Below are 144,179 nucleotides of genomic sequence, written 5' to 3' on the forward strand. Positions count from 1 at the left end.
GGTGGGCTAGTTGGCCCCCGGGACCCCTAGTAGGCAAGGGGAATTAGTTCCCCCTCTGCAAACGCGGCAGGGGGCTGCGTTGCAGAGAGGTGTAACAAGGGGCATAGTCTCATTACACCTCTGCAATGCAGCCCCCTGGCGCATACTGGAGGTTCCAGGTGGGCTAGTTTGCCCCCAGGGGCCCCCATTATGCAAGGGGAATTAGTTCCCCCTCTTCAAACATGCACGGGGGCCGCGTTGCAGAGAGTTGTAAAAAGGGGCGTGGCTTCATTACACCTCTCTGCAATGCAGTCCCCTGGCGCATACTGGAGATTCCTGGTGGGCTTTCAGGTCTTATATAGTTAGGAATTAGCATTAAAAAAAACTTTGAAATTCACTGAAAAAAACATAGGTTTCAGGCCTTATATAGTTAGGAATTAGCATTTAAAAAACCTTGCAAATTCACTGAAAAAACCATAGGTTTCAGGCCTTATATAGTTAGGAATTAGCATTTAAAAAACCTTTGAAATTCACTGAAAAAACCATAGGTTTCAGGCTTTATATAGTTCGGAATTAGCATTTTAAAAACCTTTAAAATTCACTCAAAAAACTATACCTTTTTGGGGGTGTTATAGTTAGCTGGACATTTCACACATACAAAACCATTGGAATTGCTCCTATATAGTTAGTTGTACTAACTATATTTCACGCTTATATCGTATGCGCTCGGGTGCTTCCGGGTGCGCTTACGCCGTGCGTATCACGCGGACGTGGCTACCCGATACGTCACGATGATGTTTTCGTTCGCGGCAATAGTGCAAACGGGACGCTCACCGGTACGCGCACCGGGAGCGCTCCAGGGAAAAAAAAAAAGAAAAATGAAGAATATACATAAAAAAAATAGTATTACATAAATATACAATATAGGATTCAATATAAAAATATTATATTTGATAGCAATAGAAATTTGCTATTAAAAAACCTTTGAAATTCACTGAAAAAAACATAGGTTTGAGGCACTATATATAGTTAAGAATTAGCATTTACAAAACCTATGAAATTCACAGAAAAAAACATAGGTTTCACACCAGTTATAGTTAGCAATTAGCATTTAAACAACCTATTAAATTCACTGAAAAAACCATAGGTTTGACACCAGTTATAGTTAGCTGGAAATTTTACTGACATAAAACCATTGAAATTCCCACGTTATAGTTAGTTGGACTAACTATAGCTTGCGCGCCTGCAATGCACTGCTGATGACGTCACATATTACATCACTCATGACATGGCCAGTGACATCACTCATGACATCACTGATAACACCATCCTTGTGACAGAGTGACAGACCTCCTTTCAGTGTAATGTAACCCTTGAAACACATATTCAAAAATAGAAACTAACATTTTCAAAAAAATAGAGATACCCATACCAGTTACAACAACCAATTCAGTAATACCACCATCTATATACACATCCACTCATTCACCAACAGTTCTATATAGTCACTCATACATATATTCACTCATCATATGTAGTGAAACACCTATACATCCTGTTACACACCGACAGTCATCCAAAAGTTACTCACACACATAATCACACATGCAAATAAACTATTGATCATCCATTTATTTGCATATACAGCTATTCACACACTACCACCTTACTTCTAAGGAAACTTACACATACTTACTCTCTTAAACTATCACTTATAGAAACACATACTTATTTAAACAAGAACTCTTTCAATCTCTCACTCTCACATATACTCACTTATATACATCAATACTCACATATACTAAATTAAAACATATGTAGTTACTGATAAAGACACTAGGGAGACAGTCATTCACTCACTAACACACAAATATACACACTCATCCACCCATACAGTCCTGCACATATGCTGTCTTCAAAACACATACAAACAGTGAGTCAGTCATTGATGCATCTATGTGCTAAGTAACACCCCCACCAAACCATACAGACACTCATACTGATACTAAAAAAAACATCTTATAACCCATATACACACACATGTAGCTACTCACCAACCCATGCAGCCACTTATACACAAAGTGAAACACTGATACAAACATTTAAATATTTAAACAATACTTGCTAATATATGTATTCACTAAGATACACTTAATAAGCCAGTTAACCAATCGATTTTTAAAAAAAAAACATCCATTAAGACACTTATTTAAACATTTATTCTTCCATCGACCTTTACATATACATATATAAAACATATTTATTTTTCAGAAAGACACACATTCACTGGATGGTGTCATCAGTGATGTCATGAGTGATGTCACTGACCATGTCATGAGTGATGTAATATGTGACGTCATCAGCAGTGCATTGCAGGCGCGCAAGTTATAGTGAGTCCAACTAACTAACAATGGTTTTATGTCATTAAAATTTCCAGCTAACCATAACTGGTGTCAAACCTATGGTTTTTTCAGTGAATATATATATATATATATATATGCAACACGAAATGCGCACAGCAGCAAGCAGCGCAATCACCGACCACACCAGCATGTTTCGAGGGTCTTTATTTCCAGGCAAGTAGGTATTTTGCAAGCAGAACAGCATGACGCGTTTCGAGGTCAATCACCTCTTAATCATATGCATGGTTTCTGGGGTGGGTTCGTTAGTCTTTTTAAACGTGGCTGGAACACTGAAGAGGGACAACTGTCCTTTAGTCTTAAAGAGGCAGTCTTTTTTCATGATTTTCCAAGTGTTTGGTCGAATTAAGGTAACAGTACTAATTAATTTATTTATCAATTTGTTAGTCGGGTCCAGGGTAAAAGTACCCATTTCCATTCCTTGATCATGTTTATTTCACATTAATCACTCCCAATGATGTTTGGTTTACCTTAATTCTTGTATCTCCCAATGTCTTTTTTGTTCAGACTGCAAGGTCCACAATGCCTCTTTCTGCATACACAGCGTTATTTCGTTTCTTCAGTGTTGATTTTGGTAAACAATCCTCAGTGTGTTACAGGCCAATTGCTTCACGCTTTAAACGGTCGAATTAATATTTCGTTTTTCCCGCTGGCCTCAAGCAACACTGGAACAGATTACAACCACCTCGGATTCCAACCTTTTCATGCTTGCCTCCGTGGAATTAATTTTCTCTACATGTTGTGCTAAGGAAATCCTTTAGGCAAACTCTGGCTGTCGCAGAAATTTACTTCCTTGGTGAAGCGGGCATCTCAACGTGGCCTCTTCATTCAGCCTTTTCCGTTATTAATGTTTCAGCCGGCGGAAAAAAAGCACTCGCGGGGAACAGTTTGGGTTAGTTTATTTCAACACCAAACAGACACTCCATCAACAGACGCGTTTCGGTAATAAACCTTCATCCATGGATGAAGGTTTATTACCGAAACGCGTCTGTTGACGCCATGGATGAAGGTTTATTACCGAAACGCGTCTGTTGATGGAGTGTCTGTTTGGTGTTGAAATAAACTAACCCAAACTGTTCCCCGCGAGTGCTTTTTTGCTGTTTGGACATTGTCCCGTGTTACAGAATTTGGAGCAGAGATATATATATATATATATATATATATATATATATATATATATAATTTGTTTTGAAAATAGTTTGTAGGTTGTCTTCGGTCTTTATAATTCATAACAAATGGTATTCTAGACACTATGCAGAGGGGGCTCAATGTACACTGGACTCTCTTTTTATTTATGGTGGTATTTATACTTGCTCAATGATGTGCTTAATCTGTATATTATGGTGTGGGGCCAATCACTATTATGACTCATTACAAATGGAAGAGTACCATTACGAAATTGTAATATGGGATTTGTTGACTTGACTAATATTAGTATTGCTAAACTTATCAGGGGAGTTAAATTTAGGTTGGCGTTGTGGTTACATTATAAGTACTAATTTTGGGTCCATATTTTGGTCCACATTTTTCATTTGAGGGACACATAGTTGATGATAAATAATATACTATTGAGTTACTCTAAGATGGCGTACTCATTTTGTTATAGCAAAAGGATTAAAGGAGGTCTACTGGCAAATAACAGTACTGAGTTATTTAGACACTCAAAGATGGCCGACTTGTCTATTTTATACGAAGTAACGATCATGTGCCCGGATAAGGTGTATTTATTGAGATACAAACATGGCGCATATGGTGCACGCCAAACGGAGTACTCTCCAGCCGCGATTTCTAATGATACTGTGAGTACGTACTAGATTGGGGTGCAATGAAAATACATAAATATTAAGTATGGGGTATCTGACTGCGCATGTTGTTATGTTATGTTATGATATTATAATTTATAGCGCGCACAGATACTCTTGAGTGTCCCGGCGCGTAGCCATAGGTAAGATGGAGACTGAAAAGGAGAGAAAAAGCAGAATCTCTGACTTTTCTTCATTACATTTCAACTGGCATCTGCCATCCAGCTAAAAACTGTAGCAAGGCAATGCTGGGCAGCTGAGACAGAGCGAGCTCTTGTCTCAGGTAAAAAGCAGCTGGGTATCGTCAGCATAGGCCATAACCTTAGCTCCTAGTTCCTCCGCCAAGTATATCGAAGGTGTAGCATAGATATTAAAGAGGAGCGGGCTAAGGAGGGAGCCCTATGGAACCCCGGTCCTGACAGGTTGGGGAAGGGAAGAACACGGGGGAAGCCAGATCTGCTCAGTACGGCCTTCCAAGAAAGACTTCAGCCAAGCCACACGGTGCCAGAGACACCAATCCCCGCTAACCGTGCCAGAAGAAGGTCATGCGGCACAGTGTCGAACGCTGCAGAGAGGTCCAACAATACAAGGGACGCTGTTGTATTTCGTGCTGATACATGTCACGCATGTGCGCATATACCTTTTGGTTACCGGCAGGATTGGGTCTAAGGGATTTTCAGTGTACTATTGTGAGCGCAATTACCTTTGGGTTACAGGCAAGATTGGGTCTAAAAACAAGCTTACTTTTTGATGTGTAGGCCAATGCTTAGTATTTCCACGTTACAAGGCGGTTACAGGCTGACACTCTAAAGTTTATCGTCAACTCTGTACCCTGGCAGCTATAAACTAGTGAGACAGGATTTGGGTCTATAGACGTGTGTTTTGCTTACAAGCTAATTACTAGAAGATTATACGTTACTCCATTTAGTGGGAGAAATGAATTTCGGATGATAAGGACCGGTTTATCTGTTTATGATGGACTAGTGTAGACTATAGAAGTGCAGGACTTTACTGGATAGCATGATTAGGCAACGCTTGTAGAGCCACGTGGTTTGTGGATCGATCCGATTGTGGATTTGAACTCGTTAGAGAATCAGGTTAATATTATGGACGAACCAGTCCATCTTTAGACTTTCTAATTCTCTTAACACCCTATATGTCTTATACTTTTACAGCATATACGCATCTTTGATTACGGTTGCTGGTGTTAGGTTACTCTGTTTCACTTGATGTACAATATTGTATATTTTTCCTTTTTTCTCCCATTTTTCAATTTCATTTGCCTTTTTTCTCTTACATTATTTTCCTTGTCACTTATGGGACAAGGAAGATGGTTCTGCTGGGAACTACTTACCACTACATTGCATGTTTTCTCTTTGGTGATGGAGAGTTTGTTACATGACGCAAGGGTTTGTATGGTGACTTTGTGTCTAAATTAGGAGTGTTGATGGTAACATCTTTTATTTGGAATTACAGCTCTGAAGAAGTCACTGTGTGTAAATACACAAAACGAAACATGTGTGGCTGTAGATTGCTTTGCCGCATATCAACATTTGTGGAAGCTGTATACTGATTGAAAATGTATTGCTGAACATCAGACGCTGAGTACCCAAGCAAAGAAATAAAGTGGAGCAAAGTACAACAGAGACTTTATTACTCCTGTACTTTTTCATTTACAATTTTGAGTGCTCAGGGAGGAACTTTATTGTCACTGCTCGATTTTTTAGCCTACAATGACAAGCAGAGAAAACATATTTATGCTTTTGTACTACTTGCATAGAGAAAAGATAGAATCTTTCTGCATGTTTCTACACATTCCGAGCTGTTTTTTTGTTTTATTTTTTAAAAACTGACTTTTAGTGAACTGTTTCTCATACCTGTTTGCATCAGATAACTAACAGATTTTTGATGTGTTTAATTTTGCACTAGAAGTTGTATATTTATTTTTCATGTCTGCAAGCATGCCAGCTCCTTCATATGAAAGAGCTACGCACCAAGGTTTTAAGTACTTTATTGTAAAGGTGATTGTGTGACCATGTATTATATGGGATAAAGTACCCTCTGACGTACATGATAAGCAAGTCATCTTGGAGTTCCATAACCATATAAAGGACCTCGGCTTTCGGCCTTTTTCCTCCATATAGTTATGGAATTCCTCGGTGACTTGCAAGATCCTTCTAATGTACGGCAGGGGTTACTTTCTCCCTTGTCTAATGACATTGAGGACTTCTGGTCAACATTTGTTGTGCACTTGCATTACATATTTCAGAGTATACATTTAAAGGGAAGTTCTGTTATTTGCCATAAAGAAATATGTGCAAGCGTCACTAATGTGTTTTACCGTTCATTTAAGCACGTTTGTGTAGTGTTTCAAAAGAACTATATTTCTGACAAAATTGTATTTATAACTGAGGTCACTGAAACACATGATTGAAAGATCAAATGATAATTCTCAACCAGAATTGAGAGCTGATTAATGGTACAGGGGTGTGATGAGTTAATGCACCTCCTGTTTGCTCTGCACAAATGTTCAAACAGAGATAAGATGAATACCGTAGTTCAAAAATAATGGCATGCAACACACTGAAACGAAGTGGAATGTCCAAGGTCACTAGGTTAAAAGAATGCAATCATATCTATTTAGAGCATGGCACTAAATCGGGAGTTAATGCTTTACAACTTTCAGCTAAGGTGTACCTCCCAAATCAGCAATTTGTTTAGTTAAATATTATTTTACAGATGTTACCGGGCAGACTGTAATATATGTGGAAATAGGAATTTAGCACCTTCTCACTGTGCGCACGACTTTCTTAACAACTGCATTTATATAAGATAGAGGATCAATGGCAGTGTATACCAGTGACTTTTATTTCACAGAATTAAACAATTTTTTGATTCTAAGTTATGTCAATTTTAAAAAACAGGTCGTATTTAAACAATTCTTTTTGAAAAGTTTTCATCTTGAATACATCCCATAAATAACATAAATTATATAAATAAATTGTAAATTGGGAGAGGATGTAACCTAATGGCTAAGGTGGTCGATCTCAAATCTGGGGAACCGTGTTCGAGACTCAGCAATGACGCTCATCATCCTGTGATTCTAGGCAAATCACTTAATCTCCCTGTGCCTAACAAAAATGAATGTGTCCTTGTGTAGCACAACTGGTGCTCTTGTAAAGCACTCTGATACCTTCGGGTCAGGTTTGCACTATATAAAACTACAAAAATAAATAAATTAATTAATGTGTATTGGTTTCTCTCAGCCCTAAAGTATGCATTCACAACATGCATCAGTAGTAAGAGTTTATTTAGCACATTTATACATCCTATGCACACATTTTTTGTAAATTTTAGCTTAGAAAGTAAGCATATAGGTTTATTTGCACGAGCAGTTGAAAGTGGTCAACATGCTCTAAGGGCCTCAAAGCATTTTTCCAGTCCCAAACGTCCCGATTTGCAGAAATGGGCTGTTTGCGACTGGAAAAATGCTTTTTCACACGTACAAAATGCAAAATGTGATTCTATAACATGTTACCGAATTGCAATTTGCATTTTAGATTAAGTATGTGGAAGGGACGTGTTTTGGGAGTTCCTTCCAAATACCAAATCAGTATGGTATGTATTTCTGTTTGTGACCGAATTCTGGTTCCAAACTGTAATACTTTACTAACATTTTAAAAGTGTGGGTCGCCCATCGCAGATAGGAAGAAATCCCATTGGGACTCTTCCACCTTAAAACTCTTGGAAAAATATTTTTTAAGAGCAGGCAGTGCCATGGACCACCACTGTCTGCTTTTAATAAATTAATCTATAAAGTTTATTCTTTTTCGTTTGAAATGCATTCCATCTTCTTATAAAGAAAATGGACTTCATTTAAAAAAATTGCTTTCCTAAAAAGTAGTATACTGACCTCAACAGACCACCATACTTGTGATGGCTCAAATCCTAATGGGTTGCAAATTGCGACCTACCTCATTAATATTCATGAGGTAGGTCCATGTGCGACCCACTAGGAACTGCTAATTAGAAATTGTACATTTTCTTTCATAGGGAATTGCGATTTCCTAATTGCGATTCGGTAAGAATTGCAATTTGGAAATCACAATTCCTACTCTTTGTAAACAAATTTTATTGCCATTTTGCATGACAACTCCACACAATTATAGGGACAATAGTGACTTGACAAATACTTAGCAAACAATAGCAATGACAAACACTTAAGGTGCAACCCGTTCCTATCCATGACCATTGCCCTAATATTGGTGTAAAACTCAGATAGCTGGCATAAACCCCCTAGCCTCCCTCCAAAAACACCCTCCACCCAATTCCCTCAACACAGGGAAACAGGGAGTAAATGTTACACATTAAGATCTGGGAGGGGTGTGGCACCTACTCAGATCCAGAGGTTAGAGAGGCCCTTTTACTGTTGGAACAGAAAAAAGAAGGGATATGACCTCCCTATCTGTACATACATGTAACTTACAAGTATCCCACCCACGGTTCCAGGTGTAGCGTGCTGGGGAATGCTAGTCAGTTAGTCAAACCACTTTTATCCGGTTAGTGAAAACCATAAAAAGTACCATACATAAATAAGTTACGTGGTTCACTATGCATTACACAATACAATACAGCCCGGGAAAATGGCCGATGGGAGAGGAGTTCACTAAGAGAGCTCCGCTAGCTGTGGGATCTATTTGCAAAATATCCCTGCTTTAAGCTCCATCTGTCGTCCCCCATTTGTAACCAAACTAAGAAATTCATACCAAGAGTAACAGGAACATTATCTTGATCCGAACCCGGACCTACCGAAGTTGAACCGGGCAGACTGTGGAGTCGTGGGCTCGTGGAACGTCCCCTTCTGACGAGATGAAGAGACAACGGTGCCCAGGGACATTGATGTTGTGGCAGACATGGGCGGTCCCCACAGGATTGCACTTGCGGGACATGGCTGGCGGAGAGTGATCCTACATCGGAAGATAGTCCTCCCATTCTGCTGGAGCCTTTTGCTGATCTGGAGCGCTCCAGAGTGCTGGACGCCTCCCCCCTCACCGACGACTGGTCGAGGCTGTCTTCGGGATTGCAATCTGCAGAGCACGGCGGGCGGAGAGTGATCCTGCATCAAATGAAAGTCCCTCCGTTATGCTGGAGCCTTTTCTTGAACCGGAGCGCTCCTGAGTGTTGGACGCCTTCCCCCTCACTGTCGACTGGTCGGGGCTGTCCTCGGAGCGCCCGGGTGTCCTGAACACGTTTACCGACCGAACGAGGGAGCTCTTAATTACTCATTGGTCGTGGGACTCTTGAGCTGCTTGCAGACTACGGTCTCTGGAGCTTCCCTGAGGAGCGGCCCTGGGAGCACTCGGGAGGTCAAGACGCCACCTGGAGGGAGCGGAGGAGTCGTGAACCGCGCAGTGATCACCGCTGACTGTGGAGCTGCATGAGGCGTGCAGGTTCCAGAGCAGACCACAGGAGACTTTTCCCCGCAAGTAGGAGCACAGAAAGCGCGGTTGACGCTGCGGACCCATTTTCACCATGGCTGCATTAAGGTAACGGGGCAGCACCCGATTCCCCCCTCCTTCCGCCCCGGTTTGTTTGCAGCGTGACGGTGCTTTCAGGACATCCCCTCCCCTCTCCCGCTCTCCCTTCGAGACAGCCTGCGTTCCTCCCCTTGGCATCGGAGGTGGATACCGGATCAGGGTGGGGACCGAGGTCAGTGGGCCTTCTGTGGGACGTGGCACATCACACAATGGTTTTGACTCTGGGGAAAACTCCCTGGGCAGGGGCTTCAAGATAGGAAAATATAAAAGTTTTCCTCTTCAGATATTAAAATGGCCGCAACTGGTTTAACGTAGAAAAAGTACTAACTCCCATTAGACACTATTCATCTGAAATAGAAATAAGACTTCCTTGCATCCTACACAGAGCTCTCAAAATGGCTGCAGCAAACTAACATAGAAAAAGGACTGCCATTCTGTGACTCTTTAACTGAAATAGAAAAAGGACTACATTACCAGCTCTACGCTAGACAGTTAACAATATAGCCATACTGCACTATTTTGCATCTATCACAACCCTATTACCTTCTCCATACCAAGCGCAGCTTTCTCTCTCTGCCTCGATACACTCCACCCGTAAGGACAGCATCCCTCACTACCATGTCTCCCCCCCACCCTAAAGATCAGCTCCTCTATGAATCCTGTTTAACTGTCCCCTTAAGGGCAACATCTTGCTTAGACTAATGCCCATAGGTCTTTCCTCTGCTAATCTAGTTGCACCTGCACTATGGAGCGCACCCGGAAATCCACCTACTCCATCACATACCCTTCTAACCTCACTAAAAAAGCAGCCAAAGGCTTCAAACACAACTTATTAAAATCTCATCCGGAAACCCCTATCTCTGACCCTTACTTCTCAATGAACAAAAGGCTCACGAAGAACGACATCATATTCTACACTAAAAGAAGAGTTCAATGGAAAAAAGCCTTTCTCGCTCTCTTTAAGGTTTCTAACTTGAAGAAAACAGCGCACAGTTTCGCCTTATCTATCCTCCTCTCCCTATTCTTCAATGCTGCTGCCACCATCAATATCTATCATAATGGTATCATACTAATCCAATCCACCAACCACAACCTCAACTTGATCGATCATATTTTTCCGCTCATTATGGAGAGAGTCACTCTAACACACCCCTCCTCCCCATCCATTCACTCTGATATCTTCAATTCCCATCCGGCTCTCGAAGTAAGTCAGAACTACCAGATGACCTCATCCACTACGACATCATCTCTAGACCTCAACAACAACCCACCCAACAACACATTCCACCTTACAACCACCCCACTCTGTAACATCACCAATTCACTCACCTTCCCTACTCACCCTGCACTTTCTCCCCCTCCCTCTCCCTCACCGTTACTCCCAGCACCTCCCTTCAGTGTAACAGCCCCACTTATACCCCCTTGGATCTCAGCACCGACACCCCACAAACCACTCACCCTGCTCTTCAAATCTCATCCCCCTCACCTCTACTCCCAGCACCTCCCGTCAGATTAACAGCCCCACCTATACCCCCTCGGAATCCAGCATTGACACCCCCCACCCCCCATACCACCCACCCTGCTCTCACTATCTCTCCCTCACCCCTCTCCATTAATCACAGCTCCTCCCATTGGCCCATCAACCCCACCCATACCCCCAAGGCTCTTGACACAGCCGCATCTAAAGAAACTATTTCACCGTCCTCGCCCTCTGTCCACCCAGCCAATAACGAAATGATCTTGTCTGACAGCAGACGTGACCTGATATTATCAGCCCTTCAACAAGTCAAATCGGACATCCAAACCCTTCATGACCTTATTTTACAACAAACCAAGTCCACTTGCACTAAACAGGAATACAGTCCATCCCCACACCCCAAGATCAACAGTCGCATCCAACGTCTTCCTGCGAACTCCCAAGCTCATGGGTCTCCACGTTGGAGCACTATCCCACACCCTAATGCCACATCCAGCTCTATCAGGGGGTTAAACCTTTTATCTGACTTAGATCTAGGGGCCCACCTCTGATCTTACGAGCTACCCTACCCTCCACATAACGCAGGACTTCCAGATAACCAACATTCAGACTCCCAAATTCAATCTATTCTGATCAACACACACAGAGCCACCAGACTCCATTCCAGAGGCATTGTTGAAAATAACCTCACTAGAACCCCCATCACAGCCGAACCCACCACAGTAATCACCCAGCCACGGCTAAGCTGTATCCTCCTAAACTGCAGGTCCGCCTCTAGACATGCAGCTGATATAGCTGACTTACTTATCACAAACGAACCTGACATTATGATCCTGACAGAAACTTGGCTAAATGAAACATCTACTCCCATCATGGACATCTTGCTACCCCCTAACTATGGCACCACCAGACTAGATAGAACCGACAGGCCAGGCGGTGGGATAGCCTGCATACACCAGATCAGCCTAACAGTGACCAACTCCAATGCCCCGCTATATCATCTTGCGAATACCTATGCTTAAACATCGCCAACAACAACAAACAAACATGCTCTTTACACACTTTCTACCATCCTCCGGGAGATAACCTCACTTTCATAGAACACTTCATGGACATTCTAGCATCAAATGACAACCAACATATTAAGCAAATTTTCTTGAGGGACTTCAACCTTCACTGGGACGACCAGAACGACCCTGGGGTAAACAGCCTCAAAGCCTTCCTCACAGACTTCAATCTCAACCAAATATGTAACAGCCCTACACACCACAATGGTGCAACTCTCGACCTAATTATCTCCAAAGCGGACTCCACACAGCTCGAATCGATACTTCCATGCGACTGGTCTGACCATCATATCATTACTTTCCAAGTCCTGGAAACCATTAAACGACTCCCTACACAACCCCTGAGAACTAAGATCTGGAAGAGAAACCTGAAAATGTTGGACCTGACCTTACAGCCTTAGCCAACTCAAACCCTCTTTGTCCCCCGTAAGACCTGTCTGATGTACAGGGGCTGACAAATCACTACTTTCACTCCATGAACAACCTGCTAGACAAAATGGCCCCATTGCAACTGAAAAGTACATCCTCAAAAGACTCAAAACCATGGTATGATGGGAGGCAAAATGATGACACACACTCGCTTAGAGTAATTGAACGACGCTGGAGAGATACACCCTCAACTGACCTCCTCAAACTTCTAAGAACATCCAGAAACGCTTATTATAGAAAGATCAGAAAATCCAAAACCGATTTCTTCAGGACTCAACTAGATTTATTTATTTATTTATTTATTTATTAATCTTATAAAGCGCACTATCACTTTGCAGGCATCCTGGCGCTACTGGCTCAAAAGGGCAGACAGGTGTCCGACAGGACAAGACAGGACAGAAGATTACAATTACTTAGGAAACAACCAGGTCTTAACCTGTTTCCTAAAAGGGAAAAGTTCCCTGATTTGCCTGATCTCACAAGGGAGCAACTTCCAAAGTATGGCCGCGGCCACCTCAAAGGATCTCCCCCCTGATCTGGCCTTCCTAAACTTAGGCACTCTCACTAACCTAGCCGCTAGAGAACGGAGCAGCCCAGGTGGGGTGTACCACACAAATTTAGATTGCAAGGGTAGAGGACCAGTACCATGTAGTGCCTTAAAAACTAGACAAAGGGCCTTAAATTTAACCCTTTGTCTCACAGGGAGCCAGTGCAGCTTCGCCAATGCTGCCGGTGTATGTGCTCTCCTGGTAAGCCCCAAAGCCAACCTAGCGGCCGCTGATTGCAGTCTTTGAAGCCTATCCAATAGAAATCCAGGAGACTCCAATAGTAGGGCATTACAATAATCCAGCCTACTAAGGATCGTACAACCGCTGCCTGTCCCCTGTCTGCACGCATTTGAAGCTCCTCCACAGCGATGACCAGTGCTGTTTCGGTCCCATGAGCCGGCCAGAAACCAAATTGATCTTCCTATAATAAGTGATGCTGTTCCAAGTAATTGGAGAGAGTTAGACTGACCCACCGCTCAGAAATTTTGGTAGGGAAAGGCAGCAGGGAAATAGGTCTATAGTTCTTGGAGCAATCTGGGTCTAAAGAAGGCTTCTTCAACAGGGGAGAAATCTCCGCCTGCTTCCATTGGGCGGAGAGTGGGGAATAATTCCTCCTCATATTCCTTCCAGATCTTGTATGGCACGGGGTCCAGGGGAAATCCAGAGGAGATCCCCCTTACCAGCCCATTAAATGCTTCTTCCGTCAGTGGTGGAAACTCTAGTAGAGGTTCACCCAGTGACCCAGCTGACACATTAGTTCTGCCTACCGTAGGCCAGTGACGGGCCACCAAAGGAATACCGATCTCAGGGAAGTCTACCAAATCCTCAATGATTAACTCAATTTTCTCCCTGAAAAAGTTGGCAAGGTTCTCACAGAGTTCCTGAGACGGGACAATGGAGTTCTTAGAACACTCAGGGATGGTGAGACTATTTAATATATTAAAAATGCTCCTAGAGCTGTTGGTAGCATTACAGATCAGGGAAGAGTAATAGTCAGCCTTGGATTTCCTAATCTGACCCTTATATTCCCGGATTTTATGCTTCCACTGCACCCTATGCGGTTCCTCATAATCCTGCCTCCAACATCTCTCCGCTTGTTTACAAACCTGCTTCAAGTTTTTCAGCATGTCATTAAACCACGGGGCCGAAATCTTCCCCTTACAGCTGCGTGCTTTAAGGGGGGCAAGAGAATCCAACACCACCGTGATCTAAGTGCAGAGTCAGGCATAGTTCTCCTCAACTTGCTTATCCAAGGTAAAGCACTCTCCCACATTAAACACCAAGCCGGAGAGCTTCGATCTAGCAAGAGCCTTCCAATCTCTACACACAACCTCCTTGATGGGCTGTGGAGTCCTTGTCTGAGAGCCCTTGATTTTAACATAAAATTTAACAAGGGCATGGTCAGTCCAGTCCATAGGCAGGACTTCCCCCATAACCAACAGGTCGGGAACCGAGAACACCAAATCAAGGAGGTGCCCCGCCTTATGCGTAGCTTCTGTAACTTGCTGATACAGTCCAAAGCTTTTGCATGAATGAAGCAAATTTAGCAAGCCATCCAGGGAGCCATTTAGCCAAAGGTTAAAGTCCCCTAAAATTATTATATTATGGTGGGAAGCTGCCATGTTAGTAAAGGTGGCTAGTAGTGATTGTTGCTGCTGAGCGCTAAAAGCCCCTGGAGGTCTGTAACACAGAACTCCAGTAAAAATAGACCCGGAGCAACTCTGAATAGATAGGCCCAGCAGTTCCGTTCCATCAGCCGGGTCCATATCAATGATTTCAACCTTCCACAAGGCTTTATGAATGACCCCTATCCCCCCACCCCTTCCATTAGGCCTGGGGAGATGTACACATTTAAAGCCCGATGGGCACGCCCAGCCGGGGTCAACCAAACAGTCAGGGCGAGTCCATGTTTCCGTCATGAACAAGACGTCAAAATGGTGTGTCTCAATCATCAACTGGATTTCAGCGCTGTGCCTAGGCAGAGATCTCACATTCAAAAGCCCACACATCACGAGTTCGTTGACAAGAAAATCAGCCCGAGGGTGAGCTGAGTGCGTCAGCCTAAGTGTCCCCCTGTCTGCGTGGAGCCTACCCATATGTAAGAGAGTCTCCCTGGGGTATACAGGGCCAGAAACTTGTCGACATTCAGCAGTAAGGCCAAATCGGCCATCATAACTGGCACTGGACGCTTCCTTGGCGCAGACGTGCTTGCCTTTGGTGTGCCTTCGGCGTGCCGCCGGCGCGCCCGCTGCGCGTTCGCTCCAGTGTTGTTCTTATGGAGCCCAGAGCGTGCAGCCCCGACCATTAGAACGTGGCCCAAACTACCCCCAAGATGGCGGGTCCGCTCGCACGGACGGACCCGACCAGGGGAAGGCAACCAGGAGCCTCCGGGGACCAGTCCGGTCCACCACGAGGTAAGGGCGGTGCAAAATGGCACTTTAAAGCAGCAATAGCAATTTTAGCATCAACTAGCAGTTTTAAAACAAGGACCGAATATATTAAAATAGCAACAATTTAAAATCAGCAGCAGCTTCAGAGGAGCGCGACCGTGCTGACAGAGTTCTGCCAAACACGTCAGCCACCTTATGAGCCAAGAATAGGGTTTGCACGCTCGCTCCAGCAATCTTCTTAAGGAGCCCAGAGCGTACAGCACCGACCACTGGAGCGTGACCCAAACTACCCCCAAGATGGCCGGTCCGCTCGCACGGCTCAGAGGATATGGAACACTTTGCCCAGTGAAACAAGAATGTACCCTTCCACTGCCTCCTTCAAAAGAGAAGTTAAAGCTATCCTCATGGCTAAATTCACGTGAACTCTATGACTATTTACTGTATTTTTATTGGTTGTGTCTTTGTATAATATATCTTGCCTTCTACTTATGATCTGTAAAGCGCTCTGATACTCGCAAGAGTCTTGTTTGCGCTATATAAAACCTTCAAAATAAAAAAGAATATAAAACATTCAAATATTAAAAACCACATCATGATGACTCTGCATTTCTAAAAGCAGGAAAGGAAAGACTTCCTTTTATTTAAATAAGCTTCACACACTCTAGTAGTGTCATGCTTCATCATCGGATATACCTTGACTCCTAAAGGTCAGGGTGTGCTCAACCGTCTGCCAGGAAGCTCTTAAAAGAAAAAGACCAGGGGGCGTAACTAAAGATGAAAATTCCCTCGAATACTCCAAGGTATCCCTTAATTGGCAGAGTAGTCAGGGATGTTAAAACTAGAAATTGAAAGGGGTATTTGGTATGTAATGGTCCTACGACCCTTAAGCAACATGTTTCAGCCCTACTCTAGGGGCCTAAGTAGATCTGGGTCTTTTTTCAGGGTGCTACAACACACCTCCCCAGTTTGTTTAGCTCATTATGCTATTTTATGTATGTGATGCATGCAAGCTAATGCATGCTTGGGCAGTGAATATACTTGCCCTTTTCTTCTGTCGGAATTCAACCTGACATTTAAAATTGCCATATTATTTCCGATCATCTTAATATTTCTTTTTATGACATCCCATGTGTCGCTTAACATCACACCGTGAGGTTCTTACTCGTGGCATGCATTACCCAATGCATGTTACTTTCATTGTGATACTGAAACTTTCATGTGCACCTCCCATCATACAGTAAATGAGTACTTATGTGCGAGCACGTAGCCCTAAAACTCCTTCTGTGTCATACACAATACCATTCTCCTCAAATTAGAAAGAGAAATTCGTGACACGCATATTTTGCGTTATATCTTATTAGCTTTAACAGTTCATTTTTGCTCATTGTGTGCAAATTCCTGTGTTAAAAAGAGCTCTATATCCGATATACTCATCTGATTTGTTTCAAACTGTTACTGAATACAAATAGACGATCAGGTACATCCTTACTTCATACTCTCAGGAATCAATCCAAAAACATTGAAAATAACTTTGATATTCATACACTCACCCACTTTTGCAACCCTTTCCCTCCCGCTCCTGAGAAACAAGGAACCCAGCAAAAGTGGGAAGGCTATTATGAATGATATAACGCAAAATATGCAAAAGGATTTAAAAATTATTCTTTGTCTTACTGACCGCCAATGCAAATCTTTCAGAGCCAAAGATACTGAGGACATTCTAGGTCTATTCAGGGCCAATTTAGCCTTTGCTGCTTGAATTTTGTGAAGCGATTGAGCAGATATTTCAGAGCTCCCAGCAGCAAGGCATTACCATAATCTAGCCAGCGAACTACCAGAGCTCTAGATGAGAGGGGTAGTAATGGGAGAATCTTGTGTAGTGCTCTAATTAAAGAGCAGCAGGACCCTGCAATCTTTTTTACGTGAGAATCCAGGCTCAATTTCTTATAGAAAATAACCCCTACATTTCTGACAGCCTCTGACGGTATGGGGGCCCCGTCAGAGGGAACTGGCCAGAAGTTAGATGGAAGTGGAACCGGGGACTTGGTAGCTGAGCAGCAAAGAAACTCTGTCTTGTGTCCATTAAACTTCAAAAAAGTTAGATTTTAGCCAGCCGATAATATCATTCATGCAATCGTGGAAGGCAACGATAGTCATCCTTTGATTTCCTTTTAGCGACTTGATAAGTGAATTCAAAGGCCACATGTGTATATTAAAAAGTATTGGAATAATTGATGACCCTTGTGGAACACCATGTTTAATAGACCTGAACTCTGAGCCAAAAGGAGGAAGGTACACTGCCTGCTTGTTACCTGACAAATAGGAGTAAAGTCACTTTGCTACTGTACTGGCAGCCGAAATGGTTCGCTGGTGGCAGGGCAGGCACGGGGGTCGTGCAAGGGGATCGTGGGGAGATGGAGTGCGGGTCGCGCTTGGTGCAATAATATTTAAAAATCTTTTTTTTAAATAAACTCACCTTGCCGTCAGCGCTGCAACATCGTATTGTGATTGGTTTTGAGCGTCCTGTTCCGACACTTAACCAGGGAATGGGGGCCTGGTAATGTTCACCAGGCAGGCTGTAATGCAGTCTGCATGGAGAACAGGGAAAGTGGGCTTGACTGGTTTGGGCTGCCTGAGAGGACCGACCAAACAGTCATTGCACACTTAGGAGTGGGCAAACTACTCTTCCCCTGCTCCACTCCAAGAGCAGAGCACCTGGCCAAACCACCCACCCGCCATATGCAAAGCAGCAGGAAGCAGCATAAAATGATAATAACGCAAAGTTATTATCATTTCACTTTTCTACTTCGCACTGCTTAAAATCAGTGCATTGACGCTCCTCCACCATAGCGGAGGAGCCGCCACTCCAATCGAGGAAAGCCAAAAGTGTTGTATGATTGACCATATCAAATGCAGCAGATAGATCTAATAGGATGAAGATGACTGACTACTCGCATTCTAAGTTCGTCCATGGTGGTAAGCAAAGCTTTTTCCGTTCCATGGCCTGGACAGAGTCCGATTTCCTCTTCTTCAAGAAACTAGTTGACTTCCAGATAGCGAGATAGCATTTTACTAACAAAACGTTCCAGATACCTTTGCTGCATGGAGTGCATGTTGGTCCAGTTATCAGCGTAACTAAATGCTCTGAATATGACTAACCTGGTTTTTATGCCAACCTTTACTGCAGCCTCTGAGACAGTGCTTAATTTGAGCAGGGGCTTTCAGGTGCTCAGCACCGGCACCTAATCTTCAGCACCGGTGCTTATAGCACCAATTAAGGACCCACTCATTTGGAAGGCAGGCAATTTTCCCCATAATTACAGGATTTTGAGCCACGCCAAGACTCGAACCCGGTTTCCCAGCTCCTAAATCGGCAGCTCTTGCTATTAGGCCCAGTCCTCTCCAGAATGATAAGTGCTGGGGCTCTTGTCAGGAGGCAGTTTGCACCAGCCTATTTATCCTGTTAGCGCTGCCTCCTGAGGAGAGCCCCGGAACTTTTTATTTTACAAATTAACCACTGCTCTGAGATATGCCTCAGAACCATGCTCTGGTGCTGTGTGGTGGGAAAAATGACTAGGTCCCCCTTTTCCAAAGTGATCAAAAGGTTCCTTGTGGTCTGCCCTGCATTTCATAGCTCCTTAGGGCAGGATTCTAGGCACCAGGTCTTCCGCCAGCTATGTGTCCCGCAAGGTGCTTTTTGATCAGGTGGGTGCTTTTGGAATCAGGATGTCTACATTTCTGAAGAAGGCAAATAAGAATCCAACATGAGTGAATCTTTGTCTTCCAGGAGGAGTCAGAAGTCTTCTCATAGCAGGTCCTTTTTCAGGTGCAGTTTTTCCTGGTCAATTAGTGTTCTGAAGAGGTTGTCATTGAGTTACTAGTCAGTGATTGAAGAACCTGTACCACCCAATCTTATTGTCTCACTGCCCCTCCACCTCCTTTTACAGTACTTCCTCTTTGCCTTTTTGCAAAATTACACAATAGCCCATGTTTCAAGATGGCAGATGCAGGAGCACACCAACCCCAATTTGTAGTGTGCCCTATTTTTATATATTAGTATCCTTCCCTGTTAAATTACAAGGCACCCTTTTGGGATGATTTATTAATAGATTAAAATAGACTTTTCGTACATTGGAAAACACTTTTCCTTGCCACGTTTCACTTCACTACAGTTAAACTGCAGCTAAGCCAGAGCACAGTGGTGCTCCTGGCAGACTTATATTTTTGCCGTAAGTGATGTAAATACCGACTGCGGCCCACATATGACATTTAACTTCCCCGACGTATGTGCATTTCATCTGTAGTAGTCCTAGAGCACAGAAAATAGATCAATTGGATGCAACTAATTTTACCAATACCATTTAATGGCCAAGGGACCCACAGTGTGACACTAATTAGCAGTGTCACATGGCACAGAGTTCTAATATCAGTAAAATAGGGAACACAAAAAGGTGACAAATCTGATGTGACCATCCAGGAGACACCTGCCTCTTGTTTCTAACAGGTCTGAAAAACATCTCTGTAGCAAAAAGATGTTGAGTTACTCAAAAGAATGAGGGTTGATGGTGGCAGCAGAGCTTTGACCCAGATAGGAATTCACAATATTGGAGGGTCATGCTCACAACAATCAGGTAAGTTTCACAACTTGGATGACATGCTGTTGAGGAAAGGGACGTCGAATATAAGGGGCAACTGTCATATATTTTGCCTTATATCCGGCAGATCCCCCCATATCATGCATTTGCTCGTTTGCTTAGCTCATATGTTAATATTTATTTTCAATAGTAGATGACTTTGTTTTTCTTTTTGTGCCACAATATGTATAACAGGCGTTACATTTAATGTGCGATTTCATAGCATGCTTTTAGTTAATATATTTATGTATTTATTTGAATGCGAGGTGCTTAGGAGAATGCAAAATAGCTTAGGCTTTCACACAAATATTGAAGGCAATTTCCATTTTAATCACCTTATATCAAGATCACATTTTTTTTGCAAAATAAATTGCTGAGAAAGTATATAATAGCTGTTTACAGACATGTACATGCAAGAGATGTAAAACGCTGGCTCTCTATATAGTGTAATAAAAGAAAGTACACGGTGTAGAGAGTCGAGTGAAACCCATATTGGTATACAGAGGCTAAAGTAGTGAATACTAATGCTCTTTTTGCGGTTGTGTGTGCAAGCTGTTAAGCTTATCAGAGGGTAGTGCTAAGCATTTAAGGTATTTACATAGGCAATAAATAAGACACACACTTGAGAATAAATCTGAGGCCAATCTGTAAAAATAACAACAATTTTTATATACTTTTTCAGATCAAGAACTTTGTTCTTAGGTAAGTACCGAATTTTCAAAGTTTTCAAAAGAAATCACAGTTGTGCGCAGTTATGCACTATAGAAGTCAATGGAAGATAATAGGAAAAAGTATATAAAACCAGACAGTCTGTTCTCGAGGTTCACCTTCTGTATTCAGGTAAGTACCAAGTCCAGGCCCAATGTTCCAGCAGCAGGAGATCAGGAGCGTCCCGGAATCATTGGGGAGCAGTGTACTAATGTCATAGGGAGCAGGAGTTATGAAGAATTGGGGCCATCTGAAAATACACAGCACAAGGAGGCTTACGGTTAAGCCGGGGGGGTCCGACACAAGGAATTAGGTCGCAAGGGTCCCAAGTCCATGGAAGAACAGCTGGTTCATCGTTACCCAGGTTGGGCGGGCTGGGTGCAGAGCAGATAGGGCAGCCAAGCATTGTGCATCAAGAAGGTACTCTGGGTTAGGGCAGGCACGTTGCAGAGGTGATTCTGGGACAGCTGGGCCACTCACGGAATGGGTCTCAGGGGTCTCGAAGTCCCTCAATGGGTGTCTGCACCTGTGTTGTTGGAGTCCGGCTCTGACTCTTTCTTCTCGGTCTTTGTTGCAGGGGGCCCGGAACACCGACTATTGGCACTACTCAGGTAGGTCCTGGTGTCCTCTCACTCAGTGGGGAGACAGATCTGACCCTTTGGACTTGGTGTCCCTCTTCTTGCTTGACTTCTGCTTCGGAGTTGCCAGGGAGCTGCAGGTCAGTACTCCAAGGGAGGTTCTCAGCAATTTGGTGCAGGTTAGAGGTGCTCCGGTGTATTTGGAGGCCTCACATTTGCAGGACGAGACAGCACACCATGAGTGTTGAGTCCTGGAAGCAGTCGTCAGGGTTTAGCGCCAAATCTCTTCAGCATGTCTACAGTTCTCAGGCCAGCAGCACTTCTTTGTCTGTTGCTCTTCTTAGGTCTGTGGAATCTAAGATGCTAGGTCCAGAGATGCCACCTAAATACTACATTTAGTGGTGTTAAAGGGGAGACAGGTAGTGGCAATAGGCTATCTACTTTTAGGGTGTGGAAAGGCTATTACCCTAGCTCCGACAGGTTGATTTTCCACCATCTCAAGATGGTGGATTTGCAAAAGTAGTGTCTACATTGCCTGCCACACCTTAGAGTTGGTGCTGACTAAATGTGGGCACTTCTCCTAATCTAACACATTTTTCAGCCTTTCCTCCCACCAAAGGTGGTGCAAGAAATGGGGGTTGGCATCCTCCACTAACTGGAGATGCCTGTCTTGGATTTCTGATGGTGGCACCGCCTTTGATGCTTCCTGCCTTGTGATACCATTCCGGCATTGAGGAAGTGTGAAGCACCTCTGCCCAGAGCAGGCTTTGTACCTGGCCTCTGAGAGCGCTGAATCTCACCTCATGAGGTCAGAAACATGTCTGGTGGTTGCAGGCTATCAAAAACTAGTCAGAGATCAAACTAGTGGCTTTTAGGTTTTCAGGGGACCCTCTAAAGGTTCTCCTGCGTGCAGCCCATGTACCGTCTATGGCTTACCTGTGCACCTACAATATCCAACAATGGATTAGATATTGTAGGGCCAAATCTGCTCATGCAGTTATGTTCACACATGGGATATAGTGCACCCTGCCTTAGGGCTATAAGGCCTACAGTAGGGGTGACTTACTTATACCTCATGAAGTGTATGGGGGAGTGGCACACCGGACTGTGTGCCATGTACACTCTTCGGATTTCCTGCAACAAGACACACTTCTTGCAATGGGAGTCTGTGTGGTTTTGGTGAGGGGTCCCTCGGGTGGCACAATTAGTGCTGCAGCCACAGAGGACCGTCTTCAGTACCCATGCCCTAGGTACCAGGGGTTCCATTTACTAGGGACTTACAGGGGTTACTGAAGTTGTGCCAATCATGGTACAGTTTTGGGAAAGAGATCAGGTATTGGGAACCTGGTTAGCAGGGCCCCAGTGCACTTACAGTCCGGAATCACATCAGGCACCAGGGACAAACTCTGGGCTAACCATGTAAAAAGAGGCACTTTCTTATAAGAGCGATCGGGAATGTGATGATATTCACAACAACAGAGCAGAACAGTTCCGAGTTAACCTGCCCAAGGCATAATTTATCACAAAATGGCATTCGTTTACCGCTACCCAACAATGACATATTAATTTGTCCTATTAATTCATTCCATGCTCATGACGGAACGCTTCAGTCATGAGCATCGGCCGAGCTGTGCTCATGACGGAACTGTTCCATCATGACCACGCCCGTTTTCATTAGGGCTCAGCACCGGGGGGAATCGGGTCCGCACGGAAGGGGTTAAAACCACATACTAGACCCACTGCTCCTGTGCTCGAGCCTGGAAAGAAGAGAAAATAAAACACTTCCCAGAGAAAGAAGTCTTGTGCTTCAAGGATTTTCATAAAATGTACTAATGTGGGTTTCTGAATTTGGTTAAAGTCAACGGCCATCCACACCAATGCATGGTCAGATATGGCTCTTTCCAAAATATTTGTTTAATAACTGATGAGGGTAAAAATAATGAGTAGAACTCAGTGTCCCTAATACGAGAGAAGTGTCAATTCAGAGAAAACCTTGCTGTTCTCGCATGTTCTCGGAATTTTGAATCCGTTCTCTGTTTAGGCATCTTTTTCTAGATAGTTTATCCACATTTGGAGTCAGGTTAAGAAACACTGATCACTAACCCTCTGCAACCTTTGGAAATGATTCCTGCAACCTTTGGGAAATGATTCCTAATGAATCCTATTGATAGTTTAGGTGATGTGAGCATGTAGGCCAGAGTATTGTGCGAAATGGAGCTCGCCTGACAAAGTCAGCACATTTTGAGAAAATTCGCTAGCAAAAATTGACTTTCACATCCTTGTTTAGAGTGTTGTAGAAGCAGAGGCAAAAGCTACTAGCATTGCTGTGACAGATGAAGACCGAACACGAATCCATTCTGCAGAACTTACTACTGCAATTATCTACAGCTGTGCACTGTAAACAATGTATTTGTTCAATTTGTAATATATTTAACAATCTAGGGCAACATCGAAATACCACTACTTTGCATGGCAAATGAAATGCAAAGTAGCGCAAGGCATAGCGTGATCAACAACAGATTGTGAAGTTCCTGTCTTAAAGTTCAGAGGTGGATATTTTACAGGAGAGCAGGTCACAGAGGCAGAATGAAGCACCATTTTTTATCAATTAGTTTCATGTTCACCGCCCTGATAATAAATAAGCATCGGGGCAAAGAGCAAAGTTAAAATGAATGCAGGGGGCAGTAGGCAAACCTACAATGGCCAAAAGACAAGATTACATGAATTTGTCTATTTCTCGCTTTCTATTGGTAAGAACAGACCCTGCAATGGATAACAGAATGCTTCAAAAAGAGAGGCGTCTCAGTAATTACAGCATGGATGAGTTGTATATACAATACATCAGTTAGGTTAGTGTTAAGCACAGAGAATAATAAGGTAATGTACAAAATGCAAGTCTAGGAAATCTGTGTAACAAAGTCAATGCAGGTTCTGTCCACTGAAGTTAGTTTGTGGGATCTGAGGGATTTAGTCAAGTGTAATCAGCAAGAACAATGGATGTATTTGGACTCAAGATGGCAATGCCATTGAAATAGGATCGACTTAATCTCTTGCTTGAATACACCATATTCCTAATTGGTTTTCATGTCTTGGTTGATGGTGTTCATTCCATGGAAATTCTTCTGGTGAATGTTTGTTTCAGAATGTATATTTGCTTGAAGATTGGGGTTTCTTGACTCATGTTATTAGTGACTCACAGTTTTCAAGGAACGTATGGACGAAGTTCCAGAATGTAGAGCTTCATGTACTTTGCAAGTCAGCTTAAAGTGGCAACTGACTTTTATAAGAAGCTAGTAGAAGGTGATCAAAATTGGTATGTGTGTTCATTTCATCTAGTTCCTGAGACTAATCTTGCAGGTTTTGCGGGTGGTTGCAGCTATGGTTTAGGGATGCTATCCAGTAGAACCATAATTGATTCAAGATAGTACAACAGATCATGCCACAGATTTGAGATATACCTGAGAAATGAAGGGTTTGATTCCTTTGAGGAATTTGTTCTAGCATTGTGTGGCTTTGACCAGGAGTTTGTGAACTTCGAGGTTTTAGGTTTTGTTGGGAGTCATCCGAAGAGATTTGACAATCTGATGTTGGATGGTTTGCAGTCGAACAGGTTGACATTATTAAGCCAAGTTTGGACTATAATGGGCCAGTGTTTGGGAAGATCAATAAGAATCCTTTTTTGACAGAGTTTGCTCTTATATCATAGATGAACATCCAAGAATAGATTTTGTTCAGAGTTGTGGCGAAGAAGGCTGTGTTTCATGGGATTATGCTTTGTAGGTAGACATGGATCTCAGTACAGAGGTGGGAGAAAAGTTTAGAATGCACCAAGCAGTTTGATGTTAAGGTTCAAGAGAGTGGGGGGAAGGCTATATTCCTGTAGGACTCGTTTTAGAATAGTGGAAGGGTGGGAGAGCTGAATTTTTGTATTTGTTTGAAGAACTGCGTAAGATAAGAGAAGAACCACCGAGAGCCTTTTCACATAGTCCATTTTTTTAGGCTTTTCAGGAGGGAGCAGTGTTTGACTGTGTTAACGGAGGCTGGCATGTCCAGTAGCACCTGGAGGCAAGAGTCTCCTTTGTTCAGGAGGCTGAATGCATCATCAACAACTGGAAGGATAATCAATTCTGTGCTGTAGGTGGCCCTTGATCCTGACTGGGATTTGTCCATAAGGTCACTTTCAATCATGTCTTGAGTTTGGATTCCAAGCAACTCTCTAGGACTTTGGCAAGAAGGAGTAGGTTGGATATGTTTCAAAGATGTTTACGTCCTCTGGGCCAGCACCCTGTTTTTTCAGAAGAGCTGCCTGACCTTGCTTGGGGGGGTTCATGGGGCAAGCAGAAGCTACTAGGGCCTAACTGCTGTGGTTGCGGCCGTTGCCTCTGGTGTCCTGGAGTCTGTCCTACTATAGGTCTGCAAACAAGTACACACTTTCTGCACTGGACTGTCATGGTAGCGAGGGGGAGTGGTCAAAGGCTTCTCAGCTAGGGAGTTTAAGGTGTAGGGACTCAGAATGCTAACTATCAAACACCAGACACAATAATTAATTATCCAGCCAGTGTTTTTCTTTTAGAAACAAGAGACATACTTTAATGAAACTAAAACAAGCTAATACACCTAAAAAATAATTCTCACAACAAGGTTGTAGCGTTTACCCCAGAGATGAAAGGACACAGCGTGGTGGGTAAACCAGTGTCTTTATTTAGGTCCGTGACTTCAGACACAACAACCTCAGCCACAGCTTGCTGTCGCAACAGGTGACAGCCGCATTCACTGCTGCGGCGCTCGCCTTCGAATCCTGGTCGCGGTGACATTCTAAATGATGTCCCCACGAGCAGTACCATCCTCGCAGTGCATAATGACGGGGGACGAAGTGTGTGGAAGATACCACACATCCCCCTTCCCTACGAACAAAATAACATGAAAAGAACAAGGTATGCAGTACAAAGTTACATCGTCACATATTGCTCCAAATGTCTTGGTGGCCTAGTCATCCTCCGGCTTGTTCTGCTAACCGTGTGAGGGATCGTCCCGTGTACCCTTGGAGGGGGTTCCTTGGCCACCCATGATTTGTTTTCACTCCCTCCCTCCACACTGCTATCCTGCTCAGGAGAACGATACCTCACCACTCTTCCCAGGTTCCAGATCTTCCTTCACTGGGTTTTTATTTTTACAGCATTTCTGAACAATTTACTATCTTTGTGGGCCTGCTGTATTCTGAAAAACTCGCCTTGCCGGTGGGTGTTCTGATTTTAATGTCATCCCCAACTTTTAACCCAGCCTCTTGTGTGGAGTGCAGTCTATCAAACCTTTCTTTCCTCTCTGCCATGGCTATGCTCTGTCTCGCTTGCCCCCTCGATTCCTTAAAGTGATCGGACCATCCCTTGTGCCACCCCATCCAACCTGGTGATAGTTTTGTGTTCGGTACCCTCGCTCTGAGCAACTCAAAAGGGGTGACGCCCGTCGTCTGGTGTGGCGTGAGCCTATAAGCTTCCAACCGTCTCCACACTTCTTCCTTCCAATTCAGGCCACTGGTTTTTGCCAACTGGATGCTCTCCTTGAGAGTCTTGTTGAACCTCTCGACCATTCCATTGGTCTCGGGGTGGTACAGGGCGCAACGTTTGTGTTTGATTCCCCGCTCTTCGAGGAAGTCTTTAATTTCTTTTGAGCACAGTTGAACCCCATTGTCTGTAAGTAGACTGCTTGGTAGCCCCTCTCTGATGAACAGTTCTTGAAGGAACTCAATGACAATCTTCGTCGTGATTTCACTTACAATCTTCAACTCCGGCCACCTTGAGTATAGATCCATAAGCACCAAGATGTAGGGTGTGCGCACCTCTCCCGTCAGTGCGCCTACGATGTCTAACGCCACCTCCTTTCACGGCCCTGACGGGGGTGGCTTACACACCATGGGCGGTGTCTGTTGTCTCAACACTTTATCGCTTACACTGCACGGAATACAGTCTCTAACTTTTCTCTCGATTGCATGGTCCATGTGGGGCCACCAGTAGTCTTCTATCAGCCTTTGTTTGGTCTTGTGATGCCCAGGTGACCGTCATGAGTTATAACCACAAGATCTTCTCTCACCACCGTGGGTGGGACCAACCTTGTTCCTCTGAACAAACAATCGTCGACCACTGATAATTCGTCTTTGACAATCCAGAACGGCGGTAGGGCCTCGTCCCGTTTATCTTCATGTCTCCACTTGCCCTGTACTCTCCCGCACACCTTGAGAATGATCTCGTCTGTCCTGAGTGCTTCTTTCCATGGTTGTTCACCTATGGCTCTCTGGATTATCGCGCATACATTTTCAGTCTGGTAATCCTCCTTCTCTTCCTCCTCTATTCCTTCTGTTTTGTCTCCATCACTCTCCCTCACTAAGCTCGACAGGCAGTCTGCAGCAAGATTCCTGGTTCCAGGGACATATTCGACCTTGAACGTGTACTCTTGGAGACCTACAACCCACCGCCTGATCCTGCTAGAGATCTCATCCAGGCCCTTCTTGCCGAACACCTCTACCAATGGTTTGTGGTCCATCCGAAGTATGAAGCTTGTTCCCCATATGAAGTCCCTGAATTTGTTCACGGCCCAGAACACTGCCAAGGCTTCTTTTTCGATCACCGAATAGTTGCTCTCTGACTTCTGTAGTGATCTCGACGCGAATGCTATTGTTTCTTCTCCGCTTGCTCCTACCTGAGTGAGGACCGCTCCTAGCCCCTTAGCACTAGCGTCGGTGGTGACTACGGTCAACCGATTGGGTATGAATGACTTGAGGTTGGGAACCTCTGTGAGTGCTCTCTTCACGTCCTCAAACTCTTTTTGTCACTCCCCACTCCAGCTGAACATTGTATCCTTTTTTAGCAATTGGCGTATTGCAAACGTCCTTCCAGCGAAGTTCTGCACAAATTTGCTGTAGAATTCCAGCATTCCCATGAATGACTTTATTTCGTCTTTGCTCTGCGGTGACATCAAATTCGTTATGGTGTTTTCAAGTTCTGCCTTCGGACGGATTCCTTCTGCTGTCACTTTGTGCCCCAAAAAATCCAGTTCCTTGCAGCCAAACTTGCACTTATCTCTTCTCACCGTCAGACCTTGTGACCTAAACCTGGCTAGCACTTGTCTCAACCTCTTGTTGTGTTCCTCATTGTCTTTTGCGAATACCAGTACATCATCCTGGTAGCACATTACCCCTGGGATCTCTCTCAAAATGTTGCACATGAGTCGTTGGAACACTGCTGCGGCCGATACTAAGCCGAAGGGCATCCTCTTAAACTTGAACGCACTCATGGGCGTCACGAACGCCGTGAGCTCCTGAGACTCCTCATGTAGCTTGATCTAGAAATAGGCCGAGGTGAGATCAAGGGTTGAGAATACTTTTGCGCCTTCTAGCATACTCATCATCTGAGTGATGTTGGGCAAAGGGAATCTGTCAACCACAACCTCTTTGTTCAGGGACCTGAGGTCAATGCACAAACGAACCGACCCATCTTTTTTCTGAGCTGCTACAATTGGCGCCAACCATTCCGTGGCCTCCACAGGTTCGATGACTCCTGCTTTGCACAGTTTTTCAAGTTCAATCTTCACTGCTTCCTGGATTGCTATCAGGAGTTTCATTACTTTAGCTACAACAGGTGTCGCGTTTTCCTTTAGTTTGATCTTGTGGCAGTAATTCTTCAAGCATCCTAGTTCTTCTCTGAAAACTTCCTTGAACTCTGTGACAATATCCTCCCTCGTTTATTGCACTTCTTGTATTAGGATTTGAAGATCTTTGTTGGGATTTAGATAGACCCCTAATTCTTTCTGTGCCTGCCAGCCCAAAATGTTGTCACCCACTGTAGATACATAGATCTTTCACACAGTTGCTCTATCCTTGTACTCTACTGTGTCCCAGAAGTACCCCTTCATGGAAATGGGACTACCTGCATAGCCCCCAGGCCTTACATCCATCCTGTTCAATCTAATCTTTCCCCTGGACACCCGTGAAAATTCCTTTGCGCTGATGATCGTTATTCTTGAACACGAATCAAACAATGCTTCTACTTCACTGCCTTTTACTTTTATGGTGTCTTTGGGGTTGCTGACCTGATCCCCACCTACTTGCAACATTATCTCATCACACACTGTGTTTGTCCTGTTTTTGCTCTGCTTGCTAAACCCCTGACCACTCCTGCAGTACTGCCTAAAATGGCCTTTCCTCCCGCACTTGTTACACGTGAATTTGAGCGCGGGGCACTCCTTATCGTTAGCCATGTGTCCTTGCTTCCCGCATCCATAACAGGTACCTTTGAACGACCACACTGTCTTGTTCTCCTTCTGCTCTTTCTGTACTATCTTCTGGCCCTTGATGTCTGACACCCCTTTACATTCAGTCACGACCTCACTTACTTTGATTTTGTCTTCGCTTCCTTTCCCACCACTGTCCTGCTTTATCTCGCTCACGCACTGCAACATATGTTCCACCTGTTTTGCAACTATTAGGACCTCCCTCAGGGGCAGATCATCTTTCAGCCACAACTCCTCCCATACGCGTTCTGTCCTACACCCTAACACAAACTGGTCCCTTTTCTCTCTTCGCATGCACCCCCAAACTTGCACGTCGCTGCCAGTTTTCTAAGATCAGACACAAAATCTTCTACTGATTCCCCATCCTTCTGCACTCTCTTCCCGAAATGGTACCTTTCCATTATGGTGCTGGTCTTAGGAAGGAAGTGTAAATCTAATTTCTTACGGCTAATTTCAAACTCATTCAACCCTCTCGCTTCCTGCGCACCTAGATCTGGGAGTTGTTCCAACACCTCTTCTCCCTCGGCTCCTAAGTAGTATGACAGTAAGGCTACTTTCCTTTCTAACCCTAGGTTTGGGCCGCATACCGTTGCAAAATTCAAAAACACCTTTTTCCACTTTTTCCAGTGTATTGCAGGCACCCCGGGGTTAGACTGAAAAAAAGGTGGAGGTGTCACACTCTGCATTTTATATGCTGTATTTGGGAGTCTACTCTTGGCAATGTAATAATGTGCCCTAGATGCACAATGGAATACCGTTGAATGCTAGCAAAATACTCCCTCAAGGAACACAAAAGAAGTTGAATTAGATCCCTGCACACATCACCCTATGCACAAGATTAACCATGATGCATTAACTGTTGGATGAGAATTGTGAAAGAAAGTCATTCAAAAACTTTTTTCTTTTCTCTCCCACTAGGTGACACTGTGGCGCCTAAGTCAGCTCTCCTAGTGGGGAGATGCACTTGAGAAAGTGCAGTTGTTTTCCTTTGTCAGCCCACCTTCCCACGGAACACCACAGAGATCTCCAGGCAGAATCCCATGCGTCGATCCTCTCCTCAAGGGGCCGGGTTGAGTTACACAAGTCCCGCTCACTGTTTGCCAACAGGGTGCACAATCAAATACACAGCAAATGACTAACTGTTGATGCTGGGAACCCTTGACACTGCAGCTGTCTCGCGCTGAGGTAACCACGGATAGTAGCGTGGAAAGGAACGCTCAAACGTTGTCTCCAGGGTGCCTCTCTGACGAGCGCTTCGGATGAAAGGGTGTACAGTCAGACGGAACCAAACTACCCCACAGCCTTGTCATCCGTGACAACAGCAATCAGGCGCTTAATTGACAGACGCTCCGAGCGCTTCAGCTGAAAGGGCGTAGGACGGAGCTTCAGTTACCACCACTTATTATCCTTAACAAAAGCAGGCAAGTAGGCGCTTCAGTCTTCACTTACGACAGCAGGCAATTAGTCGCTTCAGTGATGGACGCTCCGTAGCTAAGGTGTCAGTCAGTTTAATCGGAGCTCAAACTTCCCCCGCCGGTCATACATACACAACCAGGAGGCATAATTAGACGTGCTGAATATCGTTGCTCATGCTTGCAGTGACTATGCTTTCCCCAAGCACGCTGATTCTAGCGCTATTTGTGGTCTGCACAGGCACATTGACAGTCTTGTTATTCTTCCCTTAAAGGCATTCACAGCAGGTCTAATTTTCCCCCGTGTCCTTTTCCTGCCCTACTCAGCACTGCCTAAGACTCCTTCTTCGCCGAGTCCACTTGCCTCCGCACATTCACAGCTGTCGCGTAGGCACAGCTATTCTTCTGCTTCGTTTTTTCGTCACTCACCGCTGTTCTCTTCTCTGCCAGTGTGACCTTTTCCAAAGTTCATGAAGGTATTCCTCTTCTCTACAAGTGTGCACCATCCATGCCGGGATGTTTTTTTTTTCTTCCTTCCGATTTGCGTGTTGAGGTCGTTGTCGTGCTTCACCCTCGTCGCCAGTGTAGCGTTTACCCCAGAGATGAAAGGACACAGAGTGGGGGGTAAACAAGTGTCTTTATTTAGGTCAGTGACTTCAGACACAACAACCTCAGCCACAGCTCGCTGTCGCAACAGGTGACAGCCGCATTCACTGCCGCCGCGCTCGCCTTCGAATCCTGGTTGCGGTGACATTCTAAATGATGTCACCGCGAGCAGTACTATCCTCGCAGTGCATAATGAGGGGGTCAAGTGTGTGGAAGATACCACAAAGGTTCTACTCTACATGTGCTGCAGGAGTTATCTACAAGGAAATCAGTGGATTCTCTTTAAGTAAGTCTATTGTTAAAGCATGCAATCCACATAAGTCTGTAGTAAAGCTCATAGTCAATGTTTAGTTGAGGCAATCATTTTTCCTGAAAATTGGGCGCTTGTTAGTCCTATGTGTATGCATGCAGGAAGAGTCACATATTTTAGCAGACATGCTTACTGCATGCCTCTGTCTCTTCATGCAGTGCTAGGTGCTGGGGAAGTTGGCTCCAGTCAGCTGGGTCCTGGCCCTCCCAAAGGTTGGCACACATCCTGTTGTCCCCGGTGCAGGTCCTCAGACTTAGGGCCTTATTACAACTATGACGGTCCACAGGACTATTGTAGTCAAGGTGGTGGTCGGACAACCGCCGCACTGTGGGACCACACGCAGTATTACAACTGCAGCGGTCGTACTGCCACAAGACGCCAGCACTGCTGGGATCAAGGATCCCACTGGGCCGGCAGTCTTTCACTGGGAAGAATATGTGGGCAGTGCCACCTCCGGCACCGCCAAGCATATTTTGAGTTTCCTCACCATTCTCCTTTTCATGGCAGTGAGACCACCATGAAAAGTGAGGAAACTTGCCTCTGTGCAGTGAGGTGCATGCAGGGGGGCACATTGTGCACCCCCAGTTCCAGCACGAAAAGAAATGCATGCATGGTGCATTTCTTTCTACTCTGGAATGTGCTTTTACGGTCCCACAATGCTGCCTTTCTAAGGCTCGCATATGAGCCATAGAAAGGCACTGCTGTGGGATCTGCCAAAGCACCGTCTGCCAGACCAGGAAGTAAGTCCTATTCTAATTGGCGGAATGACTACGGGCTTGGCAGCGGGGCGCTGGTGTGGCAGCCTGCTTTGAGAGTGCCAAACTCTTAATTAGGCCCTTAGTGTTTAGAAGGTAGAGTCAGTACAACTTTGTTGGCCTCCTCTGTTGGCAGTAAAAACACTTGTGAAGGCCTAAAGACCTTCTGATAGATTCCGGTTACTGTCCCACAAACGTAGAACAGGATCCAAATGGTCTGTTGTGGTTCCTTTTAATATTTCATGTTTTTTGTATCTCCCTGTCATAACAGGCGGTGACAATGCTGGCTCTGTTCAGAAGGGCCCACTACATGAGCAGAATAATGTGAGAAATCCCAGCACATCATTGTTATCAGCCTTCCTGAAGTAGTAGTCAGGGAGATGCAAAGGGGTCAGGCCCTGTTTAGGTATGTCCGTCTTAACAATGGAATCTGCTAAGTCACCTCCATTCCCCCATCACTAACCCAATAGGCAGTGCCCAGCAAGGACTAATCATCAGTCGCCCTTTAAAAGTCTACATGACATCTCTAAAGGCAACCCTACCTCTATCTGGAGAGAATGTTACCACAACCTCCATCCTGTGCCATGTTAAATCAGATGCAACCCAGAATGGATCTAACTGGTTTTCAGCAATATTACATTAGCAGTTAGACGGAGTCCTGCTACAATGCACATTATACACAATAATGCACTTGGCATGCACAGGGGATGTCCACACAAGGGTCAGGGTGTCTCATACAAGTTGAACTTTCAATGAGTGTGGCCAATTGGTGCCACATCTCTACAAAATCAGAGAAAATGTATATTCAGTACTAGGATTATAAAATCAGTACAATGGCACCACCATTAATATCGACAATCCAGGATATGAAAATAGTCCAATGTTAGCAAGAGGGTTCGCTGGATGCATCCTCCCAGAACTCTGAACCAAGCTTTAGTCCTTAGATTCAAGTGACAGGCCTAGCCCTCTGGGCACAAACTGGATTAGCATATAAATCAGACCTAAAAAAACTAGGACACCAGATATCATATTGAGGTGTGTCACTGAGGGCAGGGGTACACACCTGTTAGTCATGCAGGGAATATACCTGCCCCACCTGTTTACCATGCAGGCTATATTCCCGACCAAACAAGGGGTGTGACCTGACCAATTTTGAGGCAGTCGAGAAACGTTGTAAGGTACTCACTGATAAGTTTGGTCCCACAGAGGGATATTCAACTACAGGTAATTTCAGGAGATGTGCAGACATGGGATTTGCTGGACTTGGCCCCTTTCTGCTGAGTCATCCCCAGACGTTTTCCCTTCACTAATCCATTTTTGCTGAATTCGTTTTTGTTGGATTTAGGTAAAATGTGCACTTTACCTCTACTAACCAATGTTGAGCACAGGTTAATTTAGGTTTGCCTTGTGCCTCACCCTGACAAGGATTGTGGTTTCTGTTAGGCCAGGGTTTCACCCCTGTTAACCAGTAACTTAATGCCTTCCAGGGTTCAGGAAAAAGAAGGAGGTTTCCATCTTTGTAATTGTATCCGTTTAGGAAGAGCTCAGACTTGGTATGGCACACACTATTTGTATTGATTTTAATAATCATACTCTTAACACAGTGGACATCAGTACAAAGTTTCCTTATGTGAGAACTTGAATGGCAAAGTATAAGGTCCACCCTCTTCACCTTACTAACTATAGGGATTTTCATTTAACTAGACATAACCAAGTTCGTAGAGTGTCTGTATGGATTAAGATCATAATTTAATACGTTGGGGGGGGGGGGGTTTAGACGGGAAGGAGAGAGGGGAGGAGGGAGGAGCCAAGTGGTCCCAAGAGAGAAGAATAGAGGCACCATGGAGGAGGGTGAGGTGAAGGAAATCCACACCGCTCCGCTGCATGACAGAATCCTGAAGTGAGGTGTGCCATAAAAGTCAATTCAAAGATTTATTTCTCTGTACATATTCATTATTGTTCACTTTTCTGAAGGTTCTTCAATTAGTGGTGCCTGAGGAGCACAGCTACGTGTTCCTGTATATCCTATATTGTAGCTATTAATGTCCCCCAAACTAATGAAAATGTCAGGGGCCTTTGGCCTCTCCGGGCCCCCTAATGTAAGAAAGAGCTTTCCGCCGCTGCCCATTTTTAGGTGCTAGTAACCTTGTTTTGTAGTTTGGCCCTCCTGCATCTTTCCAGTGACAAGTTACCAGCCTTTTAACTTGTTTTAGTGCTGAGACAATGAACCTAGTTGTGAACTCTCTTGACTTTTGGTCAGGCAAATATACCCAGAAGGTACCCTCCTGGATTCCATGGGATATCTCAGTCCGCCATAAATCGAAGGGCAGCGGCCACTCTGTCGAAGTATTCCCTCAATTCAGGGCAATACTAGTCCATGTGGTAGAATGCCGCATCTGGGCTTGCGCATCTAGGGAGGGTCGCTTGCGCCCTAGGATATATCCCATTCATTGTAGGTTTCAGCTACACCTGTGTATGTGGTGCATCTGGATCATACGAAAACGTGCATTTCTGGAGATTTGGGGGGCATTTTATAGTATTCCACTCCATTCTTGTTCCATTATTTTTCTCTGTGTATCACCAGCCAGCTGTAGCCCCAGGTTATCTATGGAAGCCTCTGCCTGATGAAAGATGACTAGTACATCAAGGTGTCGGCCTTTTTTTCCCACCTGTAGTTCATATTGTTTGTAACCACTTGTGTTTTGGCCTCTCCTCCATTATTTGTTGTATTGGTCAATACAGTAGAAGTTGCCCCCCTTGGGATGTCAGAATCGCCCTGTATCTGGGTGAATTCTTTCTGGGTCCCTCCGAGCGCAGAGGTCTCCAAGACGCTTGAGCGGAAGCCTCAGTGCCTACGGCTGATCAGTGTATGTCCTAAAGAGCTCTCGGTTCCAAGTGGACTTTACCACTCTGATTTGATTATCTCCCCTCCTGTTATTTCCCCGAGGTATTCAGCAGTGTTGTCAGTAAGTCCAAGAGGTTCAGCTTATGAAATCACACATCCCCCTGCCAATTAAACATGACTTCATCCATCTGTGATCCATTGCACATGTGCCGCCAGGTAATATAACCAAAATATAAGGCTGCCATGCCCCCTTCTTCCTCCAGCAGACACAATTTTGTTAAAGCAAATCAGCACCATCCAGTACCCCCAGACAAGGTCAATCAAAATTCCCCAGAACAGTCCATCCCTATTGTTACAGGGAGTGTGTGAAAATAGTATAGCAACATTGGTAGTGTGACCCTGCAACCATACAAACACTGTAAAAGGTAGCTTTTCTAAACATTTCTGCTGCTTCTCGTGGATCTGAGTGCAGATCTGGTGATTCCCTCTATTAGGTCTTATTCAGGTCTGTATATTTGGACTCCTGTGTGTTTCATGGTGTCTCTTTCTCATGTCAACTCTGCTGGTTATGATAGTGCTCCCAATCTCTGCACCTCACTGTCACGCTGGGAAAATGTTGTCTTGCTCCAGTTCACTTTTTTTAAGTTTAAGTTTATTGAAACCAAGCATACAGAAAATAATATAAAACAAAACATCCAACAATATAAGGTATTCATACAATTGAAAAATACATGTTAGAAAATAAGAATAAATGGATTCAATAAACAGTAATGACCAAATAGAGAAAAAGGAAAAGAGGGGGGGGGAGGAAAAAGGGAATAACAGATCATGTTAGATCAGGAAACAAAGTAAAGCTTAATCAATTATAAATATAAACATAAACATTGTATGACTCTAAGTATCAGTGAAAGAGAGAATATAAGCAAGTCATATATCAATCTATTAACAATATCAAATAAAAAATGCAAGAAAAAGACAACAAGAAAAAATTAAGGCGGTTTACGGACCTCATCTGGCTTACTAATTTGGGCGACAGTAGAAGGATTGGAAGGGGCGAGTGAAGATAAATATGTAGTAAGAGGAATCCATAATAAATCTCTTTTAATTGCTAGGGGAATGGGGATGACATAATTGGTGTCCAATCTGTGATGGAAACAAATGGCATCCCACCATGCAGAATAGGAAACCTGTGATGAATCCTTCCAATTGGAAGTAATCAAATGTAAGGCTATAGCTATAAATAGGACAAGTAATTTAAAATGATAGGGTGTTTGAGGCCAAGATGGGGATAAAGAACCCAGAAAAACATTGGTAGGAGAAAAGGGAATCTTTGTGTTAAAGATAATATTGATACAAGACCAAATTGAATGCCAGAAGTTAGAAATGTTAGGGCAGTAAAATAGCAAGTGCATTAAGTCAGCATTAAGGCATGGGCAAGACCAACATTTAGGAGAAAAGTATGAAGAAACTGATGCCAGTCTTGCAGGGGAATATAACAAACATTGATAAATGAAATAAAGGGTTTGGGTGGTTTTAGCTGCTCTAGAGGTTTTATGAATCTTCAACCAAAGTTTATCCCACAGGGAAATAGGCCAGCATAGTGACAGATCCTGTTCCCAAGCCAACTCAGTCTTTGTCTTAAGTCTCTCTGAAGGAGGTAGAAAAGATTTGTAGATACAAGAAGCAGAAGGAGAGGAAGACAAAAGAGGAAAAAGAGTAGAACAAGAAGTGGGGAGAACAGAAGAAGGAGGAAGGGACTGAAGATAGCTTTGAAGAGCAGGAAGAAGAAGATCATATTGCTTCCTAGAAGAATTGGGAAGAGGAAATTGCGATTGAAGATCAGGAAAAGACATGGGTGTATTGTCACGTAAACGTTGAGATATACACAATAATTCTTTGGATGTCCAAGATTTCCCATAAAACGTGCGGTTTTTAATGGGTAATAGTTTGTTATGCCAAATTGGCTGTTGATGTAATGAGGTAAGAGAAGGATATGAAGAAGGGAGAAGGGGAGACAAGATTTGACGCGTATGGGGGATGACTGAAGAACGAAGAAGGGAGGAATTGGCAGTAAAAGCAAAAGTTTCAAGAAAATCAAAAGGGGAGGTAAAGGATTTTTCGATAGCCATCCATACAGGAGGATGAGAAACAGATTCAGTAGATAACCAACGGGAAGCCTGTTTGAGAGGAAAAGCATAATGGTATGATTTGAAGTTAGGAAATTTAAGGCCTACATTAAGCTTGTCTTTTTTAAGTCAAGATAAGGCTATTCGGGACTGTTTGTTTTTCCAAAGAAATTTTTATAAAATAGAGTCTATTTTTTTGAAATAATAACTTGGGATATGAACGGGAATCACTGAAAGAGAGTATAAAATTACTGGAGCAAGCATCATTTTAATAGAATCTAGTCTGCCCCACCAAGAGAGAAAGAGAGGATGCCATTTGGAAATAGAGTCGGTTAATTTCTTGGTGATGCATTCAAAATTGAATTCTAAGGTATCAGATATATTGGAAGAAAACCATAATCCTAAGTATTTCAGTTTTGTGGTTTGCCAGGAAAAGCTTGTTTGGTGAAAGTACTGGCACTGCCATAAAATATTAAGGGGTAAGACTTCACATTTGTCACAGTTGAGACGATAACCCGAGATTTGAGAGAAGGTATCAACTTGTTGAAGGAAGGATGGAAGAGAAAAGTCTGCATTAGAGCAATGTAATAGGATGACATCCACATAAACAGATAGTTTACCTTGATTGGAGCCAATATGAAAGCCTGTAATTTGGTTATCTAACCTTATTCGTGTTAGAAAGAGTTCTAAAGCCACTATAAACAACAAAGGGCAGCCTTGGCGAACTCCCCTAGAAAGAGAAAAGTAATCGGAAATGGTGTCATTAGCGAAAATAGCAGCCTAATGGCCTGAATACAATAGGGAAATAAGTGAAATTAATTTGGGGGGAAAACCTATCCATTTGAGAGCATGGAACTTGAAATTCCAACCAATTCTATGGAATGCTTTCTCCGCATCTAGAGTAATGGCAGCAAGTGGATATTGGAGGGAGGATGCTTTGCTAAGAACATTAAAGAACAGAGTTATCAGAGGATAAGCATCCCTTGACAAAACCAGATTGCTCTGGGCCAATAAATTCGGGTAAGATGGGGTCAATACGTAGAGTGAGTAATTTAGCAAATATCTTATAATCTGTATTTACAAGAGAGATGGGACAGTAGTTCTTCCAAAAGGAGGGATCGTTATTTTCCTTAGGATTTAAACAGATCATAGCATCTTGAAAAGTACCCTGAGAAGAACCATTTGCAATAAAAGAATTAAAGAGGAGCAGAAGATGTGGCAAAAGGAGTTTCAAAAAATTATCATAAAATTCAATAGTAAAACCGTCGGGGCCAGGAGCCTTACCATGTCTCAAAACCGAAATGGTGTGGGAGATCTCTTTTAAGGTTATATCTGTTTCAAGTGAATGAAAGTGAATGTGGGCTCCAGTTCACTTTTAACCCCAACACTTCCCCTCAATATCTCAGAAGTTCAATTGCTCCCCTCTAGGTTCCGCTTGCCTAACCCGTATGCACATCATTGTGGCAGCTGCATACAGTGACATATGTGTTTTGCCTCCTGTCACAATACCCCTGTAAATTCCTCTAGGTCTAACTCTTATTGCCAGCAGTACTACTACAATTGAAAAAAGTAGTGGGGATAGAGGGCATCCCTGCCTATGTCAATATTGTACTGCCTGCATATCATTTAGACAGTGCCGACTCTGGCTTTCGAGTTTGTGTTAAGTAAATGAGTTCATCCCTTAAATTAATCTCTTTGGCCCATTGTAAGGAATCAAAAGCCTCCTCTGCATCAATGGAAAGCACAATTACATAGGGGTCTGCAGTCCCTGATGTGTCCAGTATTCACACTAGCCTTCTGGAATTCAGTACTGTGTTTCATCCCGGAATACATTTGTTCTGATCCTTGTGACTTATACGTAGCATGTGATTAGGAGTCTAGTAGCTGGTATATAGCTAAGGCTTTATAGTCCGAGTTTAGAAATGAGCCAGGCCTTGTTTGCGGAGAGCTATCATTATTGCCATCGAAGGTCGAGGGTGACAGCCTCTTCTCTTGCTTAGATGTGTCAAACAGAGCAGTCTGGATAGTGTCACTTGCTCTAGGTAGATAGCATAAAATTCAGGAGGGAGATCATCTGAGCCTGCTACCTTTCCCGCTGCCATACTCTTTATAGCTCTGCACACTTTCCCCTAGCTGACTTCACTCCCTAGCATTTCTCTGACCTCTTGGGAGATAGAGGCTAAGCTCACTTCACCTAGGACGCAATGTACTTAGTACTCAGTGGTCCCTTCATTAGCCTCATACTATTTTCATACTATTCTACTAAAGCATCATTTGGCAATATTCATTTTCACTACTATGAAACTTCCTCATTTTTGATAGTTGGCTACCCATGCTAGTAGTCTGCCTGCTCTGTCTTCTTTCCCATGTGCTCTTGCCAGGGACTCCTTACAGTCAAGACCTCTCACTCTTGTAAGATATTGAACATATTTCTCCCTTTCTTCTGCATGGGTATCAGCCAATTCTTGGCTTGCTAGTCACCCTCTTTCTAGTTCTCTTATGGCCAACCTCTGCTGCTCATTCTGCTGGATAAGTGTGCTTCGGATTCCCACTGAGGCCCTGATGCACCTGCGTCAGATTACCACCTTAAAAACCTCCCTTTCAGCGAGGTGGGACAAGGCTGTACCCTGGTTCTCCCTTCAACGTGCCTCTACTTTCATGTTGGGACTGCTGCCCTCTCATCACTCCACTGCAGGTACATGATCAAGGGGCTTTTCATCAATGTGTCTCCTTGCCAAGTATTCAGCATGGGTCACAATGGCACGAACACCCGGGAACACAAGAACCTACCCAGTCAGACATGCAAATTATGTATTTCTTAATACAATGAGTAGTCTCTCCTATGCACACCTGGAGTCTATCAGATTTTGGAGGTCAGTCCAGCTCCTGAAGGTTTAAGCCGATCTGATGCCATCAGATGGCTGCATTGGGGGATGGGACCTATATAGCTGTGTATCTGTGGCACAGTTAAAGTCTCCCCAATGACTTGTGGGTAGAGCGTCATGTTAGATAAGTGTTTTGGCAATTCGTCCAGGTATGCGACTTGGTCAGTTTTAGGGGCATAAACATTTATGAGTGCTATACCTTTGTCTTCAAGTGTGCCACACATAGTTAAATATCGCCCCTTTACAATCTTTGATTGAGCTGAAAAGGAACCTCCTGGTCTGACCCAAGTCAACATTTCCGTAGCATAGGCCAAACACTGAGTGAAGTAGTGCACCAACTTCTTATCTGCCATAACCAGCCTTCCTACAAGGGCCAAGTCAACCCCACCCACTGATCCAGTACTGTCATGTCTCCATGCATGTATGCCTTCCTTATCTATTGTGATATTTACTAACTTACAACTTTTTCGCAACTTACTCCTGCCCAAACTGATGAGCAACTGCTGTCTGTCCAAACTTTGGAAACCATTAATATTGAACTCATATCCCATTCCCATTTCTTGCTACCTCTGGGATAAGGTTGGGGTGCCGTGTACCAGTGGTGTCTTCCAAACCTCCAAGTTTATCACCAACAGCACATTTGAAGGGTTTTAAACATATCGCTAACCACAAGAAAGTAGGGTGATGATAAAAATAGATGTGTGTAGGACCAGGAGTTGGGTTGAGTACTATCAATTACAGGTCATGTGGGACCGTTCAAACCAGGGAGGCCATCCTTAATGGAAGAGGCTGTCTCACACACATATTAGTGTCATGCTTCATCATTGGCATCCTCTCCCCACCCTGGTAAGATGACGCTACCCAGGCAGACTCAACCTTCAGGAAGACTTTGCGGTAGGAGGGAGTCCCTACATAAAACTACAGGACAACACCGGATCCAGTTGAATTAAAAATACCTTTGGGTTCCTCGTTTAGCATTTATTCGTGAGGACCCTAGGTATACTGAAAACCAAGTGATGGAAATTATAGAGTACAATGACTCAAGTCCATCCCAAACAGATTTGTACATATGCCAATCACATGACAAGACCCTCTTTGTTTATTCAAGGAACCTCCTTCTGCCTCCCCACATTCATATCAGTTCATCATCAGGGCCAGGGATGTCTACTGGCCAGAGGATATTCTCTTCCGGATTCCCTGATACTGCTGTTGCAGGAACTTGCAGTTGATGCATTTCTTGACCTTACTCAGTCTTCCCTTCCTGTGGTCCGCTTAGCATTGCTGCAGTCACGACTGCCTGGACCTTTTCCCTTTTGGATTGCGTTTTCCATAATCAGCTTCTTTTCCCTTGTCACCATTGCCAGACCTGTATGCTGGAGTGAGCCGGTTCCTATTGTTTATTTTTCTGCCTGGTGTGGAGTTCCATCCAGTACCAGACCTCTTGAGGATGTGCAAATAAATGTGACCCAGTACCCGTCAGTGTCCATCATGATTTTGAGTTTGGTAATTAACTCCCCTCTCCCTAAGTCCATCACTTAGCTATGATGGACATGGCCTGCTACTGTGCACATTTGCAATATAATCTGGGAATATAATGACCTTTTCTTTTCTCGACCTCTAATTGTTCTAGTAGTCGTACTTGCTGCAAATGTGGTCTTTATAGTGGTAATGGAGCAACTGCACAACCACCTGTGTCGCCTCAACCCCAAGTGACCAGGGTGTAGCAGAAATGTGATGAAACCTTTCTAACACAAAAAGGTGACAATCCCTCAGGGCCTGCTGCTTGTTTAATCTATGTGTCCATGTAGGTGGTCTCAACTTTCTCCCACTTGCCTACCAATCCTTATGTTGTTGTGCCTTTCCCTTCCTTCCAAATGTTCTACTCTGTGTTCCAAGTGCTTCCATCTCTTTTCCAGTTAGTTTACCTGATTCTTCAGACTGCATTGTTTTTATTGTTGTTGTATTGTTGCAGTAGAGGTTTTACTGTTCCAAACTTGCGCTGTCATTTTCTTCCGGTCTTTACGCAGCAAGTTTAAGTCCAATGCTACTTGTCTTGGACTCCAAAGAATCCCGGTGGATGGCACGACAGCTAAAATGGCATCCAATTTATCTGAACAGCTCAGGGCTCCATTAGTGCAAATCTCAAATGTGTCTTCTTGTCACTGAGGCGATCCGCCCGCAGGACAAATGCTTGTAGTAGGAGGGGGGAAATGGGGGGGGGGCAAGGCATACCTGCTGGGGTTCTGTTTTGGTCCTGGTAGCCCTGTATGTAGATCAGTGAGTCCAGCGCTTGCCAGAGTTCCTATGAGGTCATGCTGGAGGGGCACCTCATGTTTCTGGCCGGTTGACCTCACCTCCCTGTATCTTTAGCCAACTACTCCTTCAGCTCGATTCTGCTCACCAGTTCCCACTCACTGGTGATGCTGGCTTAACGCTCTGGTGCTGTCTATTGAGCCTCCTTCTCACTGGGTCTCTTGGTTCCATCTATGGCCGTAATCCAGTGTCGGGTCCACTACCCGCTTCTTCCTCTTTACAACAGAATGGCCACCAATTCTCAGGAACATGTGTGCCTGGAGGGGTGGGGTAAGGATCATTGCAGGAGCCCATTTCTGCTTCCCTTCCCTCTGTGCACAGCACTCACAGCAGCTATCGTGCACTGCTCATGCCCATCTCTGGGAGGGGTGCCCAACTTTTCAGGCCATTCTGTCACACAATGTTTTGGTGGTGCGGCCTTCTGGGTTTTTGTCCCTTCTCCCTCTCGGCTCACTAGTGTCACCATGCTGGTCAGAGTTCACCGGTCATCCCTTCAGCAGTTCCGGACTGGGTCAGGCACAGTCCGCTGCATCTTGTGTCAGCCGCTAGGACCAGCCGGCTTTCTTGATCCAATGGCATTCGCCCTTCCTGCAGCCATAACGGTGCCAGATGCCACCACTTGGGCCCCCAGTTGTCACTCAGGTCCGCCAGGGGGCTGGCACTCCTTTCCTGTCAGGATGGATACATTGGCAGGGCCCAGTTGTCCTGGAGCTCAGTGTTGGGTGACCGCCACCATGCTTGTCCTGGTCACTCCACGCGTGGCACCTACTATGAGCTAAACCTTTACAACTGTCCCCTTTCAGATGAAGACCAGATGGTGAGAAACAGGATCTTAATTATTGTTGCTGAAAGATACTTATTGCTTATAGTAGATGTGGACTGCAGATATTGACCCTACAGTGGAAGTGTGTTCCCATTTTACTAGCAACTTCTGTAGATTGTGAGGGAATCTTCCTCATTGTTGGCATGTATATCCATGCATTGGTTTGTTTTATATATTACTTGGTGTGTTTCATGTAGCTTGGTTTGGGGTTCCTGTTTAAAACCACCTGTCTGTAAAGTTTTAACACAATGTAATGATAGCCCTCCCCTAAAGGCTCTTGGCTTTTACACATGCTTTTCACAATAAAGAAGTCTAGCCTACTGTCTTTGTCGTACCTTTGCCGATGTTAATCAGGACCTAAGAATGCACCATGTGCCAAAACGTACAGATTCTTGGCTGCAGATATCTACAGTACACACCCTCGAGATGTGTTCAGACCTAACTGTGTTCTACCCAAGGAGGAAGTGTTTGTTGATCTTTGTACTTTGGAACCACTGCAGGCAGGTAGCTGCTGTGTTTACATGACAACACACCGCGCTTCTTAAACGGCTACAATTCAATTAAGAAATGGGTCTCTGGGGAAAAAAAAGTATTCACTGGTTTTCATAAAAGAAGGATCCAACATCTGTAACTCTGAGAGAGCCGCCAATGCCGGTAAGAATTGCAAAGGCTGTTTGATATCTATGACGCGCATTGCCCGTGGAGGCCAGTATAAAGTGAACGTGTGTAGGAGATTTAGACATAGCGCAGAATGTAAACATCCGTACAATGGGCATTTCTCTACATAGCAAGAACCAGATTTAAGATATATTTCGGCGTATTTCTTTCTGAGACTAAAGATAAACCTCATAGCACACCAAGAGGCCGATGCTGTATAAAGATAAACAATTTATGTGATAAGTCATCCGTCTTAATTTGCGTGACAGTTTTTGGATTTTTATATTGCTTTTGTATTCGGTAGTCTCCTAGGGCAAAACAGTCTCCAGGGGTTTGCTCGTGCTGCGAAGCCCTAGCATTTTACTGTGATACTTTAGAAGATAGCTCTGCTGTCCTTCTGCAGGACACACGCCAGGATATGAGTTGTGTCTGTTCACCAAAGGCAGGAACCGTTTATGCAACCACAGGAGGACATCTTATAAAAAATCCTGCTTGTAAAACTCGCCGATGCATAATCTTCCCACTGTAAAGACCCTTGGCAGCAGCAGACGCTAATATGAGATCCCCCAAAGCTTTAGAAAACTCGACCAGAAAGTGTTTTACCTCATTCATGGAGCACATATGCGAATTCCCAACAAGTGAATGAATGTACATTGTCTACTTTATAATCGAAGGTAATTCGTCTGCATTTATGCCTCGATGTCTAACCAAATGACGATTCGCACCACAGTCACACTCTTTAGAACATTGTCTTTAATCTCTACTCCAGGTAAAATGAAGTTCAATTGGAGAAGATCCAGTTCAATTTCCAAGTCTTTTTTGAAGTACCTTAATTTGGGTCTGTCCTAATGCTTGGATTCAATGTATGTGTCATCCCGGACTGCTGACCCCCACAGCTCTTCCTCTGTTTCAGACATTGGTCAGGCATGTTGCATAACGAGATTCTGTCGCTCCGGGTGAACTCCATATTTTATTACTGGTAGCTTATCAGTGACTTTATGGATTGAGCTTGTGTTGATCCTGGGTGGACTCATGCAGGATTGATGGTGCCGAACTATGCCTCCAGGGGAGGGTTCTTCTGTCACCCGAGAGGACGCCTTACAGTATTACTGCTGACCTAACAGTACCGCAGAAAGAACAATTGATGGACAGAATGCAGAACAGTTTCGTACATTTACCCTAGTACAGAAATCTGAGCGTAAATCCATTGTTTTTTGCTCCCCATGCCATTCCAGTTTCAACCCAGCCATATGCAATCAGTCTTGACCCTGATCCCTACAGGAACAGTCCAGCCTTGAACTGTCAGGCCAGGTCCCCCCTGGACTGGAAACAAGCATCCTAGGACCGGTTTCTGGGTTCTACCCCTCATCAGCCAGGATAGCTTGACCCCAGTGACATGGAGAGCACAGGACCAACGTCTGGGGATACCCGTCCCACTTGGAGTGACACATGCAAAAATAACAATTGGACAGAATGCAGAACAATGTCATACATTCACCCCAGTACAGAGATCTGGGTCTAAATCCATTGTTTCTTTGCTCCCCATGCCATTCCAGTTTGAACCCAGCCATATGCAAATCCGTCTAGACCTTGCACCCTATGGGAACAATCAAGCCCTAACTGCCAGGCCAGGTCCTCCATGGACTGGAAACAAGCATCCTGGGACCGGTTTCAGGGTAACACCAAAAGCATGGCAGAGCTGGTCTAGAAAAACAAACAATAGCCCTGGCATACACTCCTGGAAGCATTGGCTGCATATATGAGGAGGGAATCCCCTCTCACACTTAGAGAAACACCTTAGTGAGTGTAACACATAGCCTGGATTACACTCCTTTTTATCCTGCACTACACTCTATTTTAAAAAGGTCCTGAGGAAAGCCAGATTTAGTTTAAGGCACTGGCTGAAACATGTCGACCAACTGATGGATGTAGGAGGTAGTAACTCGCCTCCCTTAAACATCCCCAAGCCTTATTTTAACCGCTGACGGGGGCCCAGTTATTAAAATGTAATTTACCCTCGAGTACTGGGACCCTCGCCAAGCCGTTTTAACTCACACTTCACTTTACACCTCACACTGCACTCTCAGTAAAATACCAGCTCCGCTGTAATCAGGCGTCGCAGCACACCTGGGACACATTAGGTGTCACTGGGTGAGCCCGATGATGAAGCATGCCACCAACCAGGTTAATGGGTGAGGGCTTCATGAACTCACCAACGAGGTGCCCATGACAAATATAATCAGAGTCCTTACAATATTGGTCATATTTAAGCTAGTCTCTTTTGATAACACATACAGCAATAAGACTCATTGAATGTCAAGGCCACAGTACTGTTGCTTTGGGGATTACTTGTGATAAAATAAGAAATTAATACAGTGCATGTGAAACAATCATGGCTCCTGCTCAGCATTCATCTCTGCCTTTAATACATTAACCGCACTGGCAGAAGCAGTGAAGGCACCTTAATCCCTGCAAGGCAGACAGGTAGCTCTAAATAGGGTATTTAGAACTTCATACAAGGCGCATAGGCTAGAGGCTCACCTGACCTGACCAGCTGGCAGGCTGTCCACCACACTTGAAATGCGCCCATTAGTCATTAGAAAGTTGTATTCTTGCACCTTGCTCTCTGTCATAAATACATACTAAATACATAATTAGTAAAAGTGCAGGACATTGTCATAACTGAAATATATGTGTTACCTTCTCCGTGCCTATTTGGGTTATGAGATTTGAACCCATTTTGTATGTTGTAAATATTGCTAACAGTGTTCCCATTAGTTTTCCAAACCCACACCTAGTTAATAATAAGAAATTCTTTATTGGCACGCAATTTTGTTTTCCGATTTCTTCTTACTGAACCTTTATTCTTACCATATAGTAGTAATTTGCCAAAATCCTTTTTTTGCTTTCAGATAGGTTGTGACTTTGAAATGAGTGTACATAAATTGTAACATTTTGTTAAAAATGTTAATCACTCATTAAATGATTCAAATTCAAGTTGTTTCGTATTGAAAAGACCACAGCAATCATTTTGAAGAATTACATTGGTCAAAAATCTACATAGTTTAGGTTAAACAAAATAATTAAAAGTTATTCCTGATAAATCCATCCCACTTATGTAATGATTCCAGAAGTTTTCAGTCATTAAATATATTTTTTTGTACTGCAAATTGTACCTGAATTAATTCATTTTGGAAATCTTCACTGACTTTTTCACTCACATATACTAAAATTGTTAAATGTAGAATATTGCCAGGAATAAGTGAATGAAAACTGAATTTCAGTTTGCTCTGAGCATTCACACTAACATTTATCTGATAAGGATCTGTTTCACCTGCTCACATTGTTGAAGGAATTCTGCTGAGGAACAGAACTATGCTTGGGACCGTTGAACATCAGTATGTGGTGACTGAGCCACCATATTACCTCAGTATCCATAAGCCAGAGTACGACTAGCTATAGTGCCTCACTTGCCCTCCTATCCTTACCAGAATAACAGTTGAATTGGCACCCCAGAGCACAACACTCTTGACCCACTCAAGGATCGTGGTGACAGGACACACCCTTTCGCTCTCTCACTTGTACTTGTCCACAATAGGATAAACAGGAGACACAAAGGAAGTTTGGAATATTAAGTGAAACTATTGTGAAACTGAAATGTGGTATTCATGCCAAAAATAGAAAACAAATGCATACTAAAAATACTGTTATCATGGTTAATAAACCGTTTACTATGAAAAGCCCCGTCATTATATAGGACAAATTAACCTAAACCCCCTCCCCTGCTATGGAAGCTAAATGATTATATATCAAATATCTCTGGGATTAGTGGTGGACCCCGTACCTTAGCATATATAGATGGACGCTCTACATCTCAGCAGACGCAGTGATCTTGTCTCAGACCTCTCATTCCATGTGTTTGTTTTTGGCTCTTATGGTCATCTATATTGCAGGACATGTGTGCACATAAACAGCTTCATTTTTGTGTTATGTCTTGGTGCCAGTACCTGGCCAGAACGAATCACAAGGGACATTGTTGTTTGACCTTGTCTGTGGTGTTCAGACAAATTCCAAGAAAAAGAACTGAGCACAAAAACATATGCAGGTTCCATGTGAAAGCCAGCGCTTCTATATGGTAAAGTGTGCGAATAAAATGAGGACTATAATGTGCACAGTTAGGCTAACATAGGGAAACCTACAATGTGCCATGCCGGAAACAATTGACAACATAGTATGCCAAGTATAACACTTCCTGGCTGAATTTTGTTCAAAGTGATTGTAAGAGAACTGCATGGGCAGTATCCCAATAAGGCCATCTAAAGACAAACATATTGTGCTCTAAATATGTGAGCACCAAAAGACTCATTCTCTCTAAAGTCGATTCACATTCATAAGGTTTTTGAATACAACCCTGATTGGGTTTTGGTATGTTCCCTGCAAACTGGGACCCATTGGGTAGATCTCCCTAGGCCCAAAAGTAAACAATATATATGGTACCCTATTCTGAGAAAATGATAACTTTCGGATAGCTTACATTGTTCTCTCCAATGAGTTATGCTCTATTAGATAGGGAGTGTTAGGAGTCAGACAAAACCTGTCAGATGATTTCTCCTCTGCAAGGGTTTTAAAGGTCAAACCCCATCCTGGTTCCAGGTGAGAGATAATTCACACAATGAGTGGGCATTTATTATGCATGATCATTTGCAATGTAAATGTTTCAGAATAATGATAACTATTATAAATATCTCAGCAGTCATAACTTAAGTCAGAGCCAACATTAGAAAAGTGCCAAACATATTGCATCGCACATTCCTACTTTATAAGTGGAAACTTTGCATCATTTTAATAGGCACTATCAACCATACAGTTACCTGTATTTTCTATCTATCTGTCATGACCTTTAATATGGCATGCCCTGAGTTGTTGCTATCCCTGCAACTTCACCAGGCCCCCCTGAAACACTGTAGTCATACACAACACAATGGAGTAGCGTCACAGCCAGTAGAATCGTCTGCCCACATACTTCACCACCACTCGGTTTTGGCCCACTTCCACTAGGTTACCTACCTTAAGAACCTTCTGGAACCTTTTTGGTGGCCATTTTGAATCAGAAACATTCTTGAATTTTCTAGGTGGCCATTTTGAATCCAGACCCTATGAAAGCCTATAAAAGGCACGTCTGTCTGCCACACCCTGCCTGTGAAGTGGTAACGCAGCACCAGCGGAAGAAAGCCCCTGTTCAGTTGTCAGACTTACCTGCACAATCCTGTCCAGCTTCCTGGAACGACTTCAATCTTGATTGTCCAGTCATCCCAGCTGACAGCATACCAGCATCCCCGGTCGTCACTGATTCTGGCACTGCAAAATCTGCAAAAGAATAGACTCAGATGAGTACAATTCATCCTAAGCTACTCGCACTACCTCCCCAGTGCATGTGTCGGCCATTGTCCGACACTGGGAATATAAATAAAGGCCCCTCTGGTGGCACCAGATGATGTCCTTAATTTTTTCTAGCAGTAGTCTGCTCAGTAAGAACTTCCTGAGCAGTCAGATTTTTTTTTACTGCAATATCGATCAGCTCACATGGCACACTAACTTATTTGTAGTGAAATTGAAAGTAAAATGAGCCAGTAAGCTTGTTTTACTTGTACTGAATCAGTACTCAGAGTGATATCCCAACCCCGAGCACTGATTCTAACTGGAGAGGTATCTTTGAAAAGGGGAGAATCTCACCTTTCCAATGCTACCTCTGCCCAATTGGATCGAATAGGAGAGCGATCCCCAAGCACGGATCCACCCACTACACACCAGGGATGGGGGAGTGGCGTTTTTGGGCAAGGGTTTGTGCTCACTCTTAATTACTTTTTTATTTAAGCCTTTTTGGCAATGATACCTGATCTGCTGCCATGGGGGGAGGCAGAAAGCAAAACAGATACCAGGGAATATTTAATTTAACAGGGTTTTAGGGGTCAATAAATCAATCAATTAAGCATTTATATAGCGCGCTACTCACCCGGAGGGTCTCAAGGCGCTTGGGGGACGGGGGTCTGCTACTGCTCGAAGAGCCAGGTCTTGAGTTGTTTCCTGAAGGAGAGGTGGTCTTGGGTCAGGCGGAGGTGGATGGGGAGGGAGTTCCACGTCTTGGCAGCCAGGTAGGAGAAGGATCTTCCTCCCGTTGTGGCTCTTCGGATGCGGGGAACGGCGGCGAGGGCGTGGTTGGTCGAACGTAGCTGGCGGGTGGGAGTGTAGAAGGTCAGGCGGTCGTTGAGGTATCTGGGGTCTTTGTTGTGGAGAGCTTTGTGTGCGTGGGTGAGGAGTCTGAACGTGATTCTCTTGCTGACGGGGAGCCAGTTCAGGTCTCTCAGGTGTCCGGCGATGTGGCTGTGTCGGGGGATGTCGAGGATGAGTCGTGCTGAGGGGTTCTGGATGCGCTGGAGTCTTTTCTGAAGTTTGGCTGTGGTTCCGGCGTAGATGGAGTTGCCGTAGTCCAGTCGGCTGGTGACGAGGGCCTGGGTGACCGTTTTCCTGGTTTCGGTGGTGATCCACCGGAAGATCTTGCTCAGCATGCGTAGGATGTTGAAGCATGACGAGGAGACGGTGTTGACTTGTCTGGTCATTGAGAGGGAGGAGTCCAGGATGAAGCCCAGGTTGCGTGCGTCCGTTGGTTTGGGCGCGCTGCCTAGGGCAGGGGGCTACCAGGAGTCATCCCAGGCAGAGGGTGATGATCCCAGGATGAGGACTTCTGTCTTGTCTGAGTTCAGTTTCAGGCGGCTGTTCCTCATCCATTCAGCTACGTCCTTCATCCCATCATGTAGGTTGGTTCTGGCGGTTGTGGGGTCGTTGGTGAGGGAGAGGATCAGCTGGGTGTTGTCGGCGTAGGAGATGATGTTGAGGTTGTGTTGGCATGCGATGGCTGTGAGGGGGCTCATGTAGACGTTGAAGAGGGTGGGGCTGAGTGATGCTCCTTGTGGTACGCCGCAGATGACTTCGGCGGCCTCGGATCTGAACGGGGGGAGGCGGACTCTCTGGGTTCTTCCGGCGAGGAAGGAGATGATCCACTCCAGTGCCTTCTCCTGGATTCCGACGTTGCTCAGGCACTGCACTAGGGTGCGGTGGCAGACCGTGTTGAACGCTGTGGAGAGTTCCAGGAGGATGAGGGCCGCTGTTTCCCCATTGTCGAGCAGGGCTCGGATGTCGTCGGTGGCTGCGATGAGGGCGGTCTCGGTGCTGTGGTTGGCCCGGAAGCCGGACTGCGAGTGGTCGAGGGATCCATTCGTCTCGAGGAAGGCGGCCAGCTGTCTGTTGACGGTCTTCTCGATGACTTTGGCAGGAAATGGAAGGAGCGAGATGGGGCGGTAGTTTTTGAGGTCGGTGGGGTCCGCTAATGGTTTTCTCAGTAGGGCGCTGAGTTCGGCGTGCTTCCAGCTCTCTGGGAAGGTGGCTGTGTCGAAGGAGGTGTTGATGATGTCCCGGAGGTGGGGTGCGATGGCGGAGTCGGCCTAGTTGAAGACGTGGGGAGGGCAGGGGTCGGTTGGTGATCCTGAGTGGATGGAGTTCATCGTGCGGATGGGGTCTTCGGTGTTGACCGGGGTCCAGGCTCGGTGGTGGTGGGGGGCGTTGGTACGGTCGTGGGGTGTGTCGGCTGTGTGCTGAAACTGAAACTGTTGTGTATGTCTGCGATCTTGCTGTGGAAGAACGAGGCGAGCGAGTTGCAGAGGTCTTGCGAGGGAGTGATGTCATTGTTTCCGGCGATGGGGTTCGATAGCTCTTTGACGATGTTGAAGAGTTCCTTGCTGTTGTGGGCGTTGTTGTCCAGTCGATCCTTGAATGCGCTTTTCTTGGTGGTGTGGATCAGCTGGTGGTGTTTCCGGGTGGCGTGCTTGAGGGTGGTCAGGTTGTCTGTAGTTGGGTCTCTGCGCCAGGCTTTCTCGAGGGCCCGGCAGTTCTTCTTGGATCTCTTGAGTTCGTCGGTGAACCAGAATGCTTTCTTGTTACCGGGTCTGATGGGGGGGGGGGTCTTCAGTGGGGCGAGGTTGTCTGCGCAGTTGGTGATCCACCTTGTGAGGTTGTTGGCGGCTTGGTTGGGGTTCGTTGAGCTGGCGGGAGGGTTATGGCTCAGGGATGTGGTGAGTTGGTCGGTGGTGATCTTGTTCCAGCTTCTGCGGGGAACCTGTTGCGGGTGGTGGTGAGTGGTGGTCCTACTGATGGTGAAGTGGACGCAGCTGTGGTCCGTCCAGTGGAGTCCGGTGGAGTGGCTGAAGGAGATGTGCTTGCTGGAGGAGAAGACGGGATCAAGCATGTGGCGTAGTGTGTGGGGGTGTTCACAAGTTGCTTGAGTCCGAGGTAGTTGAGGTTGTCCAGCAGGGTGGTGGTGTTGGTGTCGTTGTTGTTCTCCAGGTGGAAGTTGAAGTCCCCTAAGAGGATGTAGTCGGCGGAGGGGAGGGCGTGCGGGCTGATGAAGTCTGCGATGTCTTCGCTGAATTGTGCGCGTGGTACCGGTGGTCTGTAGATGAGGGTGCCTCTGAGGGTCGTCTTGGGGTCGGTGTGTATCTGGAAGTGGAGGTGTTCGGCGGCGGTGAGGGTGTCGTCGGAATTTGTCGTGATGCGTATGGTGTTCTTGTGGACGATGGCAATGCCTCCTCCGATCTGGTTGACGTGGTCCCTCCTGGTGATCTTGTACCCATCCGGGATGGCGATGGCGATGTCGGGGGCTGAGGAGGCATTCATCCAGTTTTCCGTGAGGAAGGCGATGTCTGGTGAAGATGTGTCGAGGAGGTTCCAAAGTTCTACGGCGTGTCTGTGGATGGAGCTGGTGTTGAGCAGGATGCACTTCAAGTGGTTCTTGCTGGTGCTCGGCTTGGCGGGTGCGGTGCAGGTTCGGAGGCAGGTGAAGCGGCAGGCTTTGCAGGTGAAGGGTCCGTGGGTGCGTTTCAGGGTGGCTCGGTAGCAGGCAGGATTTCGGCCGGCATTGAGTGCGTTGAGGGTGGCGGCGTCGTAGGTCCGTCGGGTGGTCTTGCATTGGCGGGGGCCAGGGGTCCTGGCGCTGGGCGCGGGCCAGGCACGGACGGGCGCAGACGGGCTTGCCTTTGGCGCGCCTTCGGCGCACAATCGGCGCGTCCGCTGCGCGGACGCACAATCTCCATATAAGGACAAGTGGGAGGGAGGGGCAGCTGGGAGGCGGGAGCGGGGAGGGCACAGAAGAAAAGGGGGCGGGCCGCAATGTACAGCGGTGGGAAGTGGGGAGCGGGGGTCACAGGGAGCAGGGGCTACAAAGTAAACACAAAGGGTACAGGGGCTACAATACCAAACACGAAGCTACACGGAACGTAGGCAGGGGCAAACAGGCAGCAAGTGGGGAGAGATCACTGGCACAGCACTTCTAGGAAAAGCAGCAACGATCAGCAGAGAGCGAGGGAGGGGGCACACAGACAGAGCTGGAGGGCCGTGCGGCGCGGTGGTGTCCTGAGAACAGGTCACACTCACCTGCGCCGCGCGGTCTCCATATAAGGACAAGTGGGAGGAAGCGGGAGCGGGGAGGGCACAGAAGAAAAGGGGGCGGGGCCGCGATGTACGGCGGCGGGAAGCGGGAGCGGGGGTCACAGGGAGCAGGGGCTACAAAGTAAACACAAAGGGTACAGGGGCTACAATACCAAACACGAAGCTACACGGAGCGTAGACAGGGGCAAAACAGGCAGCAAGTGGGGAGAGATCACTGGCACAGCACTTCTAGGAAAAGCGGCAACGATCAGCAGCGAGCGAGGGAGGGGGCACACAGACACAGCTGGAGGGCCGTGCGGCGCGGGGGTGTCCTGAGAACAGGTCGGAGATGCCCAAAAACGGCATGGCTATTCTCCAGCCCCCAAAAAATATGAAAAAGTTTTTTTGCCCCCCTGGGGGCAGATTGGGCAAAAACCTCAATCTGCTCCCTTCTGGGCGTCGGAGGGGTCAGAAAGCCCATTAGACACCAGGTATTATTGATACTATAGGTTTGTGGGGTGGAGGCTACCCAGCATGGGAATGACCTTGCCCCTACCCCAAATACATTTGGAAACAGTCTTTCTGGCCCCCTGGGGGCGCTGATGAGGTAATTATCCCCAATCTGCAGAAAACCCACTAGATGGCAAGGAATTAAAAAAAATATATATGGGGTTGGGGCTGCCCACCTTGACCTGGCAATGCACCCTCCCCAACTAAATAGAGCAACAGTCTTACTGCTCCCTTTGAGAGGCAGAGTTTGATAATTTTCCCTGATTTGCTTCCCAGGGGGCAGAAAGCCCACTAGAAGCCAGGGATTTATTTTTTAAATGTAGGGGTGGAGGCTGCCCAGCATGGGCATGGCTATGCCCCCAACTCAAGTAAATGGGCCAATAGTCTGTTTGTCCCCCTGTAGGGCAGATTGGGGAAATTACCCCTGACCTGTCCCCGTGGTGGCAGAAAGCCCACTAGACCCCATGGAAAGGTTTTTTAATTTTAATATAGGGGTGATGGCCATGCCCCCTCCCCCAACTAAATGAACCAGCAGTCTTTCTGAACCCCTGGTGGGCAGATTGAGGTAATTCTCCTAATATGCCCCCTAGGGGGAATTAAAAAAAATATATATATAGGGTTGGGGGCTGCCCACATGGGCATTGCCATAACCCCACCCCAAAATAAATGGGACATCAGTCTCTCTGACCCACTGGGGGCACATTGTAGTAATTACCCCATCTGTCCCCCTGGGGGGCAGAACGCCCACTAAATGCCAGGGAGTTTTACTAAAAAAAATATAGGGGTGAGGCTGCCCTGCATGGAATGGCCATGCCCACCCAGGTAAATGGGGCAACAGTCTTTCTGCCCCCCAGGGGGCAGAAGGGGAAATTACCCCAGATCTGCCTCCGGGGGAGGAGGGTGGTAGAAAGTCCACTGTATGACAGTAATATATATTTTTAATAAAATAATGGGCTGGGTCTTTCCCATCCTAACATCAAGCCTCGCCTTCACCCCAAGAACCTCAGCTCACCTCCCAGGGTCTCAACATCTGCTGACTGGGGCCCTGGCAGGTAGCCTCTTGGTGCTACAGACCGATTATCTTGTTGCCATTGGATTCAAGCTAGCCTGGCTACCCAGAAACCGGTCCCAGGATGCTTGTTTCCGGTTCAGGTAAGACCTGGCTTGGCAGTTCGGGCTGGACTGTTCCCATGAGGCACAGGGTCAAGACTGATTTGCATATAGCTGGGTCTGAACTGAGGTGGCGAAGTGAGCTAAAGAATGATGATGGAATCAACCCAGATCTGTCACTGGGGGTGAGTGTCTGAAAAGTTTCAGCGCTCCATCCATCATCTCCTTGTGTTTGCTTTGTTCACCCTAAGTTGGCAGAATATGCACAGATGTGGGGCCCTTGCCACTGGATTCAAGCTAGCCTAGCTGATGAAGGGTGTTACACAGAAACCGGTCCCAGGATGCTTGTTTCCGGTTCAGGGAAGACCTGGCTTGGCAGTTTGGACTGGACTGTTCCCATGACGCACAAGGTCAAGACTGATTTGCATATAGCTGGGTCTGATCTGAGGTGGCAAAGTGAGCTAAAGAATGATGATGGATTCAACCCAGATCTGTGACTGGGTGAGTGTCTGAAAAGTTTCAGCGCTCCGTCCATCATCTCCTTGTGTTTGCTTATCTTGTTGGCATGGCATGGCCTGTCACATCTGCTAGAGGATCCAGGCTCCACTGATAGAGGCGATTTGTTCATGCTGTGGGGTTGTCAATTTCCTCTGGGCCTCAGGGCCTTTTCTCCTCCAAAGTGGGCCTCCCAGTACTCTGTTTGCCGACAGCTCTCCCTTAGTGAGTACTAATCTTGTCTGGTTGCTTCCTGGCCTGCTCCCTATGGAGAGCACCTTACTTTCTTTCATTGACTGGGACTCTTTGCGTTGCTACTAGTTGGCTCTCTCCACCACCATAGTCTCACTTTGGGAAGGCGGTCTGCCCCTTTCTCAACTAGCACAGCCCTCCCTGCCAGTGGCCAACCGGTGTTGGGCAGAAGTGATTCCGCCAAACATCATAATGAGCCCCTACATAGGGCAATGGCCATCTAATTATTTGGTTTGGATTTATTCCTAATTTAAAACTTGAATTCGTTTCTGAACCCCAATATAGACTAATCAGTGGAAGTCGGTGACTGAGCTATTCCTAGTGTTTCTTTCATAAAACCTAGGCCGTCCAAAACAAACGTGAACAAAGTCATACTGGACAGACTCATCAATGTGCAGCATAGTAATAAATCAGCCCTCATAAATATAGGGTCAAACAAGTGTTTTTGCTAAGCAGTATATAATGGGGAAAATCAAAAATTATAACTTTCTCTATTCTTGCCCATCTTACGTGCAAATTGTGCTTTAGCAGATCAGCCAGCAGTTTCGTTCCCCAAACGAGGTAAGCCCTACCTTAAGGCAACCTTAAGGCTACATACAATGCCCTCCTATGGACAGGTACTATTTATTCCAGCTGATGTTTGAATGAACAATGACCATTACCTAGCACCTTGTGCTGCATCCTTTTCTTATTACACTGTCCGTTTTAATTATATATTGGCAGTTAAATCAGATAGCTGACTGTTATTTTTATCTTTTCTATTTTTTTTCCATTGCAGATATTTTCAAAGTATACCAAAAACAGCAACATAGAACGATGAAAATACAAGATAAAATAACAATCCTGAGATATCTGTTTAATCTCTTAAACGGAGTATTTCTGGTAAGCAATTCCACAACCTGTTCTTGAATCAAAGCTTTAAAAGAGGTAAAGTAATGATATTGCCCTTGTTTACTTCTTGTAGCTTCTGGGTCTCATACTTCTTGGATGTGGCCTGTGGATTTTATATGACCAGAATAACTTTTTCACAGCTTTGGGTAAGTATATGTGTGACCTCACATGTTTATTTTAAATATTGGATTAGAAATGGAGGTAATACTAAGAGGCAATCGCCTTTTCGGTGGATATTGGTGTAAAGTTAGCCTACAGGGCACTCACTGTGGATTAATAATCAGAAATGGAGGAAAATCCAGAGATTTGGAAAAGAAAAATGGTACTGTGCTACACCACCTCAAAAGAGATCAGATACCACTTGAGCAAGATGTGACACTCCTCTGGAGTGAAGAGCACTCGCATGGTGTTTCGATTATAAAGATGGGAACCCTGTTATCGCGTTGAAGCTCCCTGTTTATTTCTCAGACACTCTTTATAAACATTTCGTAAAAAAGCATTGAACTGCTTGCCTCTCTTCTTAACTGTGGACATTGCACATACGCACATGTGGAGCACATCCGTACATCTGTGGCAGAATATTCCTCCAATGCGAGTTGAAAATGTACCCTCTGGCGTCTTATCAAAAGTACACTTCAATACACAAGAAATACTGGAGTATGTAAATACTCAAACAATGAGAATATTCATCTCTTTTTATACGTTTGCTTTTTCCTTGTTAGGTAAAAATTCAATCGAAGTGCAGTGAATTTGTACATAGACATTAGCCAATACTTGGTTCTTTTCCTTTCCTTATCACGGCTTTAGCAGGTGGTATGTGTCTGTAAGTAATAGTACAGTCAGAAACATGAAGACAAACCATATGTATTCACATCCTATTTTAGTAATGTCTGGATACATTCAGCCTAATGATAATGACCAATGTGAGTGGGCGTTGAAGTTCGTATCCATAACGGAGTGACATCTTAAGAGATCATACAGACATTCTCTGGTGATTGCATAGTAGTTAGTAGAATACCTTAGAACCATGCTGGCACCATTGAAAAGTTCCACGAGGTATATAGCGAAAGCACAGTCAATTGTGTAATCAGCTAAAAAAAAATGTGTTTATTCTGCGTACCCCAAAAAAATAGTGATCAATCTCCCCTACGGGATTCATAGAGAGTGTTAATTAAAAAATAGAAAATAAAAAGTAATACAGGATAGTACTTTCGGTAAAAGCTGAATAGAAATATCTTTGTCAGATAGAGTCCTCAAATATTTTAATAGGCACCAAATATATACAGAATAAATTGCATGACGTTTGCAACATGTTGTAAGGAGAACAAATATCACATGATATATGGGCTAGTTAATGTAAGTTAAACGGGGGATTGCCTGGATAGTCTAATGATGGTTATAGAGAGAGAAGGTCTATATGGTTCTACATTTTAGTAAAAATATTTCTACTGATTCACATTGTCTGAACAGTAGTTTGTTATAAAGAGGGATAGGTAACGGTAGAAGTAAATTATTTATGCGTTGGTCACTTAGAGAAGTGCCAATAAGAAAAACCATTTGAGATTACAATTGACTTTCCTTTATAATAATACTTTGCGTAATTGGCTTTTTTTGCTTATGTAGAACCTCGTATATCAGTACAATGGTGCATCTTATGCTCTAGATAAAAATAAAGCCTGCCCTTGTTTAAGTGATGTAGACTGTTATGAAGTCCATATAGCAAAACGTTAAGCTGTAAGGTAGAAATAGGGGTACAGTATTAAATATTAGAAGCTTAAATGTGTGCGCCAGGATGTGCAAGTAATTGATGTTGTCCAATAAATGACAAGAAAGATGTTAAGTGCCTGGTTAGGCAGGTGATACAAGTAATAATATCTATAAATGTAAACTTCTTTAAATTAATTGTTATAATGTATATTTAATGTGTATCCTCAATCATAAATAATAGTGCGTTAAGAATACCAGAGAATGGAGTACAAATTCAAAGTGTTGAAAATCAAGCTCTACCCAAGTTTACATTACTAGTATGTATAGATATTGTTACAGGAGAAACCCAAAAACAAAAGGGAAGCAGTGCCTGAAAGCTGCGTTATAACAAGTGAAGTTAATCCTAAACTATTAACTAAACCAATAATGTAAGCTCCAAGATTACATGCCTGTTCTTTACCACTGTAGGATGGTACCGTTGCATCATTCTAGTTCCAGTGCCTCAAAGACATAGTCAGTTTAAACTAAGTGGCAAATGCCATTTTACTATAGCATGAAACCTGGAACTTGATGTTGTGTTACTGTGTAGAGGGCAGTATCTCCTTATGAAGAACTTATTTGTAAAAATTCTTAAAGATATTCTGCATTTTGATTAAAAACTATAAAAGTTGAGACATGCTGTAACATGCTTTTATCTGTATGGTAGAAAACGTTATTTGTTGCCTACTAGTGAGGTAAGTGCATAATGTGGGGTATCCATTCAGTGAACATGCTGGCAAGTTCATGAGCTCATGGTGGTGGTATAGTTTCTTAATTTGCATGCTAATCACAAAGTTTTTGTAGTGCTTTTTCTTTTAGTCTGCTAATATAGGTGTTGAAACTCGGGAGCGGAGATGTGACCTGTCTAGAACAACTAGCTTTGGAACAGGGAGGGCTACGTTTGAATCCTGGCCTTGGTTAAACATTCTGTGATTCTGGGCAAGTAACGTATCGTCCTTTGCATGAAAAAGAAAAGCACATTTTTAAAATAGTCTGGGTTTCTTGAACGCCCTTGGGCCAGGTTTGCACTATATAAAACTTCAATAAAAGAAATTCAGTCAGTGGGATGACCCATGTCCTCATCCTCGACCTACCTTATTCCACACACACTCTATTCAGCGAAATTTAAGTTTTCTATTGCTTCCAGTTGGGTCTTGCTTCGCATTTAGTAGGGTGTGCAGTCTTACCGTGATGGCTGTGTCCTAATGGTGATATTGTGCACAATGAATGCTTAGCTAGGGTCCATCAGGTGTCAGCATTTCAGTCCTTTAACTTAGGGGACTGGTTGTACTTCCCACATTAATGAGCTACCAGCCACAAAGTAAAACCTATGTTTATAACTTAAAAAACAGTAACGTAGTCCCTGTTATAAAATTCCTTTGTAATGGGGAACTTAAATTGTTTGCACTTGTCAGTTGCAAATATACAGGTGCTTCAGTGACTACATTTATAAAACCATTGTTTGTTCTCTGATAAACATTTTGTAAGTAGGAAACATCACATTCCTATTTGTAAGTTCTTATCTGAAAATTCTATTTGTTTTCTTACTGAGAAATGTACTGATTGTTGGATCTTTAGCTAGCAGATTCCATTGTTAAGTCAATACCTTACCAATCTCTGGATTTTACTTAGCAAATAAATTGACAAGTTTAAAAAAAAAAATTTTGCGTCAATGTTGTCATTCTATTTTATTGTTTTATACACAGTTTTTCTTTCCCTGGGACTCTTTTTTAAATATCGGGTGGACAAGCTTGGAAAAATCAGTCAAAAGTAAATTAAACAATCCAAGTAAGGTCAAATAACTTAGTACACCAATTAATCAACATTATAGTGTAATTTCACAATTTAACATCTAGGGCCAGATGTAGGTAGACATTTACTGACCGGTAAATGGCTATTCTAGATGTAGGTAGGCTATTTTACCGATTCGGTAATTTTGAAATGTAGGTGGGACTCTTCTGAGTCCCACAGGCCTTACTGAATCGGTATTTTACCACCCAATCCAATTGGGTGGTAAAATACCGATTACAGGTGTGCATGCACATGTGTGCATGCACACCCATGGCATGTGACAGACGGACATGCCCTTAGGGCATGTCTGTGTGCCACATGTCACACATGCCTTAAATCGGGGTGCTAGCGGGTGTCAAAGTGACACCCCCTGCACCCTTGCAAAATTCGGTATTTACCGAATCGGTAAATACCGATTCGGTAATGCCCATTGATTTCTATGGGCTTCAATGACCATAGGAATCAATGGGCATTACCGAATCGGTATTTACTGATTCGGTAAATACCGATTCTTACAGTATCAGTAATTCAATTACCGATTCTTTCTACATCTCCCACCTTCTATTTTACAGATTCATAAATACCGAATTGGTAAAATTCGGTATTTATGAATCGGTAAAATATACTTACCTACATCTGGCCCCTAGTCAGTACACTCCTAATCAGCAGATGTGGTAGATATTCTGCATATTCCTAAGCCTAATGGATATTAAGTAACATTCTATCAGGAGTTTGTAGGAATTTTCCTTGTGTTGCCAGCACATTGGGGAATTTTGATGCACTTCACGAAATGATAGTTGATGTCACTACTGAGATCATGGTTTTGATTAATTGTGACATGTTGGATATCAATTCACATCAGTTAGAGTCTTGGCTGTGCCCCAGGTGATATCCCAGGGCACTTGTTATCATAATTTTCTTTGAAGTAGTTTTCTCTCATTGAAGCCATTATAACGGAGTCATGAAAGAAAAGGTCATTAGTATCCCAGTGTATCGTTGGACTACAAATGTCTATAGGGCTTTTAGTGACAGCATTAAAAGTGATCAAACAAAATGTTACTACTAATCTTGATGTCCAGGACTTATGGGGATAGATGCGTGTATGCTTACAAGAAATTAGTTCCTGTATATAATTTATGGACACTGGAACAAAATGTGTATTCCATTTCATTAACATGCTGAAATCACGAAATAGCCAATAGATTCATGTCCGGCAATGGTATGCACCCAGTCCAAGTAGGGACCCTTCCTTCTAGACAGAGTAAGGGAGTTACACACCCAAGATAACCCCTGCTCACTCCCTTGGTAGCTTGGCACAAGCAGTCATGCTTATCTGAGAGATAAGTGTAAAGCATTTGTACATAAAACACACAGTAACATAGTGAAACCACTACAAATGGACGCCACATCAGTTTAGAAAAAGAACCAACCTTTACCTTAATCAAACAAGACCAAAATGGCAACAATCCAACAAATATAAGCAAAGCTATCACTTTTTTAAGGTTTAAGCAAGTTTGTCCAAAGAACTCCATCCGTGCTTTGATTTGAGCACAAAGTACCTTTGATGTGGCAAAATCCAAGACAAAAAACAGCTGCAGAAGAGGGAAGCATTATAAAAACCGAAGCGATACTGCGATTTTTGATTCCCAAGGGAATGGAGGCGTCATTTCTGCTGCACACAGGAGAAGTGTTGAAACGACGTGTTGAATTCGGAACACGCAGCCTCGGCTCCTTGGCATCACTGGAGACTTGGCGTACAGGTGCGATATGTGGAAAATCAAGGCGTGCTAGGTCGATGTGGTGGTGAAGCAGGCGCTACGTCGATTTTCACAGTTGTGGACAGGTGATGCACTGATGACTTCAGCTGCACAGCAGGGCCACCATTTAAGTCAGAGTGGAAGTCTCGGATGTCAGAGACACAATGCTTTGGGACTTGGGCTGCAGCGATCTCGGAGCCGCGCAAATAGGCAATGCATAGATTTATCGGTTGCAGCGATGCATTGGGTTTTCAACCACACAGGAAGCTTGCAGTGGAAAAAACAGGTGCTGAACGTCGATGCATGGAATTTCAGACCTTGAAGCAGGGGAAACACCTCCAAGGGCCCAGAACTGGAATTTGCACCACTTGGCAGGTCAGAACCCCCAGCAGAGGAGTTCAGGGGAGCTGCAGATGAAGTCATTGATGGCCCTGAGACTTCCAACAGGAAGAAAGCACACACAAGCCCTTGTAGAACCTTTTTTTTCTCAACTTTTTTATTGCATTTTCAAGAGATAAAACAACCAAGCAGGGATTGAGAAGCTCTTGGAGAACCTTGATAAGCAGGATAAGAAAGTACAATACAGTTGCTTTCAATAGGAATCAAACATATCTGCCTTGGTTGTGTAATGATTTGCCAGTTTGACAGTACATTCTTGGGAAATAGGATGGTTCCCTTCGGTGCATTTAAGTTTATGGAATTTGGTGGAAATTTGATGAAATTCTTTGTTTGTATATTTTGCATTCTGAATTCTTTTGAATATTAGCTTTTTTAGCTTTTCTGATAGATGACTTGTATATTCTGCTGTGGTTTTGTAGGTGACGTTTGTCTTGAGTGTTGTTTGTTTTTAGCAAGGTGCGTTGCAACTTTGCAATTTGCGTTTTAAGTTTCTTTAGTTCTTCATTCATCCATTCATTTTCTTTTGGCTTCTAGGGGAATTAGGATGTAAAAAGCTTCCAGTTTCATAGAGTTTTTAACTGAATTTATTGTATCTAGATCTGTGTTGGATGTTAGTTGTGTTTCTAGGTCCTCAAAACTTAGGGGCCGATTATGATCGCGGACGGACTTGCGTCCGTCCGCGATCATTGAGGAGGAGGGGACGTCCGCATGGGCTGCGGAGTCCCCTCCTGTGCGATTAGGATGTGACCGTCAGGGTGGCGGTCACATCCTCTATTTTTAACATTGCGGCGGGTGCGGCTTCAAGCTGCACCCGCGGCAATGTTAAAAATGCACGCATTGCATTTGCATGCAGAAAGAGGCAGGCACCGCGCGGTGCCTGCCGCTTTCTGCATACAAATGCAGGGGGGTACCATAGGTACCCCCCATGTGCACCCCCCACCCCCCCTTCACCTAGGGGGCCCGCAACGGGCCCCCGCAGTGAAGTTACACATGCTTTTCCACGGCGGAAAAGCCGCCGCGGAAAAGCATGTTTGCAAGCACATACTAATCTGGCGGACGGTGTCTGAGAGACACCGTCACCAGATTAGTGCTTTTCCTCCGCGGTTGTAAACCAACCGCGGAGGAAAAGCTGCGGACGGAAACCGGGACCCACCAGCCATCCTAATGTGGCGGTGGGTCTTTGGTGGGTCCGCTGCGGATTTTCCGCATCCTCCGGGCCGGCGGTGGCTTCCGCCGGCCCGGAGGATGCAGAAAATCCGCAATCATAATGAGCCCCTTAGTTTGAGCCAAGGTCATTATGTGCTTGCTGGTAAGTACGCCTTAGGTGTAGAGAGTTGTGATGTCTTGTGTTGGAAAGCTACCAGTTGGTGGTCTGACAACATGACTGGAATAATCCTTTGGAATGTGACTAGTTCTGCATTGGTAAAAAAAATCACATTTAGAATGTGTCCAGCGATGTGGCCCACAAGATAAAGGTTAAAAACCTGGTTGTTCCCCAAAGCTTAGTTGCCATCTGCTGTTGGTAAATTTTTTCTGCCTCACTCAGAGTTTGCTAAGCTCCAGGATGCCAGTTAGGTTGCAGTGCGCTCTACAAATTAAACAAAATAAAATAAATAAATAAATAAATAAATAATGTTAATATTTGTGCCTTCTGTACCACCAGGAAAGTGAACAATTCATAGATTGGATCATGAGGAGCAGTTTTCGAAGTCCTCCCATTTGCGAGCCAAAGATTTAATTTGAAGACTGGTGCTTGGCTGATGTTCTTTCATGGTGTTTTTTCAGCTGGATGACTTTAATTTCCATTTCCTATGTAGCTTATATTGGGGAATGTTAATTGTTCAACAGCAGAGTATAGTTTCTGTGCTGACATTTCAAATCTTGTTGACTGTTCAGGCTAATTCTTCCTAATCATATAGATTTCTTTCAAGATTGTTTGGAACATAGATTTTGTAGATCTAGAGATCGATGATTGAATACTGTGGTCTTTACAATCTTCGGTACACAAGGTAAGTGTAGTTTGGGATTTTTGGAGTAAAAATGGTGGCAGAAGTTGAGCTACACTCTTATTTATGACTAGAGATTGTTGAGAAGGAAGGCTTCTTAGTCAATTAATAAGATAGTTTTAGGGGTGGGAGAGAAGGTGTTAGATACCTTGCCTGCCTTTTTTTGCTTTCTCTCTTTTGCAGTTATGCTGCATTTATTATTGGCTGTGAAAGATGTACAGTCAACCATCTTTAATACTTGAACCTGCTTTCCATTTAGCCTTGTTTTCAGTATTTCTAAAGAAGTGGCAGAAATGATTGTTTTACCTCTTTTCTTTATCTTGTTCTTATCTGAGAAGGCATCATTCATTTCTTACTTGAAAGCTTTATGTAGAGATGTCTACTTGCTTATGTCTTAGTTGGTTACTTAGCTACATGTAGAATGGAAGTGTAGGAGGATTCTATGTGGATCAGTTGAAGAGAGCTATTGATGTTGGACCAGATAAGGAAACATATTCTTGAGATAATTCATGAGGGTCACCCAGGTCAGGGAATGTCGAAGCAAAGAGATAAAGAATCATTCTGGTGGCCTGGAGTTGATAGTGAAGTTGAGGCTCTGGTGAAAGACTGTCAATTTTGCTTGAACAGTGATAAGTCCAAAGTTGTGCGTCAACCTACTTTGGAATGCACAACATTTCCATCAAGACCGTGGGAAAAATTATCTATGGATTTTATTGGACCAGTTAATAAGTTAGGAATGAGAGATAGATTTATTCTTGTCTTAGTTGATTATCATTGTAAGTGGTTTGTGGTGGACACCGTGGGAGAAATCAATACAAATAACGTCATAACATTTCTTGAAAAAACTTTTCTTGAGGAGGGAATACCAGCTAGAATAGTGACTGACAATGAAGTAAAGTTTGTTTCAAGTGAGATGGTGAATTACCTCAGAAGGATGGGTTTTGCTCATGAGAAAGTGGCTCTTTTTAGACCTCAAGCAAATGGTTTGGTAGAAAGAGTTAATCGAATTATAATGGAAAATATACACTTGTCTCTTGCAAATGGATTGTCTTGAAAACAAGAGCTAAGGAGTATGATGTGGATGCATAGAATTACTCCTCATTCTAGTACTGGTATTGCTCCTTTTGTGTCTCTCAAGGGAAGAGAACCAGGAAAAAAAGAATGTCCTGTTTGGTTGTGTAAGGAAGAAAAAGTATGGATTGATCATGAACAATTGTTGAAAAAAGTTGAAGAAGGTCAAGAAAAGATGAAGAGTGTGTACAATTCTAGAAAAGGAGTAAAACAAGTGTTTATTCAAGTGGGTGATTGGGTCGTAGTGCGGAAAAATGAATGGATTCGTAAAGGTGAAAGTAAATATATAGGACCTTTTCAGGTTAAAAATGTAAAATCCAATGTCGTGGTTTTGCAAGATGATACAATTTGGAGTTTTGGAAATGTTTGTAAAGTGTGTATGCCACAGAACTTTACTTAGGAAATATCTGTGAATATTAGATATAGATTCTTAATGTTTCTTTTTATATTTTAGTAAACAAACTAGTTATTAGTTTTTTGTTTGTTGTTTATTCTTACTTTATTTTATTATATATATATATATATTATGTGTTGCATTGTATAAAAGGGAGATATGTAGAGGTGTCTACTTGCTTATGTCATAGCTTGGTTACTTAGCTACATGTAGAATGGAAGTGTAGGAGGATTCTATGTGGATCAGTTGAAGAGAGCTATTGATATTGGAGGAGCTGCTCTCTGCTGGGATGCTGTTCAATCAATAAACTACATGAAACCTACAAAGAAACCTGTGAAGGTTCTTCTTTTCACTTTGTTCACCGGAGAAGGTTGGGCTTCATATAACTGCCAAGAGTCACATATTTTTCTCTATTTGCACTGACATCAGGGGGAGCATGATATTGAAGGTGGTGGAAGAAGCTGGGACTCTAGTGGCATGATTGGTTGCTCTGAATCTGCAATCTTCATCAGTTGACCTGGTTTAGGTTGACTAGTGAGCAATTTGCAATCTCTCAATGATAAAAAGTAGCCACAATGATGGATTACCATCTGCTGAGAAAAGTGCACTTTCTCCATAGTCTGCATCAATTGGAGTTGGATTGGTGAGACCCCAAGATGTAGTGGTGGTGGTGTGGCTCATGCATGTATGAGTTTCCACTTTGGGTGCGGGTGACTTAGTTGTTGTTGCTGTAACGCTTGTTATTTATGAAAGGTTGCCCTGCACAGTATTGAATTTCCTGTGGTGCCCTGGCCCTTACAAATCCCCTGCTTACTAGGGTCAGAGTGTGTTGATTTCATGAAAATGATCGACTCTGGGAGGGGCCCGCCTCATTTTGGCTCCCATCCTGATTATTTAGGCAATGTCAGGACTTATTTTATCCTGTATGTCTCCATTGTATCAGTATTCCTTAATGAGTACAGCGTATTGAAGATTTAATGCCTGGTAAACACTGATCAGAACAAATGCTTCAAGATTATGCTCTAATACAGGCTGGTACCACCTTCCACCATGTAACTTGCTACCTTTGGAGAAGTGTGGCTCAGGGGTTAGAGGCGGCAGACCTGGAGCTTGAGTTCGGCCCTGGACCAGGGTTCAATTCCCCGCCTCGGCGGGTCTTGGGCTCAATAATTCCACGGACTCGATAATTCTCGCTCCGGTGCCTTCTCGACTCACGGGTTCACACTCTGCGACTTTGGGCAATAGCTTGCTTAATCTCCACATCGGCCCCTCGCGGTGGGATGCCTGGCTTTCACCTTGTGGATACCCTGCCAGGGTTATCTTACAGGGGAATACCAGGACGGGTTCCCTAAGCAAGCGCGGAGATGCCCCAGGGTAAGTCATGCGCTATATAAGCTTCATACACTTACACACACACACACACACACACACACACACACACACACACACTTTCCGTTTAGGAAACTGAATAAGCCAGTGCCTGCCCCCAGTGGGCCCTTCACCATTTCAAATGCTTACCTGATTGATTCCTAGCTGGTCAGTAGGAAAGGTGAGCTGGAATTGGGGAGCTAGCAAAGCTGAACAGTGGGAAGGTGGGGTAACAGTACACCAGTATCTTGGTGCTTATTCGTCTGTTGGAGGATGTTTACCAAATGCTGCACTGAGTCCCCTTACCGGTCACCTACATTTGTCTTTCTTTGTTTGTTGAGGTAGTCTAGGGGATGTGTTTTTGTTCCACACTGCTTCTGATCAGAGTAGAGGGTGCTGAGGTGGAGCAAACAGAAAGTGAAAGAGGAACGTCAGGTATCCCAGAATTTCTTCTTTGTAATGAGAGACAGAAAGTCTCTGGATAAGGTAAGAGGTCCTAAAATTCCTTGGTGTGGAAAAGGAAAGTGCAAGGGCTTCCTCGACTTTGGGTGGTGGTGTTTACAACAACTTTCAACCACCAAAATTTGACCATAAATACTTCTGGAGCTTATGGTCCTTCTTGAATTCAACTCTGAGTCAGTACCATGACAAATAGCAGTGGGACCCCAGAAGCTCACCCAGACCTTTCTCTGTTCATGGACAATTAGGCACCTGTACATTAAGGGGCCGATTATGATTGCGGTTTTTCCGCATCCTCGGGGCCGACGTAAGCCACGCCGGCCCAGAGGATGCGGAAAAACCGCAGCGGACTGACCAAGGACCCACCGCCACATTAGAATGGCTGGTGGGTCCTGGTTTCCGTCTGCAGCTTTTCCGCCGCGGTCGGCTTACAACCGCGGCGGAAAAGCTCTGATGTGGTGACGGTTTCTCTCAGACACCGTCCGCCATATCAGGATGGGCTTTAAAAAGTGCTTTTCCGCGGTGGGTTTTCCGCCGTGGAAAAGCATACGGATCTTCACTGCGGGGGCCCGTTGCGGGCCCCCTAGGTGAAGGGGGGGTGGGGGGTGCACATGGGGGTACCTATGGTACCCCCCTGCATTTGCATGCAGAAAGCCGCAGGCACCGCGCGGTGCCTGCCTCTTTCTGCATGCAAATGCAATGCGTGCATTTTTAACATTGCCGCGGGTGCATCTTGAAGCTGCACCCGCTGCAATGTTAAAAATAGAGGATGTGACCGCCAGGGTGGCGGTCACATCCTAATTGCACAGGAGGGAACTCCGCATGCCATGCGGAGGTTCCCTCCTGCTCTGGGGTCGCGGACGGACGCAAGTCCGTCCGCGATCCTAATCGACCCCTAAGTGTAGTTATGTTAATGATAGACACCAATGAGAAATAGCCACCTCCTGATCATTGAACCCTTTAAAACTAAGGTAGCATTTGATCACCCCAGCAAAGAAAAAATTGATGTAAAAGTGAAACTATATAACTACAGATTAGATTATAGTAAATAATGTGCAGTAAATTTGCTAATATATCCAACCCCCTACCGCCCCCACTCTTAGAAAAGCCAATTTGACTCAATAAAATAAGAAACAAAAATACAAGAGATGCAGAAAGTGCAGTGAATAGCAACAAACAGATGATAAGAAGACAACCGTCAAAGATTGAAAAGAACGACCTGACAATCTAAAAGAGTTGAGGAGATTGAAAGACAGCTACTTGGGAGAGTGCCAAAGTCTATCATGGCAAGTACTAAAAGATAGTTAAACTTCACAACAAAGGCAGCAAGAACAGGTATGTCAAAACAATAATAATGGACCAGGAGGAATTAAAAAAATATTTTTAATACTTGCAGATGCGTTAATCACTCAAGAAACATTGTTACAAAGGATATTCATGATTAACAAAAATGGTCAAAGGCCAGTGAGTCACCCTTTCACATCAGCCAGCATCTCATTATTCATTCAGTGGGTACTGTATTTGTCTCTTTCTCTGTATGGATGGCTTTGTGCCCACTGTTTGTATGTTGTTTGTAGGTTTCTAGTTCCAGTGGCTTGACTGAATGCCTTTTGCCACTGACAGTGAATAAGTGGTTGACAGAAATAAAAGTGGTCCTTTTACCTGTCCACCCCCTGAATGATACTGGTGGTAACTGACTCTGACTGTGCCATGGGCTTTGATGACCAAGCCCAGGGCAGGCGCTATGCTTTAAAAGGTACATGTAATAGGGTACACTTAAAATTGCAGATGACAGATCCTATAAGTCCCTAGTAGATAGTAGTGGCAGGGGGTGCAATCTACCTATACGTCCCTAGTACACAATAGGGCATGGAGATTTAGAGACCCAACAGATTTTCTATAATTGCATGTATGCACTGCTGTGTGATTGCTGTCCTTCCAAAGACATCCCTGCCTGGCAGCCTGTCTTTAAAAGTAAATTCTCACAATTATTTTTGACAGACCCTCTAAGTCCCTAGGATATAATAGGGCTAGGGGGTTCAAACTACCTATAATATAACAGGTGATGGAAAATTAGAGGCCCAGCAGATTTCTTTCACATGCATGCTTGTGTGCACTCCTGAGTGCCTGCTGTCATTTGAAAGGTAGCCTTGCTTTACAGACTGTCTTTAAAAATAAATTATATGAAAATGTGCACTTTGAAATCGATAATCTACCTTATTTTTACATATCAGGCACCCCCAAGGTCTCCCCTGAATGTCCCAGCCAGGGGCTCAGGGCCCTGTAACTACAGGCAGGAACCTTATAAACATTTTTTATATGCTCTGGTGCGATAAAACTGCCCATTTTATTATTCCCCATTGTAGATACTTAGCTCCATAGGCTTTCATTGAAATATTTTATTTAAGTAAAGTATTACTGGGAAAGGAGGAAAATGTCATTCAAAGACTTAAAACATGGGTATTGATAAATCCAACACCTTGTCACTGTTGAATTTGTCATAACTGGTACAGAAAATAAGTTATCCCCGCTGATTGGTCAGTCTTAGCAAGCTTAGCCAGGCTGCCTTGATGAGGTGATAAGTGCCCGCATATAGCAAGGGTTATCTGACAGAGAGAACCTCTGAAGCTGCAGAGGATAAGTCATAAATAGGGCCCCCGGTTTTATGTATTTTTTTTAACATTTCCATCTGTATTTATCCATATTTATTTTTGGGAAATGTTATCATATTTATCCATATGTATTTAGTGTTTTGTGTATAAATGAAGTTGTAAAACTGTACATTTCCATATTTATTTAACTAATAGACACACACTCATACTTTGACGTCTGTAGGGATTTAGCTGCCAAAAATTACATAACAACACAAGACATTTTATCCTTTTTTTAAAATTCCCATGCTGTCTATCTGCTCAGCTGTTGGGCTACAATTCATGAAAGACAGCAAGGAGAGTCACTTAAAAGAAGCACAATGTTCTGTATTTTTTATCCACATTTAAAAATAAATGCAGACAGAAAACACATTGTTTTTTGGTCTGTATTTATCTGTAAACATCCGTAAAAACGAAAAACAGGGAGCATTAGTCATAAGGAGGGGTCTGGGTAACTCAAACTGAGCTCAAAGAGAGAGCATATCTGTAAGGAATGCTAGTAGTACCTACCCCCTCATCCTTTGTCCCCAGCCAGATGGCAGGCTTAGTATAGGAAATTGCAGAGGTCAGGGGGAGGAGTAAATACAACAAAAAAATGTTTCTTACCAAAAAAATGCAACTACGCAAAACTGCAGAACAACCACTGCTGAAACCGCAAACAGGAATCAAAAGATTTACACTAGAATAAAAAGGAGAAAAAACCATTACAATCACATATGCAAATAATGCACCAGTCCACATACAATCCACCAGCCAAGCTAAGGAGTAGGCGGGCCTAGGAGTATAAATAACATATACACCCCCATAAATGGGAGCAACCCTTGCCCTTGAGGCCACTCCCCAACACAAACATTTAAAAACCTCTGTTGTCTAGTGGCTTCTGCTCCCCTTGGGGGTAGATGAGCCTACAAACCTACCGCTAAACTGCCACCCAAAGAGGGTAAAAATGGCCACAACCATATAGGGGAGCGACCCTTGTCCAAGGGGCTGCTCCCCAACATAAAAAAAACCCTGGTGGCCTAGTGCCATATAAAAAAAGAAATCAGCCAATCTGCCCCTCAGGGGGGCAGACACAGCCAAAAAGATTGCCGCCAAAGGGGAACGACTCTTGCCGAAGGGGCTACTCCCCACAAATAAATCTCTGGTGGCCTTGTGGACATACAAAGAAAAAATCAGCTGATCTGCCCCCAAGGGGAGCAGAAACAACCAAATTAATGCTCCCCAACCCTTGCCCAAGGTGCCACTCCCCACAAACAAATCTCCAGTTGTCTAGTGGGCCCAATTTTAAAAAAACATGGCGAGATCTGGCCTCCCATGGGGGCAGACAGACAAAAACATGGCCCCCAAAGATGAGCGACCCTTGCCTGAGGGGCCACTCCCCACAAATTATTCCCAAGTGGTCCAGAGGGCCAATTTAAAAAGAATGGCGAAATCTGCCCCGAGGGGGACAGACAAAGCCAAAAAACATTGCCCCCGTAAGGGGAACGACCCTTGCCTGAGGGGCCGTTCCCCCCAAACAGTAATTCAATTAAAAAAAAATATATATATATATTCCCTGTTGTCTAGTGGTGATTCCTGCTGCACGATCGCACAATCGTGCAGCAGGAATGCTCAAGCAAGGAATCAGGGGAATGGATAACCCTTTCCTGTCACCCAATGCCTCTTTTGTTTAAATATCCCTCCGCCAAGGAGAAACTCACCTCCTCTCTTCCCAACGCGCTGGAAGCAAATGGATTCCACAGTGTTGGGAATCCTCTGATGACGTCAGCGCGCCTCATGCGCTGACATTATTAGATGATGTGGAGGGGGTGCAGAGGAAGGCAGGGAAGGCTTCCCAGGTGGGAGTACCTTAAAGGGTGGCCCATGGGGGGAGTGCCAGCTCTTCCCCCATGGGTGGGTGCTAGGATGGCCGGGAGCTGTCCGACGCACACGCCCACCGTGACGTCAGACGGCTCCTGGCCGTCCGACGCACAGAACGGGTTAATACTTGGAGATGGTGATCGGCCCCTCTGGTGGCAGGGGCTGATGTGGTTCTGCATGGAAAGTTTGTTGTTAAATATAATTCTGAGTGATTTTGATGAATCGGTGTAGAGTCAAAATATCGAGTTTTAAATATCGACTAGATATAATATTGAGTAAAAAATATAGAATGGACATAATATCGACTAGACATAATAAAGACTACCAAAATATCGACTAGATAATTTTAATATCGAATAGAATGGACATAATATCGAATCAAAAATATAGAATGGACATAATATTGACTAGACATAATATAGACAACAAAAATATCGAATTTAAGGTAAGTTAATATTAATTTTTATTTTTGGTGTAATATAATTCTGTAGCGGGTTGTGGGTTTATAGGGGAATAGGGTGGGAAGTAATTTAATTATAAATAATTAAATATGTTATTCTATTCATTGGTATTTATTTAGAATTAATTGTTAATTAATTATTAATTGGTAATTAATTAAAATATAATTGGTAAATCATTTTAATGGATTAATTGATAAATATGTTAATTTTAGTAATTTATTTTCTGTAGTGGGTTGTGAGTTTATAGGGGAATTGGGTGGGAAGTAATTTTATTATAATTAATTAAATATGTAATTTAATTTTTGGGTATTTATTTAGAATTCATTGTTAATTATTAATTGGCAATTAATTAGAATATAATTGGTAATCATTTTAATTGATTAATGGATAAATATGTTAATTTTAGTAATTTATTTTCTGTAGCAGGTTGTGGGTTTATAGGGGAATAGGGTGGGAAGTAATTTAATTATAATTATATAAATATGTTCATTTAATTATAGGTATTTAGTTAGAACTAATCATAAATTAATTATTAATTTGTAATTAATTAATATATATTTTGACATTTATTGTAATTGATTAATTGATTATTATGTTAATTTTATTAAAATAATTTCTGTAATTTCTGTAGTGGGTTGTTTGTTTTTAGGTGAATAACTTTTGAAGTCATTTAATTGTAAGTAATTACATGTTTTAATAAATAATTTATTGAGTTCATTTTTAAAAATAATTTCAAATTGTTAATTATTTTATTTTTAATAGGTAAATAATTATTATTAGTAGGTCATTTTTATTATTAAATAATTTTTATTTGTATTTTAAATTGATTATTTAATATATTTTACACAATTGTAAAATATTTTACTTAATTTGAAATTGGTGTTACTATTTATATTATTTATATTTAAAATAATAAGTATTTACATACCCTACTATTGCACTCACTGTAGTTGGAATAGTAATTTTACCCCTACGCTATCCAACGCTTTCCCTACTGTTGCAGTCTCTGGAGTGGGAATAGTAATTTTTACCCCTACGCTATCCAACGCTTTCCCTACTGTTGCAGTCTCTGGAGTGGGAATAGTAATTTTTACCCCTACGCTATCCAACGCTTTCCCTACTGTTGCACTTACTGGAGTGGGAATAGTACTTTTTAACCCTACGCTATCCAACGCATTCCCTACTGTTGCACTCTCTGGAGTGGTAATAGTAATTTTTACCCCTACGCTATCCAATGTTTTTCCTACTGTTGCACTCTCTGGAGTTGGAACAGTAATTTTTACTCCTACGCTATCCAACGTTTACCCTACTGTTACACTCACTGGAGTTGGAATAGTAATTTTTACCCCTACGCTAGCCAACACTTTACCTACTGTTGCACTCACTGGAGTGGGAATAGTAATTTTTACCCCTACGCTATCCAACGCTTTCCCTACTGTTGCACTCACTGGAGTGGGAATAGTAAATTTTACTCCTACGCTATCCAACGCTTTCCGTACTGTTGCACTCACTGGAGTGGGAATAGTAATTTTTACCCCTACGCTATCCAACCCTTTCCCTACTGTTGCACTCTCTGGAGATGTAATAGTAATTTTTACCCCTACGCAATCCAATGTTTTCCCTACTGTTGCACTCTCTGGAGTTGTAATAGTAATTTTTACCCCTACGCAATCCAATGTTTTCCCTACTGTTGCACTCTCTGGAGTTGGAATTGTAATTTTTACTCCTACGCTATCCAACGCTTACCCTTTTGTTACACTCACTGAAGTTGGAATATTAATTTAAACCCCTACGCTATCCAACGCTTTCCCTACTGTTGCACTCACTGGAGTGGGAATAGTAATTTTTACCTCTACGCTATCCAACGCTTTCCCTACTGTTGCACCCAATGGAGTGGGAATAGTAATTTTTAACCCTACGCTATCCAATGTTTTCCCTACTGTTGCACTCTCTGGAGGTGGAATAGTAATTTCTACTCCTACGCTATCCAACGTTTACCCTACTGTTACACTCACTGGAGTTGGAATAGTAATTTTTACCCTTACGCTATCTAACGCTTTCCTTACTGTTGGACTCACTGGAGTTGGAATAGTAATTTAAACCCCTACGCTATCCAACACGTTCCCTACTGTTGCACTCACTGGAGTGGGAATAGTCATTTTTACCTCTACGCTATTCAACGCTTTCCCTACTGTTGCACTCTCTGGAGTGGCAATAGTAATTTTTAACCCTACGCTATCCAATGTTTTCCCTACTGTTGCGTTCTCTGGAGTTGAAATAGTAATTTTTACTCCTACGCTATCCAACGTTTACCCTACTGTTACACTCACTGGAGTTGGAATAGTAATTTAAACCCCTAAGCCATCCAACGCTTTCCCTACTGTTGCACTCACTGGAGTGGGAATAGTAATTTTTACCTCAACGCTATCGAACGCTTTCCCTACTGTTGCACTCACTGGAGTGGTAATAGTAATTTTTACCCCTACGCTATCCAATGTTTTCCCTACTGTTGCACTCGCTGGAGTGGGAATAGTAATTTTTACTCCTTCGCTATCCAACGCTTTCCCTACTGTTGCACTCACTGGAGTGGGAATAGTAATTTTTACCCCTACGCTATCCAACGCTTTCCCTACTGTTGCACTCACTGGAGTTGGAATAGTACTTTTAACCCCTACGCTATCCAACGCTTTCCCTACTGTTGTACTCTCTGGAGTGGGAATAGTAATTTTTACACCTACGCTATCCAACACTTTACCTACTGTTGCACTCACTGGAGTCGTTACAGTAAATGTAACCCTTTCGGTATCCTACGGTAAAAATATTGTATATGTTTTGTAAATAATATGTATGTATATATATATATATAATGCATATATATATATATATATATATATATATATATATATATATATATATATATATATATATATATATATATATATATATATATATACATATATATATATATATATATATATATATATATATATATGTATTAAAACCTTTTTTTTTATTAAAGTTACATTAATTTTTTCGCAATTTTACGTTTATTTTAGTATTTTAAATATGTTTAAATTAATTTCATTTATTAATATGTTACTTTTAAGACATTAAAAAAATTCGATATTTTGACAGTCAATATTTTTTACACTCGATATTTGGGAGTCAATATTTTTGTACTTACCTGTTTGAAGATAGGAAGTCGATATTTTTGCAGTCGATATTTTGACCTCTATATTTTGTCCTCTCGATATTTTGTCTGTCGATGTTCTGTCAGTGATCCTGATGAATCGATGAAATGTGGGGCATAGTTCAAGGCTGTAAGCTGTGGGAGCTAGTCTTTGATGACTGAGGTGGGATTGGGTGGAGAGATTAGGAGTAATTCGGTTTTGAGTGTAATGAGTGTGAGGTGGTTATGAGTCAGCCATTGTTGTGCCTTCATTAATGTGTTATTGAGGGTGCTGATGTCGTTGGGAGTGGCAATTTTCATATAAAGTTGCGTATCATCACCATACATGTGGTAGGGGATGTTCGAGAAATTGAGGATTTCAGTCAGGGGCTCCATATAGAGATTGAATAGGGTGGGGGAAAGTGATGAACCTTGGGGTATGCCAGCCAGGTATGTTGTCTGGTCAGATAGGGCGTGGTTGATCAGGACTCTTTGAGATCTATTTTGTAGGAGTGGGTGAACCATTTTAACACAGCACCTGAGAGACCCATCCTGAGTTGTACGTTTTCTTTTTTTCACATTTTAAAGCAAGCTTTTATGGTGCTTCTACTACACTTAACTCTTTTTAGGTTCACTGTGTCTAACTTGTGATTAGTGTACTTTCAGCTTTTCATTTCCTTAATTTGTGAATGTGCCATTCTTTATGATTTCATAAATCATGCTGCATCACATTTTACAGGTACTTTTTGACTTATAACCTCAAAAATAAATATCTCCATTTCCTCTTAACTTGTTTTAATAGTAGTTTTGTTCAATAAATATGCTTCCATCTTTATAAGTTGTTTTGGAAATGTTATTCTATTGTTTTCTTTACTTTACCACCCACTTCTCTAGGGATTACCTTCTGCTTGTCTCATAGCTGCAAGGTGTTGAGAAGAGATTATGACTTTACCAGAATGTGTTTATTAAATTGGTAGGTGTTACTCCCACATTCAAATATTAACGCAATTTCTAATAGTGTTGTGCATGTGCAGCACAATGGAAGGCGGGACAGTCTTACGGTGGCCCATTTGTAGTTTTTCCCTATGATCTTTTAATGTTGTTAAATAAAAGACTCTGCCACACGTGCCAGTCACTTATCTTAAGGAGACTAAATTGGTAACCAGTCTCACTGTGATCATTACTTGCACTGCATCACCCACCCTACCCAGAAAACAGCAGTCATCTTAACTTATAGCACTCAGTTGCTCTCAACCATGCATTCACTATGGAGAATTATCTTGAACCAAGTACTGTATAGATGCATTTTAAGCTAAATATTTGAACGGCCATTTTGAATATACAAAATAAATCTAATGCATATTATATTCTATATAAATAAAGCAGAACTAAAACAATGACGTTAATAAAGAAAAATGTAATAGTGAAAAAGGCAACGTTGAAAACGTAGATATCTAATGGTGTAATAGATACGACAGTGTAACAGTGTTGTGGCAGGAAAATAAATATTTTTTCTCAGAAAAGGAAAAGAAGATGAGAATGTTAAAAATAATCATGTGGCAGTATATGAGCAAAAGCAAAAACAATCAGATCCTTATTCAACTAACTAACTAGTTACTTTATTATCATTTTTTTTGGTGCAGTATCCTTAGATGCAGAAGATTCGTTGACAATTGGTGTCGCCTATGCTCTGCTCGGTGTTGGAGGTGCTGTTTCTATCATTTCTCTTTTGGGCTTTCTGGGATCACTGAGAGAAGTTAGATGTTTACTAATCCTGGTAAGTAGAGACGATAAGTCACTCATGTTCTTGATCAGTGCTGTTATATTTAAAAGCTGAATTTATCAGCCTGATATTGCTGCCTTCCTTACTTCCAAGTTCACAGTAATAACATATAGGTAATATGAATGGAGCATGCAACAATATTAACAACATTGGATATCCTGCTTTATTGCCGAATGGAAAAGGAAGTTGAGTTGTGTAAAAGATTGCTTAAAAAATGATGCCCGATAATTTATCTGTAATCATTTCATTGTTCAAAACCCAGTAACGCTCCAGACTCGAATCATGGAGAATACCTAATGTGGTAGTAAGCAAGGCCCAGGCTTTTGGTCCTCTCTATGTCTTCCTTTATTGTTTTTTATGTGCCGGAAACTGTGGTAACCCCTTACTTAAGTAAAGGCATATAAGCAGTGTTGGGAGGAAAATTTTACCTATATGGCAAATAAGATGATTCTCTTGCCCTGAGTTTAGTTTAGGATTTGTAGAGCGCATGGCTGCCCGGGGGCTTCCCAGCGCTAGATGAGAGTGCTGTGTTAAGGACGGGCCCATTCGTGAGTTAAAGAAAATAGCCAGGTTTTGAGTTTTTTTCTGAATGCAAGTTTCTTTTGCAATGCTCTTAGGTCGGGTGGGAGCTCGTTCCACAGTCTTGGAATCAGGTGTGCGAAGGATGTTCCCCCCCATGTTGATCTTTTGATTTTTGTTGTGCGGAGGCGATGTAGATGGGTGGATCTTAGTAGTCTCGTTGGAGAGTAGGTAGATATCAAGTTTCTATGCTTTTCAAGTCCTTTGTTATTTATTGCTCTGTGAGTGATGCATACCGATTTGAACTTGACTCTCACAGCAACTGGCAGCCAATGGAGTTGTTTAAGGGGTTCTCTAACAGGGACGTAACTGGGAAGCTTGAGAAGGACCCTCGCCGCCGCATTCTGCACAAGCTGGAGTCTATTTATCTCATATTTGGATAAGCTTGGTAAAGGGAGTTGCCATAGTCCAGACGTGAGATTATGAGTGACTGCAAGACTGTTTTTCTTAGCTGCTCTGGGATGAGGCCAATACCTTTCTAATCATTCTGAAGAGCCCGAGGCAGATTCCAGACAATTTGTTTTGCAATTTCATTGCAAGGGTACTATCCATCCCTATACCTAGATTTTTTATAACTGGTTTGGGGTCAGGCAGATTACCCATGCAAGAAGGCCAACTATATGGTGGTCTGGGTATGGCCATGTAGCCTAATATCATTAGTGCAGTCTTCTCTCAGTTCAATTTTAAGCAACAGTTCGACATCCAGTGAGACAATGTGTTCAGGCAGGGAGCCAGTTGTTGGTTTCCTTGACTGGGGCCATTGGACAAAGAGACAATCAACTGGGTGTCATCTGCATAAGATACTACTGAAATTCCAAATTCCTGTACGAGAGTGGCAAGCTGTCTCACATGTATATTAAATAGAGAAGGGCTAAGCGACAAACCCTGTGGTACCCCGCATCTAGTTGGCAGGGGGTCCGAGAAACAGTCCTTTTCCATTACTTAGTAGGATATGTCTTCCAAGAAAGAGGTAAGCCAGTCCATCGCCATATCCTGGATTCATATTTCCCTTAATCTATTTTTTAGAATGACATGATTGACACTGTCAAAGGCTCCACTGAAATCGAGCAAAATAATGGCGGCAGGCAGACCCTCCATTATCTAATAGAGCTTTGAGTTCCTCAGTTACTGCTAGGCGAGCAGCTTCTGTGCTGTGCTGGGCACAAAAGCCCATCTGCGTTGGATGTAGAAGATTATTCTCCCTCAAATAATGGACTAATGGTCAGTTGACATGCTTCTCCAAGAGTTTCAAGAGGAGAGAGAGTCGGGCAATAGGTTGCAAATTACTTAGTGTGTCTGGACCCAGGTGGGGTTTTTTCAGAGTAGGACTGATTACAGCATGCTTCCAATGTTGTGGAACCATGCCGGACTCCAATGACTTATTAATTAGCACCATTAGTGGATCAAGTATGGCCTCTGGCACCTTTAGAAGGGCATGAGTGGATGTTGAGTCTAACGGAGATCCCGATTTAGTGGACGGTAACAAACTGAGGATTGCATCTTCCATAAGTTTGGGACATTGTGATAGGCTTGGGGCTGTAGCTAACTCACTGACCTTCTCTAAGACCTCATGTGTAGGTTCAGCGGTGTTCTGTAAAAGGCCATAAATGTCTGTTACTTTCTTATGACAGAAGGATGCTATTTTGTTGCATCTTTCTTTGGAGGCCTGAGGAGAACCACTATTTTAAGGAGGGGTGGTCAGAGTTTTGACTACTATAAAAAGTTCCTTCAGCGACTTAAGAGCCTGAATGATTTTTTCTTCATAAAATTGAGCCTGTACCTTTTTTAGTTCACTTTGATAAGATCTACTGGAGGTTTTGTATTTCACTTTAAGGTCTGGATCGAGCTCCTTTCTCCAGTCTCTTTCCAGTCTTTTACATTGTTTTTTCAGTGTCAACAGGTGGCTGTTGTACCATGGAGATTTCTTAGTCTGATGTTTTTGATGGAATATTTTTTTCAGTGGGACAAATGTATCCAGCGACTTACCAATTCAGCTTCCCCACTGCTGGGAGTCCTCCTCTATGCTGCCAGCAAAGCTGGGGATAGTGTTCTTTAGGGTAGTTGACCAGATTTCATAATCAAGCCTCAACCAGTTCCTGGTGGCGATAGGTACAGCATTAACCTTATCCTGTTTAGCATGTTTGGGTGGTCTGAAAAGAATGAGGTGATGCTCGGACCATGGCACTGGGATTACGTCATGTATCGTGACCTGGGGGTTATTACTAAATATGAGGTCTAAAATATGTCCTGTGTCGTGAGTTTGTATCATAACCAGTTGAATTGGTTGCAGGGCCTTCAAATCCAAAGAAAACAACAAGAGAGGGAGGGAAATTGTATGAGGAGCACTCTCGAGTCCCTCAGGTAAATATAATCATAACAACGAAAGAGTGTGCCTTTTTGGAAGTAGAGCACAACAGTAGAATCCAACTAGGTTCTTAATAAAGTTCTTAATAAAGCCCTCACTCACCAACCTAGTTGGTGACATGCTTCATCATCGGGTCCCACAAGGAGAGGCCGAATGCCATCCTGGTGTGCTTCAACGCCAGAATTACTGCAGAGCTGGTAATGTGTGTTCAGTGATTAGTGAAAGAGATTTAAAAATGTCTCGATTTTGTCAAAAACAAATTTCATTAGGAGCCAAGTAGACATGTATAAAAACAAGGTGTAGGACATTAATACTGAATAAATTGTTCAGCAATATCCACTAAAATGTGGTCAACATGTTTCTGCCTATGTGGAAAGATTAATAAGGCGTTCGTCAGGACCAAGAAAAGGGTGTAATCCTCGGCGGTATGGGCGCGCTAAGGCCCACCTTAACCAGAGGTTATAACTGTGATTTTTTTTAAAAACAGTATTAGTCTGGCACCCCTTGTGTTGGGAGGAACCAAGTTTATTATGGGGTGTAATCACTAATTACACCATAGGTCTCTGGAGGGGGTGGTAGCAACAATGGCACACCACCTGCACTGCTAGGCACCCGCTCAGTACCTGCACACTCCCTCTGTAACCGGACCCCGATGGGGTCCGGTTGCTCCTGCAGCCTTTTGGTGGTGGGGGCATCCAGAGCATCAAAATGAATGTTGAAATCACCCAGCATAGTTAGGTGAAGTTTCCATACTGATAGGCTGGCTAGGGTGTCTGGGAATGGTTCTAAAAATTTGGAGCAGGGGCCTGGCTGTCTGTATACCAGAACACCTGAGTAGGTACAGGAAGGGGAGAGAGATATATAAAATTGAACACTTTCGCATTCCTGATAGAGAGAGTGGGGTCGTTGAGCATTTAAAAGCATCTCGTAATATAATGGCAATTCTGCCCCCCGTTTTTCCTATCAGGTCAAGTCTGTGGATTAGGTAGCCTAGTGGGAGGGCAAGATGAATATCTGGCCCAGAACTATCAGTAAGCCATGTTTCGGTGACAAATAGAACATTGAGAGAGTCTTCCCCTAGCAAATTTCTTATCTCAATTACATGCTTGGGGAGCCCAGGAAGATCCACCCGTGGTTCAGTGACACAAAGTGTCGGTAGAGCTATACCAGCATCACAATACCAGAAAAAGCTTCAATAATTTGCGCTCTCAGGTTCGGTTTGAAAGGAAAGATTTAATGTTGAAAGTAACGCGTTTCGAAAGAAAACTTTCTTGATCACACAATGAGCTTCATGGAAACAATGCTATACATAGACATGAGACTCTGGACATTTCCATGAAAAGTGGACTATGGTTTCAAATACATGGTACAAAGCATTGTGGATGTGGCGGCCATCATGTAGTAGCATATCAATACAAGGAATCATAGTATATACATGTATAGTCGAAAACTAAAGAGTAATGTTGCAAATGTTCACAGTATATCTGTATATAATAATGAAAAGCAAAATGCTACATCCAAACATGTACAAAAATATACATCAATGTGTTCCAAAGGATGCAAATTCTCCACCGTGTAGAAGTGTGTGGACAGAGCCTGATAAGCCACTACTGATGTTCAACAACCTTTGGTAGACCATGTAAAGTTTATATCCCATGTAAGAGGAAATCCGCCTGTGTGCCTAGACGTAGTTGACGCCCACAATGTGGTCACCGAATGCGAGTGCGTCTAGTGAACCAAAGGTCAAAGAAAGCATGCACCACCAAGTGGGGTGAATCAGGCACTAAGTTGGGCATGTAGTGGTAATCAGCGTGGCACATGTGCAACCGGCAGGTACATGTGCAGTCAAAATTAGAACACCGTATCGGCTCACACTGTCTGTGCGCACCTCACAAAAAAACACCAATGTAACAAAAAACACGTTACCTTGAACATCAAATCTTTCCTTGTGTTCGTAGTACACAAACAACTCTAAAGGCCTTCGTGTGAAGAAGAATAATATCCTTAATGGCAAGAAAAGCAAGGCGTTTCAGCAATTAAACCTTTGTCACACTTTAGAAGACTCATAGTCGCCACATTATTTAAACCTCTACATCCATAGTAGTAGAAACAGGACTTGGGTTTCAAGTGCACCCTTTGTGTGAGAAAATAATTCAGCCATTTTATAACAGCCAAAATGAAATGAGTTGTGGATACCATATGCAAAATCTACATATATACAAATATACAAGCAAGTAATGGTTGTTACATACAAATGTACAAGCGAAAAATGGTTGTTACTCTCTGGAAGCAATTAATATGCTACCGACAAAGAAATGTATACATATATCTATACAAATAATATGTCGTAATACATCGCAAAATCATTGTAATAAAGTTGGTAAAGCTTGATGGAAAACACTAACGTAGTCTGCATTTCACGGTTGTGCCCGAGTGGGCTTGGCTAGGCCTAATTCTGCCACTAAATTAGAATTGAAACACAGTAATAGTCTAATTCACGTGATGCAAGGGCCTGTTAGAAACTTACATGTACAAGGGGGAAGAATCAAATCTCAAATGATCAATATATGTACATATATACACAATGTCCCATAGAATCTTATGACACATAATATAACAAATACATATTGGCATGACCTAAATAATAAAGCCCAAGTGAGCTAAGTCATAACGATCTGGCTGATATTCCTACATTATGCCTGCACATAGGTGGCCTAAAATGTCCCGGTAAAGTACAATAGTAAATCAGACCTATCGCCCCAGTGGGCAGACCGAACTCATTGTAACTGTCTTCCAAATATAACCAAGCGTACATATGTATACATGTAAAGTTCAATTTTGAAGTAATGCTATCAACTTTCTTTGGTATGCAGTCGACAAAAATCCATGCGTTCACACCTTAAAACGATGTTGATAGTAGAGGTATACCCTAAAAGAATATAAAAGTAGGCATGGGCGGAAAATCCGTTCCGCTCGCGGATTTTACGGATTTTTGGTAAATTCGCAATCCGCGAACGCTCGCGAATTTACCGAAAATCCGCAAATTCGCACGCAGCGGATTTTTTTTTCTTGGTGATACAATTTTGCGACGTAAGTTCACAATTGCAAACATGTAGGTGCGGCGGGCAGCAACAATCTCGCACTCGCGAAATTACAAAATTTGCAATTCTGCACAAGAAATCCACTAGCAAGCAGCATATACCTTCTGAAAATTATGATTTTTATCAGAATAACTCCTCAGGTTGACATTTGCCTGCCCTTTTTTGGATTTGAGGCCTTTTGACTTTCTTTGGATCACTTTGGGATCAGAAATCAACTTTCACAAGTAAGTTTGTTTGGGGCATTACATTTGCTGTTCTGCAGAAAAACAGTTTTGCTGAACTGAAAGCACTCAGCAGGTGCAAAAGTTCAAATTCATCATTAGTAACCATTCCCTGTAGTGCTTCCTGACTGGGGCCCCTCCAGAGTTCAGTTGCTAGTTGCAACAATTGTATGACCCTGCTCTGAACCTCACAGCCGGATCATACAATAGCTACAAGTAGGCCACAAAGGTCCTGGAAAAAAAAAATGCACTGCAACAGAAAGCAAATTACAGATAAGGAAGCAGGTGCCAGACTGGAATTTTAAAACAGTGACACATTAATAAATCAACCCCAAATTAATTCATGTCAGTTGAAGCAGGGCAGGTGTGCTTGCTTTTCCCCCCCATAATCTACAGTGATGATGATGAACCAGAGGGTGGCATTGATGTACCAGAGGGTGGCATGGGTGAAACAGAGGGTGGCAGTGTTGAAACAGAGGGTGCTGTGAACCTGTGATGATGAACCAGACGTAGAAACAACATAGTCGCGACCGTTGCGTGCCGACAAGTAAGTTCGCAATTGCGAACTGGTACAAAATCCTTGCGAACTGGCAGAAACCCTTGCGAACACTATAAAAACAAAAGAATCCGCAAATTCGCAAGAATTCGCGGATTTTGCGGATTGCGATTTCGCAAATACGCAAATTTGCGAACGCCAGATTCGCAAAATTCGCCCATGCTTATATAAAAGTTAAAATTACTACAGAGCTGCGGAACTAATAATACTGCAAGAAAATTCATGTTTTAAGCAGATGGATTGCCAGTTCCTCACTGGTATTTAATCCATATAGTACAACACTTTCAAAGTCAATTATGTAGCGAGATTCTAATTTTCTCAAACATAATTCTCTATTGCCCCCCCTCACTCCTAAGTCCACGGTGTCAATGACAACCATGCGGACAAGACCGAACTGCCAAGCCATGTCTTCCCTGGACTGAAAACAAGCTTCCGAGGACCGGTTTCTGTCATTCCAGCCGTCTTCAGCCCGGCTTGCTTGAATCCAGTGGCAAAGTGAGCAAGGGACTCACGTCTGAGCATACCCTGCCACAGTTATGGCGGCCAAAAGCGGTACAAAAGGGGGTAATGATGGATGGAGCATCTGAATCAATCAAACACTCACACTCAGTCAAAAGATCTGGGTTTAATCCATCACCGTTCTTTAGCCCACTCTGCCACCCCAGTTCAGACATGGCTATATGCAAATCAGAGTGACCCTGTGCCTCATGGGAACAGTCCAGCCCGAACTGCCAAGCCATGTCTTCCCTGGAACGGAAACAAGCTTCCGAGGACCGGTTTCTGGCATTCCAGCAGTCTTCAGCCCGGCTTGCTTGAATCCAGTGGCAAAGTGAGCAAGGGATTAACGTCTGAGCATACCCTGCCACACTTATGGCGGCCAAAAGCGGTTCAAAAGGGGGTGGTGAATGATGGACGGAGCATCTGAATCAATCAAACACGCACACCCAGTCAAAAGATCTGGGTTTAATCCATCACCGTTCTTTAGCCCACTCTGCCACCTCAGTTCAGACATGGCTATATGCAAATCAGTCTGACCCTGTGCCTCATGGAAACAGTCCAGCCCGAACTGCCAAGCCATGTCTTCCCTGGACCGGAAACAAGCTTCCGAGGACTGGTTTCTGGCATTCCAGACGTCTTCAGCCCGGCTTGTTTGAATCAGAGAATCAGAGAAGGCCACAGCACACTGGGTGCATCCTTCTCTGCCGGCTATCGCGAAATGTTGATAAAGTGCTCGGCCGCGTCTGCTACACAGGTTTAAGATGGTGTAAGCCCAGAATAATAATAATAAATAGGTATATTATTTTTATTTTTAAACAACCCATGTGTGTTACACATAACGGCCAGTTTTTCTGCCTTTTCACAGCGATTACTGTTGTATATTATGGAAACTCGTATCATTAGTCAAAAGGCCACCACCATTTCACCGGTTCACACAGCAATAACACAGACAATCTTGCACAGAACCAGTAACTCACGTGCTGACAGAAACGTGTGCAGGTAAACAAACAAGGGTACACATAAAATAAATTACGGCGCCATATTTAAACATACACGGGCACGCAAACATGCAGACAGTAAAAGGCCTTTACAGTCACAACAACCGTAAATACACAAACAGCAACCTCACATGCGACTAACCGCAAAGAAAACGCGCATGGTGTTTGTTATGAACGCTTACGTGCACCGTCCTTGGCACACAAGGGGGCAGTGTTTATAACTGAACACTATCCAGGATTGTTGGTTTCCATTGGTTTCCAATGGTCAGATGGCACTCTGGAGAAGATACAGAGAGTCATTGGACAATGTTGGCCCGGATTGCTCAGAAGGTCAAAACTGGCTCTGGCCACACGTGCACCTACAGAAGAGGCAGAGGGAGTGGTCAGTATTGCCTTTGGCAGTCAGTGTGTTCATGTCAGGGAAGCTTAGTTGAGAATCTATGGTCATTGTTGTGCTGCCCTCGAACTGCTAAATTGGTGGGGTAAGGGGGCACTCGATGTGCGCGTGTAATCACTTCATGGGCGCACTTATACTTTCACTGTTTTTACTGTGAGTTATTGTGGGAAACGCTTAACAGGGATTCGGAGGTAGCGCGAGGCAGGCAGGGGATCAATCACAAAAGCGCCAACTGTTCAGTTAACCAAAGTGCAGTAGAACAACGTACTCTCAAGGTGAGCGCGCAATCACAGACACGCGGTTGATTATTCCATCCTACTCTCTCGTGTCAGAGCGGCGGGGATTGGAGGCTCGGCCTTGGTCTGGCTGTCCTCCTTCCTGAGGGACCGCACCCAGGCTGTGCGCCTGGGCGACTTCTCGGCAGACTTCCGGAAAGTACCTTGCGGGGTCCCCCAGGGCTCCTCTCTCTCCCCCTTCTTATTTAATTTGTACATTGCCCCTCTCATTTTCGCCCTCCAGCAAATGGAGGTCACCGTCTATAACTACGCGGATGACCTGCAGCTTATTTTTACTTTGTCCCCATCCCCTGAGTCCATGACCAAGTTCCAGTCTGTTATGATCTTCATCCGGGACTGGATGAATTACAACCACCTGAAGCTAAATCCTGACAAAACTGAGCTGGTTCTGACAGGTGGTTGCTCCAGTCCCTGGACCCCTCTCTTCTGGCCCCCTTCTCTAGGCCCCCCCTTCTCCTTCCTCCTCTGTGAGAACTCTGGGGATTAAATTGAATGACCAACTAACTCTACACTCCCAGGTCAGCTCGGTGGTGTCCTCTTCCTTTCTTTCTCTCTGCACCATCCGTAAAGTCTCTCGATTCTTTTCCTTTTCGGCCCTCAAGCTCATTGTCCTGGCGATGGTAATCTCCCGCCTAGACTATGGCAACGCCCTATACTCCGGCATGCCCGCCTACAGTATGCAATGACTACAGCTGGTCCAAAACCAGGCCGCCCGCCTGGTCTATAACCTGCCCAAATCCCACCATGTCACGCCGCTTCTCAAATCCCTGCACTGGCTCCCTATTCGAGAACGAGCTCAGTTCAAGATGGGATGTATCACCTTCCAGGCTCGGCCCGGCACCGCCCCGACTTCATCTCCTCAGAAATCAAAGCCTATGCCCCTGTCAGGGAACTTCGTTCATCCACCCAACACTTGTTGACAGCTCCCCGCTTCAGGCGCAAAAAGTAGGGGGGCACGAAATTTTCCATACTTGCCCCGGCCTTCTGGAACTCTCCCCCCACATCTTAGATCTTCCACTCACTATTCGCACTTCCGAAAGGCGCTCAAAACCTTTCTTTTCTCGCAAGCCTTCTCACAATAACTGTCCTTTTCCCCATCCTCCCCGATCTTCTTGCCCCTTCGGGCTCAGTACTTCATAGCGCCATGAAACCGCCAGGTGTACGAGCGCTCTACAAATGTTTTAAACTCAAACTCAAACACACGCGGGAAACGGAGACAAGACAGGCTGACAGATAAGCATGCGAAAAGAGAGTTTAGTGGTCAACTGACACCTTCCTGTTTGACTTGCCTGTCTGCCTGCAGGCAAGCCAAAAAGGGAGGCAATCAGAAGCAAAGGTGTTGAGAAAGACGTGCAGGCAAAAGGCAGGAAAAAGAAATGGTCACGCAGATAGGCAGTCAAGAACAAGAGGCACGCAGGCATAGAAAGCCAGAATCGATCAAGCAAAACTGGCAGGTGGTCTATATGATGACAAACAGGGTAACTCGTCTTTCTAAAAATATTGACGGACTGACACATCGTGCTTACATACCACCCCACTGCCCGAGCCGGATCCATAATGTATAGCGCTCCATACTACTGCACTGGCCAGTTAAATACTACCAGGGGCCCAGCCCGCAGCTACCTTACTGCTTAGAGCCCCTTAACACTTTCAGACTAGGCTACGTACTTCCTAGAGACCCCATGCATCTCCCTGAAGCTAAAGCCAAAACCCCACAACGCTCAGCATTATTCAGAAGAGGGCCCCATGCTACCTCCATATTACCCAGAGCACTATAACTCTCTCGGAGCCGGTTACTTAGTGCACAGAATCCAGAAAAGGTCATGAAGTCCTTATACCGCTTCCCAGGCAAGCAACAACGGAACAGAACCCCACACTGCCTCCCCGGGACGGCGACAGACTGCGTGGACGACCCCAAACTGCTCTCACCGGTGCAGGTAACACTACTGAAAGACCCATACAGCTCTCCGGGGCAGATCCGTTACCCACTGCCAAGAGGTCTCAATTTCTGTCTCCTATTTTTCATTTTAAAGGGAAAAATCATGAGATGGTCCTGTACCATCTGACCAGCGATCTGTCGATTCCGGTAATCTAGCCTAAATGAGTATGCAGCGAGTATCTGTAGCACCAGCAATTTATCTCATGGGGTGACAGGGGCGGAGGGGTGGGAAGGACACAGCACCAGAAGCGTGTCATTGTGCAGTGACCCACGAGCTGCACATTGAGCTGTCTTTACCTTAAATCTGTCTTCACCGACTTTACTACAGAACTTCCTTCACTGTCTTTACTTCTAAGGTTAAAACAGCATTTCCACCAATAAGTGTTCAGGCGTTTACCAATCAGCGGCCTGTGATGCCTTTACCACCGAGCTGTAAATGCCACTTTTGCTATTGGGCCGTTTTTCACGCACTACTGTGTTTACCACCTGGCTAACCACAATAAATTTAGCACCGAACTAGCCACGACCCAATTTCCCTCTCTTGCCACGTCTGCTGTATCTGGGCTCATCCTTATCTACCCAGCTGGAGCGGGGCATGTTTATCTCTGTGCAGAATGGATCCAAATGTTGCGCTTTAAGACAATGTTTCAGCTGAATCATAAAGTGCTTTCAGAGCTGGATCATTGAAGATTCACTGTTTCTACAGTCGTGGTCACTCTTTTGAAACTTTTTATTTTTAAGTTTTCGCACACCGTTTTTAGGTCTCGTGTAAGGCATCGCATGCTCTGCATGTGCTGTCTCAGCGAGACCTGAAATAATCTGTATGTTGGCTTAACCTCCATGTAATTTGTTTTTCCTCTTGCGACTGGTTTACCTGTGGTATTGCTTTCCTTATCTTGATTTCTGTTGGCTGTTGATCCTATGCTAACTTCCGTGTAGTCCCGAAGCAGCGGTGCCTAACTACAGTTCTCCTCCACTCTGCTGGCACTTGTTTTAATTGCCTGCAGTGTGCCGAGTTTGTTTATTTATTTTGGAGATAACCCTTCCGTCTGCTAACTGGAGACTCTCCATTGTGGGATTAGCCTCTGTAACTAGAGCGGCAGCGCTGCGCTTTATGGTTGCCACAAAGCCCCAGGGTGTTAGCAACAACCCAGCACTGCCTCCAGGAACCAATGCCTCACTTGCTACAGTAACATCTCACTTCATGTGCAAAATGCACTGTCCCTGAGTAGCAACGACCCTGCACAACAGTAAGAAACAAACACATAACCTGCTTTCGCTATGCCTCACCCTCCCTGCGCACTGCATTATCGTTCATTTTTGACATATTCAAGGTACTGTGCTAGGGTCTGGCTAACTCCTGTATCTGGCCCGGTTCCCTTGCGTTTGGACTGAACTTGAGTATTTGTCCTGGTCAAGCATGACCTGTAGCCCCAGTTAGAGCTATTCTTTCTTAAGAACTGAAACTTTGCTAAATACTTAAGACTACATAACTTGATTTGGATTTTTGACATTTTGCTCTGGTGTTACTCAGATAGATATTGGCTATTTTTCTAAACTGGTGTGGAGTACTTTTGTGGTGTCTTCATTGTGTAACTTTGTGTGCATGTACAAATACTTTGCACATTGCCTCTGGGGATAAGCTTGACTGCTCTTGTCAAGCTACCAAGGGGGTGAGCAAGTGTGTAACTTACTTATCCTGACTAGAGCAGACAGGACCGGCTTGAGCGCTGGTGGCGCCCTGTGCAACAATGTCTGTTGGCACCCCCCCAATGACCACCTCATCCACGGATTCCCTCACCACCGCCCTTTAACAGTGCCTCTCAAGTCTCTATAACCACTGTCTCTCAGATTCATTTAGTTTTGTAGCACCACTCACACCAGTGTAAGATGTCAGAGCACTTTGCATCACACACTCATTGCACAGAGACAATCATATGTGTGTAAATCAGTGATTAGGAAAATTTACATTAGATAGGACTACAAGGTGTAATGTATGAGTCACATGTCTTCGATACTGGTAGGCAATATAGTTTAAGAGTCCTTATTCTGGAAAAGCACAAATTCGGAATTTAAAACGTAACATCATTGTTAGGGGTACTCTTTAATAACAAGAATTGTTTCTACCCAAATGCACCCTTTTCACAAGATTAGGATGATGGAAGACTGGGCAAAAAGAAACTTATAGCTCTAATATATACCTTGCAGTTTGCATGCAGCTCTTTGATGACAGTTAATAGCTCAATGTTCTATAGTATAATTTGACTTATAAACCAAAAGTAACAAAAGGAGCACTCTTACAGAAGCAATAACCCACTGACCTATTTACATTATGTGCAGTTCGTTATCTGCATGGTACACATTCTTAGCAGCATCATTTTAACCCTCTGCACTACCTTAGAATGAGACAAAGCTTCCACTAGAAAAACCTCTGGTCTCTTTCCAGAACCCTCCCACCAGCACAACGGACCCCAACGAAGCAGCCCGCATCTTCACACAGTGGCTCACCAACTGCGCAGATGACCTCGCACCACTGAAAAACCCTCCCAGCAGACCCGGCAGCAAGAAAGCCTCTTCGTTCACTGACAAACTCAAAAACTCCAAGAAGAACTGCCACACCCTCGAGAAAGCCTGGCGCCACGACCAGACCTCAGAAAACATGACTCCCTCAAGAACGCACCCGCAAACACCACCAGCTTATCCACACCACCAAAAGAACAACACTCAAAGAACGACTGGACAACAACACCCACAACAGCAAGGAACTCTTCAGCATCGTCAAAGAGTTCTCCAACCACAGTGCTGGAAACAACGACATCACCCCCAAATAAGATCTCTGCGACTCACTCGCCTCCTGCTTCCCACGCAAGATCACTGACCTACACAACAGCTTCGGGGCACCTACCACGCACCCAACTACCGAACCAGCGGCCCCCACCACCACCCTCTGCGCCTGGACCCCGGTCAGCACCGAAGACACCACCCGCACGATGAACACCATGCACTCCGGATCCACAACCAACCCCTGCCCCCACCACGTCTTCAACAAGGCCGACTCCATTATCGCACCCCAACTCAGGGACATCATCAACATCTCCTTCAACACCGCCACCTTCCCGGAGAGCTGGAAGCATGCCGAGCTCAGCGCCCTCCTAAAGAAACCGACAGCGGACACCACCGACCTCAAGAACTTCTGCCCCATCTCGCTCCTCCCTTTTCCTGCCAAAGTCATTGAGAAGACCGTCAACAGACAGCTCAACGCATTCCTCGAGATGAACGAATCCCTCGACCCCTCGCAGTCCGGGTTCCGAGACAACCACAGCACCGAGACCGCCCTGACCGCAGCCCCCGAAGACATCAGATCCCTGCTCGACAACGGGGAAACAACGGCCCTCATCCTCCTGGACCTCTCTGCAGTGTTCAACACTATCTGCCACCGCACCCTAGTACAGCACCTCAGCAACATCGGAATCCAAGAGAAGGCCCTGGAGTGGATCATCTCGTTCCTCGCCGGAAGAACCCAGAGAGACCGTCTCCCCCCGTTCAGATCCGAGGCCACCGAAGTCATCTGCGGCGTACCACAATGATCATCACTCAGCCCAACCCTCTTCAACGTCTACATGAGCCCTCTCGCAGCCATCGCATGCCAACACAACCTCAACATCATCGCCTATGCCGACGACACCCAGCTGATCCTCTCCCTCACCAACGACCCTGCCACCGCCAGAGCCAGCCTTCACGAAGGGATGAAAGACGTCGCCGAGTGGATGAAGAACAGCCGCCTGAAACTGAACTCAGACAAGACGGAAGTCCTCATCCTAGGATCATCGCCCTCCGCCTGGGACGACTCCTGGTGGCTCCCTGCCCTGGGCACCACGCCCAAGCCAACGGACCACGCACGTTGCACGTAACCTTATCTTCATCCTGGACTCCTCCCTCTCGATGACCAGACAAGTCAACGCCGTTTCATTATCAAGCTTCAACACCCTGTGCATTCTCCGCAATATCTTCCGATGGATCCCCACCGAAACCAGGAAGACGGTCACCCAGGCTCTCGTCACCAGCCGACTTGTCTACGGGAACACCCTCTACGCGGGAACCACAGCCAAACTACAGAAAAGACTCCAGCGCATACAGAACGACTCCGCATGACTCATCGTGGACATCCCCCGACACAACCACATCTCCGTCCACCTGAGAGACCTGCACTGGCTCCCCGTCAGCAAGAGGATCACGTTCAGACTCCTAACCCACGCACACAAGGCTCTCCACGACCTGGGCCCCAAGTATCTCAACAACCGCCTGACTTTCTACACGCCCACCCGCCAGCTACGATCGACCAGCCTCGCCCTCGCCACCATACCACGCATCCGCAGAGTCACTGCTGGAGGAAGATCCTTCTCCTACCTGGCGGCCAAGACATGGAACTCCCTCCCCATCCACCTACGATGACCCAGGACCATCTCTCCTTCAGGAAGCAACTCAAGACCTGGTTTTTCGAGCAGTGACGGACCCCTCCCCCCCCCCCCAGCGCCTTGAGACCCCTCTGGGTGAGCAGTGCGCTATACAAATGATGTGATTGATTGATTGAATCATGGGAGTGATCCTGACATTTTAATTGATGCTTGAAAATTGCTGGAAGCCAGGAAAGCAGCAGCAGGTGCTTTTAAAATGAGAAAATACATTTTCAAAAATAACACCCCCATCCTAAGTCAACGCCCAGTGCGGTGACACCGATCGCACCGCCCTAGAGCAGGCCCTGAGAGCAAGGTTCCCTACTTGGACAGGGTGTAGACCACTGCCAACTAGAGACCCAGGTTATAACATATATAAATGTAAAAAAATTAAATCTAATATTTTTCTAAAGATACTCTATATATTATGCTTACTTTATATTTTGTATAGACATAATTTGATACTTACATTTTCATTGGTCTTCTCACGTTTTTGGAGTTTTTTCTGCATGTTTCTGTTTTTTGAAGTAAAAGTCTGCATTGGAAATAATTTTTTAAAAAAATTGAATTTAAATAAATAGTTTGTCATTTTAATGGTTTCCTTTATTAGTATTAACCTATTTAGTACTGCGGCAAGGTCCTTTTGGAGATAACATTAAAAAAATCTAGCATTTTTTTTCATCAGTATGCTGAAGACACCCAACTTAAATTGAAGTTTTATTTTCCAATAATTTCTTCAGACTATCATGTAGTCCTGGATGACACACACCATCTGAATTTCGCCCTAAAAAATGAGGGGCATATCTACAAACCCCTATCGCCACCACAACCTCACTTTTACAGACGTTTTGGTGGCAATAGGGGCAGTGCCATATGTACAAGGCAGCGTTAAGCCACTTAACGTGGCTTAAAGCTGCCTTGTACATAAGGCACCCTTTCACGCTATGGTTAGCATGAAAGGGCCGTGCAGTGGGTATTTTGGTGGGTGTTCCACCGCAACACCCATTGTATTTGATTCTGCCCCCTATGTACAAGGTTGGCGTACATAGGAGGCGGCGCCAACATTAAGACCAGGAAAATCCTGATCTTAAGTTGACGAAATGAGGAGACATGCATTATGTCTCCTCATTTTTGCTTTTTACATGTGTGCTGCCTTGTGCGGGGCGGGGAGGGGCACAGTGGGGGATAGTAAAGTCCGGCTCACGGCGGATCGGAGTAATTTAAATAAATAAATAAATAAAATTAATTTCATTGCGCACGTTGAAAACACATTTGGCATTTCAGCGTGTGAAATGAAATTCATTTTAGGGTAGACCGTATTAGAGAGATCGTAACATAATTTTAGCAAAATCTTTCGTTCAATACAAGTAAACTCAATAAGGGAAAACACTGTTGCACATAATTTGTTATATTGGCGAAATTTCTCATAGACAGTGAGCTTAGCAAGGCAGAACACTTGGTGAATGTATCCAGGCCCCTATTAAGTTAGGCTAATATAATTCATTCATAAAGGAATATGAAGATGCCTTGTTTTCAGTAAAACTCCTGATGCAACTAGGAACATTTATTAGGATTACAAATAATGTGTGACAATATAGGGTACTTATAACTTTTTGTATTTACCAACATTAAATACATTTCAAATCACATCATTTTAATATCATTTTAATATTGTTTTGGACAAAATATATTGTTATATAGGTGAAGTACATTCTCTATAAGTTTCATTGAAGCATTATTAAATAGAGTTGTGTGGCACCTACTTTTCTTTTGTCATTTTCTGTGCACACGGTTCCACACAAAGAAGTAGATTTCAGTAAAATGTACTATAATAGTCAGTATCTTACCATTTGATAGATCTCATTAGTTATTCTCTCATACAAATGATGTTCACAAATGATTAACAGTAAACTTTATAACGTGAGAGTTCATCATTTGCAAATTTTTTATCACGTTAATAAAATATAGTTCTTATACTTTAGTGAATCACACACTATCAATCAATCAATCAATCAATCAATCAGGGAACTTGTAAAGTGTGCTACTCACCCGTTAGGGTCTCAAGGCGCTGGGGGGGGGGTCGCTACTGCTCGAACAGCCAGGTCTTGAGTTGTTTCCTGAAAGCGAGGTGGTCCTGGGTCAGCCGGAGGTGGGTGGGGAGGAAGTTCCAAGTCTTGGCTGCTTGTAGGAGAAGGATGTTCCTCCGGCGGTGGTTTTGCAAATTCGTGGGACGGTGGCGAGGGCGAGGCTGGCGGAGCGGAGCTGGCGGGTTGGTGTGTAGAATGTGAGGCGGTTGTTGAGGTACATGGGGCCCGTGTGGTGGAGAGCCTTGTGTGTGTGGGCGAGGAGCCGGAATGTGTTTCTCTTGCTGACGGGGAGCCAGTGCAGATTCTTCAGATGGGCAGAGATGTGGCAGTGGTGGGGGATGTCCAGGATGAGTCTTGCCTAGGCGTTCTGTATGCGCTGTAGTCTTTTCTGGAGCTTGGCTGTGGTTCTGGCGTAGAGGGTGTTTCCGTAGTCTAGGCGGCTGGTGACGAGGGCCTGGGTGACCGTCTCCCTGGTAGCGGTGGGGATCCATCGGAAGATTTTTCAGAGCATGCACAGGGTGTTGAAACAGGATGATGAGACGGCGTTGACTTGCTTGGTCATCGTGAGGGTGGAGTCCAGGATTAAGCCCAGGTTGCGTGCATGGTCTGTGGGTTCGGGGGCGGTGCCCAGGGCAGGTGGCCACCAGGAGTCGTTCCAGGCCGAGGTGGAAGGTCCCAGGATGAGGACTTCCGTCTTGTCTGAGTTCAGTTTCAGACGGCTGAGCTTCATCCATTCCGCAACGTCCTTCATTCCTTCTTGGAGGCTGGCTCTGGCGGTGTCCGGGTCATTGGTGAGGGAGAGGATCAGCTGCGTGTCGTCGAAGTAGGAGATGATGTTGAGGTTGTGTTTGCGTGCGATGGCTGCGAGGGGGCTCATGTAGACATTGAAGAGTGTGGGGCTGAGCGAGTATCCTTGTGGGGCGCCGCAGATGACTTCGGTAGCCGCAGACCGGAACGGGGGGAGGCGGACTCTCTGGGTTCTACCGGCGAGGAAAGAGACCATCTACTCCAAGGCCTTTCCTTGGATTCCGATGTTGCTGAGGCGCTGTATCAGGGTGTGGTGGCATACCGTGTCGAAGGCTGCTGAGAGATCCAGGAGGATGAGTGCGGTGGTTTCCCCGATGTCGAGCATAGACCTGATGTCGTCGGTAGCTGCGATGAGGGCGGTCTCGGTGTTGTGGTTTGCTCGGAAACCGGACTGTGACGGGTCGAGGGATCCGTTTGTGTCGAGGAAGGCTGAGAGTTGTTGGTTGACCGTCTTCTCGATGACTTTGGCAGGAAACGGGAGGAGCGAGATGGGTCGGAAGTTCTTGAGGTCCGTGGGGTCCGCGGTGGGTTTTTTCAGGAGGGCGCTGAGTTCGGCTTGCTTCCAGTTCTCCGGGAAGGTGGCTGATGTGAAGGAGCTCTTGATGACGTCCCGGAGATGGGGTGCGATGATGGAGTCAGCTTTGTTAAAGATGTGGTGAGGGCATGGGTTGGCGGGGGAGTCGGAGGGGATGGTGCTCATAGTTCGGGCGGTGTCTTCGGTGCTGATCGGGCTCCAGGTGCAGAGGGTGGCGGTTGGGTGCGCTGGTTCGGTGGTTGGGTGGTTGGTCTGTGCGCCGAAGCTGTCGTGTATGTCGGCTATCTTGCGGTGAAAGAACGAGGCGAGTGAGTTGCAGAGGTCTTGCGAGGGTGTAATGTCGTTGTTGCTGGCGCTTGGGTTGGAGAGCTCTTTAATGATGCTGAAGAGTTCCTTGCTGTTGTGGGTGTTGTTGTCCAGACGTTATTTGTAGGTAGTTCTCTTGGTGGTGCGGATCAGTTGGTGGTGCTTGCGGGTGGCGTTCTTGAGGGCTGTCATGTTCTCTGTTGTCTGGTCCTGGCACCAGGTTTTCTCCAGAGAGCGGAAGGTTTTCTTCGAGTTTATGAAGTCGTCCGTGAACCACAAGGTTTTCTTGCTGTGTGGTCTGCTTGGAGGTTTCTTCAGCGGTGCAAGTTCGTCGGCGCAGTTGGTGAGCCATTATGCGAGGTTGTTCGCTGCTTCGTTGGGGTCCGTCATGATGGTGGGAGGGTTCTGGCTGAGGGAGGTGGTGAGCTGGTCAGCGGTGATCTTGCTCCAGCTTCTGCGGGGGCCTGTTGCGGGTGGTGGTGGGTCGTGTTTTTCCTGAAGGAGAAGTGGACGCAGCTGTGGTCTGTCCAGTGGAGTCCGGTGGAGTAGCTGAAGGAGATTTGCTTGCTGGAGGAGAAGACGGGGTCAAGCGTGTGGCCGGCATAGTGGGTGGGGGTGTTCACTCGTTGCTTGAGTTCGAGGTTGGTGAGGTTGTCCAGCAGGGTGGTGGTGTTGCTGTCATTGTTGTTCTCCAGGTGGAAGTTAAGGTCTCCTAGGAGGATGTAGTCTGGGGAGTTGAGAGCGTGCGGGCTTACGAAGTCTGCGATGGCTTCGCTGAATTGAGTGCGTGGTCCCCGGGGTCTGTAGATTAGGGTGCCTCTGAGGGTAGTCCTGGGGTCGGTGTGCATCTGGAAGTGCAGGTGTTCGACGGCTGTGAGGGTGTCTTCCGAGTTGGTCTTTATGCGGACGGTGTTTCTGTGGACGATGGCGATGCCTCCTCCTCTTTGGTTGGCGCGGTCCCTCCGGGTGATCTTGTAGCCGTCAGGGATGGCTATGGCGATGTCGGGGGCCGCGGAGGCATTCATCCAAGTTTCCGTGAGGAAGGCGACGTCTGGTGCTGTTGTGTCTCGGAGGCTCCAGAGTTCGATTGCGTGTCTGTGGGCGAAGAGGGTGTTGAGCAGAATGCACTTGAGGTGATTCTTGCTGATGGTAGGCTTGGCGGGTGCTGGCTCGGTACGGGTGCCAGTGAATTTGCACTCTTGGCAGGTGAAGGGTCCCTGGGTGCCCTTCGGGGTGGCCAGGTAGCAGGCGGGGTTCCGGTCGGTGTTGAGTGCGCGGAGGGTGGCGGCGTCGTATGTTCGTCGGGTCCGTTGGCAACGTTGAGATCCGTGGTCCAGGCGTGGACGGGCGTAGACGGGCTTGCCTTTGGCTTGCCTTCGGCGCGCAATCACCGCGCCCGCTGCGCGTGACCGCTGCGCGTACGCGTGGACTCCGCCATAAGTGGCGTAGTGGGAGGGAGGAGCAGCTGGGAGGCGGGAGCGGGGTGGCGAATGGGAAGGGGAGAGGGTTACCGAAGCGAGAAGGGGGCGGGCCACAGGGGAGCAGCGGCAGGGAGCGGGGAGCAGTGTTAGTACAGTGGGGAAAGCAAGGCGGCAGAGTGAGCAAAAACAGGGGCACAACACAGTAAAGATGCTGCAAGGACTGGCACAAGGGAACAATCAGAAGTGAAGAAAAAGGAGCCTCAGCCTCGAGGGCAGCGGCGAGCAGGCAGAGTCAGCGAGGGAGACCGGCGCACTCGGGGGGAGCCGCGTGTTGGGTGGAGTGACCGTCTCTGGCCAAGGTCAGGTCAGGTCACTGTTCACCGTCGCGCGGGTGTACCCCTAAATAGCCAGTGGGAGGGAGGAGCAGCAGGGAGGCGGGAGCGGGGTGGCGAATGGGAAGGGGAGAGGGTTACCGAAGCGAGAAGGGGGCGGGCCGCAGGGGAGCAGTGGCAGGGAGCAGGGAGCGGGGTTAGGACAGTGGGGAATGCAAGGCGGCAGAGTGAGCAAAAACAGGGGCACATCACAGTAATAAGTATTTGTTACTCATACGAATTATATAATCTGTACTTCTCTTTTCTGCATGTTTTTACAATGCAGTAACAAAAATTATTTATTTTTATAATCTTTTCTACAATTTGCATTTAATGCATGTCTATAAATTGTTCTCTGAAAAAGTGTCATGGTCGGTTTTCATTGTCATTAATGGTCAACATGATTTTCCTCTCCAACAAGGGCCTGTCATTTGATTTGGAACACTTTCTAACAGTAGTCTGCTTGAACACCGTGACCTGTTTTTTTAGGCCATAAGTACCTAGTGTTATGCGTGATGCATCGAGTAATACTTTTATTTTCTTGTAGCTATCATGTACCTTCCTTGTGTAACGGGTCAATAAAGAATTAGAGCTGACTTTGTATATTCTTGTGATCACCATCCTTGTTTTGAAATTGGTTTGGCTTCTTCCAAGGATAGGAACTATAGTAATCTGTTGGGGCAAAACATGTTCTACAGCATTTTTGAATTTGTTGTGGTCTTCGACGTTTCTAGTCTTTGCTGGGAGACAATTCCAATGCAGTGCTCTTTGGCCTAAGAATGGGTTCCTTGCATCTATCACTTATTTAAGAGAGAGTTAGTAAGTAGCACATGGATGCTTTTGGATTGTCTAATAGATTGTTTTCAATTCCCACAGACATGTGACAGGTTATCAAATCCCAAGTTATGTCTGGGGAAGAAAGCTCTATAAAGCCAATTGAAAGATGTAAAAAAGTATGCTGTCTCATATCTAACTACATTGCTTGGAAAATATAATGCACCATTTAGTCCCATTGTATAAAGGCTTACAAATATGACCTTGCAAAAAACATACTTTGTAGGAATCCTGGTCCCACATATGCATGCTAATAGAGGATCCCCATTTTGTATACTATTTCCGGTATTTCATCCTCATGCCATAGAGATTGTGACCAGACACGTATGATGTTGCACATATAGTGGAGTTACTCTGTCATTCAAAAAGTTTGAAAGGGTGCATTGACAAAGATGCATATTGAGAGACCAGAGAGCTTTCTGAAATTAAAAAACACATCTTTCATTTACTGGCCATTTACCAAAAAAGCATTCAGAAAGAGCTAGCAACTAAGTTATATTGGTTAGAAATTTTAAAAACACATATTTGAAAAAAACAACATTCTCCATTTCTGATCAATATGCTCCCCTGGTTAATAAAGCAACACCCTTATCATGTTATTCACTCTTACAAATGGAAATTAGGATGTTGTCAAATTCACTAGATTCTAACTTTGGCTTTTAGTTTCAAAGATGTATTTATTGTATAATCCAACATATAACATCAATACTTCAGTTAAAATATGTATAACCTGCTCTGTCTTCATGTTACTATGTCTTTCATTACATTTAGATTCACCAACTTGAGTCCTGTTCTGTTTTTGCAGGTTATTGTGTATGTTTTTGTTTAATTACGTAGATTTTTAGATAAATACAATAGGTTTGTCCCCTATTGTCTAAAGATTTAGGGCCAGATGCGTGACCAATTTTTTGCTGTCGCAAACGGGAAATCGGACCGTTTGCGACTGCAAAATTGATCTGCCCCATGTACAAACCCTATTTTGCGAGTCAGTAACCTATTACCAATTCGGTAAATAGGGTTTGCGATTTGCTATTAGGTAGGGGAGTGCCAAGGGTGTCCTTCCTAATAGCGACTCGTACTTCAATGTGTGATTGTTTTGTGACTGCAATTGCAGTCGCAAAACATTTGCAGTTTACCACCTACTCCAGGTAGGTGGTAAACTGCTCACAATCACGAAGGGGTCCCCAGGTGGCACCTTCTCCTTTGTGAATGGAGGTGAAAATATCTTTTAGGAGCAGGACCTACTCTTAAAAAATGAAACAGACACGTTTAATTTTTCTTTCTTAAATGCATCCTTTAAAGCATGGGTACTCATAATCTTTCTCTCGGGGCCAAATTTACAGTGTGGTTTGTGGCCGAGGGCCGCACCGGTGGGGGCGGGATCAGTGGTGGAGGGGGGTGGGGCGAGAGAAATAAAACTGACAATGAGGTTGAACACAGGCCCATGCAGCGGACGCCCTCGTTCACTGAGCCACCAGACCCGACTTACACACATCTTTCTTTTTCTCTCTCTCTCTCTCTCTCTCTCTCTCTCTCTCTCTCTCTCTCTCTCTCTTTCTCTCTCTATTTCTATCACCCTCCCTCAATCTGCCTCTCTCTCCCTCTCTCTCTCTGTCTCCATCCCTCTCACTATCACTCTCGCTCTCCCTCCCTCCCTCTCTTTCTCTCTCTGTTTCCCTCTGTCTCAATCCCTCTGCCTGTCTCCCTCTCTCTGTCTCCCTCCCTCTGTCTCCCTCCCAAGCTCTCCCTCTGTCTCCCTTTGTCTGTCTCCCTCTGTCTGCGTACCTCTGTCTCCCTCCCCCTGTCTCCTTCCCTCTGTCTCCCTCCCTATCTCTCTCTCTCTCTCTCTCTCTCTCTATTCTGTCTCCCTCTGTCTGTCTCCCTCTCTCTCGGTTTCCTTCTCTCTGTCTCCCTCTGTCTGTCTCTGTCTCCCTCCATCTGTCTCCGTCTATCTGTCTCCCTCTGTCTGTCTCCCTCCCTTTGTGAGTCTCCCTCTGTCTCCCTCTCTCTGTGTCCCTATCTCTCCCTCCCTCTCCCTCTGTCTCGCTCTCCCTCCATCTGTCTCCCTCAGCCTGTCTCTCTCTATCTGTTTCCCTCCCTCTGTCTCCCTCTCTGTCTCCCTGTCTCCATCCCTCTGTCTCCATCCCACTGTCTCCCTCCCTCTGTTTCGATCCCTCGCTGTCTCCCTCTCTCTCTCTGTCTCCCTCTGTCTGTCTCTGTCTCCCTCCCTCGGTCTCTCTCCCTCTGTCACCCTCCCTCTGTCTCCCTCTCTGTTTCCCACTATCTCCCTCTGTCTGTTACCCTCTGTCACCACCCTCCCATCCCCCTTGTGGCAGCCTGGGCTGAGACAGCATCCCGGGCACACACACAGCCGCACCCCAGTACTTCAAAGGTCTTTAAAAGACTATTCGGTTGATAACAAGGCTTTGTTGTATATCATCTCTTAACGCCCCTGCATCTCCACTCTGACTATGGCTGGAATCGCCCGGCCCCCATAGAGCAGAGTCTCCGCACTGCTGCGGTGGTGTTTGCTGACACTCTTGAAAAAATTAAAAAAATAAAACACAGGTACAATGTCTGCAAGGTCCGCGGGCCTCCAAGCAAGGCTTGCCGGGCCGTGCTATGAGTTCCCGTGCTTTAAGGAAAACCGGCGGCATTATAAAAAAAAATGCTTTATTTAAAAGGCAGCCACAGACATGGTGGTCTGCTCCCCGTGGGAGTGCTATCCATTCCTAATGGGATCGCAAATTGCACCTGCCTCATGAACATTAAAGAGGCATGAAATTTGCGACGCCATTAGGAATCGCAAACAGTGTCTGAGACACTGTTGTACATTCCTAATTGCGTTTTTCAAAACTATACAATTTGCGACTCGCAAATTGGTAGGGTCGTACATCTGGCCCTTAGGTCCTCATTACCAGTGCTCTTCAAAATTGGCCAGTTACTCTTCCCCTGCAGTTATCAATACTAGGAGCTTAAAAGGTGATTTAGATCCTGGTCAGTGTCTCGCCAGTCCATCAAGTCAGCTGTCACCTATGTCTCTGCTCCTGAGGCGGTGGACAGCCCACCAAATTTAGAGCTCCCTGCCAAGCAGGCAGAGATCTCTGTGCCCCAAGCAGGCAGAGATCTCTGTGCCCCAAGCAGGCAGAGATCTCTGTGCCCCAAGCAGGCAGAGATCTCTGTGCCCCAAGCAGGCAGAGATCTCTGTGCCCCAAGCCAGGCACAAATCTCTGTGTCTCAAGCCAGGCAGAGATCTTTGTGTCTTCAGTGGAGCTGCCGCTGCTGCAGTTCCACTTATGTACTAATGTACATTAGTACTATGTACTAATGTACTAACTTGGCAAAATACTTTGTTCAGCAAGAACAAACTCACTAAGTTATTTTAGAACAAAATATCTTTGGATCCAGCAGTACTTCCCACAGCTGTAGGGGGCTAGTGTATGATTTCCAGACCCTAAGACTGACATTTCTTGCATGGTGATTCCTAGTAGGTAAAACAAGTGGCATCAGCCCATGCTGAGAAGATCAGGGCGAGTGTCACTGTGACCTAATGGCCCAGTGGCAGTCAGCGTGTCAATTCAAAGTATTACGCCGGTGTCAACTGAGCGCTTCTCTGACTCTACATAGAGCAGGGGAACAGTGAATTTGGTGGGGTGCGACTAAAACCGGAAGTCGGAGGAGAGCTACTTGCACTATGAGCTATTATTGGGGGCTTGACTCCCCAAAAAAGTTGTAATCTGCATCCACAGGTTTCTGACATTGCCTGGATGCCGATTGCAGATGTATGCTTTGTTTTTGCAAATGCTTTTAAGGCTACATCTAGGAACCTGCCAGTTTCGATAAGAATACTTGAAAAACTGTTGTGATTTCCGTTTTTATGTAAAAATGGATACCTATACATTTTTCATGAGAAAATCCTCATAATCAGTACTTAGGCTCATACAAACTTAACTCTGGGGAAAAATACATTTCTTTCAATGAAGATTCGCCTTCCACCACATCCACTCCAATTTTGGGGGTTTAGGGGTTTATCCTTGCACTGGTTAACTTGGAAAAGGATGTGCTCTTCCCCTTGGTAGGAGTAAATAACTAAACTTTCCTATGGTTAGAAGTGGTCAGAGAGGAGGTTGCCAAGGCCACAAATGCGTACGGCCATATCCACCCTGTAACTCCCTTCCTATACCCCAGTTCATAGATTTATTCACACAAATTCTTCCCATTGAAAAAAGTCGAAAGCAACTTTTTTGAATTATAAACATCGATTTGCACTGATAAATAAGACTATTTGTCTGATTATCAAATACAAATAGCTTTGAGGATTGGCCCTAATACTTTTATGAAAAACATACTAATGCACCCTGAGTGGCATATTTATCAAAGGCAGAGCCACACAAACCCTAGAATGAGATTTACCAAGCCATGCAAGGCCACCTTGCGTGGCCCTACATGGCTTGTTAACTTGCGTTACTTTGTTCTAAGGAACTATTAAATGGGTGGAGCGGGTGTGTTCCCATGAATTCGACCATGGATTTTGGCGCATTCACAGATTTACCAGGACTGGTAGATCTGGGAATGCATAAAAGGCTAGCCCTTCCCAGGGGAGGTGTAACAAAGAGAAATGTATATATTTCTCCTCTTTCTTGTCTTTTCTGTGCATTGAACATGGAAATAGGACTTAGGGGCAGATGTATCAAGATTCCATTTTGCGATTTCTAAATAGCGATTTTTAAGGAATAGCTATTTAGAAATCGCAAAATGGGATGTATGTAAAAAATCGCTTTTTTTAGCGATTTCTTAATCTTCCTTATTTGCAAATTCACAATTTGCGAATTCGCAATTAAGGAATAATTTCCCATTCATTCCTATGGGCCAGGAGGCCCATAGGAATGATTGTGAAATTAATCTCAATTTGCGATTCGCAATTTGCTAATCGCAAATTGAGAATAATGTCAAGGGTGCAGGGGTGTCTCAAGGACACCCTGCTGCACCCCTGAAATGTACATGTGTGTGCATATGGCGCACATACATGCCCTATGGGCATGTGTGTGCGTCACATGCCACCTTCAAAAATACCAAATTGTGCATTTTTAAAAGAATTCGCAAATTAACATCAACTACAAGTTGGTGTTAATTTGCGATTTCTTAACCAAAATTTGCAATTTAAAAATACTACATACATAGCATTTAAGGAATCGCAAAATTGCGATTCCTTAAATGCTATGACAAAATAAGGAATCACAAATTTTTGCGATTCCTTTATTTGCGAATTTTTGATGCATGCCAAAACATGTAAATAGACCGTTTGCGATTCGCAAAGGCGAAATTCTGCGAATTTCGGCCTTTGCGATTCGCAAACGGCTTGATACATCTTGTTTTTTAGCGAACCATGAATATATTGCCATCGAATTTCTCATAGCTTGGTATCAATTTGAACTCAATGTCTCTCATAGTAAACCTCATTCAGTCAAACCATTCAAAAATCATTAATTATCATTAACAGGAATAATAAATCTATATCTCCATATATAATACACCTTTAACATAAGTAGATCTGAATGAGGGATAGTAGATCTATACTTCCCTATACATTCTTACCCGAACAATACAGCGGTATTTGATATTCTACAATCAATATTATTGCACATCAATAAACACGTTCTTCATATTTTGCTACAACATCATTCGTGAAGGTGTTGATGGATGTTTTGTAACATCACCTACAGATCGTTTATAGATCAGCAGTGTGGACAAAGCATAGCTTTCTCTCACCATCATTTCCGTCCTCATCACAGTCATAGCTGCTATTGTCTACAAAGGCCAAGCTTTACTAATATTTCACACAACATAGCACAGCATCCACACCTGCTGCACTGCTTTACATGATGGGGGGGACCAGCACAGGACCCTTTCTACTTAGATCTGCCTTCTGCTAATGACACCCCCTGCTCTTGTGCTGAAGCAAGGCTGGCTTGTGGGATGCAAAGTCTCGCCCCATGGTGCAGAAGTAAGTGTGTGTAGGTTTACATGAGGCATACTCTTCCAGTATAAATTCCCAGGAGAAGTCAAACTTCTAATAAGACTCCCATGCGTTGGAAGTGTGCTGTGCACTACAGCACACGCGCAATGCGTCCGCTTTTTTGAGAAATGCATAAATTTGCCCTTGTTTATGCATGCTTCGAGTAGATAATGTTTTTTTATACAAAACCTGGTCTGGCTACAAGTACCATAGAAGTTAGGGCTTTGTGTCAAAAAGTATGGGTGTTTCGCTGATGCACTCCAGTAACACCCTCTGGATGCCAAGTGGTACAAAGCGAAGGTTGACCTTTGGAAAATGCACATTTCCAGCGTAAAACAAATTACCTTTGACACTGGATGGTGAATAACTTCTGCCACTTTGCATTGCACGAGTGATGGTGAAAAGCATTCGTAATTTTGGGCCCTAAACAGACTAAAGTTATTCAGAGCACAAAGCAATCGACATTTGGATGCATACGAAAAGTAATCAGTTCTATTGATGTGACAATATTATCAGTGTCTTCTAAGTGTTTGTGTTTGCTATCGCAATATATGGTGATGTAACCAATCTAATTCGGTAACATTTCTCTCTTTCCCTTGTAGTATATGTCCTTGCTAATTCTAATTTGTGTGGCTCAAATAGCTGTCCAGTTGGTACTATTTACTCAACAAGGAGAGGTATGTATACATTTCGTATTATGCAGATCATGAATGCACATAAATAACATTTAAAATGACCAACTGCTAAAAAAAGAGAAATCCTAATTTTGTTCTGCAATGTGTTTTTGTTACTTGCATCGTATTTCATCACACAGCCCAAGTTATGTGTCGCTTGATCTAGGGTTGTCGGATGTTCTTGTAGTATGCTGTACAGCCAGGATGTGTGATGTGTAGAATGTTGAATGTTAGAATGTTGGTATGATTGGATCAGTTGCTGAATGGGCTGAGCAGAGCACAGACTGCTCCTGGTGGGGCTCTCTTCTGGATACTACTTAAATAAATACAACATTGAATTTACAAAGAATGGACTACCCTCATTTATTGTCCATTACATTGGCGACGATTTGGAAAGGCCCTGTGCGTAAACTCCAAGCTACCTCAAGATTCAACAATTCAGCAGCAGCTCAACTCATCTGGCACCATGAGCCCCACCAGTGACCTATCATCGGTCGCCCTCAACATCAATAGTGCCACTTTCTACCTGAAGATCCTGCTGCCTCTCAGTTTCTGCCTACAATTCCTGCCTGCATGCCAGTTTCTTCCTGCATGCCAGCCACTGCGACACCGGTCGCCTTCATCTCCAGTGTGCCAGCCCTGGTTCATTTTCAGCCTACCTCTGCTGCCATTGAAGTACCTGCCTGCCACTCTGATGTCTTGCTCATATTACAAGCTTGTGAGTACCTGGCTACGCTTTTCAGGCATGGCATGTTTCTCTACTGCTTGTTTCCTGCTTTACTATTTCATCGGACCAACGTGTCTCTACGCTGCCTCCCTCTTCTTAACGCCGCACCAGCTTCACGCATTTCATTTAAAAACCTTACGAACTACAAAAGCAGTCCTGACTGACATTGCGAGCAGACAGTCACTGCTATTCAACATACGTTGCTTCCAGGCACTCCCCTCAGAGTCAACTCTGCCCTACCCCAGTCTTCAAAGTCAAGACCTCTACATGTCAGGGACAGCGCTTCTTTTGACCTGGGTTTATTTAATTAATTCACATAATTAGGAGCATCTGTGAGAGTTGCCTGCTTTAGCAACTGTTTGACTTTTCCACGGACATATTTACTGTGAGTTTTTAATTTTATTTACCCTTTTGTTTCAACCCTGATGCTCTACTCATGGCAGTGCAACTGACTTCCTCACATATTTAAAATATTGCTCGAGCGCATTCAAAGCCTTCTCGCGCACTCACCGTGCGTCATCTCTGCTGCTCCCTATGACGTCTCCTACACTCAGAGCGGCGTTTCTTCCTACGTACTCCAGCATGCATTAACGTGCCTGGAGCCACCCGGCGTGCCGTCGCGCTGTGTGCCTCCATTTTGCCTGGCACCACCGGAGTACTTTCACTTCTTTTGTTGCTGCCATCCACTGCCAAAAGCGGTACAAAAGAGGGTGGTACGGTGATGGATTAAACCCAGATCTTTTGACTGGGTGTGAGTGTTTGATTGATTCAGATGCTCCGTCCATCACCACCCCCTTTTATACCGCTTTTGGCCGCCATAAGTGTGGCAGGGTATGCTCAGACGTGATCCCTTGCTCACTTTGCCACTGGGTTCAAGCAAGCCGGGCTGAAGACGGCTGGAATGCCAGAAACCGGTCCTCGGAAGCTTGTTTCCGGTCCAGGGAAGACATGGCTTGGCATTCGGGCTGGACTGTTCCCATGAAGCACAGGGTCAGACTGATTTTCATATAGCCATGTCTGAACTGGTGTGGCAGAGTGGGCTAAAGAACGGTGATGGATTAAACCCAGATCTTTTGACTGGGTGTGAGTGATTGATTCAGATGCTCCGTCCATCACCACCCCCTTTTGTACCGCTTTTGGCCGCCATAAGTGTGGCAGGGTATGCTCAGACGTGAGTCCCTTGCTCACTTTGCCACTGGATTCAAGCAAGCCGGGCTTAAGACTGCTGAAATGCCAGAAACCGGTCCTCGGAAGCTTGTTTCCGGTCCAGGGAAGACATGGCTTGACAGTTCGGGCAGGACTGTTCCCATGAGGCACAGGGTCGGACTGATTTGCATATAGCCATGTCTGAACCGGGTTGGCAGAGTGGGCTAAAGAACGGTGATGGATTAAACCCAGATCTTTTGACTGGGTGTGAGTGTTTGATTCAGATGCTCCGTCCATCACCACCCCCTTTTGTACCGCTTTTGGCCGCCATAAGTGTGGCAGGGTATGCTCAGACGTGAGTCCCTTGCTCACTTTGCCACTGGATTCAAGCAAGCCGTGCTGAAGACTGCTGAAATGCCAGAAACCGGTCCTCTGAAGTTTGTTTCCGGCCCAGGGAAGACATGGCTTGGCAGTTCGGGCTGGACTGTTCCAATGAGGCACAGGGTCTGACTGATTTGCATATAGCCATGTCTGAACTGGGTTGGCAGAGTGGGCTAAAGAACGGTGATGGATTAAACCCAGCTCTCTTGACTGAGTGTAAGTGTATGATTGATTCAGATGCTCCGTCCATCACCACCCTCTCTTGTACCGCTTTTGGCCGCCATAAGTGTGGCAGGGTTTGCTCAGACGTGAGTCCCTTGCTCAGTTTGCCACTGGATTCAAGCAAGCCAGGCAGAAGACGGCTGGAATGCCAGAAACCGGTCCTCGGAAGCTTGTTTCCGGTCCAGGGAAGACATGGCTTGGCAGTTCGGGCTGGACTGTTCCCATGAGGCACAGGGTCAGACTGATTTGCATATAGCCATGTTTGAACTGGTGTGGCAGAGTGGGCTAAAGAACAGTGATGGATTAAACCCAGATCTTTTGACTGGGTGTGAGTGTTTGATTGATTTAGATGCTCCGTCCATCACCACCCCCTTTTGTACCGCTTTTGGCCGCCATAAGTGTGGCAGGGTATGCTCAGACGTGAGTCCCTTGCTAACTTTGCCACTGGATTCAAGCAAGCCGGGCTGAAGACGGCTGGAATGCCAGAAACCGGTCCTCGGAAGCTTGTTTCCGGCCCAGGGAAGACATGGCTTGGCAGTTCGGGCTGGACTGTTCCCATGAGGCACTGGGTCAGACTGATTTGCATATAGCCATGTCTGAACTGGGGTGGCAGAGTGGGCTAAAGAACGGTGATGGATTAAACCCAGCTCTTTTGACTGGGTGTGAGTTTTTGATTGATTCAGATGCTCCGTCCATCACCACCCCCTTTTGTACCGCTTTTGGCCGCCATAAGTGTGGCAGGGTATGCTCAGACGTGAGTCCCTTGCTCACTTTGCCACTGGATTCAAGCAAGCTGGGCTGAAGATGGCTGGAATGCCAGAAACCGGTCCTCAGAATCTTGTTTCCGGTCCAGGGAAGACATGGCTTGGCAGTTCGGGCTGGACTGTTCCCATGAGGCACAGGGTCAGACTGATTTGCATATAGCCATGTTTGAACTGGTGTGGCAGAGTGGGCTAAAGAACGGTGATGGATTAAACCCAGATCTTTTGACTGGGTGTGAGTGTTTGATTGATTCAGATGCTCTGTCCATCACCACCCCCTTTTGTACGGCTTTTGGCCGCCATAAGTGTGGCAGGGTATGCTTAGACGTGAGTCCCTTGCTCACTTTGCCACTGGATTCAAGCTAGCCGGGCTGAAGACGGCTGGAATGCCAGAAACCGGTCCTCGGAAGCTTGTTTCCGGTCCAGGGAAGACATGGCTTGGCAGTTCGGGCTGGACTGTTCCCATGAGGCACAGGGTCAGACTGATTTCCATATAGCCATGTCGGAACTGGGGTGACAGAGTGGGCTAAAGATCGGTGATGGATTAAACCCAGATCTTTTGACTGGGTGTGAGTGTTTGATTGATTCAGATGCTCCGTCCATCACCACCCCCTTTTGTACCGCTTTTGGCCGCCATAAGTGTGGCAGGGTATGCTCAGACATGAGTCCCTTGCTCACTTTGCCACTGGATTCAAGCAAGCCGGGCTGAAGGCGGCTGGAATGCCAGAAACCGGTCCTCGGAAGCTTGTTTACGGTCCAGGGAAGACATGGCTTGGCAGTTCGGGCTGGACTGTTCCGATGAGGCACAGGGTCAGACTGATTTGCATATAGCCATGTCTGAACTGGGGTGGCAGAGTGGGCTAAAGAACGGTGATGGATTAAACCCAGATCTTTTGACTGGGTGTGAGTGTTTGATTGATTTAGATGCTCCGTCCATCACCACCCCCTTTTGTACTGCCATCCACTGCCAACCACGTTTTTCAAGTCATTGATAACGCTCTTTCCTGCACATCTGGCACTTCCATTTCCTGCAATTTTATCCATTCTCAAACTGTTATTTTTACTGTTACGTTTACATCATATTTTTCTTCTGTTTACATTGTATTTTCACTGCCGTTATGCCACCTAATGGCATCATTCATTTTAGTTATTTGAATATTTTTAAATAAGTACTATGATATTTTTACAGTTACATTCAGAATTAGTACTTAGTGATATAATTATCAGGTATGTGAATTTAATTTCACCACAATTTTTGCATGCACCTTGCCTGTGCACATGTTTCATTACTTCATGTGGTTATTCTCCACATCCATTTTCACAATTTCAGGCAATACATTTTGCCGTGTGCCGTTTCTGCACACCTTGCACTTTACATTACAGTGCTTATTTACATTTTGCAACTTTACGTATCACGTTATGTTGCTGTACTTTTATTACATCCCCTGTGCATGGAATTTATTACAATATGTATTTCACCCTACATAGTATTTGTATGTGATTTTACATTTTAATATTGTTTAGTGGATTTATTTTCAAAATTCACCTAGGTGTACTTTACACACCTCCATCTCATATCTAAAGTGCTTTTCTTTTCCTCTCCTGCACTAACTGTTCTTTCTCATTTCTGTTTCTGCTCGCTACCTCCACACTGGTCTGGCCAACCAGTGTGCCCTGGTGGTGATTAGTATTTCTATTCTTCATTTTTCATGTTGGGCCACCATTGTTGCGCACATTTCATCTTTCTTCTTGCTTTTCTTTACATCATTCTTCCATTTTCCATGCAACATTTGCATCTTAATCAAATCTGTTCTCTATCTAAAAGGGGAAAGAAGGGTTGGGTTATTTCTTAATTCATTTTCATCCACTCATTTATATGCTTCGAAATTCATCATCTTTTCTTTACATGGTTGAAAAATGTATTCATCATTCCATCTCTTCAAGATGTTTTCATTTAAAATTTTGTTTGTAACCTATTGTGTGCCTTTTGAAGTTCTCCCTTCTCATTGCAAAGAAGGGAGAAGATGTAGTGTGCTGCTCAGCCAGGATGTATGATGTGTAGAATGTTGAATGTTAGAATGTTGGTATGATTGGATCAGCTGCTGAATGGGCTGCGCAGAGCACAAACTGCTCCTGGTGGGGCTCTCTTCTGGATACTACTTAAATAAATATCACATTGAATTTACAAAGAATGGACTACCCTCATTCATTGTCCATTACAGTGCTGCAGCATCTCCATCCTCAGAGAAATTGAGACCAGTTATGGCTGGTTTAAATTTTACTGTGTTCAATCATTAAATATTAATATCCCTTCTTTGAAAGTGATTCCAGCACTGATGGTCAGTTACGACGAAATCCTTCCTGAAGATCCTACTGTTATAAAATTAAAAAAACACATTTCCGTAAAATACTATTTAATGAAGTATGGGCAACTGATATGTCCGGGATATTGGTCTACTTTAGACAATGTTTTACCTTCTGCAGATCACTCAGTACCGTTAAGAATAACTCTGACTCTAGTGCAAAGCTTTGGAATGTTTAAATAATATTACAAGTTCCATAAATTAAATTAAATACATTTGATAATTAACAATGTATGTTTTATTTAATTTAAAAAATTAACATTTTGTCCTGCCAGTTCCTTCGTGCTTATTGACATATTTTGACATGACAGACAGACATGACTGAAATTCAATATTCTATTTTGCTAAAGAAAGTATTTCTACTATTTTAATTTCGCAACGAATGGGAAGAGTGGGTGGGACACTAAGTAAAAAATAAATTCTGTCTAATTTCTTTTTATCCTGCCTGTCCGCTAGTTTCATTCCACGTAATATACTTATTACCCCTTACAATACAGATAATACTCAAGAGTTGTATGGCTCTATAGAGAGTATATCAGTCCATCTTTAAGATGGAAGGTGATTTAACCAAATAGGATGGGAGCAGTGTTGAGATGGGCTGCTGCTGAGTATGACAGAGCCACCTTGCAGTGGGACAAGAACACTGTGGCCATGATAATACTACTCGTAGAGACTTCTGCTGTGGCTGTCCTAACCCTGTTCATAGGGCTTCCATTTGTGGTTCCCGGCTCACTGGCCTCTCGTTTTCCCCATTGTTGCCATAGGTCAGACATCTAGCGATGTCATGTTTAGTGTTCTGCGAGATGACAAATTCTCCTGCGTCACAAAGAAGTGGAGGCCATTATGGACAGGGTTCAATATTTAGATTGTGCCTCTGAGTTCCTGACCCAGGAGGACCTCAATATTCAGGCTGTACTTTAGCACTGGTGTTTTTTACAGCTCCACTACACTGCTGGCATTTCTTCTTTATAGTGACAGCATGTTGAAGATTCTGAACCTTATAAACTAAAATGAACCGCACAGCTACTTAAATGGAGGCCGGTGGAGACGGGACAATGTTGGCATGACAGTGCCCAGATGGGTATACTCACCCATATTCTTTGCGCATGTCCGAAAATGCAAGAATTTGGGAGGTGGTCCTCCGGGACATAGACACAATTTACCACACAGAGTTGCCTAAACTCCCCACGTTGATGCTATTAGGGCTGCCCAATGCTTTGATGTATCCCTTCAAATCCGAGCGAGGCAGAGCAATAGCTCTACCACTGAGCGCGGCTAAACAGGTCTTGTTGGCTCGATGGGCTACGGCGGAGAAACCCTCCACCCTATCTGGCTCTATAAACTATGGGACAACTAGGCATGGAAAAGATCACAGCAGGCTTACACTCTTTCTTCCTAAATTTGATAAAACCTGGGGGTCTACTATAGAATTTCTGTCAAATAAATGTTAGGAACTCACCTGCCCAAGGTATTTCAGGGTATTCTGCCTCACTGGCTCTCCTCTCCCACAGGTATAGTCCCTACACGACCCCCCACATAGTTTACATACAGGATGTATGCCTGGCCCCCTCACACACGCACTGGTAATAGGCCTTAGTACCCCCCTCTTCTTCTTTCCTACCTTCTACTCTCTATACTTTTACTTGCAGGTTAAATAAACGATCCCCACCAGCCATTGGATGTAGATGGCGGCTACATACAGGATGTAAATGTAAATGTGTGTGTACTTGTAAAGCGCACTGTGACTCCATCGGAGTGTCCTGGCGCTGAAGACCGCTGGGGAACCCGTTCTGGTTTTCCCTGCGAGATGGTCCCTTTCTGGGTATCTCCAAGGTGAAACCAGGCCTCCCCGGCGTCTGTGGGGGGCCGTTGTAGAGATGAGGCAAGCTTAATGCCCAGAGTTGCCGAGTGTGTTCCCTGGTTAGAGTGGGCACCAAGGCGAGAATTATCGAGTCCGTTGACTCTGGTCCACGACATATGCCTGGGCCCATCACACACACACTGGGAAAAGGCCTTAGTACCCCCCTCTTTTTCTTTCCTACCTTCTACTCTCCATACTTTTACTTGCAGGTTAAATAAACGATCCCCACCAGCCATTGGATGTAGGTGGCGGCTATTGTATTGCTTGACCTGCTTTATCAAATAACAATAAAAAGATTTAAACCATAAACTAAAATGAAAAATGTATGAAGAATATTGGCTCAACACATAGGTACTGCGTAATGCGTATAGAGTAGCACTACCCCTCATATCTGCAGCTTGCTGTCTATGTTCCAGACTACCTATTCTACTTTGAGTTTTCACTCAACAAATACACACACCTTTGGGGTATGCCTCACACTGTAGGCGTATCATCAAGTACGGTATCTACAGAAGAGGTTATTATGCACACCTTTTGGAAATACTGTGCATTGTAAGCATGTCATCCCACATTTTCAATATCTATGGTGATACCCCAATCTGCCCTGAATCTACTTCACTTAGTAGAATTGTAGCTGTTGTCATATGTTAATGGGATTCTGTGCACCTTATCAAATGCTCTGTTTCTCTAACTGTACTTTCTCAATACATGCTTGTGAAACAGTTGATCAATATTAGGGTACATGTGATAATTCTATTGTGTTTATATTCTTATTCAATCAAATAATAAATGTCCCCTAACATTTCTGATATAACAGCAGCTGCTGACATATTCCAACCTCCTTTATTCTTAAATGGAAGTGGGGAACCAATGCTTTCATGGTGGTTCGCTCCTTCCCCCTTCTCCTGTCCTGGGCAGAAGTGGTGGTTATTCGGGTAATTGCAGCTGGGCGGACTCCTGAGGAGACCGTGAAGATACCAACTTCTCTGCAATTGTCAATGGCGAGCCAAGCTCATCAAACTTTACCTTGATCAGTAAATTTCCTATTTACAACACTCTAACAGCACCTCTCTAAAATCCTAGCCCTGACTAATGCTATGTACGATTTCCCACATCTACTCTCACTGGGAATTTATTGGATTACTTTGAGTGGGAATATTAGTAGTCCCACATTTAAACTATTTAGGCAAGCTGCAATTTGTTTGCTTCTAACATTCAGGAATGTTTTTATGTCGACTTTTTCAGTAAAATGTATTATAATACTCCAATTCTATTGGTTGGTTCAATTTTCCTAACTATCTTAATTTAATACTTTGCCTGCTTACCAGCAAACGCAAATAGACTACATTTTTGTATTTTCTAACCACACCAATGCGGCTTTAATGGCACTACTGGGGTCCCACCAACTTCCATCTCTCATTAACAGGGGTGCTACACAGTGGTGCATTTATAAAATAATGAGTGGCGTGCCCAAAATGATGCTCAACAGCACGGCTGTAGTATGCTGCTCAACCAGGATGTGTGAAGTTTAGAATGTTGAATGTTAGAATGTTGGTATGATTGGATCAGTTGCTGAATGGGCTGAGCAGAGCACAGACTGCTCCTGGTGGGGCTCTCTTCTGGATACTACTGGAATAAATCCATCATTGAAATTACAAAGAATGGACTACCCTCATTTATTCCATTACATTTGGCGACGATTTGGAAAGGCACTGCGCGTCAACTTCCAATCTACCTCAAGATTCAACAATTCAGAAGCAGCAGCTCAACTCATCTGGCACCATGAGCTTCACCAGTGACCTATCACCGGTCGCCCTCAACATCAATAGTGCCATTTACTATCTGAAGATCCTTCAATTCTCTGCCTACTGTATCTGCCTGCATTCCAGCACCTGCCTCCATCCCAGTTCCTGCAACACAGATCGCCCTGAACTCCAGATGTGTCAGCCGTCCTGTCTGCTTAATTTAATATATTTAAGGCTTCATTTCCTGCGTTGTCGACAGCCTAAGAACATTTTCCACTTTGCTGACAGCCTAACAGTGCACAAGTCTAGCATTGGACTCAAAGGTAGGGAACAGTTCCAGGATGAACCGCACCACAGGTGAGCCCACCTTCCCAGCGATTGCCAGAGTGACCTTTTGTGTGTACTGTTGCACCCATCGTGGCCCGGCACATAGCGGTGGCATTTTATTTCATTTTTTTAATATGTCTATACTTGCCTTCACTACATGGAAGTTAAACCACCCTGCCAATTTAAACTACGCTCGAGCTGCACACTGAGCGCATGTACACAGCTCATGCAGCCTCACCTTTGTCCTGTGCCATTGTGATCTCATCATCTTCCTCTATGACGTGAGTCAGCCTTCCTACCACTATGAAATACTTGGAAGCACGCTGATGCCGGGAGCCACACGGCATCTCTTACGACGGTGTGCAGCCATTTTAGATTGGCATTTCACATCATTTCATGTGCAGTATCCTTCCTTCTATCTACGTATTTAATTTCAACATTATCATTACAGCGATAGGCACGCTTTATTATAGTTTCGCCTATTGCACTTCAGCATTTTCTACAGCGATAGGCACGCTTTGTTTTAGACTTGCCTATCGCATTTCAGCGTTATCATTACAGCGATAGGCACGCTTTCACTACTTTTCCAGCCAAGCTTCCCACGGACCTCCAGCTTGCATTTTACCTACAATTCTATTTTACTTAGGAACATCGAACTGTCTTTATGGATCGTCTGCAGGCACTGTTTCATGTGTTTTATTTTTAAACATGCTGCCTCTTCTCATTAAGACAAGCCGTCTAATTTGGAAACTTTTCTCATCACGTCGATCTGCTGTTTCTCCAAGTACTGTACTTTAAGTGTTACAACACTGCCACCTAGCGGTTACTTTTCACCACTGCATCTCCTCAAGGAAAACAATATTCCACCTGTTGTAATGCATATTTTCGAGTTTTCCTTCTGTAACTTTAATTGAAGTTGATTTTATGAAGCTCAGCTTTGCCTGAAGTTACCTCTAACTGTTACTGCACTTTGCATTCTTACTGTGTGGCAGCTTTATCCACACCATTCTTCTGTTCTGAATGTCAGTTTCATCTTCTGTGCTTACATGTGTGATACTTTAAACCACACCCACTTTCTACGTTACATGTGTGGTACTTTAAACTACACCCACTGACACATTACATTGTTTTATACTTTGCATTATAAATTTATTGTTTGCGCATGTTTGTTCATTTCATTTCATGTGGTACTTCCACTTCTAATGCACATGTTGCAATTTACATTTTTACTTCTTACTGTGTGGGTCCCTCCTACACCTTCCACTCAATTTGAGGGGCATTTTTCTGCTTCTACTCCACATCCATGTTCACAATTTCAGTCAATACATTTTTGCTGTGTGCCATTTTCGCACACCATGCATGTTACATTACAGTGCTTATTCCGCAATCTTCTGCAATTTTTCATTTTTCAAGGCAGTTTACATCCCCTGTGCATGGGATTTATTACAGTATGTATTTCCCCCTACATAGTATTTGTATGTGATTTTACATTTTAATACTGTTTAGTGGATTTATTTTCAAAATCCACCTAGTTGTACTTCACACACCTCCCTTATATCTTTAAAGTGATTTTCCTTTCTATCTCTTGCACTTACTGTTCTTTCCCATTTCTTATCTGCTCGCCACCTCCACACTGGTCTGGCCAACCAGTGTGCCCTGGTGGTGATTAGTATGTCTATTCTTCATTTTTCATGGTTGCGCCACCATTGTTGTGCAAATTTTATCTTTCTTCTTGCTTTTCTTTACATCACTCTTCCATTTACCAAGCAACATTTGCATCTTAATCAAAACTGTTCTCTCTCTAAAAGGGGGAAGAAGTTTTGCGTTCTTTCTTAATTCATTTTTATCCACTCATTTACATGTTTCGAAATTCATCACCGTTTCATTACATGTTTTAAAAAAATGTATACATCATTCCATCCCTTCAAGATGTTTTCATTTAAAATGTTGCTTGTAACCTATTGTGTGCCTCTTGAAGTTCTCCCTTCTCATTGCAAAGAAGGGAGAAGATGTAGTATGCTGCTCAACTAGGATGTGTGAAGCTTAGAATGTTGAATGTTGGTATGTTTGGATCAGTTGCTGAATGGGCTGAGCAGAGCACAGACTGCTCCTGGTAGGGCTCTCTTCCTGAATACTACTGGAATAAATACATCATTGAAATGACAAAGAATAGACTACCCTCATTTATTCCTTTACACCGGCCATCACTCTTAAATGTCAGTGCTCTGAATACCAAGGATGGGTAGTGCCGAATTCACCTCATGTCTCTTTAATCCACTGCCAGACACTTCATTCCCCTTTATCTCACTCTTGCAGGTTCCTGCTTTCTCCCTTTGTGACGTTTTTTCAGTCTTTCTCTTCCTTCATCTTTCTGCTTTGTGTGTTTGTCTCTCTCTTGACATTGCGGAAGAATAAGTGACACCCCCCTAAAAAGAGTGCAGGTGAACCCCATCAGCAACCACCCGTTCAGATTAAACACTAATGCTTCCCCCCTCATTTGTATTGGTTCTGATAACGACGCCATGAGTCAACACCTTTGTGGTAAAAAAGTTGACTTTTCAGTTGTGCAGAAGGAAAGTGATTACTTTTAAATGTTTTCCACTCTATCGTATTCCTCCCTGTTCCATTTCTCTCTGTAAAACAGACAAACACTTGCCTTATTTCCTGTGATGTGAATTAAAGACGTGATCATATACGTAACCTATTCAAAACAGGCATGTCACGGCAGTAATATTTTGCTAAACATCATGATGTTTCACATTCTTGGGCTGTTTCTGGCGGTTTTGAATTGCCAGGAAATTATGTGTACTGTACTCAAGCACAAGATCTGATTGCATTTATCTTTAGAATTAATCTTGTTTACGAGCTTTTTTAGATGATTAGCAGTAGTTGCTTTTGAGTCCTTGCCATTAATTGCAGCATGACAAAGGGCCTGCATATGAATGAGTATTGTAGGCCACTTCAAAGAAAGTTACTCTACTCTGCCACATTTGGGACTCTATTATTCGAAAAGCAGAAGATCCCAATAATTAAAATCCATGGCAAGGAAACATAGCACGTTGTCTGTTCTTTTCTTAATAAAAGGAGAGAACCACTTCTCACCAGAGACAAAGGTTTGAAACATGTCCAGAACGTATTTTCACTTTGAAAAGTATTGCAAATGTTACCGTTTTATAACATTCGAAATCAAGCAACGATGTCTGTTCTGATGGATGCTAATATAGGGATGCTAACATAGGGATGCTTGTGTCAACAGATTCTCAAAATACTAAATAAAAAATTTGATGATGTTATTACACATTATGGGAACAGAAGTTTCCTGCATCAAGAGCATGAATGGGAACTCTTGAATACTATACAGAAAAGTGTAAGTATGATTTGTTGTCTATAAACATACACATTACCATATATTTTGCAACAAACAGGCAACTAAAAGCTCAGTAAATGAAATTGAGCACAACCCCTTGCATTAAAAAATGTAGTTTGAGCGAGGCCTGCGGGCTGCTAAAATAGTCGAATTAGCAAAGCTTTTTCTGTAAGTAAGTATGTCTTATTGCACTTTTAGCTGTGACTTGACCCCGGTTATAAGTTGTGTAAGGCATAGTAACTGCCTATAAAATATTCACAAGAAAAACAAGTTTGTGAAATGTGACCATTCTCTCCGGGCTATTTGCTTTAATATTTTTTTAAGTCTGACAGCGTGGCATCACTCTTAAGGCTCGGCTAAAGACTAGAATGCTGCTTGGTACTGCTTGAAAATAAGGCCATCCTTTCAATTACAGTGCTGTGTTTGAAATGCTTGTAAGGAGGTATTTAAGGCATGATGAGTTACGGCAAGTGGGAGTGGTGGTAAATTGGAGCCCTAGTTGCGGAAAGTGTGGGACAAATAATGGAATTCCATAGGGATTAGGGAGTGGGATAGAAGGTGACAGTAGAGTATGGAGCAAAATACGAAGAACAAATTGGAGAAAAGGCTGGAAAGGAACGTCCAATGTAGGACTGCACTGGTCACAGTAGAGAATACAATGTGCAATTTTCTTTAATGATTGTTGTGAAAAGTTGGCCTGGTATATGATGTCCACTATTCGAGTGGGCACCTTGCACCAGTCCAATCAACCCTTATTGATGGTAGGTTGTAAAGTCAACCTTATAGAAAGCTATCCTAGTGGTAGCTTGGAGAGCAGCCTTCAGGCTAAGACTTAGAGGCGAGTTAAGCTAGTTGTTTTACCAATAATAATCTCTTGAATGATCAAATGAAAGCCCACCACACAAGGTATATATCAAATATATATGTATTTATTCTAAACACAACCCCTCTGGACTCTTTATGAGGTCAGAGGTAAAAGTACAATGCAAGGAACTTAATTAGCATACGATAAGTTGCACAGTATACGGTATGCCCTAGGGGCCGCACAAACCATATACTAAAATAGTGGTATAAGAACCACGTGAGAGTTAGAAAGCAGGCCTAGGTCCTGTAGAACCGCAGGGGCTACCTAGAATCACTAAAGGTTAGGATGCAGGAGGCCCAAGGGGGACGCGTGCAGTGTCTAAACACAGCCGCGGATCACCATTGCCTCTCTAAGTAGAACAAACAGGTTACAATTTTAAAGATTAAGGGCACTTCTAGGTGAACTACGATGGAACCCTTTTACACTAGGACACTTCAAGAGTCAAGACCCACAGGAACACTGGAGTACTCGTGTTACCTCACCCAGTGCATAGGTGTCTTTTGGTGTCGGGTTTCGTCGTCGATTCCTATGGAGAGCTGCAAAGAAAAGCTGCAGGCGACCAGAGGAAAAGTGTCCGGGTGGATCCAAGGGTGGCTCGGATATGTGAAGAACCTGAAAGCAGAGGAGACAGAGTCTGGGTCACTAGCCAGTGACCAGGATGGCAGGAAGAAGATGCCAACCGATGTCAGTTGATTTCAGGTGAAAGAGGTGAAGCTTGTCTCTTCAGCCACGAGGACCAGGAGGTGTCAACGATGACCAGGAGCTGGATTCGAGCTGTCCCATAAAGGATCTAGTTGACTGCGTTGTCGGAATCCAGATTGGACCCAACAAGCCTTGGCAACGGCAACCCACGCAAGATGTCGAGATTGGCTTCAGTGCAGATCAGCAAGGTCTGAGCGACTCCTCCTTTGGAGAGGAGTGCGAGCAAATCTGGAACAACTAGGAAAGCTCAAGAAATCAAAGTTGGCCCTTTGTGGGGGCTCGCTAGCCAACGGATTAGGAACCACGAAGGGGCCTTGAGCGGAAACGCACAAAGTGGGCCCACGGGACACTCGTGGAGTGAAGGCCTCTGAGCTTCAGTGTAAAAGGTGCTCGGGCAGGGGCTTTAAATACCCCAATGCACAACTTCAGTATACCTCGGGAAGTAAATGAAATGAAATGAAATGAAATGAAATGAAATGAAAAAAATATTTCTAGAGCGCACTGCGGCCAAGCGGCTTCCTGGCGCTAGGGGCAAATCAGTATAAACAGAAGATCCCAGAGAAATTAGCCAGGGAAGGCCTGAAGGAAAAGAAAAGTTTTGAGGGCTTTGCGAAAGTGGGAAAAAATAGGGATAGAACGTATAAAAAGAGGGAGATTGTTCCAGATCTGGGTGCAGTTGCAAAGGTGCAGTTGCAAAGATGCAGGATGTCCAGGAGTTCCGGTCCCATGTCTCTTGTGTCCGCTACAGGTCTCAGCTTTGCTGGGAGCGAAGGTCAGCGTCAGAGATTTCTAGAAGTCCATGTCCTGTGTCGCAGATTCCTCGGGATCCGACGGGAGCCTCAAAAATGCAGACCAGCAAAGATGCAGTTGGTGCCTGTTTGAACAAGGTGTTCACTCCTTGACCACAAGGGAGATTTCTTCCATCTTCCAGTCGATATGGAATGTCGAAGGTCCAAGATATATGTTGCAGAGTTTCGTTCAGGGTAATTTAAAGTCCTATTGTAAGTTTAGGGGTTGGACTAACTCTAAGGTCCTTCCTATGGGTGGACCTGGGGATGGGGTGGTTACACTCCTTCCCCTTTGTCCAGTTTCGCGCCAGAGCTGGGGCTAGGCACCCCAGCAACCAGTTTGAACTGGAAAATACATGGAGCACCTTGTGTGCCCCAGCCGCGGCCCGTAGAGGGTGTTGCGGTGGGGCACAAAGGGGGAGCGGGGGAGGGGCTGGGTGGGCGGTGCTAAAAACCGGAATATGGATAATTGGAGGTAAGTAAACAATTTAATAAAGAAAACGCATTTTGTAGCGCACCTGCATCACATTTTGCGATGCGGGGCACGCTACAAAATTCGTTTTATTAAGTAAATTGTTTTCTTACCTGCAATTATCCATATGTCGGTTTTTAGCCCATATCCCTGCCCCTCTCCCGACCTGCTTCTCTGCCCCACCGCAACTCCCTCCACGGGCTGTGGCTGGTGTGCCCCAGGTAGTGTCTGAAAAGCATTCACTGAATGCAACCCACCCTGCCCCAATTCACTAAAGCCTGTCTGGGGAGGTGCCAGCACCTTCCTGGACAGGAAACCTATTGTCCAGGCCTCCCCTGACGGAGTTTCGTCCAGCAGCAGGAGGGCAGACTCTTGTCTGTGGCAGCAGCATCCATTTTGTGATGCTGGGGCTCTGTTGAACTTTAACCAGGTTTACCAGCACCTACACGTCTTCTCCCTCTAGAAGGGTGGAATGCTACCCCCGCCGCCAGAACTGGTAGTATTCCAAAGTCTATGACACCTTACACGCCATGTTTTGATAAAGCCAAACCAAAGTTAGCATTAACCACGAGGATTATAATGCACTTAAGAGTCTATGGTATGGCTATATCATAGAACAGCTATAAGGAGATGGTACCGAAAGCTGCAGTGGGGCTCAGCTCATGCTAGGGCACCCTCTCATACAAAACAAAGCACTCTGCCTCAAGGATTGTCAAGGCCTGCCATAGGAGTGACTTATAGGTTAACATGTGTCTATATATATATAGATATAGATATAGGTATACTATATCTAAGTAAAGGTGATTACACCACCTTACCCAGGCTGCCATTGCAAACCTGTGGTGTCAGTTTGGAACGCTAAACAATACATGCTGTAGCCCCTGATAGGCCTAGGGTGCACCTATGCCCTGGGTACCTAAGGTACCATATACAGGGACCCACAAGGGTGACCCAGTAACCAATCCGGTATGTACCTAAAGTACATGGAATCCATTTTATAGAGAAAGCAGATAGACTGGGGCCCTGAATAGCAGGGTCCCAGTCCAACTAAATCGAAAACCAGCAAAACATCCGGCAAAAAGTGGGGTTAATCATATAGTCAGATTTTCAACTTCCTACAATTGTTTACTGGTAGGAAGGGGCATCTTCCTGTACATAAACAATCAATGGCCTTTTGACGTTTCTATGTTTGCTGGACAATGCAGCACACATGGAAACAGCAAAAACAAGGAGAAATTAAACATTTCTCCTTGTTGCGCCATGTTAAGACTGATCTTAATTTTGGCTCTGCCAAAAATATACGCCACCCTTGTAAATGTGGGTCAGCATCAAAATCAATCGGTGTTGTGGTGGAACACCCACCACACCACCCACTACCCACCCATTTCACTCTAAGCATAGCATGAAAGGGTGACTTATGTACAAGGCAGCCTTAAACCATGTTAAGTGGCTTAACGCTGCCTTGTAAATAATGCGTTACCTCTATCGCTACCACAACTTCAGAGAAAGTAACATTGTGGTGGCGATAGGGGCTTGTAAATATGCCCCACAGTGTATACAGTCCTTCATAATGGCCAACAAAATGAATTCTTTCAAGTAGACAGCAGGCTTCTCTGTTAACGATCTTTCAGATTCAAAGACCTCGACCTGAGAAGACAGGTTCCACCACCAGCAAGAAAATCTGCTGGAGCTCAGTGTCCTTCTTAGGTCTGATACAATATCTCCCACGCAGAAGATGGAGGCCCAAGTCAAAAAACACTGTCTCCTCCTTAAGGAAAGCAGGTATTTACATTCTCTTTTCTTAATCCAGGCACATGAGCCCATCATGGGGTTATGAAGAGAACAGTTTGTACTAACATTGGTGAGCAGCCCTTCAACCTTTCCTTAAATGCTCCGAAAGTGTCCCACTTCATGGGATACCAGGGAGTTGCGTGAAACTTGGCCTAAGTTCAGGTAACACTTCTCCTGCTCAAACCTAAATGGCAGATTTGTTTACTGAGCAACACCTCTCCCTGGAGGGCAAACCCACCCCACTGGACTTTCACAAAATATCTTCCTGGCTGCTACTGGTTCAGAACTAATAATTCATGAACATTTGATGTATGAAAGTTGTGAGACTGCGGTAAATGCTTCTTAGACTCATGTACGCACAGAGAACTGCTACAGACATCACGGCTGATTGGGATAAGGATAATGAACGCTACCACTACAAAGTATAAGCTTATATATGGCCTTCTAGCGATGCCAGGACAGTCACATTTTTAATAAGGGGAGAAATGAGTGACATTTTGAATGGGTTATAGGGCCTGCGGCCTGTTCATCAGGCATAAACCCTCAACAAAGTTCAAAACGAGCTGGAGAATTCCAGGCACTTTGACTTCAAACAGCAAGCTAGCAAGGCACAAAAAGACAAGGGCTGCAGTGGAACCAGGAATGAGTCAAGGAGCTGGGGGCGCTAGTTTTGATATCTAATATTGTTTCCAACAAGGTTTCAAGAGAAGTTAAAATAACTCCTTTAGTTTTCTTTAGACAGGAGTTAGACTATCTCCTTTCATTAGGCTTTAAGAAAGCTAAGTAGACATAGGTAGGCATTAAATATGGAAATACTCCAACCGTCTTTGCGAAAATCCTAAGCCTAAAGTTTAGCAATCATAACTGTCCTTAAGTTGTGGCACATCAACTATTCCATAAAAAGATTCCGAAAAGACCAGGTAAGGAAAAATCATTTCAGCTCCATGCAGTGATTTCCAGAAAAAGCATATGACTTTTTCTAGGTGCAAGAGCTTTGTTTGTCTTTATGATCTACTCCCATCTGCTTCATAGAGCTACCAACTGATGAATCTGCTTCATAGAGCTAGCAGCTTGTGAATCTGCTACATAGATCTAACAGCTGGAGAATCAGAGGTAAGGCAGCAGCCTCCAGAGCATGTGAAGCCAGTATGAAGTTCTGGTTCACAAGGTTAATTAACTCGTTGGAGTAATTTACAGCTTTGAATAAGTTTACTACTTTTTGGTTATTCACAAATTCCAAGTGTAAATTTATTCCAAAAGTGAACACGAATTTTGTGACTAGCCAAAAAGTTCAGTTCAGTTCAAAAAACTTTATTTTGGCAATACTGCCATTAAAGCACAATAAAAAATCACATAATTAAAAAATATATATATATATCACATCATAAGATAGCATCATACAAAGTATAAACAATTGCAATAGTTACTCTCTCCCATTTAAACCCTTGATATCAGAGACTATACAATATAATATGAATGGGAGGGCTGTCCCACTAGAAATTAACCCTTGGTGACTTTTGGGGAGAAACGAGCATCATAAATAAACAGTCTTTAAAATCAAGAAAAAATTATACCGTCATAAAATAGTAAATTTAAGTATAAAAAATAAATAAACTAGTGGGGAAGGTGAAAGATTACAACATCAATTAATACCTATTAAAATCAGGAAATTGACCAGTAGAAAAACGACACCCTCTAGTACTCAGTCTCAACGTCTCACTAAACTTCTGCGCTTGCACCACATTGCAAATAAAATGTTTGCTATGGCAACAATAACAAGCGGCTGCGTGTCATGCTTTAATAGTCTATAGACCTCTGTGTAGTTTTTTGCTCCTAGATTTTTACAGGGTTGGAGAATCCATTTTGATCTACACAGATGGTATGCTGGACAAAAAAGATCACATGGATCTCCGTCTCTTCGTTCTCGTTACACCCGGGACATAAGAGTTTGTTGGCTCCCACCCACTTAATAGTAAATGCAAAAAGGGGGAGCGTCCCATGCCTAAATTGAACAAACAATTTCTTAACTACAAGAGGTTGTATCAGGTCTAAAGCTGGTTCCAAAGTGTAGTGCAATTTCACATCCAGAAATCTAGAAGTTAAACTAGATGACTCGGATGATTGCATGATTATTGTCAATCTAAATTCCTTCAAGGCAGAGGGTAGTAATTTTTTAGAGATAGCCGAGCAAGTCTCTTCAGGTGCAGACCACAGATCATTTCTCCCTATTTTACGAGCAGTTTCCCGAATCAATGACAGCCAGGGGATCTTACCCACCCCCAAGATTGACATAACCGACTTCAGTTCCTCTCTATAGTCCACCAACTTAGGCGTACTCCATAACCGACGCCAATAGAGTAGTGGACGAGAGGCAATCAGGTCAGCAATGGGAGCAATTCCCAAGTCCATCCTCAGTGGGATTAAGGGAGTACTCTGGGGTAAGCCCAACAAGTTTCTTAGAAAACGATTTTCAGTCACAGTCAGGGTATTAGTTGGGCAATGACCCCAAAGTTCTGCACCATATAGGGAAGCTGCCCTTATCTGAACCTTATATATTTTTGCAGGTGGGCCGATGACTTTAACAGCACAGCTACTATAAACTTTCAAGATTCCCCCACTGGCTTGGGTTAGTTTTAGGTTTGCCTTTAAAATCTGTGGCCTCCATTCCATTCACTCGTTCAAAGTAAGGCCCAAATAATCAAAAACAGGCACCCTTTCTAGGGATCTAGAGACCATTTTGGGGTGGGGACAATTGGTGGAATCGGCATGGAAGACCATGTACTTTGTTTTCGAAATGTTGACCTCCAAGTTCCTTTTTTTGCAAAATGAGCTAAATTCATCTAAGAGACGCTGCATTCCCATAGGTGTTTTAGATAGGAGCAGCGTGTCGTCCTTAAACATTAAAGCTGGTATTCTGCAGTTAGCAAGTTTTGGCGAATATATATCTTTGACAGCTAAAAGGTCATTTATAAGCCCATTTAGGAAGATAGAGAAAAGAGTTGGTGCAAGTACACAACCTTGTCTCACTCCCTTCTCTACAGGGAATGGTGCAGAAAGTTCCCCGCTTTTCCCAAATCTTATTTTGGCAAATGTCCCTTCATATAAACGTTTAAGTTGTTGGCATAGATAGACTGGGGCCCCCATTTCAAGCAAAAGGTCCCACAATTGGTCTCTATCTACCATATCAAATGCAGGTTTGAGGTCCACAAACATTAGGTAGAGAGAACCTCCCTCCAACAATATCGTTTTCCAATAGATCAGTTGAAGTCTAAACAACTGGTCTATAGTGGAGGTTTTAGACCTAAAACCCGCTTGCAGGGTGGTAAGTATATTATGGTCGTCCATCCAACTCTGCAGTCTTCCCAGAAGGACCTGAGCAAAAATCTTTTGAGTTACATCAATGAGGCTGATAGGCCTATAGTTTACTGGATCTGCGGGAGAGCCTTTTTTTATGAATGGGAATAATCTCCGCACCTGCCCACGTTTGCGGGAGTATCAGGCCGCGGAGAATTGCATTAAATAGGCACTGCAAATATGGGCCCCAAACCACCAGTTCAGGTTTAAACAAGTCTCCAGGGATCCTATCCAGTCCGGGTGCCTTATTTGGGAAGACTTTGGACAGGGCCACTGTAACCTCAACCAATGAACAGGGGGGTAGATCTACCTGCGGTACCAAAATAAGGTCAATAGTGGGCAGCCCTGTCACAATGACTCCAACTCGAGGTTTGGAATACAACGGTTCAAAGTGGGACCGCCAGACCTCCTCCCCAAAGTTTGGTTCAATGGCATCCCTTCCCTCGGGTGTTCTGTTTTTTTTACCAAGTTCCAAAAGCCTCAGGTGTCCTTGTGTTCTACGGCTTTCTGCATCACCTGCCATCTTTCAATTTCCCATTCCGCTTTTGCTTCTCAAATACATTTTTTAAAAGATGCTCTAGCCTCCCTTATTCGTAAAGTGTCACCCTGTCACAGGTGGGTCAGCAGGGCGTTCTTTGCTTCTCTACATGCCCTATTGTACCAAAGATTATTAGTTCTCTTAATGTTCTTTTAACAAGTTGATGCACTAAAAAAGAACAGAGCTAGGGTATTAACCATAGCCACATGGTTTTCCCCCACCGCTTTCAACGAGACAGTAGCGCCATTACTATCTGCGAGTGTACTTGCCTTAACTAAAAAAGGTACAATCGAATTATACAGGGAAGCATTCGCCTCTGGGGATTGCAAAAAAGTTCCCCAACGAATCCTTCTGCCTCCATCAACAGCAAGCAATGCAGGAGGAGAAGGGATGGTCGTGACCTGACCCTCTGCTGTATGATGCCACTCCAGGGTGACAACCAACGGGTTGTGATTACTTTCGGCACGAGGCTGTACTAGAAAGTTTACAGTCATATACCACATCTCCACATTAATCAGAATATAATCTATTGCGGAGGATTGGCCAATCCTATCAAAAGTGTTTTTCCCTTGGTTGTCGGCAGATAGGCGACCGTTACATGCTCTCAAGGAATAACTGAGAGTAAGAGTGGTCATTTGCAAAACCTGAGGGGTCCAGGCCCTAACTGGGTAATGGTTACACATTGGGATTCCCCACAATAAGTCCTTGTCACTCGTGACAGGATCATATGCGGTATTCAAGGGTTCAAAGTGGCAATTGAAGTCCCCACCAATGATGGGAACCACTCCTTCAAGTAACATCGAGAGGAGAGATGATAGGTGGTCTAACGCCTGCCATGTCCGACCATACCTAACCAGACGGGATTAAACGTTGATAATAGCCACCTTTGGAAAATTAATGAGGGAGAGAATAATACAGAGGATATCATGGGAGTGGGTTTCAATCATCCTAACTGCACAGTCTAGGTAGACACCAACCCAGATACCCAACCCCCGATGGCCTTCCCCTCACACCCTGTACCGCTGGTTTACAATATGTAACAAACAACACTCTATGCATGGGCTTCACTGCCCATGTTTCCTGAAAGAGGCAGATGTCATGGATATCCACAAATTCACCTCAATCTGGAAGATCCATTTTGGTACTCAAACCGGCTATATTCAAGGAGAGCATCTTTAAGCCCTGTGCTATAGGTACCTTATTGCTCTGTGGGTCTATGAGGGAATGCCCTATCTCATGGTGCACAAGCACCTGTTCCTCATCGGAAGAAACAATAGTTTCAGCAATATCCTCAAGAAGGACCTGTTAAAATTCTCTATTGAGGCCAAATCATTACCCAACTTCACCAGATGAACAGAAGGCTCATCTCCCTTCTGACCTCAAGCTTCTGTAACCTGATCTAAGGGAGTGGGTTTCCCACTATGAGTCCCAGTGGAGTTAGTCCTCACCATGCCCAGCAGTACACAATCTTGATCAATCAATCAATCCCGTAGACAGTTTCTTACTCGCCACTTCCCTATTTGGTAATGGTGGCTGCTCATGGGCCACAACCCCCTCTCCAGAGATATTGGAACCTAGCCATTTGATAAGCGTGGCTCAAATCCACTGGAGTGACTTACAGCACTCACCTATAATTACCTTATAGGAAGTCAGCCGGACAGTGGAGAAGTATAAACAAAAGTCTTTATTAGGCCAAACAACACTCATATGAGAGGGCCCTGTCCGACCTCACTCCTAGGAGTGCGAACGAGAGGACTGACTCTCTGCATCACAGCAATACATTATAATGCATTACAGTAAATGGGGTACGCCCCTTGTGGAAAATTACCGAGCCTCAGACCAGTGGACAATGCTCTCATACAGCAGGCATCTGCACCTGCAAGGGATACATTATTATCTCTGCTCAAGGCCATGGAGCTAGGCTTCGGCGCCTCTGGGTATGAGAACATTGCAGATAGCGGAACTTGTTAGTTTCGGCCACAGTAAGCCGAGAAACGAAAACTGCTGTCTTAGTATATTTCTGTATTCCTGCGGGAGGGGCATGAGCGAGCAGAACCCGCCGGCACAGAGAGTTACACAAAATGGTGGCACACAGGCTAAGCTAAGAAACTAATATGGTCACGCATACATTTGAATATAAGTAATAGGTAAGAAAATGAATTCAGCATAAGTGTATATACGAAATGCATTAGTTAGTCATATGATGCTAACTCACACGTCATCATAGGGTAATTAGAGCATCGAAAAGTGAATTCTATCAGACCCTCCTTTTAGCATCATTGGCTAACTATAGCCTCATTTATTTGCCAAAGGTAGTGCCGACATCCATTCTAGGGGCAGGACTGTACTACCTCAGTCTAGAACGTCTTCTGCAATAAACATTAAGAAACTTGCATCAGCAGGAATTTCAGTAATCATAGAAGTGGCATATTGACCATGTAACTTCCTTTTCGGACGTATATTTGCAGCACACATTGAACAACATGGAGGGAGGCAATATATACAAAGGCAGCATGACAGAATTACACTCACCACTCCAACCAAACCCATTAATATTTTCCAGCCCCAGGAAGAAAAGGCACCCCAGAGCCACCCTTGGAGAGACCATGTCCCATTATCTTGGTGTAGTTCAGTCGCTAATCTATGCAATTTTTGCACTGCCAAGTTAACAGTCGGGGCGGAGTCTGGGATATAAACACAGCAAGACGTCCCGATGACGCGGCAGGCCCCGCCCCTATCAGCTAGTATGACGTCAAGGACCATCCTATTCTGGATCGTAAATAATCTCATAGCCTGAACCTCAACAGAGATGTTGGTCGTAATGTCAGCCTCAACCAGAACCACTTTTTCCATTACCCTAGAGAGTCGTCTAATAGCTCTACTGTTGAATATAGGGCCCCAGAAAGGAAGCAAACCCTTAGAAAAATCAGTCCATTGCTGATACGAGGTATCTGTCTGATCAACATCCTCTACCTGAAGTTCCCTCCTTTTACGCTGCTCTTGCGGCTGCTCCTGAGGACTGGGGAATCGTCGATGAGTTCTGTGGTAATCAGAGGGGGCCACATACACAGGAGGAATCATATAAGCCAAGTAGCACACCCCACCCCAACCCTCGGGCAACCATAAGTATCCATTTTCACCGCATACAAAATAGACACTGGGTGGGGCAATCAAAGAGGGGCTAACGGGCAGGCGTATTGAAGCAGTCACATTACAAGAGCTATTTCCAACCTTGATGGGACCCCTTCCCTCTATACAGAAAAATGGAGGAGGACCCACCACAGCCAGGGGTATCAAAGACTTGGAGCTGTCGTTACTCTTAGGGGGATGCCTATAAGACAAAGTGGCGTTCAATTTCATGAAACTATCCCTTAGTCTATCAGTATCATTAGGTGTCAAGAAACGACCCAACTTTTTCTCACATGTCTGTATAAAAGTCTGGTCAAAACGTCCGTCAGTATATATTCGTCCAAGGGAAGCTGAAGGCAAAGGCCGCACTCGCATTGTCATTGTCCACCCCCTATTCTGCAGGCGTGGAGTCAAAGAATCTGGCTGCTGGAAATATTTAACAAGACCTATAAGAGTATACCACCCCACACAACTATTCACTGGCGTTAAAGGGAGAGCGAGGAACCTATCTTTTTTATAAGCAGCAGAAGGTAAAAGCCCACAAACCCAGCAATCTGTCATGTTGGTAGTGGCATGTGCATGATGCAAAGTTTTAATAAAAACATTGTCTTTATAATTTTTACGTATCATTCTCTCACCATAATCAACAGTTAACATTTTGTGTTCCGGAACAGCAGTAGGTGTGGGTGCAAATGTATGAACGGGATAATGTTTATCTAGGAAAAACAGTATTTCAAGAGTCACCAGAAAGGCAATTAAAACTATTATGATCACTACTATTTTTCCCTTTCGGGGGAGGGCCAACCAGGGGGAATCAGGCTCACGTCTCGGGGGAGCTGCAAAAGGCTGCTCCTCATCAGGGATGGGCCGCCCAAAGGGATACATTTCTAATAATCGTACAAAAGTATCAAAAATCAAAAAGTAAAAATCACACTGTTACTAAAAAAATAGTCCCAGACAATCCTCAACCGGCCGGAGGGGTTCTTCAACCCTTAAAAAGGGATCTTCTCCCTGTGTCCTTCAAAGCCTCACAGGCAGGCTTTTACCGTTCATACCTACTCCAACGTCGCTGGTCAACACTTTGAAACAAAGGAAGCACTTAATTCGGGCCCCGCGCCACTCTATAGTCTCAAAGAACACAATCTTCGGCTAAACACCAGGGCTCTTACAAGTCCATCCCTACCACTAAATCTTCAATTTTTTTTTTTAGAATGTCCACTAAGCCCTTCTTCCAGTATTTAGTCCATCATATTCCAATACTGTACTTATTTTCTTCGGGGCCGCAAATTATAGCGAGTGCTCCCTGGCACTTCGGGGTCAGAAAACAAAGCAGGTGTATCAGTGGCAGATGCTGAACTTTCCGGTATCTCTTTGCTAGCAACAAAAGGAGTGGTAGAGCTCACAGTATTCTCAATTCCGCTTCGCTCTTCTCCAATCAGTGAAGCATCCGAGAAAGGAACATACCTCGGGATATGTTCGAACTCCTGGTCAGCGATGCCGTCTTGTACCCATTGATCATAGGGCAACGGGAGCGGGACCCTCTTCACATGAGAGGCATGGGTCCACGCTTTTCTGCCTTCAATCCGCAGTGCCGTGCGCGTGGTGAGGAGCACCTGACGAGGCTCTGACCATCTCGGCTCCAAACAGGACTTCCGCTGGTATCGTCGCACCACGACCCAATCCCCTGGGTGGATGGTGTGTCCAGGCCCCTCCGGCAACGGCTTCAGAGTGTCTGCTACCTGCTGATGAATAGAACGAAGATCTTTAGTCAAAGCATACAGATAATCTGTCAACAGAGGATAAGGAACTTCGGAAAAACATTTTGGTCGGGGCTCTCCCCAGATATTGGCCGGGCGGCCAAATACCACCTCATGCGGGGAGACGCCCATTTTTGCATTTACAGTGACTCTGGTGGAGAGCAAAGCTAAGGGAAGTGCGTCTGGCCAACGGAGACCTGTACTCTCACATATTTTTGCCATTTTTAACTTGAGTGTGCCGTTAAACCGTTCCACCAGTCCTGCCGCCTGAGGATGCAAGGCTGAGTGGAACTTCTGGGTGATGTGTATACCTTTGCATATATTTTTCACTAATTCAGCATTAAAGGACGTGCCATTATCACTCCAGATCACCCTAGGTAATCCGAAACGGGAGAAAGACTCCTTAATAAGCATTTTCGCAGTAGACATGGCCGTGCAGTCTTTCGTTGGGAACGCCTCCACCCACCTACTAAAAGCACAGACGACTACAAGAACGTACTTCAAGTTATTCACTCTTTCCATTTCGATGTAATCCATCTGAATCACCTCAAAAGGGAAAGAGGGTGGTGCAAAATTTCCAGTTGGGACAGGGGTACCCTTTCCAGGATTGTGTCTCAAACACACCATACACTGACGAACCAAATTGGTGGCCATCTTAGAGATATTTTTATTGCTCCACACCGGGTCTAACAATTTGCAAATACCCTTGGCACTCACATGGGCAGGCCCGTGTGCCATCGTCACTACTGGAAGGACATACGCATTCGGTAACATCCATCTTCTCTTGTCTGTCACATCTGTCCAACATTCATCCGCATCCAGTCGTCCCTGCCCATCCTTCCATGCTCTCAATTCCTCATCCGTCGCTTTACTTTGTATGTTCTTGACACTCTGTACCGTGTCTGCGAACATATGAATATCTGGGACCCATCGTGCTGGCCCTGCCACAAACATTCGTGGTAATTTTTCTCTAGCAGTCTCTTTTGCTGTCTCATCGGCAAAAGCGTTGCCTCGCCCGACATCGTCCACTATTGTCTTGTGTGCGCTACATTTTATCACAGCCAATCTTTTGGGTAATGTCAATGCCGTTAGCAGTCGTAATATCAGTGGACCATGTTGGATGCGTTGTCCATGGGAGGTCAAGAATCCCCGTTCTGCCCAAAGTCGCCCATAATTATGAACCACGCCAAAGGCGTATTGGCTATCGGTGTAAATGTTCACATCCAACCCCTCACTCAACTCACATGCTCTCAGTAAGGCAATAATCTCGGCAGCCTGAGCAGAATTGTAAGGTATTCTAGAAGTCTCTACCACCGTCTGTAATGTTGTTATTGCATATGCTGCTGTCGATGTCCCGTCTGGTAATTTAAAACAGGATCCATCGACATACAGTTCCCCGTCTGGTTCTTCCATGGGCCTGTCTGTCAGATCCACCCTCCCCTTTGTCTCCTCCTCAGTCCTATACAGACAGTCATGTATGTCATCGTCATTTGTGTCCGTATCTGTGGGGATAGGTAACAAGGTGGCGGGGTTCAATGTGGCGCACCTTTTAATTGTTACATGGGGCGCAAAAAGAGTCATCTCGTAACCCGTCAGACGAGCGCTTGTTAAATGCTGCGTCTGTGTCCTGTTCAGTAAAATATCCACAGCATGCGGTACCATTACTGTGAGATCTGATCCCAGCACGAGCCCTGCCGATTGTCTTATAGAGACCGCAGCAGCCGCCGTGGCTCTCAGACAGCTCGGCAGCGCTCTTGCCACATTATCGAGCACTGCAGAGAAGTATGCACACGGTCTCTGCTTCCCCCCAAAACACTGAGTTAAGACAGACAACGCGCAACCTTCCGCCTCGTGCACGTAAAGAACAAAAGGCTTCTGGTAATCAGGTGTTCCAAGAACTGGCGCAGAACACAAAGACGTTTTTAGTGACTCAAACGCTTCCTGACATGCGGGGGTCCAGGGTAGGGGTTCGCGCACTTCTTTGGTAGTCAGATGCAATAGGGGTTTTGTTAGTAACGCATAGTTAGGTATCCACTGACGACAATACGATGTTATGCCTAGGAACGCGCGCACCTCTAGCTGCGTGTTAGGTATTTGCATGTTAGTGATCGCTTTTATGCGCTCCGGCGTCAATCTCCTCCCCACTTTCGAAAGGAGGTGACCGAGGTAGTTGACCTCCGTTCGACAGTATTGAAATTTCGGAAGGGACACTTTATGCCCCCTTTTTGCCAAATGATGTAACAATTTTACAGTAGCATCCCGACAACCCTTCTCATCATCCGATGCTATTAGGATATCATCCACGTACTGCAACATTACGTTGCCAGGTGGAAGTTCCAGGTCATCCAATTGTGCCTTTAGAGCCTGACTGTATATACTAGGACTCTCAGTGTACCCCTGAGGAATTCTCTTGAAGCGGAAACTTCGGCCAGCCAATGAGAATCCGAAGAGATAACGGCTTTCCTCATGTACTGGAATACTGAAGAAAGCGTTTTTCAAATCTAGGACAGAGAAATATTTGGCCGAAGGTGGAATCATAGTCAATATTGTAGTGATGTCCGAGACCACCGGATACTGTGGCTCCACTACTCTATTTACCTGCCGCAAATCAATCACAAATCTATAGACATCAGGAGTATTATCAGTTGCATCAGGTGACCGTCTTTTAAGTACAGGCAAAATAGGACTGTTACATATATTCGAATCAGTCTCTTCTACAACTCCAGACTGTATCAACTCTTGAATTATTTGTAACAAGGCCTTCTCACCCTCTCTAGGTATTCTGTATTGTGGAATTCTGGGCAATTTGGCTCCCACCTTCACTCTTATTGACACCGGGGCAATATCCATTCTCCCTACATCATTATCACTGGCAGCCCACAAGCTGTCGGGTATGCCTCGAAACTCAGGTGGCAACGGGTTGTCTTTTGAAAAGCACTGTAGTGGGCGGGCAACATTCGGGCCTAGAGTAAGGTACACGCCATCTGGAGAACAATAGATTGTTGCATGCAACCTCTTCAATAAATCTAAACCCAACAAATTTTCTCCACAATTTGATGTTAATAAAAACGGTGAATCAACAGTAAAAGGACCAATCGTTAACGTGAGAGGTTTAGAAATGGGGCTAATCACCGGAGTTCCTGCGAAACCCACGGATATGTTATTCTTGCCAGACAGAGCCGCCCCTGGGACCCGAGAACGAGCCACTGAACTTTTCATTGCACCCGTATCCACTAGAAATTTCTGTTGAGACCCTAGTAAGTCTGCTTCGACATAAGGTCCCCTCTGATCAACTTCCATAAGTACTGGTCCCATGCTCTGTCCTACGCTGTCCTAGTTGTGGGAGAACCCTGTCAAATCGTCCACTGAGTAATCATCGTTGTAATACTGGCCCCCGCTCCTCTGTGACTGTTGTCTATCTGTCCCGTTGTCAAAGTAATTGCCTCCTGGTCTCCCGCCTCCTTCTGATCGCGCAGCCTGTCTCCCAAAATCACCACTACCTCGTCCTCGTCCTCTTCCTGGACCGGTACCTGACTGGAGCAGCGGACAGTCTCGCCACCAATGCCCTTCCTGCTTACACTTGGCGCACTGGTTCGGTCCCAGCCTTTCCCTACTCTCACCTCTCCCAAAACCACCTCCGCGACTCAGCGCCGCACCTCTTCCTCTACCTCTTGCCACCTGCTGCAACAAAACCCTCGTCTTCAAATCCTTAGCCTTCTTCTCCTGCTTGTCCTTGTTCTCATTTTCCCTATGCTCGTAATATTGCGCCATACTTAGTATTCCCGAAGGGGAGGACGTCGTCCACGTGCTCTCCGACGCTTGCAATCTAGCTGATATTTCAGGCAATAAATTTGTGACAAACCTGTTAACAAAGAGTCGCAACCCACCATCCTGTGATACATCCTGTCCACTAAAATCCATGAACGTTTCCTCAAACCTCGTAAAGAAATCTGAGACCGCCTCATCCTTTTTCTGCTTGCAAGCCGTCAATTTGTCCCAATCCACCTTTTTCGGGGGAATAAGAGAGTGCATATACTTTATTATGCGCCCCGGTAAAGCTAATATTTCAGCCCTCGGCTTCTCCCCTGGCTTACGCTCCTTGTCCCAGTCCTGTAACTCCTGCCATGTACCTCCCAGCTCCTCCGTATGATCCGTACCTTTCACCTGTCGCCACACATCAACCGGGACCAAAAGCCCGAAAAATAATTCCACATCAGCCAACGTCATCACAGTAGAAGACGCTGCTTCCGTGAGCTCTTTATAATAGGCGGTCGGATTCTTTCTAGAATCCGGTAGCTGAGCCTTCAATGACAACACCTCGCTTCTCTTCCATGGCGTATACACCCATTGCTCCTGAAAATGCGCATCAATTCTGTTCCGTGTGACAGCCCTCGTGACTGGGTCTAACAACTCGGGGACCTCAGGATGAAAAATAGGGTGCACCTCTCGCATTGGGTGGAGACCTGGGAAGTGGGGTGTACCGACAGAGGGCAATTCATTCCTGTATTGCAATAGCGCGCGCAAACTACTCATCACTTCCTTCACCCCCGTGTTCGTTCTGTACGCTCCAGCCTGTATATCCCGTAAAACCGCCGGAGCCACACCTCCATATCCCTGCTCCCATAGCTGTATCAATACACCAGCCATGTGCCACAGAGCGTGCTGCTGCATCAAAGGCTCAAAATCTTTCATGGTGGACCAAATATCTTCGAACGAATAAATATTATTCCTGGCCCATTGACATGCCTGATTAGCCAACATGCTTTTTTCATCTAAACCAACTGTAGAACGTGTAAGCAACTTCCGTACCTGTGAAAACAATCCGCTACCTGCGCCGCGACTCGGTGTTAGCATCTCCTGACTGGGGGTGGTACTAGCTGAAACAGTAGGGAGTGCTAAAGAAAATGGTGAGGGGACGGGTGAAGTGGTCTGGAGTAGAGAAACGAGGGGTGTCGAGGGTAGGGATTGTTGGGGGGCACTCGCTGAAGGACCTGGAATGGCACTACTAGGGGCCGAAAGTGGCAAGGAGGGGTACAAGGGCTGCGGGGCATAAGGGGGAGGGGGCCGATCATTCAAAATGTCCTCCATCTCATCCGGGTCGTCCTCTCTCACTACGTAACTTTTATTTTCCTTCAACCTACAAAGTCTATCTGCGCGCTCCATGCGTAGTGCATTCTCATTCCCCACCTGTTCCTTCGCTTTCTGCGCCATAGTCTGGGTGGACTTTTTATACTCCTCTTTCTCCTCTCGCATCTTGCGTTTCCTGACCTCTTTCTGCCACACTCGCAGAGAGTCGAACATACTCTGACGGCTACGCCTAGCAAACAGTTTGTCTTGCAAATAATCCAACTTAGCTTCATCAAAAGAACCCGTCAAAGGCCATTGTAAATCCACATTATCAGCAGTGTACCGATGCCACAAAGTACCAAACATAATCGGGACCAGTCCATGTTTAACATACATATCAAAACTCGGTGTCCCTTCAGGGGGTGCAGGTTGGCTCTCGGCCAGTCTAGTATCTGAGGGTCGACAACAGCATCCAAAACATCGCAACTTGCTAAAACACGGCATCTTTACTTTATCTTGAATCACAACTCAAGTTCATTCACACACAAACATATAGACGTACATCAGAGAACCACGTACACATATACAATATCTCCAAACACGTGTTACCAAATGGGACAAGGCCCGTCGACCAAGTCCTGGGGAACCTGGACTCTACCGCAGACCGAACAGTACGCTAACTGTTCTGAGGAAGGGGAACAAATCCGCCACCCGTGCGGCACTGTGGATCACTGCGCACTTTACCGCGGGAAACCCGGATCACACCTCCACTGAATCACCACACTAGGAGTTCAGGGTAAGCGCGCCAGAGTCTACCCACAATGAGCCACGCCTTCACCACAGTACCATTCGGTCGGATCACTACAAACAATTACCTCGAAATACATCCCCAACCCCGTCAAGTCTGTCAGAGCACCAACTCGTACTCTGAGTTCCCCGGAGCACACTAGCCCCAGGAGCACACCGGCTCCTCAAACCATCGGAGACACTCTAGTCTCTCGGAACACTCCCGTTCTTGCAGCAATCACAGGTGGACCACTCACCTTCCGTAGGCGGCACCAACCTCTACCGTTCTCCACCTCCGGCTGCCAGGACCAACACGGTCAGCTTCAAGTTCCGCCTTCTGGACCCCGGCGTAAGATCCGAACCGGGACCTCTCCCGATCAGCAGGGTGGGGCAGCGCTGCGAGAACCAAGCTCGGCATCAAATGGGATCCCGGGCCCACCGTGCCGACCAGCGGGTCCCCGGTCTTCTGCTACCCACTTACGGGTGAGAAAAGATCCTTATCGCGGGGTCCCTATTCGGGCGCCATCTGATAAGCGTGGCTCAAATCCACTGGAGTGACTTACAGCACTCACCTATAATTACCTTATAGGAAGTCAGCCGGACAGTGGAGAAGTATAAACAAAAGTCTTTATTAGGCCAAACAACACTCATATGAGAGGGCCCTGTCCGACCTCACTCCTAGGAGTGCGAACGAGAGGACTGACTCTCTGCATCACAGCAATACATTATAATGCAATACAGTAAATGGGGTACGCCCCTTGTGGAAAATTACCGAGCCTCAGACCAGTGGACAATGCTCTCATACAGCAGGCATCTGCACCTGCAAGGGATACATTATTATCTCTGCTCAAGGCCATGGAGCTAGGCTTCGGCGCCTCTGGGTATGAGAACATTGCAGATAGCGGAACTTGTTAGTTTCGGCCACAGTAAGCCGAGAAACGAAAACTGCTGTCTTAGTATATTTCTGTATTCCTGCGGGAGGGGCATGAGCGAGCAGAACCCGCCGGCACAGAGAGTTACACAAAATGGTGGCACACAGGCTAAGCTAAGAAACTAATATGGTCACGCAATCAATCAATCAATCAATCAGATACACTTATAAAGCGCGCTACATACCCGTAGGGTCTCAAGGCGCTGGGGGGGGGGGGGGTGCCGCTACTGCTCGAACAGCCAGGTTTTCAGCTTCTTCCTGAAGGAGAGGTGGTCTTGGGTCAGGCGCAGGTCGGACGGGAGGGAGTTCCAGGTCTTGGCGGCCAGGTAGGAGAAGGACCTTCCTCCTGTAGTCGCTCTTCGGATGCGGGGGACGGCGGCGAGGGCGTGGTTGGCTGATCGGAGGTGGCGTTTGGGAGCGTAGAAGTTGACTCGGCTGTTGAGGTAGCTCGGGCCTTGGTCGTGTAGGGCTTTGTGTGCGTGGGTGAGGAGGTGGAAGGTGATTCTTTTGTTGACGGGGAGCCAGTGAAGGTCTCTCAGATGTCCGGAGATGTGGCTGGAACGTGGGATGTCGAGGATGAGTCTGGCATACATTTGAATATAAGTAATAGGTAAGAAAATGAATTCAGCATAAGTGTATATACGAAATGCATTAGTTAGTCATATGATGCTAACTCACACGTCATCATAGGGTAATTAGAGCATCGAAAAGTGAATTCTATCACATTAGACCTCAGGAGTTACATAATAACTTCTGGTAAATTGTCAATCAACCTGGTCTAAAACGCTAAATCTGTTGCTTATGGGGAAAGTAGCTGGACGGGCAGAATCATAAGTGCGATGACCATTAAAGGGACTTCCTTTCTGCGCTCTCAAGTCCCTTCTTGCCCAATTTTCCTATAACCCACTCCTTCCCTAAGCTGATGGCTGAAAAGGAGTTAGAGGATAGAAATAAAGTAAAGGGAGGGAGTGTATCCGAGTAGAGGTCCACGTCAAATTCCAATGACATATATGCTCTACCACCCGCCTGTCCCTAAAGTTAATCATGATGCAGTCACCCTCAATATCTTTTGTTCTTTGGCCCACCCAGTTGACTCTGCGGGCAAATAGGATTTCACTATGTAACTGCGGTGGAAGTGAATTTAAACAGTGAATGCATGTGTTTTTGAGATCGAAGTACGACCCCCTCCTTACCACGATCCAAGGCAGGGACCCCAGCTCCGGAATGTGCAGAGATTTGCCCCTTCCGCCTTTCGCAATGTAGGTGGAGAAACGAGGCAGAGCTCTGCACACTCGTAACAGAAGTTGGCCTCCCGCCCGCCGTCTGCCTCCCGCCCGCCTCCTGCCTGCCTCCCGCACGCAGCGGGCGGTCGTCGCGTATCAGGAACTATGCGGAGAGTGCAGAGATTGGTTCAATATCTGTGCCTCTCCACATAAGTCCCTTACGCAATTTATGCCCGCCCCTACTTATCAGGACGTGTCCATTAGTTTATCTTTTAAACCTATGGTGGTGGTGGAAAAGGTGCGTGGATGTTAGCACTTAATCACGCGATGGTATAACAGGTGAACTACGTATTGCCCATGTGATCGGTCACAACATGCGGAATCAATGTGCCACTATGCCCTAATACCTGCCTACTAATTCCCAATGCCAGGTGTGAGGAAAAAAGTTAAATATTATTAAGAACTAAGAAAAAGGTGCACGTGAATATTAAGAAAGTGATGCGGAATCGCAAGGCTCAGGAGTTTTAGGGAGGATATTCAGGCTTACATGAGGTGTTGAAGAATCTTACACCATAACACCATGGATACTAACAGGGGCGGTGGCTTGTAATCACATGCTAGGAAATGAATACAATAGTTGCAACAGCATCGAGGTAGACTTAATTAACTTAAAGTTGCAGGGATCTTCCATACTTACTACGCCAAAGCCAGACGTCCGTATGGCACCTGGTGTTACCTGTATTCCTGGACTCAGAGGATAAAGGCGTCCGGTGTGGGTGAGTTTAGGTACTAAGTGTGCTGTTACCGGAGAGTGCCGGATCGGCCCACTGTTCCATCCTGTCACGTGACCGTGACGTCTTCACGTATGCGTGTACGCGTCATTCACTCATTGGGCCATGCTTATGGAAAGAGTAGAACGCTAACCTTCATGGCTCCTGTCAAATTTTTAAAAAATAACTTTATGCGCACACGAAGTGTTTCGCAAGGCGCGCGATGGATCGTGACAGGTTCTACCTAAAGGGGGTATAAAGTGCGTAAATAAAATGTTTAGTGGGCAAGCGCTGATTAAGAATTTTTTTTAGAGTGCACAAAGTTACACCAATAAGTTGGAAAAGAAGTCCCATTGGCATATTGGGCACAATGCAGGTGCGGATTAAATGTGTTACACAGCCCACTAGGGTACCAGCTACTAAGTGAAACTGGAGTAAGGGGCACAATGCTGGCCAAAAGATGTGTTGTATGTGTAATTCATTAACCCTTGGCTGTAAGTGAGAGAAGGCCATGGTCTCGATCATGTAGTGTCACCCTGATTGCAGGATAGTGATATAGGATATTCAAATATTGGACCTGCTCATACAGGATACAAAGCCTGGTGTTACAGGAGGCACCCCGTTTAGTGACAAGTAACCCAGTGGATGCCTGGTGCCAACGAGAAACGAAGTCTCTAAAATCATGGAATGCCATCACTATTTCTTACTGACTGTCCCCCCACAGAATGTTGTCATTTAGACCCTGTCTATACGTGGAGAGGCGATAAATCAAACGCTGTTCCTTTTCAAAAATAAGCCTTTGGGTGTTCTTGCCTACTTTGATCTGCTCAATCACAGTCCATTTCAAGTCATTAGTGGTACGGTTAGGCTGCAAGAAATGTTCAGTCATTTAGGTAGTGCTCTTCCGGCATCGGATATTACTCCGGTGCTCGCAAATGCGTTGTTTCACTTTCCTTCTGGTCATCCCCAAATATCTGAGGCCACATGGGCACGTGATCAAGTAGACCACATTGGTGGAATTACAATTAGTGTAGGATCTCTGTGTCCAGATATTGGTAGGCTCTAGGTTCAAAACCTTGAAAGAGGTGGTTAAATGGCAGACACTACAGTTCCCACAGGAGAAGTGACCTGTGACACTAGGTAGACCCCAGGTGTTAAGAACTGATGGGTTGGGATTGCTGTCTGATTGTCTTGGACACGCGTGTACTAAGGAGTCTCTAAGGCTTCTTGCCCGTTTGAAGGAAAACAAGGGATTCTCCCAATTTCTGTTGTTTGTCTGTAGTATCTGCCAGTGTTTGTTGATGGATTTTGCGATAGCATTAGATGCTGTGCTGTATGTTGTAACACAGGTCAGGGTGATCACATCGGTATGTCTGGGATTATCCTCGAGGAGGATCTCCCATGGCTGATTTATCACTCTTTTCTGGCTTTTCTTAAGGATGTTTTCCGGGTACCCATGACTTCTCAATTTCTTTGATAAATCAGCTGACCGGGTACGGTAATCGTCAAGCCTGCTACAATTCCTCCTAATACCGAGGTACTGCCCATATGGTAAACTTTCTCTCAGTGTCCTGGGGTGGAAGCTGGAGAACTCTAAGAGGTTGTTCTTGGCAAGTATGTTCACAAGAACCCGCTCCGCTGTAATCAGGCGTTGTAGCACACCCGAGAGGCATTTGGCCTCAATCAGCTGACATTGAGAAGTCGTGGGTACCCGGAAAACATCCTGAAGAAAAGCCAGAAAAGATCGCAAAATCAGCCAAGGGAGATCCTCTTTTATTTTTATTCTTTTTTTTTGACCGTAGGAAACATACATAGTGCAGACAAATTTGCAGACTCTCCAATCACATATAATAAATAGACAATAAGTTTAACAATTTTCATAATCCATTACTACATAATAAATATGATACACAAAATATACTAAGAGGCAGAAAAGATAAAACCTATTGCATATTCAGTCTCACATTTAAAATCCATGGTAAAAAAAGACATAAATTCTAACTCCATTTTACATGATGTATAAAACCAGTATGCTAAATGTCAAATCTATGATAATGTTTGACCCCTAGCTTAATAACCTATATAATTACACTCTTCACCTGGAAATTCTACATTAATAAATCACATAGTATCATTTATGTGTGTGATTGCAACATAGCCCTTCCATGTCATCCCAAATCTCTGCACCGCCCCATCCTCTTTGCGTAGGCCTCCTAAAATTTGTAAGTCCACTCCATCTTTTGTAGCCACACGGTCAATGTAGGTAATATCTGAGATCTCCAATTTTGTAACATTAAAGATCTGGCTACTGCTATGGCAAGTGACACGAGGAATTGCTCGTATAATGAGAGCTGCTCAATTACGTAGGAGAAGCCAAATAAATGTAAAATGTAAATGTGTAAATGTATTTGAGCTTA

At 44.6% G+C, this 144,179-nt stretch overlaps 1 protein-coding gene across 1 annotated transcript; it reads left to right on the forward strand.

Moving 5' to 3' along the window:
- Positions 1-44,414: 44,414 nt before the first annotated feature.
- On the forward strand, positions 44,415-119,589 carry TSPAN19 (tetraspanin 19; the record flags this gene model as incomplete). The annotated part of the gene is made up of 6 exons (XM_086950164.1): positions 44,415-44,581; positions 57,207-57,310; positions 57,393-57,465; positions 78,095-78,228; positions 106,618-106,692; positions 119,479-119,589. Coding segments are annotated over exons 2-6 (459 nt in total), but the record flags the coding sequence as incomplete, so codon positions are not given.
- Positions 119,590-144,179: the final 24,590 nt, after the last annotated feature.

The sequence above is a fragment of the Lissotriton vulgaris genome, unplaced genomic scaffold (genome assembly GCF_964263255.1).
Source record: "Lissotriton vulgaris unplaced genomic scaffold, aLisVul1.2 SCAFFOLD_2001, whole genome shotgun sequence".
NCBI lineage: Eukaryota > Metazoa > Chordata > Amphibia > Caudata > Salamandridae > Lissotriton > Lissotriton vulgaris.